This window comes from Perissodus microlepis, chromosome 11, assembly GCF_051167445.1.
Source record: "Perissodus microlepis isolate ML-2025 ecotype Zambia chromosome 11, ASM5116744v1, whole genome shotgun sequence".
NCBI classification, from domain to species: domain Eukaryota; kingdom Metazoa; phylum Chordata; class Actinopteri; order Cichliformes; family Cichlidae; genus Perissodus; species Perissodus microlepis.
Genome location: NC_140471.1, coordinates 25,074,357 through 25,183,942, shown reverse-complemented (window position 1 = coordinate 25,183,942; position 109,586 = coordinate 25,074,357). Strand labels below are relative to the sequence as shown.

At 41.0% G+C, this 109,586-nt stretch overlaps 9 protein-coding genes and 2 pseudogenes across 14 annotated transcripts; 3 read left to right on the top strand and 8 right to left on the bottom strand.

Annotated features, from left to right (window-relative positions):
• Positions 1 to 9,330: 9,330 nt before the first annotated feature.
• On the bottom strand, positions 9,331 to 12,965 carry LOC146377993 (uncharacterized). Its single transcript, XM_084944868.1, has 3 exons — positions 12,824 to 12,965; positions 12,102 to 12,571; positions 9,331 to 11,473 (listed from the first exon to the last, which is right to left on the bottom strand). The coding sequence occupies exons 2-3, from the start codon at positions 12,532 to 12,534 to the stop codon at positions 10,089 to 10,091; spliced, it is 1,818 nt and encodes a 605-aa protein (XP_084800994.1). The 5' UTR covers positions 12,535 to 12,571; positions 12,824 to 12,965; the 3' UTR covers positions 9,331 to 10,088.
• A 2,043-nt stretch (positions 12,966 to 15,008) lies between these two features.
• megf8 (multiple EGF-like-domains 8) lies at positions 15,009 to 45,121 on the bottom strand. The gene is made up of 44 exons (XM_084943546.1): positions 44,675 to 45,121; positions 43,784 to 43,973; positions 43,534 to 43,697; positions 43,219 to 43,428; positions 42,883 to 43,063; positions 42,525 to 42,613; positions 41,005 to 41,218; positions 40,722 to 40,905; positions 40,116 to 40,261; positions 39,928 to 40,032; positions 39,274 to 39,425; positions 39,040 to 39,141; positions 38,729 to 38,876; positions 38,177 to 38,340; positions 37,643 to 37,846; positions 37,175 to 37,372; positions 36,801 to 37,061; positions 36,580 to 36,698; positions 36,352 to 36,483; positions 31,993 to 32,106; positions 31,754 to 31,837; positions 31,403 to 31,642; positions 25,095 to 25,279; positions 24,740 to 24,953; positions 24,398 to 24,638; positions 24,181 to 24,313; positions 23,828 to 24,075; positions 23,428 to 23,538; positions 23,205 to 23,323; positions 22,307 to 22,532; positions 22,038 to 22,209; positions 21,729 to 21,892; positions 21,498 to 21,633; positions 21,183 to 21,414; positions 20,958 to 21,084; positions 20,657 to 20,867; positions 20,325 to 20,539; positions 19,642 to 19,837; positions 19,367 to 19,535; positions 19,088 to 19,280; positions 18,821 to 18,991; positions 18,577 to 18,707; positions 18,250 to 18,382; positions 15,009 to 18,120 (listed from the first exon to the last, which is right to left on the bottom strand). The coding sequence occupies exons 1-44, from the start codon at positions 44,696 to 44,698 to the stop codon at positions 16,630 to 16,632; spliced, it is 8,643 nt and encodes a 2,880-aa protein (XP_084799672.1). The 5' UTR covers positions 44,699 to 45,121; the 3' UTR covers positions 15,009 to 16,629.
• Positions 29,626 to 31,385, bottom strand: LOC146377992 (uncharacterized; annotated as a pseudogene).
• Positions 45,122 to 45,926: 805 nt separating the features above from the next.
• On the bottom strand, positions 45,927 to 51,962 carry trim35-28 (tripartite motif containing 35-28). The gene is made up of 6 exons (XM_084943547.1): positions 51,298 to 51,962; positions 49,853 to 49,948; positions 48,858 to 49,088; positions 48,722 to 48,744; positions 48,384 to 48,502; positions 45,927 to 47,857 (listed from the first exon to the last, which is right to left on the bottom strand). The coding sequence occupies exons 1-6, from the start codon at positions 51,709 to 51,711 to the stop codon at positions 47,283 to 47,285; spliced, it is 1,458 nt and encodes a 485-aa protein (XP_084799673.1). The 5' UTR covers positions 51,712 to 51,962; the 3' UTR covers positions 45,927 to 47,282.
• A 10,379-nt stretch (positions 51,963 to 62,341) lies between these two features.
• On the top strand, positions 62,342 to 64,939 carry LOC146377989 (C-X-C chemokine receptor type 3-like). The gene is made up of 3 exons (XM_084944800.1): positions 62,342 to 62,472; positions 63,312 to 63,698; positions 63,803 to 64,939. Exons 2-3 carry the CDS (start codon positions 63,312 to 63,314, stop codon positions 64,535 to 64,537), a joined length of 1,122 nt encoding a protein of 373 aa, XP_084800926.1. The 5' UTR covers positions 62,342 to 62,472; the 3' UTR covers positions 64,538 to 64,939.
• Positions 64,940 to 65,824: 885 nt separating this feature from the next.
• On the top strand, positions 65,825 to 69,104 carry LOC146377988 (C-X-C chemokine receptor type 3-like). The gene is made up of 3 exons (XM_084944801.1): positions 65,825 to 65,911; positions 66,976 to 67,359; positions 67,451 to 69,104. Exons 2-3 carry the CDS (start codon positions 66,976 to 66,978, stop codon positions 68,183 to 68,185), a joined length of 1,119 nt encoding a protein of 372 aa, XP_084800927.1. The 5' UTR covers positions 65,825 to 65,911; the 3' UTR covers positions 68,186 to 69,104.
• A 3,956-nt stretch (positions 69,105 to 73,060) lies between these two features.
• On the top strand, positions 73,061 to 76,186 carry LOC146377987 (C-X-C chemokine receptor type 3-like). The gene is made up of 2 exons (XM_084944654.1): positions 73,061 to 73,827; positions 73,920 to 76,186. The coding sequence occupies exons 1-2, from the start codon at positions 73,441 to 73,443 to the stop codon at positions 74,595 to 74,597; spliced, it is 1,065 nt and encodes a 354-aa protein (XP_084800780.1). The 5' UTR covers positions 73,061 to 73,440; the 3' UTR covers positions 74,598 to 76,186.
• Positions 76,187 to 78,091: 1,905 nt separating this feature from the next.
• LOC146377986 (C-X-C chemokine receptor type 3-like) lies at positions 78,092 to 81,059 on the bottom strand. Of its 4 annotated transcripts, none has more exons than XM_084944653.1 (3): positions 81,013 to 81,059; positions 79,616 to 79,984; positions 78,092 to 79,285 (listed from the first exon to the last, which is right to left on the bottom strand). In XM_084944653.1, the coding sequence occupies exons 2-3, from the start codon at positions 79,973 to 79,975 to the stop codon at positions 78,539 to 78,541; spliced, it is 1,107 nt and encodes a 368-aa protein (XP_084800779.1). In that variant the 5' UTR covers positions 79,976 to 79,984; positions 81,013 to 81,059; the 3' UTR covers positions 78,092 to 78,538. The 4 variants fall into 4 exon arrangements, with proteins under 4 accessions (XP_084800779.1, XP_084800776.1, XP_084800775.1 ...); XM_084944650.1 differs by having other exon boundaries at positions 80,540 to 81,054; XM_084944649.1 differs by having other exon boundaries at positions 80,811 to 81,054.
• Positions 81,060 to 83,685: 2,626 nt separating this feature from the next.
• On the bottom strand, positions 83,686 to 88,105 carry LOC146377985 (C-X-C chemokine receptor type 3-like). Of its 3 annotated transcripts, XM_084945040.1 has the most exons (4): positions 87,872 to 88,105; positions 87,599 to 87,773; positions 86,498 to 86,926; positions 83,686 to 86,233 (listed from the first exon to the last, which is right to left on the bottom strand). In XM_084945040.1, exons 3-4 carry the CDS (start codon positions 86,921 to 86,923, stop codon positions 85,484 to 85,486), a joined length of 1,176 nt encoding a protein of 391 aa, XP_084801166.1. In that variant the 5' UTR covers positions 86,924 to 86,926; positions 87,599 to 87,773; positions 87,872 to 88,105; the 3' UTR covers positions 83,686 to 85,483. The 3 variants fall into 3 exon arrangements, with proteins under 3 accessions (XP_084801166.1, XP_084801165.1, XP_084801167.1); XM_084945039.1 differs by having other exon boundaries at positions 87,599 to 88,105; XM_084945041.1 differs by lacking the exons at positions 87,599 to 87,773; positions 87,872 to 88,105 and adding an exon at positions 87,011 to 87,158 and having other exon boundaries at positions 86,498 to 86,775.
• Positions 88,106 to 91,284: 3,179 nt separating this feature from the next.
• LOC146377984 (C-X-C chemokine receptor type 3-like) lies at positions 91,285 to 97,800 on the bottom strand. The gene is made up of 3 exons (XM_084944859.1): positions 97,652 to 97,800; positions 96,616 to 96,969; positions 91,285 to 96,272 (listed from the first exon to the last, which is right to left on the bottom strand). Exons 2-3 carry the CDS (start codon positions 96,964 to 96,966, stop codon positions 95,523 to 95,525), a joined length of 1,101 nt encoding a protein of 366 aa, XP_084800985.1. The 5' UTR covers positions 96,967 to 96,969; positions 97,652 to 97,800; the 3' UTR covers positions 91,285 to 95,522.
• Positions 97,801 to 101,893: 4,093 nt separating this feature from the next.
• LOC146377983 (C-X-C chemokine receptor type 3-like) lies at positions 101,894 to 103,270 on the bottom strand (annotated as a pseudogene).
• Positions 103,271 to 109,586: the final 6,316 nt, after the last annotated feature.

Below are 109,586 nucleotides of genomic sequence, written 5' to 3'. Positions count from 1 at the left end.
TCCTCTCAACTGGACTTTTATAAGATTCAATATGGGGTAATTTAATTCTCAGTCTGCAACCTAAAACACTACCAAGTGTCTGTCAAAGGTGGCTGATTGAAAATGTTTTTTGCCATTTGGCTTTCAGACAGGGAAACCTAAATAAATGTAAGGTTTTACGTTGTCAATTTGTTGATGATTTGCAGTAGATTCTTGGCCATTTTAGTGCTTCTATATCTTCCCTGATAAAATGTAATGTCACTGTAAACACTGAAATAATACAGCTGTATGTTAGAATCCAAGAAGGACAGTGAAAGAGAATGAAGGGAAAATAGAAGCAGGAGAGGAAAAGAGCAGAACGCTGAGAGGGGGGGAAGGAAAGCATCATGCCATAATCATCTGAATATTAGGGAAAATTGGACATAGGAAAGGCGAAAATTGGATATGGGAAAGATTTCTGAAGAGCAGAGGAAAGCCTGAATGCATCAAATGTGAAAACAATGACGGATATCAAAACGGATGGAAACAAATGCGGGCCCCTGTGGATAAATCACTGCTGTAAAATCTCTTTTAGAGATCCTAAAAGCCATCTTCAGCTGACAAATGAGAAGGTCAGAGGTCTTTCACGGGGAGCGCTGTAAGATGAAGCAGCACTGTTTATGATGAGGGAGGAGGTAAAATGTTGCTTTACAATGGAACATAAAACATATTTTCTACATACAGTGCCAACCACACGCTCACTCCATACGGTAGTTCAAACAAATGGCCTAAACTTCTGAGCAGGAGACATTTCCTGAGCTCACTCATTCCCCGAAGCATCCTTTCCACAGCTATCCATTTCCCCCTGGTGTCTCAAGAGAGGAACTACTGCCATTTCAAAAGATGCTCTCTTTGGGGAGAAATCTTCAGCCAGCTCGGCCGGTCTAAGACTGGTGTAGGCCTCAAACTGTGACGCATCCAGCTGTCACTCAACTGGGGATAAGATATGCATAACACTGTATGGAAAGGGTAAACAGTAACACCATTATTTATCAGGACCCATTCTCTCCCATCCTGTGTTTGTGTGCCGCATCGCTCCCCCCACCACCTTCTCATCCCTGGATCATATTTGTCCATCTGCCTGCCACGCCGATGGAACATTCCAAAAATGGCTGCTGTGCAATCTATCTCAATTTTCCAAATCTATTAACTTTCTTTGTGTGGCCTGCCTCTCCTCGAGCCCGATCTTTAAAAACCGTGGATGTTCAACAATTATGATAACTGCAACAGGGGGAATTAGAGAATCCACCCATTCATCTCTCTGCCCCTCCTCCACACAGACATGACGCGGCTAAATGAAAAATGGACACGCTTTAAGAAGTATTGATTCCAGCTTTAAACAAAGGTACAGTCAATATTATTTACTCCTAAATATATCTTTGTTATCTGTGCTGGAATCGTAGTTACTACTCTGTCCCTGTAATTGCGGACATAAAAATAATAGACCAATTCCCACTGAATTGACCGAGACAGGTTTGGTTGCGGCCCGTGTCCTAGTGATGCATATCCTGGGTGTAAATGAACGTGAACAAGGTTTTCCTCTGATGACTGCCTTACTAGAGGTAGATATACACACATATTTATATATATAACAATCCAAATAGGAAATAAAGTGAAAAAGACACAAAGCAATGCATTTTACGCATCTGAAAGATATAAATGGAGCTTTTCTTTTCTATGCATTGTTTTCAGAATATGTTTCCCGCTCACAGAGCTTTGTCATTTATTAAGTTTATCATTTTTTTTTTCCTACTAAACATTCCATTAGGCCCACTGGGGTTTCTTTTCTCATGTTTAAAATATACTTTTGTTTTGGGCTTTTAAATCAGATGTCTTGTGTGCCCTATAATAATCTAACATTTCTAACTGGCAAAACAGGCCTTTATTATGCTAGTCTGTTAATCTTTTGCAGATATAATAATATATATAATAATATAATCATCATAATCAAATCCTTTGCATTCAATGACTGCCTGAACTCGAGACCCATGGACAACATCAAGTTCTACATTTCCTACTGTGAGATGCTCAGCTGGGCCTTTAATGCAGTTACACCTTTAGGTCTGTCACCATCCGTGTGCCGTCTTACCAATGTGTCACCTCACAGATTGAATAAATCCCACAGCCTGTCATGCACCTTGCAGTGATAAGGCCTTTTCTCTGGTGTCTTCATGTGAATATACTTTCAACTCCTGCACCTTTCTATCGTTTTTTGCAAACACACTCATGAGGTTTGTGTCACCAGGAACTATAGATATTACCTGTACAATGGGAGCAATGTAGTTACCAATATTCCCAATACCATGCTATACCTGGTGACAGCATCTCCTCAAAACAAATTGGGCATGTGTGATTTCCCAGAAACGACATGAAAACGGGAAACATTCTCCTTCTTGTTTCTTATAACCTGTTGACCTGTTTTTACATACTGCTCAGCGCCTTTCTGGTTTCCTACACAACAAACATCAAATATCAGTGCTGGCATTTAGTCCTTTGGTATTTGCAAAAATAAAAACCCTCTTTCATTTCAGGAAACTGATTTTTTTCTCTTAGGTGTTTTTATTTTAGATGAAAGTTAAAACCTTGTGATGGTGAAGTTATAAAGAACTGCTTGGAGACTGAACATTTTAATAATTCAGCTCTGCTTTTTATTGTAGTGCAACAACAGTGGCAGCATTAGGAGTTTTCTTCTCAATCTGGGTCTGAGAGGCCAGACAAATTACAGCATTCAAATCTTACTGTTCAGAAAATAATAACTTTGTGTTGACCAGCACAATCCAACTACTCTGTTTGAAAAGGGATTTAGATGAGGAGTTGCATGAGTGTACATGGTTTACTTGTAATGAATGGTTTGAAAAGGTATCAAATGTGATTGTATGAGTTCTCCTGAACTTCATCTACAGTCAGCAGTAGGGATTGACTGTTTGCTACAGCAGGAAATATAACAAAAAAAAAGCAGAAATGGCAAAACGAAAGCTGAATCTTCAAAACAACCCTGCTCTGATCTGAACAAATAAAAAAAAAAGATATTCCAATGAGAGTATTTAAAACTTAAAATACCTTATCATACATCTAGCTGAAAGACAAGGATCAGTAAAAGATTATGTATGAAGCAACTTACCAATGTTGCTTTCCACAGCCTCAGCTTGTGGTGTCACCTCATAGAGTCCAGTTAAGCATGCATGCTGTGGCTACAATGTAGCTTGCCATCGCCAGTGTGTGAATGTGTGTGTGAATGGGTGAATGACTGAATGTACTGTGAAGCGCTTTGGGGTCCTTAGGGACTAGAAAAGCGCTATACAAATGCAGGCCATTTACATTTACCATGCATCAGTATCTTCCTTAACAAATGCCTCCAAGCCTTTAAATTCCCAATACCCAAACTTTGTTAAAAGGCACGTTACATGCATCTCGGTTTCTGCTGGCACCTCTTTAAATTGTTTACAGTTAACATTATTCCAGCCTGAGCTCTCTTGTTCACTCCTCAGCTCTCCTTTATATTTTGTACAATGTGATTCTAGCTCATTTTGCAGACTTGACCAAGTTGTTATTAATAGTGTGTACTTCACTGCACTGTAAAGTATTCTTTTCAGTGCAAGATAATGTCTGTCATTCTTCCAAAGCGTGTAATGTTTTTAGAACTGCTTGGAGGCAATCCTCGTCAACATACCTCAGTTTTTGTGGGACTGAAAACTGTAGTTTTGGTTTTGGGTCAAAAAATGATTTTGGGGAACAGAGTCTCGCCAAAGATCTGCCTCATCTCCTGGAGTCTCAGGCTTATAGTGGCAGTCTTGTATGTCTTTGAATTCTGCATGGTGTTTGCAATCTGACTGCAGATCTGTCTTAGCAGGCTTGGTCATCTTCTCATCAGTGTAGACAGAATTAACTGCAGCGTACAGACATTTAATGTCATATATTAACTTAAAAAGGGATTTTATTATTATGTCATTGTAATGTAAAGTAAATGCTTACATTATTACAAAGAGTAGTACTGAGGTATATCATAAACAGGACCGACTCAAACTGAACTTCTGTGGCTTGTTACTTAATGCCTAAATCCCATGAGGTTTCAGTCTCTGAGGTTTTTGTTTGCTGAGATTATTTTCAGTGTTTCTACATCATCTGTGTAGTTCTGAAAGCAGAAGTGTGAACTAAAAACATATCAAATGAAAATATGTCACATCCCCTCGCTTCATTTTAAGTACAAAGGGAAAGTTATTGATTATATGACAAACTGAAGAGGCCAATTTAAGCATATGATGCTCAACAGCACAGTCTTGGACATGTCTTGGAGGCAATCCTGGCCAGCATACCTCATTTTCACAGCTGACAATCTGACATATCATAGCAGAAAAGCACAGGTGTATTAACAGTGGTGCATGCCACTTAATGGGTAGCCGTGGTTTATGCATACTAGATTAAGGTCATTTTAAGGACCTAATGCAAATGCCTACTTCAAATGCCTGTACTGTGAAAAGGTCTTGAGCTATCCCTCATTTCTAGATAGTCTGCTTTCAAGGAGCCAGACTTTGTGAGTTTTTTAAAAGTGGCCTCGATTTATAGTTCTCCAGGCTTTCTACAGGTCCTTTAATGTTGGTCTTTGGATTTGGTTGCTTTTTCACTCATTTTCAGTTGACTCCTTGCACCTGACCATTTTCCGAGGCATGTCCTGTTTGTTAAGCCACTTAATGCTGACATATTCAAGCATTAGGGCTGAACAAGGTAACCCTGGATTCTCCCTCTGCACTAGGCCAAGACTGGGGCCTTCCTACCTACCTTTTTCACTCACTATGTGCTTACACACCACTCTGCATGTAATCATTAGTCATTATTAATCTTGGGCTCTCTTCCATAGTGTGTATTTGGGCCTGTCTTTCTCCCCTAGCCCTCAACCAGTCGTGGCAATTGTCTGCCTTTCTCTGAGCCTGGTTCTGCTGAAGGTTTCTTCCTGTTAAAAGTGAGTTTTTCCCTCCCACTGTCACTAAGTGCTTGCTCAAAGGGGGTCATTTGATTGTTGGGGCTGCAATATAAACCCCCTTGAATGCTGTTGTGATTGACACTAAATAAAAAGAAAAGAAAACGACATCTAACTCAAGGGATGAACGAGTATTTTGTCTATGCATAACAGACAACCTAGCAAAGAACCAAAAATGCCAAAGACAACACAGACTGGAAAAAGGTGATGTTTTTTGCATCAGCATGTTGATTCCCAAAGAGCTATTAGCCAAAAACTTTAGGGGCTGGTCTACCTACATCAGATGAAGACTTTCTATAAGTCATGCCCTTAATAGGTAAAGCTCCAGCAACACAGGACCTGAGAGATACATCTGGCTATTAAATTGATCTGTTTTCTTGTCAGAAATGGTCTCAGTGGATGTGTAGCTGTCACAAAGCCATTCTTAAAGAAGCATTTTCTCTGCCATACTGGAGAAAATGCTCCAGTATGCCAAATCACACTAGAACTGGACTGAAAATTAGTGGCAATAGGTCTTATGGAGTGATTAATCCAGTTTTGAAAAATTATGGTTTAAATCATCTCAAGTCCAGAGAAAGTTGGGAGAAAAGTACAACAGCTATCTGCAATCCACAGTGGAGGCATCTATTACTTTACATGGACGTGTTTTCAGCTAACGTTAGCTTATAAAAGCCAGCTTGTCTATCTATCAATTTTGCAATACATAACACATTTGGTTATGAAAATATTTTTTTCTGGTTAATAATTTTTATATTTTGTTTTTATTTTAAATTAGATTATATGAATAGAAATGTGGATTAAAGGTAGTAAATGCTACTTTCCTCAGCAATAAAACTGATAGACTTAACTTCACTTGCTGATAAAACTAAACCCACTTAACTGGCCTACTGCGTCATTCACTATATTGCTTATTACTCCGGACTTGGTTTTTTGGTGTTCCTTGAACCTTTAATGATGGGTGCAGTACTTCGTACATACCTAAAATGAACTCGTATCTGGACACGGTTTTCTTGAGCCTGGTTATTGAAGCTGGAATATCTCGGAAGGAGCGTCATTTCACTTGTAAACTACACTGGCTTGTGTTATTGTTTTTCATCTAAACTCTACCTGCCGCCACACCGTCTACCTGCCGGAGCGCTCGGCTAAGCAGAAAAGGAAGCGGTCGTTTTAAATTCCCTCCAGCACCGCAGAGGCGTGGCGTTTATGTTGAACACTTGAAGGTTGGTGGAGAAAAGCACAAACTTACTTTAGTTTCACATTATATGAGAAGATTATAGAGATTATTGACATAAAAAAAACCAAAAACATTATGACGCATAAACTTGCACATGAAAACCCTTAAATATGAATTATTTACTGAGCATTTTACTGATTGCTGTGGATCGGTCTTCCAGGCAGCTACGTTTGTGGTGGACAGATGCTATAAGATAAAAAGACAATATTAACCGAAAATAATATTATGTTATGCAATGTATTCCGGAGAAGTGCAGATTTTAACGCAGGGGTGGATTTGTGGTCTAACACTTATTCACCTGTTTTCACTTTGGTAAATAAAAATAACAAAAGTTCATCTGCACTAAATCCTGCCTCTGCCCCTCTTAAAGTGCCTTTATAATGTACTTTAAAAACAGCGAGCACTGACCAAAGTGCTGAACATAAAATAAGAAAAAATATCAAAATAAATATAAATACTAAAAATAAAAATACAGTAAACAAATAGAACACCAACATCAAAAATAACATCCAAATAAATTGAACATTTCTATACTGGGTTAAAAGACTGAAAAGGTGGATCTTTGATCGCTTGAGGAGGCCTTTCTAATTTGTAATGGCAGTGCGTTCCACAATTTGGGAGACGCAACTGTGAAAGCCCGATCCCCCGGTGCTTCTGATGCGTCTTCGGCACATCCAATAACAACTGCTCAGCTGATCAAAGAGACCACAAGTGGGTGTGCAGGTGCTGTAGCTCAGAGAGATAGTGAGAAAAAACAAATAAAAGAATTTTAGAATGAACTCTAAAATGGAAAGGCAGCCAGTCTAGTAAGGATAAAATAGGAGTAATATGCTCCCTTCAACATGTACCAGCTGAAGACGTGACAAGGATGACTGGCTAATACCAAGGTACCATTAGTTACAGTAATCCAGCTGAGTCGGATGGATTACTTAGCATGGATTACTGTTCTGAAATCATCTTTTGACAAGATGTGCTAGAGCAGCGGTCCCCAACCCCCGGGCCTCGGACCGGTACCGGTCCGTGAGTCGTTTGGTACCGGGCCGCGAGAGTTGAGGCTCAGGTGTGAAATGTATGGTTTTCAGGGTTTTTATCGGTTTTCAGCGTTATTTTGTTATCGTTTTTATCGTTTACTCGGTTTTCCTGGGTCTTTTCACGTGTGTTATGAATAAATTTTCTTTTTTTTAGGTACCGGTACTAGTTTTATTTTGTTGTATTTATCCGCGACACCTTAAAGGCCGGTCCGTGAAAATATTGTCGGGCATAAACCGGTCCGTGGCGCAAAAAAGGTTGGAGACCGCTGTGCTAGAGGGCCGATGTCCACAGGAAAGAACCCACCAGTGACACCTGACCCAAAGAGCCAACCAAGCTTTCACTTCCTCAAGACAGTCATTTAGCGCTTACATGTAGTGGTCATTTGCCTTTTTTAGGGGCATATAAACCTGCCTATCATCTGCATATTAATGGAAAGCAATTTTTTGCCTTCTAAAAAAAGGGAGAAAAGCAGAGGTCCCAGTATTGATCTCTGTGGTACCCCACATGAGACTAGAGCTGAGGAGGATCTAAAATCTGAAAGACTGACACAAAATGTTCTCTCAGCTAGGTAAGACCTATATCACTTCAGAGCGGTACCATGAATGCCTACACAGTGTACCAAGAATGATAGTAAAATATTGTGATCCATTGTGTCAAAGGCAGCTGTTAAGTCTAGGAGAACCAAGATCACATGATCCCGTACATTTGTAGCCAGGAGGACGTCATTAACAACCCTAAGCAATGCAGATTTGGTGCAGAGATTTAAAACCAGACTGAAAAATCTCAAGGACATTATTTTCATTTAAAAAGGTTTTCAGCTGATTATATGTAATTTTCTCCAGAATTTTAGAGAAAAAGGAAGCTTGGAAATAGGCCTAAAATTTGATAAAACAGAGGGATCCAGGCTAGTTTTCTAAGGCAGAGGTTGAACTGTAGCATGCTTCAAAATTTTAGGAAAAATACCAGATGAGAAACTGGTAATAACAATGGTCAAAGGAGCTTGCAAAGAAAAGCGTCTGGACTTCTTTAAGTTTACTTGAAGACGTTTCACCTCTCATCCGAGAAGCTTCTTCAGTTTGTCATTTGACCTTAGAACTGAAGAAGCTTCTCGGATGAGAGGTGAAACGTCTTCAAGTAAACTTAAAGAAGTCCAGACGCTTTTCTTTGCAAGCTCCTTTGACTACGATGACCTGGATGACTGAGAACCTTCACAGACATATGGTAATAACAATAACAAGAATGAATGGCCCAAGAGTACAAACGACCTCTTTAAATAATTGAAGTAGAACAACATTAGTAGGGGAACCTGAGGGCTTCAGATGACTAACAACCTTATATAATAAAGAGAAAGTTACAGGCTTAAACTGGTAGAAAACAGCAGAGCAAGAAACAGGGACTGAAGGGTGAAGAGCAGGTGGTGTTTTTTGAGTCCTGGCGTTATTCACCTTTTCCACAAAGAAATTCAGAAATTTCTTACATACCTCAGAGGAAGCTTCAATACCGTCAGACTGAGGAACATTCAACTAAAACCAAAAAAATGTCTTAAAAAAAAACTTTAGCACAACAAATTATTCTCAAAATTCTTTCAATTTTATTAAGATTGGTGGGACAAGTGGCTGCCCACACAACATTGCAGTATAAGGATAAAAGAAACTGTAATAAGGCATTAAAATGCAAGACTGATTTAATAATAATCCAACTGTACAGGAAGAATATCGAGAATTTTTGGATGTGTCCTACACGTGCAATAAGTTTTCAAGAATATAATCATCTCCCAAAATAATTACACAATTTTGGCCAATGAATTAGCCAGCTACAAAAAAAATAACAGTCTACACTCTTACTTCTACTTCTGCTTATTATTTTTAAGATGGTGAAGTAATTAGATTCCTTCTTTTTTCAGTGCAAAAAATAAAAACAAAAAAACAAACCTAATGTAACCCATTTACTGCCAAGTCGGGGGGGGGGGGGGGGGGGGGGGGAAACACCAATCATAAGCTAATTCTGCATTTGTAAGATGATCTGTTCTGCGTGTGTTAGGTTGATGCTAGATCTCACACGTGACTCAGTGTTAATGCGTTCGTCACATAAACTGACTCAACTTCACTTTATTTACACACAAACATTCAGACAAACATGCAGCGTAAAGCGCTTCACACAGCAAAACCAAAACGACACAGAATGACATTAAAACCATTCACAACATTAATTATATAAATTAAAGACAATAAAACATAATACTAAAAATAAATATATAAAAGCAATAAATACAGGGATTCACCTTGCACTTCAAACTTTCATTGATGTATTACAGATAATTTAGTAATCAACAAGTGGAAGAACAAAAACAATCCATTAGCAGAATTTCATATGATTTGTTCAAGCTATCTTTATAGTGTTTTGCAAAAACAGATTATTGTTGAGACAGTGCCGTTAAAAGAAAAACTACTGGCAACCGCCAGTTCTACCCATCTGCCTCCTTGTAGATGGACCTATGGCATACATTTGAAAATACTAGATGATTTTCAGAAATGCTGACCTCTGACCTTTACATTGAGCTCACTGAGATTTGAACTCAGATTTTTACACAAACTTGGTTCCCCACGCCGCTCCGCTGCCTGCACGGCAGCGTGATGACAGCCTTTTACTTTTGATGGGTAAAAAATTTCATGCATTACATTTAGAGTTAAGAGTTCATTTTAACACATTCATTTAAAAAAAAAAAAAAAAAAAAAGTTAAAAAAAACCAAACAAAAACAGACTGGGTAGTGTACTTCTACTTGCAAATTATAGTCAGCACTGTCCTATTTACAATCTTCTCATTGAAGCTTAGCGGCATTTGGCAACGTGACCGGAAAGATGGTGAGAGCGGGCAAACCTGCGGAGGCATTTAGGGCAAGAATACGGCTTCTCGCCCGTGTGAGTTAACATGTGAGTTTTCAAATGGCCCGACAGGCGAAAGCTTTTCCCACATTCTTGACATGTGTAGGGGCGCAGGTTAGTGTGACTCCTCCTGTGCTTCCCCAGATCACCAGATGAAGTGTAACAGCGGTGGCACTCGGGACATTCAAAGGGCTTTTCCCCAGAGTGTATCCGTTTGTGTTTCACCAAGTCACCGGACTGTGTGAAACTCTTATCGCATTCAGTACATTTGTAGGGTCTCTCACCAGTGTGGGTGCGTTGGTGATTTCTTAAATGGGCAAGGCGAATGAACCTACTGCCGCAGACAGTGCAGTGGTAAGGCCTTTCACCAGTGTGTGTTCGTAAGTGTATTTTTAAAGCGCCGAGATCTCCGATCTTCAACCCGCAGTCTCCGCACTGATGAGCTTTCTCGTTGGTATGAAGTTTAGTGTGAACCCTCAGGTTTCTCTGAGTGTTAAAATTTTTCCCGCACACATTGCAGTGGAAGGGTCTTTCACTTGAATGTGTCCTCAGGTGTAGATCCAGGCTAGACTTCAATCCAAACTCCTTTCCACATTCCGAGCAGGAATATTCCTTCTTGCCAGAGTGTGTGGTTAAATGGCACTTAAGATGGTGGGACCTTAAAAAGGCTTTCTCACACACCTGACATTTGTAGGGCTTCTCCCCTGTGTGTATTTTCATGTGTTGTCGCCAGCCGCTGCGCTCTACAAACCTCCTGCCGCAATCCTTGCAGACAAACGGCCGGTCGCCTGTGTGGGTGCGCATGTGGTCTTCCAGGCTTTGAGGTGTGCGCACTTTCTTACCACATTCTGGACACTCCACACCAGTGTCCAGACAGATTGGTTTATCTTCAGGCTCTGTGCTATCTAGTTCATGACACAAATGAGGTCCTTGGCCCCAGGTAGTTTTGAAACTCTTCCCACAATCAGCACAACTGAGATATCCTCCTCTAGTAACCACAGACATGTTATGCCAGCGCTGACAGTGATTTTTTAGGTTCTTCAGGTACTGGAAGCTGCGAGCACAGGTTGGGCAAGGGTGAAGCCTGCGGGGAGGGGCAGAAGGGTGGACTTCACGTACGTGGACCCTGAGGTGTACTTTAGAGTTAAAGGTACTGCTGCATGCACCGCAGCTGTATTTGGGGATGAGATTTAGTGTGCGGCTTGAGAAGCATGTGTTGAGTTTCGCAAGGTACTGTTTCTGATGGACCCACTTAACATGCTTCTCCAGGAAGTCCAAGTCAGTAAAGGAGACAGTGCAGTGCGGACATGGAAAAAACTCAGATGATGACTCTACATAGGAGTGAAAAAAAAATAGACAGGAGTCACATCAAGCAAAGGTAAGAATGTATGATAAGGCTTTTCCTGTTACAGTAATAGGAAACTCTCTTGATTTATAATAAAGACATTTAAGCTGTATCACCCAATTTGCACCCAATTTTTTTTACATTTTTTAACTTTAATGTTTTTAAAGTTATTAAAGATGTATGCTGTAAGATAATTCCACTCTTGAAAAAGAACAGTTCAAATAAATAATTTAAAGCCCTAAATTCATGCCCATGATGAGACTATGTAAACTTCTGACCATAACTATATATTCAGTGGCTGGATCTGGATTTTTTTAATGTAATTTTTGGCCAGAATCTTTCCATTTTCTTGTCTTGCTATTCCCTTCAATGAGGATGTCTAGCTTAAGGATCACTAACAGTGCTCCTGTTATTTCTTAACTTTTTAAAAACATATGTATTTAACCCTCAGCTGATTAAAAAAATGCAAATGCAGATACACCTCTAGAGCTTGCATCAATGTGTTTCTTATACATACTTTTCAAGCTAAAATTGGCTATTTGTAAAATTTGGAAAAGGTGAATAACAACTAAAAGCAAAAAGAGAAAACACCCAGACTTAAGGCCGGTCTCTACCTCTGCAAGCCTCCTCCTCTCCCTCTTCAAACCCCTCTCGGGCACTGCTTGCATCCTCCACCTCTTCTTCACTCTCTCTCTCTTCTTTGACCCATGACTCCGGCTCCTCCTTGACAGCAGCTTCAGTTAATTCATAATGTGGTGGATGGTAGGAGTCAAACTCCTCCTTTATGTGTCCTTGTGAAATATAAGCATCTGTAATAGTGTCAGGCTTAGTGTCTAAACAGTCGTCTGTGCCTTCACTGTGCTCCTCGCTGATCTCCTGCGAATGTGGCTCCTCCTTTATCTGGATATTGAGGCCGTGCCCATTAGTGTATACTTCACTGAAGCCTTCCTCGCCATCACTCCCCTGCTCTAATTTATGCTCAGCTTTAATAGTGACCGCATCGCTTTGTGTCTCTTCTATCTTTGCCTCCCCTTTTGTGGATTTCATCTTCACGTAATCACCATTAGGGTTTCGTCGTGGCGTGCTGTGGAGCAGAGGAAAACACCGTTATGTCGAATATCTCGATGGACACTTAGATTTAAAAAAGGCAGTCCGAGAAATACAGGAAACAGAAGCAAGCGTCATCTAAATATTCCCTGATTCTGGTTATCTGATCTTTGTTAGCTCACATTAGCTAAGAAGCATTAGCCTAGCAATAGGCTAACGCCGTTTACTTTCCTACAGCTGTGCAACTGTCACCGTTTCGCTTATATTCCGCCACAAAGAAGAGACTCACAGTGTTAAATCGGGCGCTTAAGCCGCAGCAGCTTCTTCCCATTTAAGCGACCATTTACTGGCAGCCTGCATCAGTTATAAATGGATAAAAACACAGGAAGAGCACCGCACACTTCCTCTGGTGCTGGCCAACCAGAGCACATCAGCCTTGTTTACCTTGAACCCGCTTTTAAAGTGACAGCTACAAAAAACAAGCATCACAACAAATCACGCCATCCTGCATCATAACTTGTCTGTCATGCTATACGTGGTGTAGACGGGTTAAGAAAGATTAAAAAAAAACTACAAAAAGAAAAATATCCTCAGTTTTAACAAATTCTCAGTCAATTCATTAAGTTCACCTTGATAATACTGCGTTAAAACATCCTTTGTCCTAATTATTCATGGTATAGAGTCAACAAAGTTTTGGGAACATTACATATTGACATGAGAGCATTACACAGTTGCTGTAGATTTGTCAGATACATATCCTTGATGGCAAGTGGTTATTTGATTTGCTGTTGCCTTGAATGCCAAAGCAGGGCCAGGGGAGGTAAAGATGCAGAGGCTTTGCAGGCCAGTCTCTGCAGGCATTGAAATGTCTGGATGACAATTGCTACTTGGACAGCCAGGGCCCGGGTTGCACGGGTGAGGGTGTATGATGTTGAACGACCCGAAACACTCACTGAAACCAGATTGCATCACTGTTGATGTGTTGCATCAGAAAATATATGCAAGAACTTGAAATACTTAGGCTTCTCAATTAGAAGCACATTAGTCTGTACCAGGTATAAATATGTTGTAGGGTTTTCCAACTCTCCTCCAAAATATCGTATTGGGCCAGAGGCGTTGTTAACAGATATACTCCAAAACAGCGGTCTCCAACCTTTTTTGCGCCACGGACCGGTTTGTGCCCGACAATATTTTCACGGACCGGCCTTTAAGGTGTCGCGGATAAATACAACAAAATAAAACTAGTACCGGTACCGAAAAAAAAGAAGATTTATTCATAACACACGTGAAAAGACCCAGGAAAACCGAAACAAAATAACTCTGAAAACCGATAAAAACCCTGAAAACCATACATTTCACACCTGAGCCTCAACTCTCGCGGCCCGGTACCAAACGACTCACGGACCGGTACCGGTCCGAGGCCCGGGGGTTGGGGACCGCTGCTCTAAAACACTTCTTCAGTAGAGACTCAGAGAAGAGAAACACACAGAACTTCTTGCTAGCAAGGGCAGCCTCCAGAACTGGGACTCGCACTGAGAAACTGCCCCGGTCTTTATTTATACTTCAGTGGGTGCTTGTGTGTGTGTGTGTGTGTGTGTGTGTGTGTGTGTGTGTGTGGTCAGAGTGTGACCCCATAAATGACTTCCCTACACCTGCTGGTCTCGAAGTCCAGCAGTTCATCAAACCAAAAGCACTTAGACTAAGACCGATATAGCTACGTTAATCCTACCGTAAAACAATAAGACAAGGTACGACCTCTCCCATACTCCTAGGATGTGGGGGTGAAGCCAGAACACCCTGGAATGTCACAGACCTCCTAGGATGAGACATTCTTTCAATATGCCACCAACTATATACTTCTAAACACAAATGATTACATGCAGTATTCTACCATATGCAAACTTATATCATTAAAAGATTATACTGACTACCAAATACAATTTTCCATTGACAGGCGTAATTTCCGGGGGGGGGGGGGGGGTTATGACCCCCCCATAAAAAGACCCAACCAATATAACCCCCCTAATAAAATTATGAATTATCTTGCATAAATAGGCTGTTTTCTTTACTCATTTCAGGTATTAACAGCAAATTAGTTGATTGTTTAATCATCTAGGAATTTACCCAGATTTATTTATTGATTTATTTATTTAGACAGAGATCTTGACCCCCCCAATGTTCAGCACAAAGTTACACCGATGTATTAGGCAGTACCTTCTGGGCAAGTCATTTGCAGTTTTGAACTCTTAACTGTCAGATTTAAAAATTTAAAATCACTGTAAATGACTTTTACCTCAACATTAAAACGTTACCATTACAGCACGCTTATTTTTACTAAAACTTCAGTTGTAAGCCATTGCTAGGTTTCTTGTCGTCAACGTGACAAGATTAATGTCTGAGCCACAAACACCAGAATTTTACAGCTTTTAAATATTAAAGTATTTTTACTTGTAACAGAAAAAAAAAGCGCATAATCATGTTCCACAGACTTTATTTCAGCTGACTCAAGACAGACTCCTCACACAATCCTCTGTACAACACTGTTCCCTTCTTTGAAAACGAAAATACAAACACAATAAAAGTTATGTACAAAAATAAAGCATGTTAAAAAAAAATTACAGAGATACAAGACAACAATTTTAATGCTCATTTGGGCATGGCTGCTATAAATAGTGACAGTATTCATATGAGCTTTATTTTGCTGAACTATGCTGAACTACCCAAAAAAAAAATGGAAAAAAAAGAAAAGATAAACAAAACGCCAGTAGCACCATTCTGAGTTCGTCCACGACAATGTTTGCCATCCGAGCATGGATGACACCCCGCTCTTGTGTTTCACATGAATTTTAAAGCCCCATGGCTCCGTGCAGTGCAAAAAAGTAAATCAAAATACTCCCGTTAACACAAACCAGTGAACATGTAAATCAATTAAAATAATGCTGCAAAACCTTTACAAACCTCTCACCAGGAGAACTTTCTAATGTAACACTTTCCACTGTTAATGAAATGTAACTGTTCATACTGTATTTATTTATTTTTAGTTAGACCATAGTTTGATTGGTGCATACAATCACCTAAGAAGGCAAGCTGCCATAAAAAAGGCAGCTTAATGAACCATCTCAACACCGACACACATTTAATGTGAACAAAAAAGAATCATAAAAAGGACAATTTCTTCATTTTAATGGACGAGTTCTGTTAAGTTAGTGTCGTGTCGTGAGTGCAAAAACGATACTGAAAACATTATCCTTCACAACTTCTCAATTCAAAACAACTCATGAAAGAAAATTCTAAATGTCACTTTAACATCTTCCAGGAGCTGCACCAAACACATTTCCATTAACACAAGTATTCAGTGTAAGCCATCTGACACACAGACAAGGCAAGAAGTGAAGGCAGGCGAGCAAAAAGATGTATAACGTAACAAAGCAGGTGAATGCATATGCGGAAACATACTGAGTCTGTTTAACATAAACGTGTAGCTTAGAAGCCTGCCATATACTTAGCTACAATTAATAAATCATTCATATCGACTATGATATAAAAACCATCTCACAAGTAACTCAGACTTTTTTTCCTGCGCTGACAATCAAAATGTTGCACATTATGCCGAAATCAAGTCTTTTGTTCTCAATGGCAATTCTGATTGTCACTTTTTGGGGGAGGGGGGTATAAAGCACATGTTGGTTCAAAGCAAGCACATGGTTTTACACCTCTGTTGGTCAATGAGAATAATTTTAACACGAGTCCAGCTTCAGTCTTCAGTCGCATAATCTGTCGAGTGCACTCATACCTCTTTAGTGATCACAGACACGATGTGACGAATTTTGCTGATACGTATAGCAGTTGTAGTGCATTCTAGAGACAGCTGGCTTGGTCATGTGAAGCACTGAAATACAGTATAGCAACACATAATAGAATAAAAGACACTTTAAATTCATTATACAGTATATGTACATCTCTTCAAAATGCTCAAGTTGCTCTTACTTTTGGATGTTGTCATTGCCTTGTGGCTGTTTCTTTCAAAATTAATTTATTATATACCAAACACTTTAAAGACTTATTCTATCTCTCATAAAAATGTTACTTGTTTCTCTACATAGCCATAGTGGTCAGGTGCTGATGCCCCAGCAGCCCCTTGCGGCCTGCACCCGCTCCTGGATGCCCGCCTCCATTGCCGTGGCCACAGTATTCCTGCAGGTTCTGTCGCAAAGTAACCAGTGCGGAGCCCAGACAGGCGCGGTTTGGAGCCAAGACACCCCCCGGCAGCTGGAAGAGGACTGTAGCCACTCCAGCCATACCATCATCTGTGGGCTCCAGGGTAATGGGCCCCACCTTGAAGGAGGAATAGGAAAAGCCCATAAGCTGAGAGAGGAAAGGGTCAGGACGGCAAAAGTGCTGGTAAGCGCTGTATGTGGATGGGTGGTGATGATGTGAGGCTGGGTTGCCAGCTGTGGTACTGGCATAATGATGGGTGTTCAAGTAGTGCAGTGGTAAATGCTGGCCGCTGTTGCCTCCTCCACCCAAGGTGAGGTGATGGTGGTGATGGGCTGTGGGTCCGGAGGATGGGTCATGTTTATAGGAGACAGGTCCTGCTCTGCCCCTCTGGCCAACCACCACTCCACTTAACTTGCTTGTGCGGGCATGAGCAAGCGACACAGTGCTGCCCCCTACCCCTCCACCAGATGAAGGCAAGTAGATGAGCTGAGGCTCCTCCGGCTCAAGGTATATAGTGAGCTTAGCAAAAGGCCTTGATGCCATCTTTGTCATCTCCTGAATGTGGCGACGCTGCTCCCGACGGAAGTCCAGGAACTGCTTAACCTTCCACAGGAGGACGCAGACAGACAGGAAGAGGAAAAAGCAGGAGAAGAAGACAGAGAAGAAGACAAAAAGGTCAATGTGGGCTTGGTCCTGTCGCAGAAACAGCAGGCCCTGGGACTCTCCTTGTCTCTCTTCAGTTCCCACACCTCTCAGAGCGATGTAAAAGCGACTAGATTTCAAGGAGTGCACCTCATGGGGGAAGGTGATCACCACGCGATCTCGAACACCACGGACAATCAGCACCGTCTGGGGTTTCCACACGGTGATATAGGTGATGAGTCCTTCAGCACGTTCCTCTCTAATTTCCCTTTCCGCTCCTGGAGGTTTTGCTTGCAGGCTTTGGGAGAGCACAGAACCTGCAAAGTTGGATGAGGTGTTGGCAAACACCTTTATAGGCGACGGAGGTGAATCCTTTTCTGTCCCGGCAGTTTTCCCTGGAACTACAGATTCCTCCTCGATCTTGATGGTGTGAATCCCTGTGTATCGATCTACGTCCACAATGAAGGTGTCATGAGAGTTGGACACGTACACCTCCACCTCACCAAAAGTGACATCAATGGTGACCCGAATGTCCACATTGGTGAACTTTGGCTGGGCAGCAAAGAATACAGTGCGCCCCTTGGGCAGGTTGCGAATGGTGGGATCATGAAAGCAGTTGGTCTGCGATGTGGGGTCAAAGCAGCACTCTGCGTCCACATTAAACTGACGGTAGCACTGACGCCCATTCACTGGTGTGCCATTGAAAGAATCCTTGCACTTTGCACACTAAATGAAAGAGTAAAACACAGAATTTAAGCATGTTTCATTCACTGACAAAAAAAAAAAAGAAAAATGTGGATTTCAACAAGTCAAAACTGTAAAAAGCGGAAACTGTGAACTCCAGCATGCACATACCTGTTGTCTGTAGCAATCTTTACGATCACTCTGGGGGCTGCTGAGGCAGGAGGAGGTCTCTGTGTTGTTTTGGCAGGGGCAGCCTGTGCCATCGTGTTCATTGCATGTGTCTGCATGGCCATTACACTGACACCTGTGATGAATAGGAGAAATTAACATTCACTACAACTGTGCATGTATAAGCATTTCTCTTAATAGTAAAAGACACATCTGTTGATTATAACTGACAGACCAGGTACTGAGTAATCAAAATCACACATTAAAACTTTATATAACAACTTTATATAATAACACTCCAGTGACAGCTCAGCAGCAGATTTTACTCACTTCTCACACTTCCCCTGCAGCAGGAAGTAGCCACTAAGGCAGCTCTCACACCGATCCCCTACGCTGTTGTTCTGACAATTTACACATACAGCATTCTCCTCTGTTGGACCCTCAGACACCCAGGACTGAATCTAATAGGAGGACAAAAAGTGACAGAACTTTAAAACTAAAGTGGTTTGTGTTTGTTTTTTGTTTTTTTTTATATATTCACATACACAAACCCTCACGGATTTCAGTTACTTACACTGTTAGGGTCAAGAGGATATAATTGTGGAGTTTCCTGTGCCTTCTTAAGTTCATCCCGGGATAGACACACAGCGCTGTTTCCCTTGCAAAATTCCCGACATGGATGGCAAGTGCCACCCCCCTTGGCAGAGCCCACAAACAGAGGCTTACACTTCTCACAATGTTTACCCTAGATTTGGGGCATAGAGGAAACAAAGTGGATTACTGAATATGAAGAAAAAAAAACGTTTAAGGCACGTGAATGTAGATTATTATAAGCACTTACCATGGTGTTATTGTGACACTCCAAACAAACATCTGGATTGTTAACACCAGCACAGTTGCTGTGTTTGTTGCAGCTGCACTGAGAGGAGCAGTTATCCCCTACAAAGCCAAAGTGACACTGGCAAACTCCAGGGGATGTGCATGTCCCATTCACACAGCCTTGTGCACACACTGGCTCACACTGACCAGAAATACTGCACAGAAGGACGCAAAAAGCGGAGATTTCAGTGAACTTCTTCAGTCACTATACAATAAAGTTCAAACTATCCTCTTATATTACCTGCTAAGTATGTAACCCTGTTTGCAGGTGCAGTGGTATCCTTGTGGCAGATCGTGGCAGTCCTGAGTGCTGTTACAGTTGTGATGACCGTTGGCGCATTCATCCTCCTCTGGACAATGGAGAAAAGACCAGCTGCTGTTTGTCAAAGGGCAAACACCCTCACTCACACCTGTGGGGGGGGGGAGAGAGAGAGAAACAGAGGTATGCTGATAAATAACAAAACAATCCACTCATGCTCAGCTTCTTCAAAACCATCAATTTAACATTGTTCTCACCATCAAGTCCTCCCTGTAGGCAGCGTCCAGCCCCATTGCCCCCGCGAGAAGAACACCAACCACACTGAGGCCTAGCAATGCACTGGGAGCACTGAGTGAGCTGGGAGCACTGGGGAGAGCAGGAGTCTCCCCTAGAAAGCAGTCGACCGCACTGGCCTGCCTCACACCGGAGGGGCACAAAAGATGGGCTCATGCACTACAGGAAGGGGAAAGAGATTTGCTCAGTTAAATTAAAAAGAAAATAAATTAACTTACAGTCCAACATTCCAATCAGGGGTGGGTGATACAGCCTCAAAGTTATGTCACAATGTTTTCAGAAAACTTATGTTTTAATGATGACACTATATAACACTGCAACATAAAAAATATAGGAACATTTTAATGATGGTTGCGCACAGCAACATTTATAAGTGTAAGTAAATGAACTGCATTTTCTATCCTTCCTTCCAATGAGCTACTATCACTGATGCTAACCTTACCAATCTACTAAAACAAGGTGCCAGAGGTAGCAGCAACATAGTACAATAGTAGTGACAGCACCACATCGTTATTACATTGTTACAGGTTGTTGAAGTAGCTCTTTTTTAAGTTATTTTTTAATTGCATTGCTATAGGAGTGATATTGTGACATGACATTTTATATCATGCAGGAATTCACACTTTTTGAATTCATCAAATCTTACCCGCTGCAGGGCCATGCTCCACACACAGTGCTGCCAGCCCCCATCAGAGCCATTGGAGCTCAGACAAAGGCTGCAGTTATGGAGACTGTGGCATGGCGGAGGGCACGGCAGAGGAGGGGATGACTCCACCTGCATGGGTGAGACGTTGAGCAGAGCGTAGCTGAAACATGTCCAGTCATAAGTAGGATTCACACTCAAGATGCGCCTCGTTTCGCCTGGAGGAGAGGGGGAAAAAGAAAAAGAGAAGGGGGTCAACATTTCTTATTGGAAAATATTTATTAATCATAAAATTAATTTTCTGTAACACAAACACATCATCTGAACCTCGGTACCTGTGCGTTTGAACTGGCGAGTCCACATGCATTTTCCAGAAGCTGTACACTTGGGGCAGTCAGAAGCCTCACAGCTAGTCTCAGTGCAGTTGCTGGACAAGAAGATCTCTCTCTGGTTGATTCGACAGTCATGTACAGCTGTACAGCTGAGAGAGCTGCTGATACAAGCCCCCTCTGGACAATTTGTGCACCACTTACACTGTAAAACAGGCTGGGAATTTATTAAGAACAGACTTTAGTTCACAGTAACGGTCTCTCTTTGAGTGATTAACTGTGTTTGAGAAGGGGCATTACTTGTTACCTGGGATTGACTGGAAAATGTTTTAGGGTGTCGTGCAAGGCATTCACTGCATGTCTTGAGTCTGCGACATTGGTCTGGCTCACGAGGGGTTGGAGAACAGGGAGACTGTCCAGTGAAGCATCCCATTCTGATGGAAAACAAGGAACAGAAGTGAATGTCATATGCATTTTATTTCATAGCTGCACATAACTTCAAGCTCAGAGTTGCTGTCAAACAACGTGTTACCTCTCAGCAGTGTCAGAAGAAGCACAGCTCCCTCTACACCATATGCAGCTGCCTGTGGTGGTGTTGCAAGCCTCTGGTGTGGGAAGAAGGGCGCAGGGGTCAGAGGGCACAGACAGGGTTAGGAGTCTGCCAAGGGTGACGCCATTGAAGCCTCCTGACAGGAAGAGATGACCGCCCCAGCTCGTCATGGCAAGGGACACCGAACCATTAACCGGATCTCCAACAGCTGACACTAAAAAAAAAAACATGAGCAGAGATTAGCCTATGATGTTTTATGATTTACAAATTAACCTGCAGCTAGAAATGTATAGTTACCTGGTTGTATCCAGGTGTTACAGTTGATCTGGTACAGAGAGACAGAGTTACTGTAGTCTTCTGCTTCTGTCCTGCCGCCCACGATCACCATAGTGTCTTTAATCAGTGCAGCAGCGTGGAAGAAACGGGACAGGGGCTACACAGGAGAGAGATGACACAGCAGGAATCCAGAAGTTATCTTTCTGAAGTGGATGGATGGATGTCAGCTGCTTGGATTTTCCAACTTCTTACCTTAATACCCTGAGAGGTGGCCAGCAAAGACCAGGTGAGGTTGGGGTAATACAGGCTGTAGAGCTCAGCAGATGGCTCTACACTTTCCACGTGAAAGCGGTAGCCTCCAAAGACATAGATGGCATCAGTCTGTTCATGGTAGACTGCCGTGTGGCCATACAAACCTGATTCAAGAACAAAGCAAGCAAAATAGGTTTATGTGCAATTTACAAAAAAACACCAACAACATTTTCACAATGTGATTCTGTATTGTTATAACAATAAGCAGTGCATCAGTGAGTTAATGACATTATGAAAGGCTTCAAAAACCTGTAGGTGGTGTGCCAGTGTGGGGGGCAATGGTCCAGTTTCCAGACTGAGGGTTGAACTCAAGTAAATGGTGATTGAAACCATTTTCAGGAGAGTAACCGCCAATCAACAGCACAGAGCAGTCTCGCCGTACAGTTAAAGTGTGACCTGCCACTGGAGGAAGCACTGTGCTCTGTCAGCAGAAGAAAATTCATTAGTTAAAGAAAGAAAAAAAAAAAAAAAAAGATTTTTCACATATTCTTTATTTCCATATCAAGTCAGATACCAACCTTGTGCTCTCTCCAGACTAAACTGCTGAGATTGAGAGTCCAGGTATCCATGGAAACGCCATCTTGAGTGACCCCGCCTACTACCAACATAAAGTTGTGATTGGCTCCAGAGCCAGACTCATGACTCAGCATTGCAGAGGCGTGATGGTAGCGAGGGTTTGGCATCGACCCTTCTTCCACAGAGCTTGTCAACATTTGTGTCCAACGACGTTCCAACACAGAATATCTAAACCAACCAGAAGGAATTATTACACACATACAGAGGCAACACTGCACTACGTGACTGTGAGATTACCTAACCAACTTGTTACTGGATGCCTACGCCAAGATATATGCAACAGGGTTATGTAAGTTTTATTGTTCCTATGCTACAGTCTGACAATATTAATATTATTATTATGCCAATAAAGCTGATTGTGATAGATTAAATTCAACATTCCGTGTTACCAATTCCATTAAACCAAAATCAAAATGTAACTTATTCAGATCCAAAGTTGAACAAAGGTTTGTCCCAAATATGAACAAATTCCTTCAAGGAGTTAAACACATAACACTTTCACAGTAATAAGACAGAAGGTTTTCAGTAGTTTTCACAAATGGATGGGCTTGTTGCCTGATTGGCATTTTTCTACTCTGAGCACTCCAAATGTATTTCTACTACCATACCCATTCACCCATTCAAACACACATGCATTTGAGTGCATATAACTTAGCATTCATACACACTCACTCTGATGGATTCATCAAGTGCAACTTGGGCTTCAGTATTTTACCCAAAGATACTTTGACATGAAGACTAGAGTAGCCAGGTATCTAATCTGTCACCTTCCAATAGACAACCTACAACCTTACAAGCTCTTTATCTAAGCATTTATAGCCTGTTGTTGCACTTTCTTACCTATAGACATTTCCCAGAATTCCCTCTGTCAGAGAAAGCCCTCCATACATCCAGAGGTTGCCCTGTGGTCCAGACACCAGAGAGTGTCCCATCCTGTGGAGGAACCTGTGGGCCTGGTTCTGTTGGGGGGGGGGGGAGAGCACAATGTTTATTTGTGTGTGCTGCGTTGTGTCAGCCATGCACACTTCAGTATTGTTCTCGTTCGTTTTTCTTTGGTCCTTACCACAGTCATCTGTGTGTCCAGTAAGGTTTCCCACACCAAGCTGTTGAAGTCTCGAGGAATAGAGCAGTCTGACCCAACCCAGCTCTCTGAGCACACGCACACTCCCAGAGACTAACACAGAGTTATGCTGGTTAATGTTCTGTGTTTTATTTTATAATTTTTTTTAAAACTGACTTCTAAACAAAAAAAACCCTCAAAAACCAACCAAACAAACAAACAACCAACCAAACAAAAAAAATGAATTATACAGTACACAACTAGAAATATGTTTTTATGAGCGTTACAAAGGCACTAAATAAAAAATGTCACAGTATATTTAATTAAGTTTTACTTTTGAAAAAAGAGACACTTGGAAATTTAAGAAAAGCAAACTTTAAAAAAAGAAGTTCACAGCTCTTACTATATTACAAGTTCCTCTTCCTTCTGCTATTCCACAATCCTGTGGGCACACTAGCCGGTCACAGTGTGGTCCCCCATATCCCTGAGGGCACTGGCAGAGCCCACCCTGGCACTGGGCTCCACCTGGACATACAGATCCATCTTCATCCTCATCAGAGCTCTGCTGACACCGTCGAACCCAGAAAGATGCATTGAAGCCTTGAGGTCTGTCTGAAGTGACGTTGGCTTCAAAGTAGACTGAGATCACACCTGGAGGTAGAAGAGAGGATTATACGATGCTGAGTGATTGTGTATATGTAAACTGGTTTTGTAGTCTAAACTGTGTATTTATTAATCAATGAGTTAAGGATAAACCTGAAGTGGCCTCCACTGTGATAGGCTGAGTCCTCGTGGTGCCACAAAATGCTCCAATTAGATTGTGATCAGAATGTACGACTCCGTTACCCAGAAAACGAGGCAGGCCATCGAACACATAGACATACGAACTCTGAAAAATAAAGCATCCTGAATGTCATGAACACAGTTTCAGGTACAGTGAGCTGTTAAGTAATTTGTGTTTATTTGAACTCACTTTACAATGTGTATGAGAGTCTGGGTGTAGCGTGAGAGCTACTGGGGGACAGAACTGTCTGGGCAGACAGGGTGCCAAGTTTTCAGTCACAGAGAGGACCCACAGGCAATGAGAAAGTCCACCTTTCCCCTCTGTGCCACTCCGCCACCCCAAAGAAGAGGACAGGGGAATAGTGGTGGAGGAAGTGGAGGACAGCAGGACAGAGCGGCCCTGGCACTGGCGGTAACATGTTCCATTGTTCCTAAATGGTACAGGATAGCATAGACAAGTCACGATCACAGAATACACTGAAAATCATTCAAGGAAATTATTTCTACTAAGCAAAATAGTGAAGATCTTTACCTGGGATCTCCATAGTAACCAGGCAGACAGGACTCACAGTGTGGTCCCTGAGTGTTGTGGGTGCAGTAACACTGGCCTGTCTGGTTGTGACAGTATCCCTGGAGAGGGTCGCCGTGTCCGTTACACTCACAGGGAACACAGCCGCTGCCACCAGCCAGGGCTGAGCCAAAGCTACCTGGACGGCAGTGCTCACAGTGAGGCCCTATAGTCCAGTCTGAAAGTGAAGCAAGTGAATGTTAACCAATAAACAACACGATAGCCTTTATCTCTCAAACACCAAAATGCCTCCCACAGTTTCAGTTTTATGAATAGTGACTGAAATCAAATCACTATAATCCATTTATCAAAATCTGACCTTGGCATTCATCACAGATCCCTGGAGCAGTAATACATGTGGAGTGGAAGTTGCAGCCACAGTCAACATCACATTCTACGCCACTCAGAACCAGAGTAGCGGGATCAGATGTCCAGCCCAGGGCGCATTCACACTCAAACCGTGGGCTGCCGCTACACTGGCCCTCACGACACTCATTGTAACAGCTGTGGGACGAAGGAAGATAATGTTGGGTTACTTAACGTAATCCCTGGTTCTTTGATAACAGAGTGAGGTGTTTCACTATGGGAATCGCCTTGGCGTGACCAACTACGGAAGCTCCAATGACACCACGTCTGTCTATGACAGACCTGTCGAGCCGTGCTCAGGGCTCCGCCCCCTCATACTAACACGGCCGACCAGCTCCTCCTAACTCATTCCAAGCAGATTTCTTTCCGTGCCTAAGCAAGGAGGGAAGTGTTGGTGAAACACCTCACTCTGTTATCAAAGAACCAGGGATTACGTTAAGTAACCCAACGTTCTTTTTCTAACTTCGCTCGGTGTTTCACTATGGGAGATATGGCCCACTCCCGGATTGCGCCAGCTCCCGAAGCTACTCTCCAGTGCTACTCCAGGATCTCAGGTCGAACCTGAGGCACCAGAATCCAGCACTGTCTGAGCCAGGGATGACTGTGCAACATCCAGCCGATAAAACCGGACAAACGTGTGCGGCGTAGCCCAGCTTGCTGCCGCACAAATATCCTGGACTGATACACCTCTGAACAACGCCCAGGATGTGGCCACACCCCTAGTGGAGTGTGCTCGGAGTCCCGGGGGGGCCTGCAAGCCCTTACAGCTATAAGCCAGAGCTAAGGCCTCTACAATCCAATGAGCTAGCCTCTGGCGTGATACGGGCCTGCCCTTGTGAGGGGAGGCCCAGGAAACAAACAGCTGATCCGACTTCCTGAATCCAGCTGTTCTGTCAACATAAGTCCCCAAGGCCCGGACAGGGCACAAAGTGTTCAGCCTCTGCTCCCTCTCTGAAGAGAATGGAGGGGGGTGAAAAGCTAGGAGCTCTACTGTAGAGCACCTGTATGACGTTTCCAACACTTTAGGGACAAAGGCTGGGTTAGGCCTCAGGAGTGCTTTAGTGAGTCCCGGGGCCAGCTGCAGACAAGAGGGGTGAATAGACAGAGCCTGTAATTCACTAACTCGCTTGGCTGTGGTTAGAGCCAACAGCAGAGTGGTTTTAAGAGAGAGAAACTTCAACCCGACCGCCCCAATAGGCTCAAAGGGGTGGTGGGAGAGGGCGTCTAAAACGACTGATAGATCCCATAAAGGGACCAGTGGTCTAGAAACTGGGAGCGTTCGACGCGCCCCTCTCATGAAGCGACATACAAGGGGGTGCTGCCCGGCAGGTTTATCACCGAACCCCACGTGGCAGGCTGAAATAGCTGCTAAATAGACCTTTATAGTGGAAAAAGCTTTCCTTTTGTCCAGCAAGTCTTGAAGAAAACACAACAGCTCCACCACTGAACACTGAAAAGGGATAATCTGCTTTTCATGGCACCACTCTTCAAAAACACGCCATTTACTGCTGTAAACGGAACGACTGGAGGAGGCTCTGGCATTCTGAATGGTTTCAATAACCTTCGGAGGCATGCCTGCTGCCTTCAAATTCCACCTTTCACGGGCCAGGCCCAGAGAGCAACCTGGTCTGGATGGGGATGGTATATCTCCCCCCGCGCCTGAGACAGAAGGTCCCTGCGGATGGGGAGTGGCCATGGCTCGTCCACCAGAAGCTGGATGATTTCTGCTATCCAGTGTTTGGATGGCCACCGTGGAGCTATTAAAATCAGTGACAGCCCCTGATCCCTCACTCTGATCAGTGTTGGGGAGATCAGGCTGAGGGGAGGGAAAGCATACAGCAGAGTTTTTGGCCATGGATGGGCCAGCGCATCCACGCCCAGTGGCGCATGTGCGTCTGACAGGGAGAAAAACAGAGGGCACTGTGTGTTTTCTCGCGAGGCGAAGAGATCTACGGCAGCATCTCTGCCAAATCTGCTCCACCACCTGTGGGTGAAGCCTCCATTCTCCGAACAGTGGATTTCCTCTGGACAGGAGGTCCGCCCCCCTGTTCAGAATTCCTGGCACGTGAGTTGCCCGAAGGGAGAGGAGCCGAGTGCTGCTCCACATAATTATTTCCCTGGCTAACCTGTGTAGCTGCCGGGAACGGGTGCCGCCCTGGCGGTTGATATAAGCAACTACAGTGGAGTTGTCTGTTTTCACTAAAACATGTTGACCCCGGAGATACGGCAGAAAATGCCGTAAGGCTAGGAGCACCGCGCGGAGCTCCAGCACATTTATGTGATTCAGAGCGAGTATCTGTGACCAAACGCCATTCACTGCTCTGCCCATTATAGTTGCACCCCAACCTGACAGGGATGCATCTGTGGTCAGCGTCACCCTGGATGATACTACCCCGAGAGATACCCCCGCCGCGAGAGCTGTCGGGCTCCTCCAAGGCCGGAGAGCCGCGATACACGGCTGCGTTATTTTTACACCACGACTGAGATGTCAGCGAGGGCACAGCTGCGGAGAAGCGACCCACCGCTGAAAATCTCTCATCATAAGCAGCCCCAAATGTACCACCGATATCACCGAGGCCATGAGGCCGAGGAGGCGGAGACAGAGTCGGAACCGCACGACTTTCCCCAGCTGAAAACGGGAAAGACAGTGAGTGAAGGATGCGATCCTCCGCTCTGAAAGTGCGATACGATAAGAGATGGAGTCTATTCTGAGCCCCAGATACTCTGTAAACTGTGCGGGTTCCAAGTGGCTCTTTTCCAGGTTGATTGTGAACCCAAGCTCCGTGAGGTGATTCACTACCACCTCGGAGTCTATGATTGCCTGCTCGCGCGATCGTGAGCATATTAGATAATCGTCTATGTAAGAGAATATTCTGATGCCGCTGTTCCTTAACGGAGACAGCGCTGCCTCCACACATTTGCTGAACACCCTTGGAGCTAGGGATAGCCCGAATGGGATAGTTTGAAACTCGTACGCTACACTCTGATAAGCAAACCTGAGATATTTCCTGTGTGGAGGATAAATGGCAATGTGAAAATATGCGTCTGATAGGTCGATTGTAACAAACCAATCGCCTGTGTGAATTGAGCGACAAAGCGTCTTGTGTGTGAGCATTCTGAACGTGTACTTTCTCAAATGCTTGTTTAACACACGCAGATCCAGAATAGGACGGAGCGACATTCCGTCCTTTTTCGGGATGAGGAAATAGCGGTAGTAAAAGCCCTGCTGAGCTTACAATCGCTTACGACCGCTACGATCGCCTGTTTGTGTAACAGGGAGGATATTTCCTCCTCCAGCACATTCGCTGAATCGCGACTGGCCACAGAAGCTAACACTCCGCCGAATCTCGGTGGTTTTGCCGCAAACTGTAGTCTGTAACCATGGGAGATGGTTGACAAGACCCAGGGATGAAATGCGCATGCGCGCCACTGCTCCAGCCGCGCTGCGAGCGGGTCTCTGAAGAAGCGGTAGCGTGACGTCACCCCTGTCTCCCGGAAGGAGTTGGGGCTCTCCCCCTCGGGAAGAGCGTGAGCTCCCCCCACTGGGAACAAAGACAAACTGCAGTGATTTTCTTTTGTTTTTATTTTGAAACTGGGGGGACATTCTGCCCTTGGCAAACTGCCTGGCTGCAGAAATGCACGTTTTATTTCTTTTGTTACCCCCAAACCACAGTGAAGTGTCTGATGACTCTGGGCAGTGCTTGGTGACACAGACAGAGTGCTTAGAAGTGTTTGGTGACACTGCGCCATTTGTCCACAAGTCTGTCCTCCCTGAACTGGAGGAGGAGACTGAGAGGGTGCTCCTGGTGAACTGGAAACTTCCAGAGACCCTGAACTGTGAAGTGATTTGGTTACCCCTTCTAACACCTTCCTTCTCTTTGGGGAAGAAAAGAGGGGTGACACAGAATGCTGCAGGTGTGCTAGGCTGACCGCTTCTTTTTCCCCTCTCCGGGGTGTGACGGCTTGTTCTTTGCAGCAACTGCTGCAAAGGAATGCTTGCCCCAAGGTCTTCGGTTCTCTACCTTGGCCTGGTGGGCACCCTGCTGGCCTCCTGCTCCTCTCTGCATTCTGACCCCACTCTGTCTCCCTCTTACAGCTGCTGCTGTTGCTGCAAAGCCAGCTCTTGGCACCTTCTGGGGCTGAGAGTTAGGTTTTCTGGGTAAGCAGAGGTTGAATGCGGGTGCTAGTTTCTCTCATTCTCTCCAGGGCTGGGCCAAAGAGACCCTTGGTTGGGTCATAGGCTGCATCCATGACCTCAGCCTTCTGAGCATCACCTAGGCCTGACAGGTTTAGCCACAAGGCTCTCTCACCCGAGACTGCAAGGCCCATAACGCGGCCACACCCTTGGACTGCTCCCCTGGAGGAGCGAAGAATGAGATCATTAACCACGCAGATTTCATCCCAGAGGGCTGGGTTCGGGGAACCCGAGTCAAGCTGACGGCCCATATGTCTTCCAGAATTTCTGCCTGATATGCTGATAGCAGTATGACTGCATTAAGCGAGCATACTGACTGTGCAGCATATTTGTACGTAACTTTGATAAATAGATGCCGTGAGGCGATCTATCTTGTTGGGCAAAGAAATGCTAGAAGAAGCTGAGATTGCCCTGCGGTTAGGGTGAAGGTGATACGCCACTGAAGGCTCCACTGCTGGGGGTTCGGTCAGCCCCAGTTCACCCATCCCCTGGATCTCAAGCTTAGAGCAGCCCTTGGTCGGAAGCTTGCTTTTAAAAGGGCTTGACCAATAGCGACTCATTTCTTTCATGCAGGCCGGGACTGCTGGCAGAAGCTGCTTCGATGGCGGAAAGGCTGGTGGGAGCCTCTTGCCGTCATACAGGTCACGTTCTGCCCCTTCGGCATCCCGGGCGGCTGGCCATGGGATGCCTAGCTTGGCAGCAGCCCGTTTGCAGACCTCGTACAAATTGCTGTCCACCAGGGGTGCAACTTCAGCCCCACTCGGTGGCCTGGACTGCTGGGGAGGAAAGGTAGAGTCATCCTCCTGTTCCTCATCCATGTCCTCCAGGTCGAGGAGGTCGGAGTCGGCATCGCCCTCCGCGTCTTCGCTGCCCGGCTCGCCCACGTTTTGATTGAGGAGGTCCTCGAACGATGGGGGCATGAGCGGGGACTCTTTCTTCCATCATGTCCGCCCAGCTTGTGGAGGCTCGCGGATGACGGATATCGCTCGTAGCAGTAGCAGCCGACAGGCAGGGGTCCTGACTGTTCGTTACTGCTACTCTCAGCCTCCTTTCCAGGACTTTCTCTGGCATCAAAGCACAGTGTGGGCATCCCTGAGGGTCCGCCAGTGAAGCCTGAGCATGCTTGGCACCCATACAGACGATGCACATTGGATGAGGGTCCCTGCCCGAGACGGTGGCACCGCATGAAGCGGGGCACGGGCGGGATGCAGCCTCTTTAGCCTTCGGCTCCGACCTTTTGGCGGGAGTAGGAGCCATAGACATGGTTAGCGGAAAGGGGTGAGACTAGGCTACACCAGGCTCGTCTCGACACGTTAGCCCGTAAGTAGCTAGGACTAGCAGCGGGTGTTAAATCCGATCTAGTCGCGGCGGGAGTCAGCTCGTCGTGACACGTTAGCTGCACTCCGCTAGCCAATATCGTTAGCAACTTAATGCTAACCGAACCCTAGGTCGACCAACAAGCTAATGCTAGTGAGACGCTAATGTGGTTCGTGGCCTGCTAACAAGTTAATGCTAGCCGGACACTGAACGAACAGCTCGCCGTAACGCGTTAGCCCGAGTCACACAACATCGGCTACCTCGCTAACTAAAACCAGGAACCGCTGGGACAGTTCACCTGACGCGGTTGCTGTTCCACAGTGCAACTCTAAGTACACTTCTTTCGAAGGACTTACTCAGCACAATCCAAACTGGAACCGGAAAAACTGCGTTCGGCGACGTACTCCTACACGGGACGCCTGAGAACTGTTAAGCAGCTAATCAAGTTAGCCTGGATGCGCTGAGGGAGCTCAAAGTAGTTTCTCACGGGAAGAAAGCGAGAATGAGTTAGGAGGAGCTGGTCGGCCGTGTTAGTATGAGGGGGCGGAGCCCTGAGCACGGCTCGACAGGTCTGTCATAGACAGACGTGGTGTCATTGGAGCTTCCGTAGTTGGTCACGCCGAGGCGATTCCCATAGTGAAACACCGAGCGAAGTTAGAAAAAGAACTCAATGAGCAAGACGAATAAAAAGATTTTATTAAGAGATTTAAAGAAGGAATTTGTGGATTACTGTATTTTAATGCACTTACGTTTGGTTGCAGTGCAGTGTGCCATCCCCTGTGAATCCTCTCTCACAATGGCACTCATATGAAGTGGGAGTGTTGATGCAGGTGGCAGAGGGGTGACAGTTGTGGAGGCCCAGCCTGCATTCCTCTACATCAGGACATGTGGGATAGGCCCAGATTGCATCTTGCTCTTCATCACTCAAATGCTCCAACTCCATCTCCATTTCTAGGGGGCGAGGTGGGGCTGAAGTTTGGGGTTCAGGGCTAGAGAAGCAAGAAAGACAAATGTAAACTTGGACTGATATACTACACACACATCTGGCTATCAGTTTGTTCAGGATATATGTACAAGAAACATGATGAGAGATATCTCACTTTGCAGCCCGAGCTTCAGCCACAGCCACACTACAGTTATACACTGATGGATCATCCATTCCTGCCCAGTCTCCCCTCAAGCATCTGAAAAGAAGGGCAGAAAATATGAATTATACACAGAAATCACAATGACTGCTAACTTATCAGCAACCTGATACTATAAAGATTGCATTTGCCTTATATGCAATTCTGGGAATCTGTATACTTTTTTTGTGTTGTTATGGGTTTGCTGTACTTACTTTCCAATTGTGGGATTATTGTAGTCACCACACCAGCCACACTGAAAAGTCCTCAGGCACTCTGTACATGTGTTTAAAGCTGAACACTGCTTACACTGGGGAACTGAGTGAACACTGACAAGCAAAAAAAAAAATTTTTTTATTATTGATTGCCATTAAAGGGTCAATTCAACTGTCTGGCAAAATCTAAATGTGTTGTTTCTTGTGTTTTTGTTCATCTAATGCGAGTATATTACTGCATGTGAAAGCATTTGGAAAGTTAAGAAAAAAAATTCTCTCTTCAGGGCTGATGCTTCAGTACCTTCCACTTTTAATCAAATACTGGCCACTGCTTTTGATACCAAATCCAAAATCCTTGTTTTAAATTGAGTTTACTTGAATACAGCCTCTCCGTGAATCGCTACCTTATCGTGGTGGAGGGGTTTGTGTGTCCCAGGGATCCCAGGGGCTATGTTGTCTGGGGGCTTTTGCCCCCTGGTAGGGTCTCCCATGGCAAATTGGTCGTGGGTGAGGGACCAGACAAAGAGCGATTCAGAAGACCCTTATGAAGAGAACATCGAGGGAACAGTTTACCCTTCCCGGGATAGGGTTACCGGGGCCCCGCCCTGGAGCCAGGCCCGGGGAGGGTGCCCGAGGGCGAGCGTCTGGGCCTTAGTCCATGGGGCCCGGCCGGGCACAGCCCGAAGAGGAGACATGGGCCCATCCTCCCGCAGGCCCAACACCCGCAGGAGGCGCCATAGGGGTCGGGTGCATTGTCTGCCGGATGGCGGCCAGGAGCGGAGGCCCTGGCGGACTGATCCCCGGCTGCCAAGACTGGCAATAGGGACATGGAATGTCACCTCTCTGGTGGGGAAGGAGCCTGAGTTAGTGCGTGAGGTTGAGAGGTACCGGCTAGATATAGTCGGGCTCACCTCTACGCATGGCTTGGGCTCTGGAACCAGTCTCCTGGAGAGGGGCTGGACTCTGTCTCAGTCTGGAGTTGCCCCTGGTGACAGGCGGCGGGGTGCTGAAAGGTGCTCCACCTGGAGTCTCTGTTGCCCTGCTGGGAGACTTCAATGCTCACGTGGGTAACGACAGCGAGACCTGGAGGGGTGTGATTGGGAGGAACGGCCTCCCTGATCTGAACCCGAGCGGTGTTTTGTTATTGGACTTCTGTGCAAATCACAGTTTGGCCATAACGAACACCTTGTTCGAACATAAGAGTGTCCATAAGTGCATGTGGCACCAGGACGCTCTAGTCCGTAGGCCGTTGTAATCGTATCACCAGACCTGCGACCATATGTTCTGGACACTCGGGTAAAGAGAGGGGCTGAGCTGTCAACTGATCACCACCTGGTGGTGAGTTGGATCAGGTGGCGGGGGAGGATGCTGGACAGACCCGGTGCACCTAAACGCGTAGTGAGGGTGTGCTGGGAACGTCTAGCAGAGGCCCCAGTCCACGAGATCTTCAACGCACACCTCCGGCAGAGCTTCAACAGCATTCCGAGGGAGACTGGGGACATTGAGTCCGAATGGACCATGTTCAGCGTCTCCATTGCTGAAGCTGCTGCACTGAGCTGCGGCCGCAAGGTGGTTGGTGCCTGCCGTGGTGGTAATCCCCGAACCAAATGGTGGACACCAGAGGTGAAGGGAGCCACCAGGCTGAAGAAGGAGTCCTATTGGGCTTGGTTAGCCTGTGGGACTCCGGAGGCAGCCGACAGGTATCGACAGGCCAAGCGGAATGCGGCTCGGGCAGTGGCTGAAGCAAAAACTCGGGTGTGGGAGGAGTTCGGAGAGGCCATGGAAAAAGACTTTCGGACTGCCTCGAAGAGATTCTGGCAAACCGTCAGGCGTCTCAGGAGGGGAAAGCGGTGCTCTACCTGCACTGTGTATAGTGCTGGCGGAGCGCTGCTGACGTCGACTGAGAAAATTGTCAGGCGGTGGAAGGAATACTTCGAGGACCTCCTTAATCCCACTGACACGTCTTCCAAGGAGGAAGCAGAGTCTGGGGATGAGGGGAATGACCTGCCAATTTCCGGGGGCGACGTCAGTGAGGCAGTTAAACAACTCCTTGGTGGCAGAGCCCCTGGTGTTGATGAGGTCCGCCCCGAGTTCCTGAAGGCTCTGGACGTTGTAGGGCTGTCCTGGTTGACACGCCTCTACAATGTTGCGTGGAGATCAGGGCCGTACCCCTGGACTGGCAGACCGGGGTGGTGGTCCCCATCTTTAAGAAGGGAGACTGGAGGGTGTGTTCCAACTACAGGGGGATCACACTCCTCAGCCTCCCTGGGAAAGTCTATGCCAGGGTGCTGGAAAGGAGAGTTCGTCCGCTAGTCGAACCTCGGATACAGGAGGGACAATGCGGTCTTCGTCCTGGTCGCGGAACACTGGACCAGCTCTTTATCCTCTCAAGGATACTTGAGGGTGCATGGGAGTTTGCCCAACCAGTCTACATGTGTTTTGTGGACTTGGAGAAGGCATTCGACCGTGTCCCTCTGGGTGTCCTGTGGGAGGTGTTGCGGGAGTATGGGGTGTCTGGCCCATTGCTATGGGCCATTCGATCCCTATACAACCGTTGCAAGAGCTTGGTTTGCATTGCCGGCAATAAGTCGGACTCGTTCCCGGTGGGTGATGGGCTCTGCCAGGGCTGCCCTTTGTCACCGGTTCTGTTCATAATTTTTATGGACAGGATTTATAGGTGCAGCTAAATGGCGGAGGGCTTTCACTTTGGTGGCCTCAGAATCTCATCTCTGCTTTTTGCGGATGATGTGGTTCTGTTGACTTCATCGGGTGAGGGCCTCCAGCTCGCACTGGAATGGTTCGCAGCCGAGTGTGAAGCAGCGGGAATGAGGATCAGCACCTCCAAATCTGAGGCCATGGTTCTCAGCCGGAAAAGGGTGGAGTGCCCACTCCGGGTCGGGGATGAGTTCCTGCCCCAAGTGGAGGAGTTCAAATATCTCGGGGTCTTGTTTGCGAGTGATGGGAGAAAGGAGCCGGAGATCGACAGATGGATTGGGGCAGCGGCTGCAGTGATGCGGACGCTGCACCGGTCCGTCGTGGTGAAGAGGGAGCTGAGTGTAAAAGTGAAGCTCTCAATTTACCGGTCGATCTACGTCCCTACCCTATGGCCATGAGCTGTGGGTAGGGACCGAAAGAACGAGATCGTGGATACAAGCGGCAGAAATGAGCTTCCTCCGAAGGGTGGCTGGCCTCTCCCTTAGAGATAGGGTGAGAGGTTCGGCCATCCGGGAGGGGCTCAGAGTAGAGCCGCTGCTGCTCCACATCGAAAGGAGCCAGCTGAGGTGGTTCAGGCATCTGACAAGGATACCTCCTGGGTGCCTCCTGGGTGAGGTGTTCCGGGCATGTCCCACCGGGAGGAGGTCCCGGGGCAGACCCAGGACACGCTGGAGATTATATCTCTCGGCTGGCCTGGGAAAGCCTTGGTGTTCCCCCGGATAAGCTGGAGGAGGTGGCTGGGGAGAGGGAGGTCTGGGCCTCTTTGCTTAGGCTGCTGCCCCCGCGACCCGGCCTCGGATAAAGCGGATGAAGATGGATGGATGGATGGATGGATGGATGAATACAGTGACCAAATGAAAGGGTTCTTGCTGCTATTAGCAGAAATTACACTCACAGCTGATTATGAGGTGAAAGTTGCAATTTAAATTGAAGTGGAGTTGTTAGTCTGTGTTGACCTGGCCGTGCAAGGGAAATACTACTACTACTAGTAATAGTACTACAACTCATAATAATAAGGCTCAGAAAAAGCAATATGAACTTATTTTCCATTAGACATAGTAAGAAGTAAATTATAAATAAGACAGGTACAAGCAGGAGCCCTGACCAGCATTAGTCTTAGGGATGAGCATAAGAACAAAACTTGAATTTTTAGAGGCAGTCAAACACATTTCATCATTTCACAGGATAAAAATACAGTTAGAACAGTCTTGAAATGTCAGAGCCAATTATGTAATCTCAGTCCAACTGTACAGTTGCTAACACCCAGAAAAAGGCAAGGAAACCTTTGGACAAATAAAGAGATGAGAGCGCGTAACCAGGGAAACCGCTTAAATACTGATGACTATGGGTTTTTAATTTTTGCTATATAACTTTGCACTGTCCACTTTCTGCTGGGACAAATAAGGGTTATCTTATCTTACAAAATATTTAATATGATGATTTTTCTGACTTACTTACTCTTAGGTATTCATGAGTCATTTGATTATGTTAAGCATGGCTTTACATTTAAAATGTAAAAAAGAAAATGATTATACTCATTACAGCATTACAGACATAATGACTATATTATTATAGTATTTATAATGATTATAAATAAAACAAAAGGAAAAAATGAAAAATATCTTAACAATGTTCTCATCTTACCTGTCATACCAATCCCTACACTCTCCATAGGGGTACTTTGTGAGGTAGGCAGCAAAATAGAAGCAGGCTTGAGCAGATTCACACCAAGCACACTGGCTGGAGTTGGAAAGGCATTCACCACACGTCTTTCTCCTGTAAAAGAAAGTGAAAGTAGAGTAGAAAAGATGAGCTGCAGATGTTTGTATGACCTAAAATAATATCTAAAATGAATATTATTTTTCAACTCACTGGTTGCACACTTTAGGACACCCCCTTGGATCACGTATGGATCCATCTACTCTTCCTCGCCGACTGCACTGGTAGTCGCCTTTCTTGCTGGAGTTTATCTGCCACTCACAATAAGGGTCCTACAATCAAAGTTAGCACAGCATGAGTCAAGAATACAGTTATGGTATACAAGTCAGAATAATGACAGATAATGTCAGTTTTTATGTGCATCTGTGTTGTACCTGAGTACAAGCAGAGCAGTCTCTGTATTCTTCACACATGGTGCAGTGCTGGGGTGCTAACAGCAGATGGAGCTGACCTTCCATCTTCCCTTCACTGTTCAGCCCCTCAGGGCAGGGTTCGAGGTCTGGGCTGTCACGCAGCAGACAGCGGGACAAAGACGGGCACCAGCCACAAGACTGGTCTGACAGGCAGGCCAGACAGGACATGTACCCTGAGCAGGAACCTGAGCGGTACGGCTCCGAGAATAGGAAGGAGATCTCCTAGAAGGAGATGTAAAGGAAAGGGTATTAACACTATGCTTTTGTTTCATGATCTAAGAAAAATCACCAAGGAATTTTGCATAAGTTAGTTTTGCTGTTGAAGTTAAACTCACACTTCCTCCAGGCAACGTTCTGTTCCAGATCAAGGCCATCTCACTTGTTTGTCCTGAGCCAGAGTTGTTCAGGTAGCCCTCCGCCTGAACAAGGTAATGGTTTCCCCGAGTGAGGTTAGAGAAAAGACGACTCCCATCTGGTCGAGTCAGGAGCTTCAGCTCCTTTTCCTGCTGAGCTGCCCAGTGACCCACCACCTCCTGATCAGCAAATGGGTTCACAATGCATAAAATATGGACATGAAGAAAATATGGATAAAACAATAGTGTTTCATAACAATATTGAGCCCTGGGGACAAGGATATTGGCTTTCGCCGACAATTCTTAAGCATTCCAACAGTTCCAATGTTTGGCCATATGAAATTGAAATTATTTTAATTTATTATCAAATCTACTACAAATAATCCTCTAAAGAATTATGCTGTAAAGAAAGAGACAAAGGAATTCCAGCTGACATGCACTTCTCCTCACCATCTGGCTGGAGTTGGGTCCTGTTGCCATTCGAGCCTCAAAGTGAAGCCTCTGGATGCGAGCCCACATGGAGACTGTCTCTGTAGGAGGGGGTGCAGGTGGAGGCCCACCCCACAATGGGTGGACAAACCCCCTAAACTGTAAGGCTACGTCCATTTCTGTGGTGGGGCCAAGCATGATGGTGGCGCTGCGGAGGATGGTTACCTAATGTGAGGGGTGAGGAGGATGGAGGACAGTGGAGGATGATGGAAGTGGAAACACATCAACAGAGGCACTATTCTCTACTAACTGCTCCACAAAGTCTCACAAACTACTTGAACAAAAATATCCTTTCTACCCAAAGCAAACAGAGAAAAAGAAAAAGAGACATGACGAGGTTAAAAAGCATAAAGCACAAAGAAAAACTAACAAAAAGAGAATCATTATATCCAAGCTCGAATGCAATATTGGTGGCAGGAAGGAGGAGTAAGTATAAGCAGAGAGGGAAGTAGTTACAGGCTCAACTGGTAAAGTCAATACATTTGGACTCCGTACCTGGTCAGGCTGGGAGTCGTTGCGGGGGTGCTGGAAGGTGAGCAGGTGCAGTCCCGGGACATAGTTCTCGGTGCGACAGGAGTGGAGGGAGGTTAGGAAAAGGGTACGCTCCCCCCACCAGCCGTACGCCCCTGAGATCTGGTCCACACGGCACGCACTTCGCTCTGTGAGACCGAGAGGGAAAGGTCAGCACATGCACAAAAAAAACCCTAAAATACCCCCACACATCGGGCCTCTTAAATCTCATATTATAGCAGCTTTCTACTGTGCACTACTGTACTGAAATGAATGTAATTGGTGACTCTTGTTTGACGTGTGTTATGAAGGAGTAAAATGACCTCACTGCACCAGAAGTATGTGACTAGACAGGCGAGTCAAACTGTGGTTTGAGGAACCTGTCCAGTCTCAGCTGGGTATAGCCAAGTCACTGTACTTCACCTCTGAAACACACCAAACACGAGTCAATTACGTCCCTCCCATGTCAACTCCCAACATCATTTTCCAGTCTTGACCCTTTTCGTCTGCCCTCATTCCTCCCTCCCTGGGTCTCACCTGACACTGGTAGGCAGGACTCATTCTGAACACACCAGCCAAATTCACCAGGGGCACGGGCCAGAGAAGCTGGAGTGCCACTGAACACCAGACAGGACTGGCAGTCAGACAGGAAGCGAGCAAGGCCCAAGCAACCAGTACTTCCACACTGCGACCAGAAAACAGAATTTGCACTTTAGCTATACCTAAACAAACAGTCTGAAAAGGAAAGGATTAGATTTCTGAAAATGTAGAAATGGATCCCCCCCCCCAAAAAAAGGAAAAAAACAGGCATTGTTACAATTTAACAAAAAGTCTGAGAGAAGCGTTACCGGGTTAGTGGGCTGGTACTCTCGACAGCGGCCTTCACACCAGCTGCACTCTGGGTTCTTCAGGCACATATTTTCATCTACTGCCTCAGCACAAACAGCATCCTGATGATGAAACAAACAAACAACAATTTCATTACTACTATATCCTCTTGATCAACATAATTTTCAACCAGTGAGATTCTTCCAGCCACAGACAGTCTTCAAATACTATTGGTTTACAGCGCTTTCACTCACCCTGTCACCTTGGTCGCTACTGACAAAAAGGGGAACTTTGTAAGCCACAAGGTCTCCACGCGCAATGCCACTGTAACCTCCAGCAACCAGCAACACTCGTCCCTCCATCACTGCAGCAACATGTGAGTAACGCCCCCTCACAGCATCACCACCTTGGAAAAATATGAAAGCTCTGTGACCACTTCACATGCAGAGGTAACAATCACTAAGATGGATGGTGTTTAAAATGGACCTTAAATAAAAAAACAAATGTAAAACAACAACAACAATAACAAAAACCGCAACTGCATGCGCCTTCGCATTTCAGAGTTCTGGCAAGAGGCTACCCACTCAGGAAAAAACTGAAGATGATGAAAATGAAAAATGTTGAAGTAAAAAGGAGAAGTGAAAATAAACTTGTGCATCTGTGCAACCTGCTCAGATCTCAAACAGATTTTAGCCCCAAATCTTCTGATTGTCCTTAGGTTTGTACAAATATACTCACAGTGGAGCATAAAGACATTTAGTGCTTATTTCATCTACATTTACAAAGTGGACTTTATTTGGCTGTCTAATCACAACCATTTCAAGACACAATAAAATAGAATGTTTAGAAAAATAAAACAAGGAAGGTGGAATCTAGAAGTCGGCTGTTTTCTTCACTTTCATACTCACTGAGTTTCTCCTTTGCTGAGACCCACTGGTGACAACCCAGATGGTAGAAAAAGATTTCCTCATCATAGCACTTTTCCTCATGGAAATGAATGTGCACATTCCCTCCTGCAGGACAAACAAACAGAGATAAATATAAACATGGCTGGACTGATTATGAAAAAAACTCTGCTAATTATCTCAGGACTCACCGTAGACAACCATGTAGTTTCCGATGACAGTGGCTGAATGGAAAGCTCGCTCTCTTGGGCCAGTTGCTGCGAAACGCGAACGGAAGGATGTCCAAAATCGTCGATCCACATGGAACACGTCTGTTTTGTTCACCCTGACACTAAACCTAAGAAACATATACAGTATGTATATTTCTATTGTCTATAAAGATGCCGTTTTTTAAAAATCCCCACTTCCTGGATTTTTCTGAAGCATTTAACTAACTTTGTGTAGCAAGTTATCACAAAAGAATTAAATCTTTGGATAAAATATATCTTATTATGTTGGGATCCACTGATGAGATATTGGTCCAATACTGACTTAAAAAGCTCAAATGGACATCAATGACAATGAGCCTGTCTAGGGAACAGATTGTGTGTTGCTTACACAAAATGTCAGCAAATGTCAGTGATGCTAGTGCATCACTAACAGGAGGGATTGATAAAATAACATAGACTAAACTAATAGTATAATTAATAAACTTAGGAAATCAATGTTTAAGTGAGTGTGATGTGGTCTTATACATAACAGACAGATTCCCACTCTCCTCTCAACCTCTACCTTCTAATGTATGAGAAGGTACATACCTGGCAGTGGTAGGCCTGTGCCCTCCATAGACAAGCAATGTCCTGGAAGGGCCGTGGAAGACCATGGAATGCCCAGCAGTGGCAGGTGGCTTCCCACCTGTGGGCTGAACCGTCTCCCACCGTCCAGAGCCATGCAGGCCGAACCGATACAGAGTCGAGGAAAACATATCCTCCTCAGTACGACCTGGGAAACAAATTTGGGTTTGTTCGTTTCTTAGTGGATTAAAAATGCTGATATAAAAAAAAGACAAAGTGCAACGTGACAGCATACATGCGAACCCACCTCCAAACACATAGAGATAACTGTCTACTATGGCCGCAGCGTGATTAGCCAGTTTAGGAGCACCACGTGAAGTGGAAAAGCCAAGCTGTTGCCAGTCATCATTGAGAGGCCGGTACATCCACACATCATTGGCCAGGGAGCCGTTGGCTAGCTCTCCTCCAAAGATAACCATTTTACCCATATACTCTACTGCTGTGTGGGAATGACGAGCCACCTGACAGAGTAGGAGAGCCAAAGAGAGCACGAAGGAAAGGAATACGATTGAGATGTTAAACAAAAAAATGAGAATGATAGAATTCCCATTGACTGTGTTTACATGAGCAAACAAATAGGATAAATTAAAATAAAAGTGAATAGATTTCTACAAACTGCAATAAACTTATTTCTATAAAAACAACAAATGCACATTTGGTAAATGTAAAAATAAATTCTTAGACAGTTACAACATTATTTACAAAAAAAATAAGCAAATATTCTTGACTTTATCGATTTACCTTGTTTTTAATAAGCAATCAGTAGAGTGTAATACTCTATCACCACAAAGTGGCATTAAACAAATATGGTCAATCAGCACTGAACAACAAAAATAAATAAATAAATAAAAGACAGGCATGTTAAAAGTTTTGATATCCACAAGTATGCTAGGATCTACTTAAATTCAAGTGATGGAAATTTCAACACTTAATGGTGACCTTAAGGATCTGTGCAGATGTCTGCATGTCTGCCAGTCTTTTGTTACTGGATGACTGCATCACAGAGCACTAGCTACCATGTGCCCTTCAGCCACACTTCAAATAAGTGTAAGAGGTGCTAACTGTCAAAAACTGGTTAAACAGCTGTGCCATGGTGAGATTAAGTCGTATGTTTCGACAGTAACCCGAGAGAAGCATAAAATAAAATGTTTAAAAAGTGTGAAGAATGGACTGCATTAACTCAGTTGTTGGAGTGAAAAAATTGAGCATTTGTATTAGAATTTTACAAATGATATTAAACAGCTGTAGAGACCAACTTTGTGAGACTGGTATATTTCTGCTTTAGTTAGTTAGATGTTTCTGTTTTTTAAGATTTTGCATTTAGGCTATTGCAATAAATGGCCATAAGTAAATGGTTAAACTAGTATAAGTTATAAGTAATAGTAATAGGTTTTGCCTTTAATCCTTCTCTATAGTTTTAATATTGTCTTTTAAAGTTATTTTTAGATATGTAATATAGAATGAGCTTATGAGTCTTAATATATCTTAAAAAGAAATCCTGATTCCAGAGTTGTTCCTGAGTTCCTGGTTGTCAGAGGATAAGTTGGGGCCTGACAAGTCATTGAGAGAAAATCTTGGAGTGGATATCTTTGAATCCATTCTCCTGATTAAAGAAACTACATTTCTTGCCTACATGACATTTTGAGGATCAATTTACTGTAAAGTGCTGACAGTAACTTGGACACTTGTTTGCATAGAGAATGACAAAGCAAATGCAATAGCAGAAGGAAAGAAAAACAGCACATGTTTGAGTGTATGTTCACTTACAGGTGAATGACCATAAGACCTGCTTTCCCATTGGTTGGATGTGAAATTGTATTTGATCAAGTCACCAAGAGCTCTGTTCAGATCAAATCCTGCAAAGAAGATAAGCAAAATATAATTCAAACAAGGCCAATAATGAGATATGAGACTGATGACTCAGACATCGACATTCAGCTCTAACAAAGACATCAATATCACTGATGGTTAATATGTAACACAGCAACAAATTGTGTTGAGTTATGATTATTAACATATACCAAAGAATCAAAGTCAAAAACCTTGCCGTTGTCTTGTGTGTTAAAAAATGTTTTTCTAAGCAGAAAAATTGTATCAGTGGAATTTAACTGTGTGTTGCTCTTACCACCAAACAGGTACATGGCTCCTGTGGAGGAGAGGTACACGCCTGCAGAACCTGTCCTGGGAGGTGTGTAGGGGTTTTCTTCACTCACACGCCACCACTTCCCTGCACCGCTGTCATTATAGAGACCAAGCTGGCAGTTTTGACCCACGAAGCCTGGCTTACACAGACAACGCTCTCCTTTCTGAAAAAATAAATGAATGAATGAAGGCAAATATGAAAAGTTTCATCACGGCACACAAATGAATAACCTAATCAGGTTGAGAAACGCGTTACTGTGCGACTATAGTATATATTTTTTGTGTGTGTTCATTTAATCGTCCCTATCCCTACTCTTACCTTGTCACACTGGCCGTTCACAGAACAAGCTTGAGTGCACAGAGGGGTTGTACATGAGGGCCCACCCCAACCCTGATGACAATGGCACTTTGATGTAGAGGAATCACAACGACCATGACCGCCACACGCTCCAGGGCACAAAGAGAAGGTGTAAGTTGCATTGAAACCCAGTAGGTTGTAATTAGCGTCACTGAAGAGGTGAAGCAGCATCTGGAACACAGTTTAAGAGTGAACACAAATTAAGTTAGAATTCAACGCTAATGAAGTTTCAAGAATCATCCTGGCCTTTCAGCTGTGGTATCTTTTCTTGGTTACCTTGCCAGACTTTGCTTCAACGGGCTGGGGCAGCGTGTGGCCACTCAGACTGGCTAGCAGGGGGCTTTGGTAGGAGTCCCCATCATACACAAAAAGGTAGTCATAAGTGCACTCTGTGTTCATGAAGGTGAAATTCAAGACAATGCGGTGACTGTTGTTGGGAGCTGGAAGATATGAAGAATTAGATAAATATCACTTTGAATAATCACAGAAAACAACAAAAAATAATGACAAAAAACATTTTCTCCACCTTTGATGAGCCACTCGCAATTCCCATTGACAGAGTAGTTTCCTGCTCCATCTGTCACATAGCCAGGTGGTCCCCTTAAAACCTGCCTGTGGCCCTTGCAGTCCCCTGCCTGGTACAAAGGCGACTTGGCCAACAGGAGAACCACCAGGATGAAGGAGACAGGGAGGGGGGAGGCCATCACTGGCACTGCCTGAAAGATGGAAAGGGAAAGAGCAAGGTGGGAATCGGTTGGTGTTGGTCTCCTAATAACAAACCTTGAACATTTGCAGCACATATGAAGACCAATCTCTTAAGGTTCGTTTATCGACCACATATAACAACTGAACGATCCGATCTGGATACAAGGGAACGTCCCTTATGGACATCAAAGCGCAATCTTCGTCCCCCTAGTTGTTCTCAGGTCTCGCTGAGCACTCTTATGCCACTGAAAGGGTCCAGTTTAAAGTGCTATGAGTCATATGTCAACTGCAATGCCATTCAACCTGCAGTAACAACCAATCAGGCTTAATGATCAGGTTACAAGGATTACTACAAACTGCCAGACTCAAGAAAAGCTACTGCAAAAATTCTTATGCTGATGTTGCTAACGTGCACAGGAAAGTAGCTCGGAAACATTACGACTCCAGAAATCATACCACACAAACATCAAGGTGAAACGACGATAATCCACATCTGCAGTGTTACATTAGAATAGCACACAACACAGTTTAACTTTTATTATCTGGGTTTCTTACAACAAACTAGCCAAAGGATGAACCTACGACAATTAGCAGCAAGGGTCTCTGCAGGCTATCACAACAAAGCTAACGAAAGGGTAGCTAAGCTAAGGTAGCAAACGGAATACAGTTAATCTGAGCTCATCAGTTGGTATGGATTCAAAATAACACTTACCATTTCCCGTCTCTTTGTTCGCATGGTGGTTTACATTTTCGGCAGGCCTTTAAACGTCAGTTACTGCACGAGCTAACTAGTGAGGGCTGCAAACTGACAGCTGGCTAAATTATCCAGTCGATACTAAATTGGATTCACTGCAGAGCGCTACAGCATTCTGCTCTGCTAGCCTGTCCGCTAGCTAGTGGTAGCGGCTCGGCCAAATCCAGATGCGCAATCGTTGGTTGCTGCAGACCCTAACAGAATCAGTCATTCTTGAGAGTAATTCTTCATTATGTAAAAACAAAATAAAGGTACACCTCGGGGAACTGCTTGCAGCTATCAGCGACACGTTTTAAAAGCATCGACGCTACTCCTGCAGACTGTGTTATGGTGAGAAGCCAGTGTGTTTTGGTGCTTTTTGGCAGGCGAGCAATAACCAACGGTGACCAACACAAAGACAGTGCAGCGAATAACCCATCCCACTACTGCCACCCAGCGGAGACAATCAAGGTTTACACTTGGATCTTAAGCCATAAACGGAGGGTTGTTTATAAAATATTTTGTTCATTATTTATGTCATTTATTTGTGGATAAAGTGAATGCCTTTCGAGGTTCAGCAGCGGATCATCTATTTGCATCTTCCCCCATTGCTGTCTCACCAGCCGTTTGCCTTCATTATACATCCATTATTCGTCTATGCGCTCTTCTTCTTTTCCTCCTACCTGACAGCTTCATATTCAACCTTCTCAGTCCAATACATCCATGATCCCTCCTCTGCACTTGTCTAAACTGCTCAGCCCAAGCTGTTCTTCTCAAAAATTAATTTCTAATCTTGTCCATTCCGGTTGCTCTCAAATGTTGCCATCTTCAGCTCGGCCTCCTGTGCTTTTGGTCAGAGCAACACAGGTCTCACTACCTTATTCTGAAGCTTCTCTGTCTTACCTTTCTGTCACAAATTACCCCTGATTCTTATCTCCATCCTGGACTCTCTTCACTGCTCTTGTGCAGACCGTTGATGTCAGGTATTTAAACTCATCTCCCATCACTACCTCTACTCCTTGCATCTACACTGCTACATCTGTCCCCATCATTCTCATTCTCCCTCTTATATTCTTGCTTTTTGTTTGTTTGGGTATCTGTAAGCACTTATTGATTTTCTGTAAATTAACAAGTTAAAGTATTATTTTCACCACTGCTGAACTCATCTGCTCCCTGCTGAATAAAGTTCCCCATACTGTTTGCAAACGTTTTGAAAAGAACTCAACACACATTTAATTTGAAACAGTTTTTAATTGAAGACCGACACACAAGTGTTAATATTTAGAGGTTACACACACTGCAGTAGTATATTTTATATCACAAAGTGTTGCTAAGCATTAACTTAGTATAGTGAATGATAGCCAGCACAGCAATTTAACTATCCCAACAATCCCAACAATCAGCAGTTTCATTTTGCATTTTAATCCAAAACATCAGCATCACCAAAAACATTTGAAACACATTTTTTTAAGTGTATATTTGAGAAAATTTTCTGATTCCTCACAGAAATCAAATTGAATCAAAGGCTAACAACAACTACAATATCATCCCCTAAAACCCAGAAGCAAGTGACTTTAGATATAACAGTGAAGTTTCAAACTTGATCACCATCATCGCCTTCATTTCATTGAATGGTTAAAAAAATAAAGCTATCAGTCCAATCCTTTGTTTTCGTCATGTGTTTTGTTTCAGTTTGGCCACATTAACTACGCTCAAAACACGAGGGTAGGGAGGTGCAGAGGGCCAGAAAACTGTTGTGCAAAACAAACAGTGAAGGCAGTGAAGTAAAGGCAACTCCGTGAACTCATAAACAAATCAATACGGCCTGAAATCTTCCATCAATGCAATGCAAGGTGAAAACAAAGAAAAAAGAAAGAAACAACAAAATACACCTATGAGTAGAAACGGGACAGAAAGCATGAGTGTCTGTGTGTGGACCACAGGCTGATATTTCATCGCTCTGATATAAATAACCACATCCTTACTGTGGTTGTAAATCACAGCCTGAACGGCAGCCCACATTAAGCTGTAATATCACCACCTATGTTGGTGGTGTCATATGTCACAGTCACTGTTAATTATTTATGAGACTATCATATCAGTAATATTAACACTGCAAGAACCTTTCGATCATGGCGATCATCTTCGATACAACATGGCGTGACATCCCAAATTCAGTTTACTTTTTCCTCCTTTGGTCGGTCACTAGCAAGGTGCCAAAAGATCAGTGGATTCGGTTTCCCTCAGCAAAGGCACTACGGCACAAAGTGTCATTCTTTGATCACTTCTTGGTTTCTGTCTTCTGCACGCCATCAACACATTTCATCTTGACTGTCTTTTGCAGGCTGGTTTGCATGTTTTAAAGTTTAGGCATTTCACTCTAAATTGCGTTTCTGACATTGTGTTTTATCACACGCTTCGAACATTATGTCAGTGTCATTATTTTCATCTTTATACTTAAACTGATGTTTCATCTACTGGCAGATTTAATCTTTTAAACTTTTATTTGATGTTCTCGTTGCCCCTGATCGCCTGATAAAGGCTTGTTGAGTTTCTCTTGCTTTTAAAAGTTTTTCATCATTGATTTTCAATTTTGCATCTTCACATCAATAACCTTATCTTGGGTTGTTGACATGTGTATAGCTATTTTTCCTGGGACCAGAGCCATGGGCGAGCTATGGAGGCCGGGACCAAAAATAGGAAATATCGCACCTTCAAACTTGTGTGTAAGTGTGACCAGGTGCTTCCCTAACCCTCCATCCCAAAATGACACCTCTCCCTTTTCTATATTAAGCTTGACTCGAATCTTTTCAGGTCGCTGCTGAAGCTGCAGCTCTTCACGCTTAGTCGTCATTACATTATACACCCCTTTGCTCAGTCCTAAGGCCCACACACCGCGGTTTGTTGCAACTGTAAACTTCTTTTTACGTGGCAATGACTCTCTGCACACTCCCACTATCCACTTGGGGTTGTCACCTACAAGGACATCCCATTTGTGTTTCCCGGAGGTGTAAGCTTCAGCACCTAGGACAAAGACGCAGGGATCAAAGCGCTGTGGGTTATCGGGGACGGTCAGCCGCTCTGAGCTTTCCTTCACACTGACCAGGTCTGAACTCAAAGACAGCCAAGGCGAGGCTGTGTTCGGGTTCAACAGCACTGGATCTGCACACACAGGGTGAGAAAAGCCACAATGGGGGTCATATTTCTTGTGAAGAGATATGCTAAATGTAGGAAAGTCATGTACAATCTCTATGTACTGTTCTAGAGCTCAAGACTACAAACATCCACTATTAAGTGCTGGCAGGAAAAGATTAAGTAGTATTAAAATGTACTGATTCCAAGGTTCAGTGGCATTTCTTTCTGTCTGAAATAAATAAACAGACTAGTTATTTTTGTATTCGGTCCTGAAATACTGTAGTATAGCCATCCTCAAGCTCAAGCTTAGTTTTCATGGAGGATCTGGATCACTGTCAAATGATACCAAATACATGATGAACAGCTCAGTCCATACAACACTGGTTTTCAGGCAATGACTGAAGTGCAATACTGATCTACATTCACAATTCTTATAATAAAGTTTAGCCTATGAGAAGCACTCTAGTGCACGTGTGTCTTCTAAAATTTGTGTATATTTCGGGCAATAAAGGCAGTTCCACTGTTCCAAAATCCCACCGTGTAACGTACTCACAATATTTCACATGAGACTGCATTTTCTTCCATACGTTGAAGCCCAGACCACCAACGTGTTTGGCCACGTTCAAAAGGGATCCGTAGGGAAGGCGAGGCTCTGAACGAGACCAGTGAGCCCTAGACAAGAGACGGCAATGTGTAAAGTTAATGAGAGACAGTTGTAACTTAGCAAAAGACAGCAGAGAGCTATATAAAAAAAAAAATCATAATTTGACGATTGTGCAAATATTTATCAAAAACATCATTGTAATGAATTTTTTAGATGTATTTAATCTATAACAGAGATTGTTTTTGCAAAGATTATTTCTGATTACAGCGAGTTTTGCAGGGACTTACTGTCTTTTTAAATTCTGGAAATTCTGAAACAAAAAAAGTGACCGAAATCAGTTTGATTCAAGTCATGTAAAGCGCTCGTGAGACACAAAACGACATTGTGATAAGAGACTTTTTTTTTTTTTTTTCTTTTTTTTACCCGGAGGAGTGGTAGATCCTCATTGCCCATCTCCTTCTTAATTGTATCAATGAGCTCCTTCATAGCGACAACATCCTTTTCTGTGCTTTCAATCAGTTTCTGTATGCCAGCGATCTTCTCCCCCTCCTCATCAGACAGTGCTTTAAGACGCATCGCTTCTTCTGCGGTAAGCACGTCGTGAAGCCTCTGAAACTCTGCTTTGATCTGCTTTTCTGCTTCTTCAGCCTGATACTGTATTAAGACAGAGCAGAGAGTTTGTTGATGCAACATCGAGTATGAAATCAGACGTGAGCAGCCTCTGGTGTTTTATGTTTTGCATTTGTACTGTACATTTGTGCTGTGTGCCAGAAAAATATTAACGTGAAGCAGTGAAATTAATACCCCATAACCTATGGACAGAAATATGCTTTAAAAGCGTTGCAAATATGAACGATATGATCCACAAGCATACAATTGTGTACAGTTATTTGTGTGTAACTTTTGTTTCATGTCACAGACTGAAATGGAGACATCTGGGCTCTCTCTCTGTATTTGTCTTTTTTTAATGTATTACTTTTTTTTTTTTAATGAAAAAGTATTTTCTTGTTCTCAATAGACAGAACCGTGCATGTGTGGTCAAATTGCTTTGTATTAGTGCCTGGATCGAAGCATGTATTTGTGAGTCCACAGAAGTTACACATGAATCACTGTACACAATTGTGTATCTTACTTTTTGCCTGTGGATAACATTGTACGTATTTGCGATGCTTCTGAGGCATATTTCTCTCCATAATTTCCCGTCTACATGTCCTATAGTCTCATCTTTCCTTTGGAATGTAATCTGCACCGGATCAGTTTAACATAAGGGGGCAAAGTACTTTACAGATCGCCCCAGGAAGCCATGCTTTAGAAACTGAAGATGTCTGAATTCAAAATAACAGTCCTGCTGCTATTAATAACCAGCTTAATCACTATTCATGTAATAAGAACACCGTGAGACATGTCAGTGACCTTACCTTGATATAGGTCACTGTGTTTTTGAGATTGCGAGATGTTTTCTTGTACGAGTCCACTTTCTTTTCAAAAATGTGGACTCTGTCGCTCAGCTCCTTCTGCAAAAAACATCATTAGCACAAAATGTTTCAGTGACAAGGGTTACAAGCACAACACAAATATACATATGTTAGACAGATAACAGGATATCAAATTGTAAAATGGTTTGGTACTTATAGTATATACTTATGTAGTGCTGTCGATTTAATATGAGGATTCAAAGTTCTTTTTACTATGTATATCTATCAGTATCTTGCTCATGGATACTTCAACAGACTGGAAGATCCAGGGATTGACCCTTTCTGCTACCAGAGCCACTGCTGCCCAAACATTGCTTTAAAAACATTGTTATGGCTGAAAGAGTTACCAGAAAGCTGTTTACTGCTGGCCAAGATATTCACAAGCATTCATTGAGGTACTTTGGGTGGTTGTACAGACTGCAGTAACGATCCTGTGAACAATTTTCTGTCTTTGATGGGAGATTATGGGCATATAATGAACCTCTAGATCAGCGGAGTCAAACTCAAATACACAGTGGGCCAAAATTCAAAACTAGAACAAAGTCGCGGGCTAACATTAATATTTATTGAAGATCTAGATATAAGAATGAATCTTTTCTTATGGACTCAAACAAGTTTTGCTGAAAAACTGAATATGGAACAAGAAAAGCTTAATACTAAACGATATATATATTAGCTGTATAATACAAGTAGGCCAGCTCTAATAGTAATTTGGTATGGCTTTGCGGGCCAAATGTAATTAGGCTGCGGGCCAGAGTTTGACACCTATGCTCTAGATTATCTACTTTTACCAAAGATCCAAAATTGTCACTGTTGCTGCTGATGACATTATATCAGAACCTACACCGCTGATAGAAAGGGCCTTAATGCTTGATGAACCAGAAACACCCCTGCCCAGGCTGCTGTATTGGTCTTGATCTATGTCTCCATCTTTCACTGTGGGGTAAAACGAGAGCTTTCGTCTTTATAGTGAGTAGAAGCATGGCATTGTGAAGCAAGGTGAGGTGATCAAGGCATATTTATTATTTGGCATAACTTTACTACCAGTATTTTATGTTGTAGAGTGTGACATCTGGTGAATTAAACGGTCCAATGATGAGGAAGTCACCACCATGAAGGCACTATATTGAAATGACTAAGTCCTGTATTAGACTAAAAACTTATTTGTAATGAGAATCCACATTCAATTTTTCTTTTCTAGTCTGGCACTGGCCTTACTATTAATTACACACCTTTCCATAACATATTACTAAATGAGCAGCTGCAACTACAGTTTGTCAGCTTTGAAGAAATCTCAAACAAACCAGTTCCTGCTGGTGGAAACAGGATTGCATAGCATTTTTTCTTTCTCAAGAATAGTCTGACAAACTGGTTAGGGGAACTCTTACCTTGCACATGGGCGCTCCATCGCTCAGTGTGAACAGCCTGTGGGTGCTGTGCAGAGTGACGCATTCCACGCACACCGGCTCCTCGTCCTTCTCGCAGTACAGCACCAGGGGTTTCAGGTGCAGGTTGCAGACTGCCTCACTGGGCTGAATGGTTTTCGGTCGTTTGTTCGTCTGTTTAAGGAAGGACTCGCAGGTGCTATTGAGCGCACGATTGGCGATGGCCTTGTCTTTCTCACACTCCTCCCTGCAGACGGGACACTTTTTGCTGTACTTAAAATTTTCCTCCAGACACTGCCGACAGAAGCTGTGGGTGCAGGGCAGCAGCATCGGGTCCCGGAATATGCCCTGGCATACAGGGCAGGTCAGGTCCTGCTGGAGAGGTAAAGGCTCATCCTCATCCATGTTGTCAGACATGGCTTCACAGGCCCGCTTCAATTTGCTTTCGCTTTCAAAAACAGTGAAAATCGACAAATAAAGGCAGACAGACACGAATCCACCCGCCTCCGTGGGTTAGGCGAAATCAACTGGCGAAATGTTGGTTAGATTAAAAGAGAAAGCAAAAAATAACGAAGATTTACTATCATTGCGTTGACAAAGTTCAACAACTTCTTCCCGCAACTCCTTTTCCGTGTTTGTGATACAGGAAGCAGATCTACTCACTGTTTTTTGAAGCACTGCCCTCTAGTGGTCCTGGAGGGAACAATAAATATCTGGTGGGGAGCAGGATGAGCTGATCCCAACAAACCCAATATAGGACAAAGAGTTTGTTTGTGTGGAAAAATGAGGAACACGCTTCTAGTGCTGAAAAGGATGTGAAGAAATTTATTTTTTCTGAAATTTGACATTCAAAAATTCCATAAACAGCCAGCGATTAAAGGAACATGAGGTTTCTTCTTTTCCTTCAATCATAGTTTTACTTTCATGCATTCTCCATTTTGTCCCAGTAACATTTATATGAGCTCCTTGCTGTTATTTCAGTTCAGGTTTCAGAGATGGTGCCATCCATCCATCTGCTAGCACATTTCTTTCAGAGCAACAGCTTTCTCTTGACACTGACAGATAGGTGTCAACACAGGGGAAAACCCTGTAGGTAACGTCAGCAAGTTTCACCCAGTGGATGTTTGCAATTCTTGTGGCTGTCTTTCTTTCTCTTTGTGGTTATTTTTTTTTAAAAGCCTATTCCAAAGAAATCTGCACAACCTTTGAAATCTGCAGTGACAAACATTTTTCCACTTTGCTGCAGCGTGGAAACTAAATAACACTTTAGCCTGCAGGAGACCCACAGTGAAACGTTTTGGTGCTTTTGCAGGCAGATTTTAGAAAACTATCTTCCCTTACGGTGGGTGTTGATTTTCAAAAATTAAAGGTAATCAAAATGTAGAACATTTTTTCAGTATGGGGAGAGCAAAGGATAAAAATGTGTTGCAGTCCCATATAAAACAGAAGGTGTTTTCACCCCAGTGAAAGGAGAAATGAAACCTATGAAATACGGCATAGATTTATAAAAAGGCATGCCCACTATGCATTTCCCAAATGAATGACAGTTTTTGTACATTTAGGCCGCTTGAGGCTGTCACAATGAATAAATATTATTTGAGATGGTTTTATTACTTTTTGTGTTTCCTTTACTTTTGCCTCATATTTTGATGTACATCATGTCGTACCAACATGTCTCCCTGGAAGCTCAGATAACACAGCAGCTGTCATTGTGCAGTAGAAATAACTTAAGGTGACTTAACCGATTCTTAAACCAGGCAAGCATAATCTATAAAGATACATAACTGCAGCACACAAGCACATTGTTTTTGTATATTTTCTCTTTATTTTTACTTGATCAGTGAAGAATCTAAAGCTTTTTCCTATTTGCTGCTTAGAGTTTATAAAAGAGCTGGAGCAGGATTTTGCACTTAATCTGGTTTCCTCTGTTCATCTTAGTTTATTAAACAGTCTTTGCGTTATTTGGAACATCAATCCTTTAGTCACACTGATGCAATCATACAGTAGATTTGTTTTACAAAACACTGTTCTGAGAGATGATAGCAGGGTATCCAACAGATGGCACTGCAGCACTACTGCGTGACGTACTCTGAGTGGTGATTGTTAAAGAGTGGTTCCCCAAAGGTGTGCCCCTTGAAATGTGGCATCAACCATAAATTGTTGTTGCAACTGACCATAAAGTCTTCTTTCTTCAGCTGGTCCCCTTAGGGGTTGCTACATCCATGAATCTTCTCTGTGGTCTTCCTTATTTCCTCCTGCCTGGCAGCTCCATATTTAAGATAATTTTCCCAATATATCCACTATACCTCCTCTGCACAAGTTCAAATCATCTCAGTCTTGCTTTTCTTACTTTGTCTCCAAAATGCTTAAACGGAGCTGTCAACTCCAGCTCTGCCTCCTTTCTGTTTTATGTGTGCCATCATCTCCAAACCATCACCAACATCTTGTAAACTTTCCCTTTAACTGCAGCTGCATTTACCATTAGTGCACATCAAAGGCCCTCACTGGTGTCGATGAGGAAAACAAAAATCTGCGAGGGTGGTGGTGGTGGGGGACTGCTTGTGTTTTAAAGCAAAACACAAGCAGTCAAGACAATCTACTAACTATAGAGTTTTTAGCTTGGCCATAGTTTCAGCCCAAATGCCTCCACTGTGGGGAAAAGTTGGCTGACATGGTGCCAAGCAAGCTGAAAAGGAAACCTAACCCATCCTTTCTGAGAGAAACTTGGCTTCTCAAAGGAAAGGCTTGAGCTGAACAAAATCTTTCACTATATCTGATTTTTACTACACTTCCATCATGGTGAAATGAATATTCCTGCATTATCCACAAGAAATTTGAATAAAAATAACAAGGAGAGTTTTCCAGTGAAAACATCTTTGACTTTTGTTAATGTGTGTTTTCTCTCTTTGTCAGTAAATGAATTAAACTCAGCCTTTAACTTACTCATCTGTTTGCGACAAAGAGACCGTTACCAGAAATGTAGAAAATTTGATGATGAAGTGATGATGATGGTGTTGCTTTAAGAAAAGTGCTTACAGTTAAGAGAAGAACTGATGACACGGTTCTTCTGTGGGTAAGATATGTTTTTTTGTTTTTGGCAGGTGTGAATAATCCAGTTTAACCTTTAGTGTGTTTTTGCCTCAAAATACTTGAAAACCACTGAGCACGGTAAAGTTACCAAACTCAGAGACACTGAATTCTGCAACAACAAGTAGTTCCAAAAAGTAAATCAAAAATTCAAAAAACAAATAAAAGAGAAAAATTCCTTTTAGAAGGACAGTGACAGCGTGTGGAAAATGTGTGGTTTGGTTTGTATGTGTGTCTTTTGAACAATCTTGGTAACGTTTTAAACAGGAACCAAAACAGTGAAGCTCCCAGTAGCAACAATTCAGTGCAAGTTTGGTGTTTTGGACAACAAACTGTAAAGAGGCTTCAGAAAATCCTCATTTAACCAACAAACAAACAAACAAACAAACAAACATGCATTTGCTGTGAAACTAATGTTCTTTTTCTGACAACCTCAACATTAAAAAAATACTTTTTGCTGTTAATAAAGCTGTGAACAGATGCCAGAACCTGAATGCAGTGGAAAATGACATTATTTTACAAAAGCATAACCAAATCACATATTGTGTCTGGACTGGACTCCACCTAGAGTTGACCATCTGGCTAAAATGGGAAATAAAGCAAGAAGGGCCTGAATCAGGGAGGTGATCAAGAGCCCAACGCATCACTGTAATAGAGTTTCAGTATTTCTCTGCTTCCTCTGGCAATCGGCTACATGGAGACCGTGGTGAGGGTTTGACTTAAACGTAGAGTGAGCGCATAAGGAAAAATCACTATCTGAACTGGGAAGACACACAACTGAATATGAGTCCAACTCCAGAAACCTTTTTTTTGCCAAACACGTAGTCCACACATCCCCTGGACTAGCACCATCCTCGAGCCTTAGCATTGTAGTATGGCAGTGCTTCTCAGCAGAGACACAGGGAGGCTGCCCAGAACTAAAGAAAAGATGAATGTAGTCCCACACAGAGGTACTCAAAGAAAACATTTCCCACAGTGCATGTGATCTAAGAATAGGGCAGTGGTTTAGCTTTCAGCATTTTAATGACCCAAAGCAAAAGATATTACTGAAGTAACCTCAGGAACTTGGTTCAGATAAGGTTTCCACCCCCCAGAGTATCTGTGAAGAGTCCAGTTCACACATTTCTGACAGAGCTCGAGAGCATGCGCCACACTGAGTGGGATAAACTGCACAAATCTACGTGTGCATTTCCGAGATACGGCTCATATGCACTAGTGAATTTAAAGGTCTTAAGTTTTTATTAAGTGAGCAATTTCATATTTTGACTTTTAATCAATTCTATAAAAACACAAAAAATATTCTCATTGTTATTTATGGTTCATGAATTTTAGGCCATTTAGGCAAGTCATTTGAGAAATTTAGAAACTGTAAGACAAGTTATGCAGAAAGTGAAAGAGTCCGAGCACTTTCTGATGCAACTTCAGAAAGTGTTTTGTTTGCTGTATGCTATATTAAGCCACTGTAACCAGGGGCTACTGGGCTTAGTCATACAGACTTTATTAATACCCCAATGCATACTGTGATGAAAAATTTTAAGATTCTCTTTTTCTCTGTGTAAAGCTGAACCTACTCAGTGAGAAGCTCCCTACAGTTTTATTCTTTCTCAGCGTGATCTTTCAGATATACCACATGTTGAGCTGTAAAGTATCTTTTGCACACTGACTTTATACTGTGATCGTGGCAGATAAACACATAATCTAGACTTACGATACCTCTTTGTCAAATAGCATGCATACTCCTGTCATGTATGCATGACAGGAGTATGCATGCTGTGCTGTTGGCTGATCCCTTTGCAAAGTAAATTCAAACTCAAACTGACTGTTTGAGTTTTTTTTCAGATTTCCATAACAAGCTTCAGCATTGACGCCTTGGTTGATTGAATGAGGGGTGTGAGATGGACAGAGACAGATCATACTGGAATAATCTATTTTTTTTTAGCTTTACCTCCCATAGTTGAGACACAAAAAAGGCAAACATTGTAGACCCTAGATGTATTCCCATTGTGTATCCAGAAATGTTGTTTTCAGAGGTCAGATATGTGAAATAAATTGTGATAATTCTTTGGGGGGAAAGACAACAAGCAAACAAAACCCCCGCACAAAAACCGATTGCTCGCATTTGGTCTAGAGATTTGTCATCACAAGGCTGAGTAAATTCAGTGCTCAGGGAACAAAGAGTACTTTCTCAATGGGAAAGTAAAGTGAGGACAAGGGTTTTCCGAACGTTTAAGGCTGTTGTGACTGTTTTGCCTGGTTGTAGCGAAAGACAGTTTGGATTTGAGGTGACATTCATAGAAATTAATGTGCCAGATAGATACAATTAAGCATTTGTGAGCATGGGGATAAGTCTGGTAAAGAAAACCCCACTGAAGACTGAAGAGGTGGATGCTGTTTATATGAGGGGAAAATATGGTGATGGTGCTATAAGTGTTACGTATGTTTGGGTAAAAAATTTCGGGGCTCCACAGAGAGGAACACTCAGCATGAGCTAATTTATTTGGAAGGAAAAAAATAGATCATAGAATAAAGAAGAAAAGAAACTGAAAAGACATTACATCTGTGGAAATATGAAGCAGAACGCGGGAACGAAGGGAAAGGAGAAGCTCAAGAGAAAAGTCTTGACTCATCACTTGCAAAAGGTCCTAGCAAATTTCCTACATAAACATCAAGATTGTGATTGAGGCGATGATGAGATCGGGGCAGGGCATTGAGAGAGGGCATACAGGGAGGCCATAGCAGCCATGTAATGCAAGACACCATCTCGTTCACACTGAGAATACCATCAGAACCCAACAGAAGAAGAAAAAAAGGAGAAAATGGACAAAGTGCTCCACCTGATGATCCAAACCCTGTACCGATCAGTTCAAGCTACAGCCTCTTTGCCAGAACTCCGGAGGATGAGGATGATATGACCTGGGCATCTGTTTCAAGTGCTATGAGAGGGAATGCCTCAACCGGGACAGCATCGCCACAAGAAATGACAACGAGAGACGTGCAACTATTCTGACTCATCTGATACCTGAAGTTGACGGTACCACGCCTTTGGCACATGGACATGATAGTATATTAGCCTGAGCTCACACTTGAGTAACTCCTCCACAGGTTAGTGGCAACTAAGTTCACTATATCAGTGTGTGGGAGTAAGTTGAGGGAGAACATTTTACTTTATCAAATAAAGAACTGGAAAAAATCTAACTTTTAAACAGGCATTTTTACTGTCTGCCTGTTTTTAAACAACTTTTTTAGACTGTTATCTAAAGTGTTGTTTGTAATTTTTTAAAGCCCTCAGAGTAGTTAAACCTGAAGGGTTTGAGCCTAAATCTCACAGTGTCAGTCCTGATTGGCTGGTATTAATGAAAACTCTCATAATTTGAAAAGACCAAAAGTAGTTTCCAACTTTTAGCGCTGACTGAATATGTGGTGAAATAATAGGAACTGGGAATGCACACTATATAGACAGCAAGGTTTTTAACATGAATTAAAACTAGATGTGAAATATTTAGTTTTTTCAGTCAATTAAGGAAAAAACATGAAAAATAGATTCTGAGGGGAAAAAAATTATAACTCCTGAAATGATTTTGTTTGTTTGGAAAACTAAAATAAACCAAAAAATAGAGAGAAAAACTTCTTACTTTTAGCATTGCCCAGTTTGGTAATATTTGATATCACATTCTGCCTCACGAAGCTTTGATGCACATGCTTATTGAGACTTTAGAAATCTGTTGTGGCCGTGAAGCAGCCACACAGCTTAATGCACCAAATCTGATCCTTATGTGCTGCTCTCAAAGCACAGCAGTCACAGATGAGAAGATTTTGGCCCTTTTGGTCAAATATAGAACAAACATCACTGCAAACACTGCAATTTTATAAAATCCTGCCAATCTGCTGCCTGCTGCTCGGGAAGAGGAAAACAGCTCAACCTGACCTTTCAGCGCCTTGTATTTCCTGCCTGGGAGGCCCCCAGAGCTGAGCGTGCAGCATGCACATAGAACACCTCCTCCCACTATTCACTGTGAAAATGATACTTTGAGACATTGCAAAACTTTGTCTTCCGTGTAATCCCAAGTTCACAGACAGGTGAAGGATGCCTTCCTCAATTAGGCTGAAGCCTGACTATCAGTAAGAGCAGACAGCAAGAGTAATGTGCTGTGCTCCACCAAACACCAGGTTATGGAGGAGTTCCTCAACTTAGCTTTGTTCCTCTGCTCACAATAGAGCAGTAAAGTGTGATGGACTGATTTTCCTGTGTGCACCATGGAAGAACTAAGTGATTAATACTCAGATGAGGCTTATCTGTCAAACCAAACCAGTTTTAACTGTTTTTGTCATTACAACTCTTTTTGTCTGTTGTCTAGTACTGTGTCTTAGACTAAGGTTTAATAAGGTTTAAAGATTGTTCCCTGACAGCCAGCCCAGATGGTTCAGATGATCATGGACAATCACGTAGGGTGTATGGCACTGATTTGATGGTAACTGTAATGTTGGGCGTTTTTAAGGATGCAGCTTTAAAACCACACATTCAGCAATGAGATTCATTAATAATTCACTTCTGAATACATGTTAAGTTCATGACTGTGACAGGGTGGTGGATTTTGCACGCTTCCATCTGCAAAATAAACTGTACATATTTGTTGTGACATCAGCACTGTTGTTCAGCTCCATTTTACTTAACTACAGCTGAAAGGGTGAATATATTTTTTGAGACTGAATGTCACACAGGAAATCCACAGAGGTGCTGTGAGTTCCTTCTGTTTACAAGTTGAACCTGCACAAGTGACATTTTTTTGTTGTTGTTGCTGTTTGTTTTGCCATCACTCAGGGATTTAAAATCAAGTACTGTTTTAATAGTTTATTCTGGGTGCGTTATATAATGGTAGCAGTTTCGCAAAAACAAAACAAAGTAGCATTCACACCTATGACGAATTATATCCGAGGAAGTGTTTTCATTGTTAAATGTAAGTTGTATAGAGTGCGTGTGTACCTAAGCTTGTCCCCTTACCAATGAAGTGTCGAAACAAGCACGCTATCAAATAGATTTCCCAATATGAACTATGTCTTTCCTTCCTGACCCTTCTGTCAATCATAGATAGTCATGCATTACAACGGAAACCTATTTCAACAAGTGGCACAGGTTAGTGGCACACTAACCTACAATGTGGTCAAATTAACCGCCTAAGCAAAAGGAAGAGGTGGTTCAAGTTGAAGCCATTCTGCAAATGTTCAAACAGTTGCTAAAGAAAATCTTGCCAAGAGGCTTATTCATCTTCTGTGAATCTTATCTTACATCCAATCACACCATCAACATCACACGAAGCCGATGGTATTACATCAGTGAGCAGATGTGATTGAACCTGTAAACTGGAACTGTGATTCCTATGTGCTATACGAAATGATTCACTACTGCTAAAACTTAGCAATACAAAAATGATTTTAGGAATTAAAACTGCCAGTTTTCTTCTCTCAGTTCCTCAAACTGCCCAAAACAACATCTCAATGGTTTCACTGTAGCTTAAAAAAAACAAACCTCAGTTTAGAAGCACAGATTTTATGGTGAACAAACAAGTTTTAATTAGTTTCTTAGAGAGAAAAAAGTAGTATTCGTGTGTTTATGTTATATATTTTTGTTTTTATCAGAATGTTGTCATGTTATGTTAGATTTGAATGACTTGTGTTTAAATCCCACTGTTTCCAGCATGCTGCATCCCACTGCAGAATGAACCAAAAAAGCCAGACATGCATGCTGTTTTGTAAAATGTATAATCTGGGTCACAACAGAACTGTTTTCTAGCTGTGCTTTTCTCTCTTTCTCTGACAGGTGCCTACATTTCCATTTGCCTCTAAGATGAATTGCATAAGAGCTGCACAACCAGCCGAGGAAAGGTGTGAAAAACAACAGGAACACGATCTGAAGCTTTTGTAAATGGTAAGGGGAAACAGACATTTGAAACCAAGTTCTGTCACAGGTGTCATCTTTGCATGTTTGGTGGCTGCGTACAAAGCATGAGCAATACAGTGAAAAAAAAAAAAGGTGTGAGAAATATCTTGAGGTTTTGGGGGAAGGTAACTAAATCTTTGAAATGCTGATCTTGAAAATGATATAAAGTGAGATTTAACACTGATATGAGTGTCATAAAACGCTATCTTTTTTTTTGGTTTGTTAAGACATGCCAGGAGCTTATCTATCAACATGTAGCTGTTCATTCATAATTTCAGTTTGTTTTTTTCATTCATTTTGACGAGACTGTGTAGTCTAAGAGCTTTATATGAATGGTGTGAATTGCTGCTGTGTCTCTGGGCATGCATTCCGCACCAATATTCTTCACTACTACTGTTCTAATAAAACCAGAGCGAGATTTGTTTGTGTAAACAGACATGTAAGACAAAAAGATGCACAGCATGACTACACTATTATTTCACCGCACATTCAGTCAGTTTTATGTTCTTTGCATAGAGTCTGCTTTTGAAAAATATTATAGTAACATAAATTAGACCTATAAAAGGGTGCTGTAGGGCAGTGGTTAGCACTGTCACCTCACTGCACGAAGGTTTCTGGTTTGAACATCAGTGGTCTCCAAAGGCATTTCTATGTGTGCATATCTTCCGTTGCCACTTTAGAGAACTTTTTCTTTTCTAAATTAGCAATAAGTGTGAATGTGTCGCCCTGACATGAGTAACAAGAAGAGTGCATTTACAACAATATTTGTATTGTAATTTCTTGCTGTGAAAACTGTTTTAAAATTTGGAATTCATGTATGTTGTTTATTTTATATGCATTTCTTGTCCTTATTGCAGTTTTTCTTGATTGCTTGAGCACATTTTAGAATTGTTTTTAAGTTTTCAGGACTGAAGCAAATAAATGCAACAAAACACTGATGCACAATTCAGTTAAAGCAATACAGAAACGTATATTTGATCAACTTTTATGACACTGTCTTTCAATTTTGTGGCAAAACTAAATGGATGTATGCAAAGTCCATTACGTGTGTGCTATGACATTGTCATCTAATCTAAATTTGCAGTTTATAAATTTAACATATTCCAGAGAGCGTTTTACAACTTTCAACTGATGTGTGAGGACATGTGCACATGCATGAATAATACATAACAAGTTAAACACTGCAAAATATACAAATAAGAAAATCAGACACTACTCACTGAAATAAATCTGGTCAAACTGCATGATGATGGTTGATCTTTGATGGTTGAGCTCATGTCTACCCCCCCAAAAAAAGCTTAAAAAAAAGAACCCCATCAACATTTGTGATCAGAGGCCAGAAACAATGTGCCCGAGCTTGTCCAGGATCAGAGCATATTTGCATGTAATATATGTCAAATACATATGACAAATTCAGCACTCAACACAATGCATTTCTTTTAAATCGTGTGTTTCTCTTAAATGGCAACAAATTCTGAAACACAACTTCCAAACCAAATGAAACTGATGAGTGTTTTCATTTTTAGTCTCTGATTTCACAGAAACGTTCACGGAAAGTGCGACTACGTTACTCACACAGTGACCCCGAAAGTGTTTTTACGTATTCATATCTCCACATTGGTGTAAAGGCCCTTTACTACTACTTTAACATAAACAGAAGGGTGACAAGGAGAAAGAAAATTTTACAATTTTTTTGAGAATTTATAAATATGTTAAGTTGTTTCTATTGTAGGCTTGTTTCAGACATCGGAAACACATAGTTTAACATTTTAAGTTTGTTAACTGTTTGTTTTTAATTAAAGGATAAAACCTTATTCTCAGTGTCTCAGAAAAAAGAGGAAATAAAAAATAAAACTTGTTAAAAGTAAGACATTTCTTCACAAAAATCCTCAAAAAACTGTCTTAGCAATTATTTCATTAAATTTCTGTAAACCATCAGACTTCTTATTTACAGCTTATGAGAGTTTTCATACTGTCATAACGTACCCTGTGAGGTGGAGGAGGGTTTTTTTTTTTTGGTTTGTGTGCCTGAGCCTTTGTCTTATGTCAGCTTCCTTTGTAGTAGCTTTAGATGCTTTTATCGGGACTGCAAGAGGTAGAGCTCTTTTTCGCAGGGCAGATTTATGTGATCTACAATATCAGAGACTCCTAGTTTGGTATGTTTTTTATTTTATGCTGTTTTCAATCAGGCTATACTAGCTAAATTTCATGCATTTGTCATTCCTTGTTGTAAAATTTCAGTTGTGCTTACATAAGAGTACACACATTACATTGAACATTTAAACTGCACTCTCCCCTCTCTGCACAAATGCATGCAATTAAGTATGTAATTAAGAAATAATTAAAATCGGTTTGTATTGAAAACAATGCAAACCATGAATTCTGCATAAAAATTCAATTTGGAGTATGATTGAATTTTGATGTTTGCATTGCTTTCATTGTGCTCATTTGTTTTTCTGTTTGTACGCACACCTTTAGCTCACAGTGACAGACCACAGCATATTAAACTCTGATGTGGTGTGAAGTGTTATAGTTTGCTATTATATTTTATTCACTGAATAAGTTTCCAGGTTTTGCAAAGATGAGATGTGATAGAACTCTTTTGAATCCTTTACTTTTATGTTTATTCATATAATAAATTCCATTTATTAAAAATAAAATTACAAAACTTGTATATATGTATGTTTATGTGGTGTTACTCTGTCCTTACAGTTATGACATTATTTACAAAACACGGTGTTTTTTACCTGCTTATAATGTGATCATCAAGAATATCTAAATGACCAAACTAAATACTACACATAGATAGATAGATAGATAGATAGATAGATAGATAGATAGATAGATAGATAGATAGATAGATAGATAGATAGATAGATAGATAGATAGATAGATAGATAGATAGATAGATAGATAGCACCACCATGTGGTAGAAAACATTTGACAAATCAAATGCTGAAACCAAATTAATGGCCTTTTCTCTGTCTGTCCACAGATGATGGAAGATGAAAAGATTACAGTGACAGGGGAGGACCTTGACTGGTCTGATTTCTATGAAAACTATAACTATTCAGACTCGAATGGCTCTTATGAAGGGGGTGATATTTGCGACCTGACTGAGAATGTGAATTTTGAAGCTGTGTTCATACCAGTTCTGTACTCTGTGGTGTTTGTTGTTGGTCTACTTGGGAATGGATTGCTGTTGGGAATACTGGCTCGGAGTAGAAAGACCTGGAGCGTAACAGATACCTTCATCCTCCATCTGGGAGTGGCAGATATCCTGATGTTGGTGACGCTGCCCATCTGGGCTGCACAGTATGCCCAAAGTGATGGATGGACATTTGGTACTCCCCTGTGCAAGATCAGTGGAAGTGTTTTTACAGTAAGTATTGTGCAGGAATAAAGTAGTACAAAATATCTGTATTTTCAATTAATTTAGCAGAGGTTTCAAAATATGTCTTGCTCATCTCTCATTGATTTCTTTAGATTAACTTCTACAGTGGGATCCTTCTCCTGGCCTGCATCAGTCTGGACCGCTACCTGTCCATCGTCCATGCTACACAGATGTATTCAAGAAAGAAGCCTTGGGTTGTTCAGGCCAGCTGCCTGATGGTGTGGTGCTTTTCACTGCTTCTCTCTATCATTGACTGGATCTTTTTAGAAGATGTGTTTGATGATAGACGAGGCAGAAGAGAGTGTGTTCCCAATTATTACAAATTTGGTGAGGAGGCTGTATATAATTGGAGGTTGGCATCACGCATGATTTATCTCATAGTGGGCTTTGTACTTCCTTCTGGTGTAATGATTTTCTGCTACTCCTGCATTTTGCATCAGCTGAGCTATGGAGCCCAGAGCCATCAAAAGCAGAGAGCTTTTAAAGTTATTGTGGCTGTGGTGGTGGTTTTCTTTATCTGCTGGACACCGTACAACTTCACACTCTTAGTGGAAACAATTCATTTTGATAACAACACAGAAACTTGTTCAGGCACAACATCTCTGGAGAAAATTAAGACAGTGACCACCTGTGTGGGTTTCATTCACTGCTGCCTCAATCCCATCCTGTATGCTTTTGTGGGTGTGAAGTTCCGCCGTCAGCTCATGAGCATCCTCAGGTCTCTGGGCTGCAAAGTGGCAAGTGCAAAAATCCAGTCTTTTGTCAGCAACAGGAGAAGCTCCATGTGGTCCGAGTCTGCCGACACCTCCCACTCGCTTGCTATTTGAGAAAGACAAAAACAACAAATCTGACTGACCTAAACAAACATGGAGACAAATACATGAACATCAGCACATACAACTTGTGTTTGTATATTTTTTGTGTTACATTACCTGAAATCAGCACTGGTTATTTGCTACAGTTCTTAGTGCACCAGTAGTTGAATGTGACAGGACAGAAATAACTCACACCTGCATTTGTTGGCAGTGTATGAGATTTCCTTTGTCTGTTTTCTGGGCAGTATTGTAATAGAAATAAGTTATGACACCATGAGAATTATTAATGTAAAGAGCTACTATTTTATCTTAAAATGTTTTGAACAGAATGTATTTTATGCGACATTTGCTTTTGTATATTGATTAATGTTTTATGTGTAAAATGTTCAAATGCACAATAAATCTTTGTTATCATAATAAAGTCTGCTTTCAATATTATAGTATACCCACAGGACCAACAGGTTTATTAAAGGAATCTTGGATGAATTTTCACTGAAGTAAACTTACTTATTCTTACAGCTTTGGAAGGAGTTTTGGAAACATATCAAAACTACAAGACAGTTCATCAGACAGTGTGTACAGTCCTTTGATGAGGTGAACTGGTCTCCGGGTTCCAGTTTCCATTTGAGCCCTGGTGACTAATTTGATGAAAGAAATTGCATAAAAAAACAATTTTCTTTCATCTTTGTACTAAAAACAACAACTTAAAATCTGAATAAAAAAGGACACATATTATTCACATACAGATATGTAGTTTGACACATATAGACTAAAATCAAAACCTCTTTTAAATGTCAAAAGAATCTGAAACAAAACTTAAAACCAAATGAAACTGATGTGCGTTTTCAGGTTTAGTCTCTGATTTGACAGAAACATTTGCAGAAAGTGTAACCACCTTACTTACAGACTTACCCCGTAAACATTCTTATCATATGCAAATCTTCATGTTGGTGAAAAGGTCTAACATAAACAGAGGGGCAACAATTACAGATTGAGATTATTTTATAGATGTGTAAAAATATATATATAACATTTTAAATAAGGGATCAAATTTATTCTCACTGTCTTGAAAAAAGAAGAAAGAAGAAATAGAATAAAAATTAATAGTGAGATTATCTTCACCAAAATGTTTTATCAGGTCACCTTTGGTGATGGTGTCTCTAAGATTGTGTAAAACTATCTAAAGTCCTGATGCAATTTTACGAATGTTTTTACGTGTAATGTGCTCTGCAAGGTGGGGGAGGGTTTTTTGGCTTTTGTCTTAGTCTGTCTTATGTCAGCTTCCTCTTCAGTGGTAATACATGCTTTTATCGGTGCTGCTGGAGGTAGAGGTGTTTTTCACTGAGCATATTTCTCTGATCTAAAATATCAACAACTTCTACTTTGGTATGTTTTCATTTCATGCCTATCTTTTAAAAAATTATTTACTGTTTTATCTTTGTATATTAGTTAGTTCTGATTCCTCGTGCAGTTCAATATTATAGAATGTTGGTCCTCCTTTCTTTACACACATCACATTATGGATTAAATTGCACTTTCTCATCTCTGGACAAAGAAATGTGATTAACAATTTACAAAACGATCACAAATTGACTTTTGAGGATGAACACTTGCTTTACTCTGTATTATTTGCTTCTTTTTTTTTCTTCAGTTTTTAGGCACACCTTTAGTTCACAGTAACAGACCACGGCGTGTTAAAATGCGCTGTGGTTCGAAGCGTGATAGTTTGCTAGAATATATATATATATATTTTTTATCATTCAAGAGGTTGTTGAGATTTTCTCAAAGATGAGGGTGTAATGGATGTGATACTACTCTTTGGATCCTTTATTTTAACAAAAGTACGATTAATTCATGATATAGCATTAAGTCACAGAGAATTAAAATTCAGATTAATGTTTAGAGCCTTGTGGCTCTTAATTTCTCGCAAACTGAATTTACACGTGCTACCTCTTGGAGTGCACATTAATTTCTCTTCCCCAAATTTTGCGACTAAATTAAAAAAAGAAAAGAAAAAAAAGAATGTAAAACAAATTAAAGAGACAAAAAAACAAACAATGTTGTCGGAAAAGTTAAAAGTGTGTGTTCATAATTTCTTTTTGGTTTTGAGATGGGATTTATGTTTAGGCTTATCTGCACACTTAGTTCCTTGCTTTAAGTTGATTCTTGGCGATTTCACTACATTATTGCAGGGTCTTTACCTTACAACGTAAAGTGCCTTAAGGGAACTGTTGTTGTGAATTTGGTGCTATATAAATAAAAATGCACTGAAAATTTATTGGAATTGATTAAACTAAATACAGAAAATTACAAAAATTATTTTTACTTTTAGTTTGTGTAACCAAAAATAAAACAAACAAAAACACTGGTAGTTGGATGGCACCCCCATCTGGTAGAAAAAAATATGACAAGTCAAACGATGAAACAATATTTCCTCTGTCTGTCCACAGATGATGGAAGGTGGAAAGATTTCACTGTCAGAGGAGTACTGGCAGGATTTTTGTGACAACACCTCAGTCTGTAACAGCTCTTATGATGGCATTTATGAGGATGAAATTAATGACCTGACTGAGAATGTGAATTTTGAAGCTGTGTTCATACCAGTTCTGTACTCTGTGGTGTTTGTTGTTGGCCTGCTTGGGAATGGATTGCTGTTGGGAATACTGACTCAGAGTAGGAAGACCTGGAGTGTGACAGATATATTCATCCTTCATCTGGGAGTGGCAGATATTCTGATGCTGGTGACGCTGCCCATCTGGGCAGTACAGTATGCCCAAAGTGGTGGATGGACATTTGGTACTCCCTTGTGCATGATCAGTCGAAGTGTCTTTATGGTAAGTATTGTGCTGAAGTAAAGATGCATTGAAAATATCTGTACTTTCAATTATTTAGCAGAGGTGTCTTGTCGCTCATTGATTTCTTTAGATTAACTTCTACTGTGGGATCCTTCTCCTGGCCTGCATCAGTCTGGACCGCTACCTGTCCATCGTCCATGCTACACAGATGTACTCAAGGAAGAAGCCTTGGGTTGCCCAGGCCAGCTGCCTGATGATGTGGTTCTTTTCACTGCTTCTCTCCATTATTGACTGGATTTTTTTAGAAGAAATGTTTGATGATAGACGAGGCAGAAGAGAGTGTATTCACAACTATCGTAAATTTGATGTAGATGCAGAAGACTCTTGGAGGTTGGCATCACGCATGATTTATCTCATAGTGGGCTTTGTGCTTCCTTCCGGTGTCATGATTTTCTGCTACTCCCGCATCCTGGATCAGCTGAGGTGTGGTGCCCAGAGCCTTCAAAAGCAGAGAGCTTTTAAAGTTATTGTGGCTGTGGTGGTGGTTTTCTTTATCTGCTGGACACCGTACAACATCACGCTCTTAGTGGAAACAATTCATTTTGACAACAAAACAGAAACTTATTCAGGCAAAACATCTCTGGAGAAAGCAAAGACAGTGACCACCTGTATGGGTATCATTCACTGCTGCCTTAATCCCATCCTGTATGCTTTTGTGGGTGTGAAGTTCCGCCGTCAGCTCATGAGCATCCTCAGGTCTCTGGGCTGCAAAGTGGCAAGTGCAAAAATACAGTCTTTTGTCAGCAACAGGAGAAGCTCCATGTGGTCCGAGTCTGCTGACACCTCCCACTCCCTTGCTATCTGAGAAAGACAAAACCAGGGAAATACATAAACATCAGAATGTACAGTGTGCTTTTGTATATTGTTGTGTTAGATAACATGCAGGCAGTGTTTTTGTTGTTGTTGTTGTTATTATTTTCTGTAGCTGAACATGAATTAATAATATTAATAATAATATTTCTTTTTTCTAATTGCCGGGCAGTATTGTAATAGAAATAAGTAATGACAACATGAGAATTAATAGAGTAAAGAGATTAATACCTATTCAACAGCTTGTATTTTATACTTTTTTTCTTTGTATCTTGATTTATGTTCTGTACAAAATGTTAAAATGAAGATTATATATTTTATATGATAAAGTCTCTTTCCAATATAACAATTCCCACAGGACCTGCAGGAATATTAATGGAATTTGGGTGATTATTCAGTGAAATGTAATTAATTGATGTTAAAACTATGCAGGAAACTTTGGAAATGTGTCAAAAACAGTTCATCAAGCAGTTGGGACCTTCCTTTGATTAGTCTGGTCTCATCTGGAATCTGGCATAAAAATGAGTTTTCTTTTGACTTTGTGCTGAAAACTACAAAAACCTAAAATATGAATAGAACAAGTTGTTACAAATATTATTGACATACAGATAACACAGACTAAAATAATAATAAAAAAAACCCCTGTTAAAGTCAAAGTCAAATTTATTCATATAGCATCTTTCATACAACCTCATCAGGTTTGGTTCTAGATCTGAGACCTTGGAGACCTAGGAGCCCCACAGACTTCAAGTAGATCAGCAATATATTTAGGTCCAAGACCCTCAATGCTTTATAAACCGTTAACAGTATTTTACAATCAATCCCTTTACACACAGGAAGCCAGTACAATGATTTAAAATTAGTTGTAATATGATCAGTTTTTCCTGGTGTTGGTCAGAAATGTAGCAACAGCATTTTGGATGTACATTAAATTAAAACCAATAAAAACAACAATTACAATAATTTAGCTTACTAAAAATAAATGCATGAATAAGCATTTATTATCAATTTTTTTTTTTTTGCCACAAGACTCTTAATTCTAATTCTAATATTTTAAGATGGAAGAGGATTGCATAATGGTCTTTATATGACTATTCAAATTCAAATCAGCATTCATAACTATGCTAAACAATTTTAAATCGTTCTGTTGTATTGAATTTTGTTGACTTTCATTTTTGGGACCAAAAGTGATTACTTCTGTTTTTCAGCATTAAGCTGAAGAAAATTATGGCTCATCCATTCATTTATTTGGTGAACACATTTACCCAGTAACTGCAATGTATTAGAATTATAAAGATAGCACTAACATATACTAAAAATGCTAATTTTGTTTATGCAAAAATGAAATAATAATTCTGAAGGACAACTTACCACTAAATTAAACTGATGATTGTTTTCAGGTTTAGTCTCTGATTTCAGAGAAAAGTTCACAGAAAGTAAACCTTACCTAAGTAAGGTAAACCTTATCCACTTATCCAGTAAGGGTTTTTATCATATCCATATTTTTTTATTTTTTTATTTTTTTGCCTGTCCCGTTTGGTTCTTTTGCCATCAGAATTATTGTCTAAAGGCAAAGAAAGATGTCCAACGGATTTACTTTACCAAGTGGACCATCCCAGCCTTGCCGTATTGGTCTATTTGATTGACCTTTTATTGTTTATTTTATTTTATTTTCACTTGCTAAATACAGAACAGACTTGACAGGGGAGAAGAAAAGGGAGAAAGAAAGAGGGAAAGAAAAACAGCGGAGAAGAGGAATGTGACAAAGGGCAAAAAACAAAAACCAACAAAACAAACAGACAAAAAATACATATATCAATCACCTGGATCACCTGTTGAGAAAGAAAAAAGAGAAAACAAGAAAAAAAAAAGAGAGCAATATTATAAACAACATCATCGCAAGGATCTATGTGAATATAACAGTAAATACTAAATATTAAATATTATTGTGCAGCACGTAAGATCGACAGCACACAGTGTGCTTTGAGGTAGGAGCCAAAAAGGGTGTAGTTTGTGTGTGTGAGCACCCGTGTGTACACCTGTGAGCATGAGCGCGCTTATATTTAAAAGATTCCTTCATGTAATGATCTGCTAGAGGGTGTGGGGAGCCACTGCCCCGTCCTCCAGGGCATGAAGCAGGTATGGAGGAGATCCAGGCTCCAGACATCCAGAGGCCCCTAGAACACAAGCGACCAAGGAAGACCAACAGAGGGGCAGCGGCGCCACTATCTCGGAAAGAGCTGAGGAGAGTCCCAGATGAGGGGTCACTCAGCAGCCGCGGAGCAGAAGCCAGGGGGGGTTGCTGTGACGTGCCCATGTGCCAGAGTGACCGAGCCCCAGGCCGAGAGGCCGAGGGCACCCAGCCCCCAAAGGGGCCCGAGTGAGCCCCAGGCTCCAGGCCCTGACAAGCAGCCACCAGGAGTGAGCCGGTGCGTACCTGGACGCCCATCCCCGGACACAAAGAACCACCAATGCACCGATGTCTGAGGGCATCTGCCACTGGCAGGGGAAGTAGTGGGGGGAGATAGGCCTCCATACCATGGAGAGCCTGAGATGTCCCTAGAGAGGTGGCGTCTGATACCCGACCTGACATATAGACACAAACAAACAGGCACACACAGATACAAACATCCATTCCCACCCTCATGCTCTCATATGCAATTACTCATATACATATTTTCACACTAGTGTAAATACATTACATGAAGCTTTCTTGAGCTAATCTGAAGGCCACATGAAGTTTGGAGGTCTATATTGATTGACTCTGCAGAAGGTTCACGAACCCATACCCAAGCGCAGAGCCCACTTTGTGATTTTAGGTGGGTTACCTCTTTGTGGCTGCTGTTCTCAATCACTTCCACTTTGTTATAATACCACTGACAACTGACTGTGGAATATTTAATAGTGAGGAAATTTCACAACTTGACTTGTTGCACAGATGGCATCCTATCACAATACCACACCGATGTCCACTGAGCTCCTGAGAGCGAGCCATTCTTTCACAAATACTTGTAGAAGCAGTCTGCAGGCCAAGCTGCCTGATTTATACACCTATGGCCGTGGAAGCTACCAGAACAGCTGAATTCAATAAATTAGATGGGTGAGAGAATACTTTTGGCAATATAGTGTCTCTGAAAAAGACAATAAAACAAATCCTGACTGAGCTTACAAACTAATGTAGATGAACACGAAGGCAAAAAAACCCCCATACAACATGCTTTATTATTGTAGAGAGCTACTATTTCTCCTTAAAAAGGTTTTATACAACATGTGTTTTATGATACATTATTTTGCACATTGATTTATGTTTTATATGTGTTCAAATACAGAATCATTATTCCAAATAACACAAACAAGTCAGTTTTTATAGTTTTTTTATACAGTACACCCACAGGATCAAAAGGCCAGTTAAAGAAATCTTACTGACTTAATGATCGTTAAAGTTATACAAGGGCAGCTATCAAAACCGAAAGAGAGTTTAGAAAAAAAAACCATCAAACGGTTGCTAAATTCTAGTTTCTAGGTTTCAGTTTCAATTTGACACCAGTTGACTAATTTGTTTAATTTTCTTTATTTGACAGAGAAAAAGCAAAAAAGCAAAGCAAAAGAAAGCAAAAAAAAAAAAAAAAATCTAAATAAAATAACTTTATTCAAATGTTAATAACATATTGATAACACTTATAGACTAAAACTCTAAGTCTTTTAATTCCTAAAAAAGTCTGAAACATAACTTCAAAATGAATCTGATGAGTGTTTTTAGGTTTTGTGCCTGATTTCACAGAAATGTGTACAGTGGAACCACCACTTACACACTGATCCTATAAAATTTTATATCATATATTCACATTAATAACAAAAATGGAAGGGCAACAATGAGGAAATCTTACAGCTTTACAGCAAATTTGTAAATGGGCTCAGTTATCTCTGCTGTAGTTAGTTCCAGACATCTTAAAATCACAATTTAAATATATGAAGTGCAGTTGTAAGCTACATTTTCAGCATCTTAAAAAAAAGAATAAATACAAAATAAAACATACAAATAAAATTTAAAAGTATTGTTATTATTTTTTACAAAAATACTTTTTTCAAAACAAAGTTAATAATTTTATATAAAAACATCAAATGCTGGCTCATAATGTGCCTAGTAAAGTGGAGGAGTTTGTTTTGGTTTTGTTTTTGTGCGAGCTTCCTCTTTAACCGATTTAGATGCTTTTATCGGCACTGCTGGAGGTAGAGCTCTGGACACATTTTTATTATCTACGATATTAGAGACTTCTACTTTGGTATGTTTTTATTTTATGCCTATATTATTGAATTATTGAATTATTTGTATTTTTTATCATTCTATACTGGCTATTTCTAATTTTTCACGAGTATGTCATTATTCTTAAATTTTGGTCAACATCCTATTATGCATTTTAACTACATTGACCACTCTCTGTTTACATTAATTAATTATGCGTTTAAGAATTTACTAAATGATCACAAATTGAATTGATTTGATGCAGAGGGGTGTATGTTTTTCTTTACTGGATTGTTTTTCTGTTTGTATACACACCTTCAGTTCTCAGTGACAAACTACAGCATATTAAACTGTGATGTGACGTGAAGAGTGATATTTTCCTTTAATTTTTTTTAACATTCAGTACGTTTATGACATTATGTTTACGACACACTAATGTCTAGAGCCACCTGACTCTTAATTTCTTGCAAAATGTGAATTTACATGCTTCCTTTTGGTTGGTGTATATCAGTTTCTCTTCCCTAAATTGTACCACCATAAATAAAAGAAGAAGAAGATTGAATACAAAACAGTTAAAAGAAATTAAGAAATTAAAAAATAAACCAATAGTATGACTGAAATGGTTGACACTGTCTTTTGTTGATTGGTACAAGTAATTCAGTTAATAAAAATAAATAAATGAATAAACCATACAAAGCAAAGCTTTATGTATCCAGTTTCTGTGTTTTTTTTTTTTACCCTGTCCTCACTGTTAAAATATTATCTATTAAAACAACAACAACAATGTGTTCTTTACCTGGAAAATATTAGTAGTGTTTCCAACTACTTTAACTGGAAGGCACGGAATATCTAATGCAGCAGCTTTTTTAAAGGCATGCATTAAAAACAAACAAACAAACAAAAAACTAAATACAGAAAACAAAAAATACAGAAAACATGATCTACCATGTGGTTGAAAACCACAAGTAAAAGTGAAAATTTGCGTCCTTTTCTCTGTCTGTCCACAGATGATGGAAGATGAAAAGATTACAGTGACAGGGGAGGACCTTGACTGGTCTGATTTCTACGAGAACTATAACTATTCAGACAGGAACATCTCTTATGAAGGGGGTGATATTTGCAGCCTGACTGAGAATGTGAATTTTGAAGCCGTGTTCATACCAGTTCTGTACTCTGTGGTGTTTGTTGTTGGTCTACTTGGGAACGGATTGCTGTTGAGGATACTGGTTCGGAGTAGGAAGACCTGGAGTGCGACAGATACCTTCATCTTCAATCTGGGAGTGGCAGATATCCTGATGCTGGTGACGCTGCCCATCTGGGCTGCACAGTATGTCCAAAGTGACGGATGGACATTTGGTACTCCCCTTTGCAAGATCAGTGGAAGTGTTTTTACAGTAAGTATTGTGCTGAAGTAAAGATGCAGTGAAAATATCTGTACTTTCAATTAATTTAGCAGAAGTGTCTTGTCTTTCATTGATTTCTTTAGATTAACTTCTACAGTGGGATCCTTCTCCTGGCCTGCATCAGTCTGGACCGCTACCTGTCCATCGTCCATGCTACACAGATGTACTCAAGAAAGAAGCCTTGGGTTGTTCAGGCCAGCTGTCTGATGGTGTGGTTCTTTTCCCTGCTTCTTTCCATCACTGACTGGATCTTTTTAGAAGATGTGTTTGATGATAGACGAGGCAGAAAAGAGTGTGTTCCCAATTATTACAAATTTCGTGAGCAAGCAGTATATAATTGGAGGTTGGCATCACGCATGATTTACCTAATAGTTGGCTTTGCACTTCCTTCAGCCATCATGATGTTCTGCTACTCCCGCATTTTGCATCAGCTGAGGTGTGGTGCCCAGAGCCATCAAAAGCAGAGAGCTTTTAAAGTTATTGTGGCTGTGGTGGTGGTTTTCTTTATCTGCTGGACCCCGTACAACATCACGCTCTTAGTGGAAACGTTTAATTTTGATATCAGTAATGAAACTTGTTCAGACACAACATCTCTGGAGAAAGCAAAGACAGTGACCACCTGTGTGGGTTTCATTCACTGCTGCCTCAATCCCATCCTGTATGCTTTTGTGAGTGAGAAGTTCCGGCGTCAGCTCCTGAGCAGGGAAACAGTGTTCATGTCAGACTTAAATGTTTCAAATCATCAAACAAATCATAGGTGAATTGTTCCCCCTGACCATGCTTCCTCTAAAGAACACTCAGCCAGATTAAGGAGCTCCTCTAAGTATTTCTTCCACGGTCTGGCTATGTCCTCAGTTGAAGGCAGCAGCACCCCACCTTCATTAAATACAGTGTAAGTAGAGCACTGCTTTCCCCTACACCTTTTCTCATGGTCATGCTCACCCCATGATAATAGATGGAGCTCCAAAATGAGGGCCATTGATTGATTGATTTCTTCATTGATTCTTTCTTTCTTTCTTTAGGAGCCAGAATTCTCCCTGTCCAAAATTACTGTCAAGTTCATCCTCATGATGAATTTATATAAACTTCCAATCACAACTGTAGTCTCTGGTACAAAGTGTAAAGTTTTAGTTGATGTTACAGAGAATTCTGACTGACTGAAAGCAGTTCTTTAAATAGGAAGGACCCACTGGTGTTATGCGGGGACCCAGTCGTTTTAAGTTGGGTTTGTTCCTGTTTATATAGGCTGCTTTTGAAAATGTCAGGATTTACACCCAGGGATATATATTCTCTTGGAATACTTCTGGAAAGCACCATTAGATGAGGATTTTACTCTCAGGTTTAAAGGCTAAATTCACTTTTACAGACAAATATTTTTTTTATTTGCGCAAAAAATGTTTAAAGTAATGAAATGTTGTTTTAAAAACTTCACATAGTTGACAAAGCAAAAGTCAACCCAATGAACATTCAGGCACCACATCTTTCAAAATTCAAATTTACTACACACACTTTATTTACATTACTTCAAAATGGCATTTTAAAAGCAACCAACAAAATTACTGTAAACAATATGGATATTTACTACATTTTGAAATATATGGAATTAATTAACAAGAAAGCAAATCTGTAGTGGATTTAAAGAGATATAATAGACATGCAGAGAGATTCTTTCCAGTCCACACCGCAAGAAAGATGAGGTGTGAGGCTTAAATTACAGGCATTGACACTGCTACTTTTGCTGACTTGACTCTCTGTGGCTCTCCTATACAAGTATAATTAATGTATGCATAGGTCTATAATTACTTCCCAGAATTACTTCAGCTGTTTTTGTGTGTGGGATTGCATAATTTCTGTGGCCTATAATGCATGCAGTTTGGAAATGTTGTCTATCGCTGGTGATTTTAAAACCATAATGAAGGCCATTACTCTTACTGTTATACAACGTTCTATTATCTTAATGTTTTTATGTTAAACAAACTGTTTTTCTGAGCTGTATAAAAAAACTTAACAGTTTGGAAAATTCAAAATCAGAGGTCTGTTAGAACATGTTTCTAAAAAGCAATTTTAGACATAAAACACACATTTTTAACAAAACTTCAAAGCAAAAGTAAAATAAAAACGTAAAATGAACACTTAAATGAGTGAACATGTTTGTTGGTGAGTTTATAGGTAGTTAAATCAAAAATGCTACTCCTCAGTAAAAGCTTTTGACTCTTTTTTGAGGAATTTTATTTCCCAGAGTTTATATTTGTGGTAATAACAATTTTGTTGCTAAATAAATAAAAAGTAAAACCAGAGAAATAACTGTTACAATTGCTGACAAAATAAACGTGTAAAAAACATTTTTTTAAAAGAACAAAAAAAAAAAGAGTAAATTATTGTTTTGGTTAGTTTATTGGTTGTCAGTATAGATGCTGCTCTACAATCTTATTGAGCTGAAGGGAACTTTCCTGTTTACAACATACCATAACTCTACTTATTATAATGACTCCCAATATTTAATGTTTACAGTATAGAGTTCAGTGCAGGAGAGGAGCCTGCAAAGATAAAAAAAGCTGCATTATTACATGCATTATTTGCTTATTTCTACCTGCTTTAAGCATTATCTAAACAAAAAAAGCAGCATTCAAATCACGTTATGAAACCACTGTGTGACTTGTTTGTCTTCTGCTCATGAAGTCTTTACTCAGTACATGTCGACTGACGTGACAGAAGACTGCGCAACATTTTGGTCTATTTCTTCCCTCTTTTTTTCTGTATATATAAAATTTTTATAATGGCCTGTGTAAACCGAGGAGAAGCTTTTAAGTTAAGTTCACGACCTATTTTGGCAAACAGATGAAGAATGCATGTAAGAATGATAGAGAAAAATTTAAACTCACATCCAGCAGTTTTTGTAAAAACAGCTCACATGTTTTTAACTGGAAACTGAAACCATAAAAATGAAGGGCAGACGCACTGGCTCGGTGACAGAGATCTTACGTAACAGATGGAAACAATGAGATATAATGTGACATGTGACTCACTTCTCCAAAACAACTGACATGCACATGACCGACATTCAGAAAAACATGTGGACAATGACAGGACTGCTTTTGTTTTCATAATTACGTGAAAGGCAAATATCTGACAATAGCAGGCTGATGGCAGCAGTGCTAAGATCATCCCAACCACAGTCATAATGTCTACACTATAAACATTTCAGTCTTAAAGCAACAGAGAGTAAGGTGGATTAAAGACACTGTCTGCAAACACAGCCAAACAGGGTCAACTAGCCCTGGATTTGTGTTAATCATATAGTATTTTTGCTAAATGTGCTTACATTTGATCAAGTTCTATACAAAGACTTTCTCTTTCTCTTTTGGACTCTATTCCTAAAGATTATGTTGATGCTCATACCAGATTTGTTACTCATTAAACAAAAGACCTAATTAGCTGGTTTTCTCTATCTTAGTTGCCAGATAAGCTGAAGCAGGAAATAATGCTTGAGGTGCAGCTGAAAACTGTAAACCACATCTTAAACATGAAGAATGTTTCTGCTGCTTTTGACAACCACCATTTCTTTTATTGCATCATGCGCTCTTACAGACTCTCTAGAGTCACAAAACACTAAAGAGAGGAAGGAGTGCGTCGAAACGAGGAAACTGAATATTTTCAAGTGTGAAATTACTGTACAGCGAGTTTTCAGAAGAACACTCAGTACTGAAAGTACATTTATTTTTGAACATAGTTACATTTCTCAAGATTGTTAGGATTTGAAACCAGGCAAGCATGGCAGGTCACGACGTGCTGGGCAGTGTGAAAGCATAAAACCACAGGCTTTTTTGGGTGTGTGCAGCACAACACAGACTATTATCATCACAATAAGTTTTTATCTTCTCTAATTTCCGTTCTTCTCCCACATACTGGTCTGCTGGTTTTCCGTCAGCTGGCTCTGTTCACAAAGCCTCACACAGTTCTTCCTACTAAACACAGACACGTCTTCAGATGACTGTAAATAGAAAGCTATGAAAAGGGTGCAGCACCCCTCCTCCACCGTTGTGCTCTGTCACCTGACTGATGACATCACTACTTTTTTTTCTTTTCTTCCTGTGTCACATTTGTACATTCCCAGTAACAATGATTTTTAAAGTTAAGTAAACTGGCCTGAGGGGAAATTCCTTAACTGCAAAGCAATCACACACTGACATGTCATTACGCAATCTCGGGATTTACTGCTTCAAGACAAGTCAAAGAGAGCAGATAGAGAGAAAGCTTAAACACTGAATTGTTTTAATGGTGTTAAAGTTATAAACTGTTTGGGACTGTTTAACATACGATGTCAATAACACTGCCAGAGGTAACAACTTGCATTACACTGAATTTCAAAGATTATGATATTAGCTTTACGATAACTGTGTTGAAAACTGTTAATTGACAACACAAATGTTTTACTAATCATAAAAAACGAAATACCTTTATTTTAAATAATTCAAAAATAAAATACAGACATCTGTTTTAACCCTTTTGGGTGAGCATATGTCACCATGATGCATGTGTGGAATGTGAGAGTCATTTTTATATATAAACATCTGCTTGTCAGTTACGCAGAAACAAGTCCTCCACCCCTTGAACTCATGACATGAAACTGAATTCACTTCCTCTCAGGAGTGTAAAGTTGCTCATCTCACACTTGAGTCGCAAGAGAGTATGTTCATCTTCACTAAGGTAACGGATTCTCTGCATCCGTCATCTGTTTCAGCTCTTCCTGCTGAACCTGACTGTGATCAGGCTGCTGTCTCTGGCCTACACCAAGATCCCAGAGTGAGCCTTCTGGTTCAGTTTTATTACATCTCAGCATGGCCAGTAAGTGTTGCCTGAAGTTTCCACACAGGCCGAGATACAGCAGAGGCCTCAAGCTGGCGTGAAGGCAGCCTAATGCAGAGGTGACCATGAGAAGGGTTTTTAGTGAACCTTCAGAGCTTTTATGTAAATCATCAGGATGTTTCTGAAGTCTGTTCTGGACAGTGTCCAAAAAAAATATGAAGTTGTACGGCACCCAACACAGACAGAATACGACCACCAGAGACAGGATGACGGTGACATTTCTCTGCCTTCGGGCCCCATTAGAGCTGCACTGCTGCCATAGCATATGTGAGAAGATTATCAGCATGAACGCAGGTAGCACCAAGCCAAATATGTGGTGGAACAGGCGTGACCACAACTGCCAGTCAGTTCCAGATTGAGGATAGATGTGAACACATGTTTTCTCTTCTGTGGAGTCCTTTTTAGCCCCCAGGAAAATCCAGTCAGGTACGGTGAGGATGACAGAGATAAGCCAGACTGACAGGCAGCTGATGTGAACAAAGAAGGGCTTCTCGTGGGAATATAACTGGATGCCATGGATGGCAGAGAGGTAGTTTTGAAGACTGATGCAAAACAGCAGAAAGACCCCACAGTAGTAGTTGAGCTAGAAGAAGACAGGGAGAACTTTTAGTGTAAGACACAAACCTCTAACTTCTATAAAAATTACACTTCATTTCTTCCCTTTCACATCTGTCCTACTCTAAACTGCTGTTCTAAGCTTGTTCTCTTCCTTAAAAATGTTAAATACTCAGTGGATGTCACTGTCATCCTGTTGAGTACAATGACTCTGTTCTGCACGTTCTGCCAAGAAACTAAATTCAGCAGAAAAATGATGGAGTACAGCAAAACAAAAATAACTTTCTCACAGCTTCACAGAAAATGTCTTGCTTTTATTTTCAGTCTCTATCTGATCCACACAACATCTAGTCCTTACCTTGAAAACGACTCCAAAGATCTGGCTGAAAATGCCCAATGACCAGTCACAAGGCTGACTTGTCTGTGCAGCCCAGAAGGGCAGCATTAACAGGAGGAGGATGTCCGCGATACTCAGGTGGAGAATAAAGGTGTCCGATATGCTCCACAGTCTCCTCTTTTGAACCAGAACTGTCAGGAGAATAATATTTCCCAGGATTCCAACAACAAACACTATGGAGTACAGAGCAGGGACCCACACTGCCTCACTGCCTCTTTTCACAAAAGACTCATCCCCTGGATACTCATACTCATAGTCCTCCTCAGGAAATGTGACATTCTCTTTAAATATTCCATCGAGATCCACATCTAGATCACCCATGTTCGCGAACTGTGAAGACAAAAATGTTGAAACACTGAGACCAGACAAAAATGCTGCAGTGCCTCAGAAGCTCTATGTCAGAATAGATTCCTCTCTTTCTTTCTCTCTGGGTAAAAGTCAAGTTAGTTCCCTGAAATTTCCCTTTGGTAAACCCAGCTTATAGTAAATGCACAAACATACAACAACTCACATGTTGTGATGTAGCAATTGTGGGGCTGACAAACGGAAAGTACAGTTCTCCTTAGTCACACACACACACACACACGCACACACACACACACACACGCACACACACACACACACACACACACACACACACACACACACACACTTTTAATCTATAAAATTGCCTCCCAGCTTTGCTTTTTACCGTTGTTAAAATAAAGCTTCTACAAAACCAGAAGAGTCAAGAGTTAAGGATAAGGAACGCTAAGCTTGCGCACACAGTTATTGCAAACAGACAGTAGACAGAATTATCAGTAACTTTCATGGCTGCCAGTAAAATGTTCATATGTTAAAATACATATTATAGGAGGGCTGATATATGCAAATAAACGTACGTACTAAACAAAAAGAGCTTCGGCTGTAGAGTTTGAGAAGCTTTCTGCGCGCTGTAGGTCGATGATACTAAAAACAGGACCCGCGCATAGCCTACCGCTTCAACCTCGGGTCACTCAGTTTTAAAGGGTGACTACCGGTCGGGTGTTTTTGGAGGGAGCACAGACGAACTCCCGCAGCTGTCCGACGCCTGTCAAGTACAACTGAAAAACGCGCGATAGCGTTCTTTACAGCTACCAAACACAGTTAAATTATAGAACCATAAAACTGTAATTACAGAACAATACGCTGAAAGTAGATCCACAAACATAAGCGCTCCGGCGAGCAGACGTAACTTAGAAGGAGACGGTAAAAAAAAAAAAGCTGAGCTGACCACAGTAGTTCGCTTATCAGAGACACGCCCCGCACACAAACTGCTACCTTTAAACGTGTCACGCACATAAAGGAATTATAAACATTTTAATTTCTACTCCACCGACTTGTTTTGGTTCATAACACGTCACCTCGCTCGCAAATTGCCACTTCAGTCAAAAAATACAATACGCGAAACACAATATTTTATTTTTCAAAATAAAATACTGCATAATAATTATACTACAGCGGATACGACTGAAAATCCAAAAGAAAGAGAATTTAAGAAAAAGACTAGGCTCTGTGGTTTTGCGGCGCTCAGACAGACACCTTTCAGTGGCGACACTGGCTAATTCTCTGTGACCTCCGTGTTTAATGTGGAAAAACAGGTGGTTTGTTTTGAAGGTGGCCCCCAACTCACTTCCGTGTCTCGCCTTTAGACGTCTGGCTTGATTCAGGCTTCTGAAAAGAAGGAAACAAAACAGACAAAGCATCGCATAAATAGCTGCTAAACTAGAGGGAGCTGTTGAGATTGTGAGATGGGTTGGCCGGCTGGAGTTACCTAACGCCACTCATAAAGTGATGATGATGCTATTTAAACAAACCCAAGAGTGTAGCAGATAATTAGAATGAAGTAGAGAGCTAAATATCAAAATGATGCCAATCTAACTTTAATTGTGAAAGAGACACTAATGTAAGTTTCATATTAGTTATTTTAATTAAACTGATTTTTAACATGACCTGCTCAAAAGTCGTTTACCGCAGTCTGTGGCCAAGACGAATGCAGCTGTTGTTTGTTGGTGCAGGTGTCAGAATATTTATAACATGTAATACTTTGAAAAAGTTTCAAGCCATCCTTCGTTTTTAATTTTTTTCTGGAAAAATGGGAAATAAGTCAATGAGTAAACATGCTAATACAACGTGTAAGGTTAAAAACAAAAAGTTTAGATGTCTGCCGTTTAACCCAAATCCAGCAGAGGGCGCTCCATTGCAATCAAACGATGCGTGATGATGTGCATGTGGCGTTCCATACATGTAAGTACGTATGTAGTATCATGGTCTTTACAGGATTTTATCTTTTTTTTTAGCCTGGTGATGTTCATGAATGACCATATCTTTGTTCATTCATTTAGTTGCACTGTTTTATATCTGACTTTGCTATTTTGACACAAAGGTCTGTTTTTTCTTTTTTTTCTAAAAGAAAGGTCCTAAACAGGAATCCCAGCTTTACTGTAAATATCAAGTTTAACTCAATGCAGCACTCAGTGTGTTTCATCTCAGTTGTTCAATGTGTGGTCCTTTGTCTTCTTAACTTTATCTAGTTATAGTGGCTTCTGAGAATAAATTATGCTCACATTTATTATCCTCTGAAACCCAGAATTTAATTTTTGTCCTCTGTTGGGGACATTTATATTATCTATGAGTCCTGCTGTACTGTCAATGTGATATCCAGGGCTTTCAATTAACAACACATTTATGGGGGGTTGAGCTAACAGACTACATAGACTTTCTTTTCAAAATGATGGGCATTGCAGTGTGCACATTTTATGTCCAGATGGGAAGCAGATACATTGTTTTGCTGATATTATGATTCTATTTCCAAAACTCAAATTGTTTCTTCAATTTGAAACTCTTAGTGGTTATGTATAGGATTTCAGAAATGTACCACCATTTCCAACCTATATGTCCTCACTTCAGAAAGCAGAGGGCAGGGTGAAGCAGATTTTACTTGAAAGTGTGGAAGGGAAGTCAGACTTACTGCTGTCATGAGGTAGAGGAAGGCGAGACATTAGAGCAGGAAGGTGAAAGCTCAGAGGAAGACATATAAGCTTTTAAGGTGCCTTAGCATGAACAATGTGCTGCCACCCATACCATCCATAATAACAAGTATTAATTGTACGGCTCACATGCACGCATACGCAGGCACACACACACACACACACACACTTGCTTTCTTTATCCTCTTTGATTAATAGGATATATGATAAAAATGTTTTGAACTGTGAGCCTCCCGTCTTTGTCAGTTAACTTTCAACAACACTTAAACTGGATTGATTCCCTGCACAGGTCAGTGCGTATATGCCAGTTGAGAAACCAAATTTCACAACTTCAGAGCCCTAGCTTGTACACTACTTCTTACCCACAATGGACTTTGGAGGCCATCGTGTTCCCTCTTTTCAGGCTCAAAAGCTGGTACGTCCTCGTCTGAGCCTTTACTTTCTTACTGTAATGTTTGTCTCTCCTCCACCTCATTTGTATGACTACACTTTCACCATTCTAAGTAAAAGAGTAAAGAAATCCCCTCAAAAATAATTTGAGGTGTAATTAAATGACATAATTCTGTAATCAAGCCAGACCTGATGTCAGCTATAAGGTACAGAAGATTAAAAAAATAACAACCTCTTCTGAGGTTTCTCTTTCCATCATCATACCCAGAACATCTCAGCTCCAAACTTTGTGTCAGGGAGTTTTCTACAATATATATGGTATTTTCCCACACTCTTATTTCCTAAAGGGCCTGCGTATTTGATATGGCCGTTTTTTGTTTTTGTTTTTAAACTTGTTTGTTTTGTTTAAATGCCAAATACCCTGATGCACTTGTCCCATTGTGTCTAGACATGGGACAGTACCAACCTGGGGCTCTTTTGCACGTCAGGTAAACATGAAGACGCATGCAATTTTCTATAATAAAAAATTCACCAAGAAAAACAAAGAGCTTTACTTTGTTTCCAGCTAAAAGAACACAGTTTTATCAGGCTGGTTGTGGACCCTGAAAAGAAATACACATCACACATTGAACATTATGTGTCCTTTTCCTTTTATTTCACAATTATTATTATTTGATACATTTTGGTATATAGGAAATAATTAACATCAAAGCATATCTGCAGAAGATATAAGAGATATATTAGAGACACAGAAAGAATCTTGACAGTGCATTCTGAAGGAAATGGTGGCAGGTGTGATGCTAAAAGTAGAGCCACTTTGCAGCGTGCAAACACAGCTACCTTTCCTGACTTATAGCTTTTCTGAGGTTATCATATACAAGAATGTAGGGTTGTAAAACACAAAGCACATAACAGTGTTTCCACTTAATTTAAGTGACATAATAATAATGCATGTAATTTGAAAATGCCATTATTGATCTAAAAGGTGTTTTGGTTGTATGTTAGTGAGTTTCTGAATCTTAATTTGCTGAGCTGTAAAAAAACAAAACAAAACAAAAAAGAAAACCCCAAACAAACAAAAGACTTAACACTTTAAAAAAAATATAAAATCTTAGAAATGTGCACTGTAATATGTGCAAAATTAGAAAAAATGTTTTAGACATAAGCACACATTTTGAGCAAAAATCTGCTATGTAAACAAAAGAAAAGTAAACATTTTAAATGCAAACTTATTTTATTGCTAGTCAGGTTAAATACTATTCCACTATAATTCTTTTTAAAATATTTGTGAATCAGTTTTAAGCATAAGACACATTTAGAGCAGGATTAAAATCTGCCAACAAAAACAAACAACACTACATGCTGTTGTCATCCGGTCTCCTGTCTGCACATTCCCAGTACCCATGCTACAACAGTGAAATCAAGATGTAAAAATACTGGCGACTACCAGTGCTGCCCCTCAGGCTCCATGACAGGAGGACCAACATAAAGACGGACAACAAACAGAAACAATCTGAGGACTTAAATACACCGGATTAGGAGAGGATGGACAACAGGTGGAAAGACATCAGGAACAAATCTGACTGACAAAACAAGGGAAGCCAAACTGAACATAACACACATGAGATAAGGTACTGTCAAAATAAAACAACAAGTGACACTCACATAGACACCCAGGCAAGGACATGTAAGCAAAGGGAGACTCAGAGACACGACTAGGGAGACACAGAACAAGGGTGAGAGAGTGAGGGACAGAGAGGGTGAGGGAAACCAGACACACACACAGATGCCCACATGCCTGTGGAAACAGGCAAATAAACAAGACAAGACAGACTCCACTGGGTGGCAAAATAATGCAGGAGATACTGAGGAGGACACACAGAGGCAATACCAAGGCAAACAGGACCCGAAAGGAAAAAAAATCAATAGACTACAAACTAGCATCAGGGCTTCAAACTGAACATAAGAATAGCAATAACTCTATAAAGAAAGAACGAGACCAAACACTGCAAAAACACATTCTACAAAATACGTCATGGACCTAAATAAACTCAAAGCTGTGGGTCAATGACCCAGTACCATGACAGTAACATCATCATGATCACATCTGAGCTTTCTCACGAAAGAGTATGTTTCTCTGTTCATCTTCCCTAAACTGACTGGTTCTCTACACCCATCATCTGTTTCAGCTCTTCGTCTTCATCGTACAGATACTTACAGATATCTACTTTTAACCCTTTTGGGTGAACATATGTCACCATGATGCATGTCTGGAATGTGAGAGTCATTTTTTATATATAAACATCTGTTCGTCAGTTACACAGAATAACATCCTCCAGCTCTTGAACTCATGACATGAAATTGAATTCACTTCCTCTCAGGAGTGTAAAGTTGTTCTACTTACATCTGAGTCAAAATCTGTTCATCTTCACTAAGCTAACGGATTCTCTACAGCCGTCATCTGTTCCAGCTCTTCCTGCTGATCCTGACTGTGATCAGGCTGCTGTCTCTGGCCTACACCAAGATCCCAGAGTGAGCCTTTTGGTTCAGTTTTACTACATCTCAGCATTGCCAGTAAGTGTTGCCTGAAGTTTCCACACAGGCCGAGATACAGCAGAGGCCTCAGGCTGGCGTGAAGGCAGCCTAACGCAGAGGTGACCATGAGAAGGGTTTTTAGTGAACTTTCAGAACTTTCATGTGAATCGTTAAGATGTTTCTGAAGTCTGTTCTGGAGAGTGTCCACAATAAGTATGAAGTTGTACGGCATCCAACACAGACAGAATACGACCACCAGAGACAGGATGACGGTGATATTTCTCGGGATTGGGAGGCCATTACAGCTGCACTGCCGCCGTAGCATATGTGAGCAAAAGATCATCAACATGAGTCCAGGTAGCACCAAGCCAAATATGTGGTGTAGCAGGCGTGACCACAACTGCCAGTCAGTTCCAGATTGAGGGTAGATATTAACACAAGTATTATCTTCTGTGTAATTATTTTTACCCACCAGGAAAATCCAGTCAGGTGCAGTGAGGAGGACAGAGATAAGCCAGACTAACAGGCAGCTGATATGAACTAACCAGCACCTCCCGTGGGAATATAACTGGATGCCACGGATGGATGACAGATAGTTTTGAAGACTGATGCAAACCAGCAGAAAGATCCCACAGTAGTAGTTGAGCTAGAAGGAGACAGGGAGAACTTTTAGTGTAAGACACAAACCTCTAACATCTATAAAAATTACACTTTATTTCTTCCCTTTCACTTCTGTCCTACTCTAAACTGCTGTTCTAAGCTTGTTCTCTTCCTTATAAATTTTAAATACTCAGTGGATGTCACTGTCATCATGTTGAGTACAATGACTCTGTTCAGCTTTCTCACAGCTTCACTGAAAATGTCTTGTTTTCACTTTCAGTCTCTGTTTCACACAACATCTGGTCCTTACCTTGAAAACAACCCCAAAGACCCGGCTGAAAATCCCCCAAAACGAGTCACAAAGCTGACTTGTCTGTGCAGCCCAGAAGGGCAGCATTAACAGGAGGAGGATGTCCAAAAAACTCAGGTGGAGAATAAAGGTGTCCGATAGGCTCCACTGTCTCCTTTTTTGAACCAGAACTCTCAGGAGAATAATATTTCCCAGGATTCCAACAAAAAACACTACAGCATACAGAGCAGGGACCCACACTGCCTCACTGCCTCTTTCCACAGGAACATTATCCACTGTGCTGTTAAACACTGTAAACACTGTAGTGTTATTCACTGTATTCGCTGCATCGTAATCATAATCACGGGTGTTGTTCTGCCCATATTCCAAATAGTCATCGGACTTTAAGATTCCGTCGGTTTCCACATGCAGCTGTGCCATGTCCATATACTGTGGAGACATAAACAGGACAGAAGAAAATACATCAGTGCCACCCACACCGCCTCACTGCCTCTTTTCACAAAAGGCTCATCTGATAGTGATAGTTAATGTTAGGGTCATAGTCAATTCCACTGTTCACATCCAGACCATCTGTACTCATATTCATGTTCTGTTGAACCAAAACAAAAAGTCAAAACACAAGTGTTGAAACACAGAGAGAAGACAAAGGTGCTGCAGTGCCTCAAAAGCTCTATGTCAGAATAGATTCCTCTGTCTCTCTTTCTGTGTGATGTAGCAATCTTCGAGTGGACATAAACGGAAAGTACAGTACTCCGTTGTCGCCCCCCCCTTTCTCTCTCTCTCTGTCTCACACACACACACACACACACACACACACACACACACACACACACACACACACTTAAAGTCTACAAGAAAGTCTCGCGCTTTGTTACTGAGTGATGTTGAAATGGACAGTCAGGAGTTAAAGATTAGGAACGTTAAGCCTGCCGACACAGTTTTTGCAAGCTGATACAAAAAGAAACTGAAAGGGACATGCCTGATAATTATGAGCAGCTTCAATGGCTGCAAGAAAAATGTGCTTAACGTTAAAACACTTCACTAAAGTCAAAATATATTCATATTGCATGAGGGCTAATATATGCAAACAAATGCACTTACTTCACATAAAGAGCTTCAGCTGCAGAGTTTGGGAAGCTTTTTCCGCGTTGTGGACCGATGATGCTCAGGTGAAGAGATACATTATTTCTCTGAAATCTCTTAAGAAGCTGCGTTTGCGCTCAAAATTTAGGAATCATAAAACTGTAATACAGATCGCACGTGCTGAGTACTCAATCTATAAAAAACAAGGGTCATGGTAAACGAGACGATAAGAAAAGCTGAGCTCAGCAAAGAATCTTCACTCACAATCATGCAGACGATGCAGACTCGTACCTTAAAGCCTCTCATGCACAGAAAGGACTGTGCATGAGCACACCTTAACTTCTATTCCACTGGGATATTGTGGTTCATCACGCCTCACATCGTTGTTTTTCACAATAAAATATTGCATTATAATATTTAACTGCAACAGATACGACTAAAAATCTCAAAGAAAGATGCGTTTACAAAAAGACGAGGCTCTGTGGTTTAGTAGCGCTCATACAGACGCGTTACACTGGCTCAGCCTCTGTGACATCCGGCTTTAATAAGAAAAAACAGGTGGTTTGTTTCGAAAAACCACGTAACGTCACTTCCGTGTTACTAGTTTATATGCCTGGCTTGATCCACTAGATTTCAGCAAACAAAGATGATCGAATAAAGAGCTACTAAACTAGAGGGAGCTGTTGATATTGTGATATTGTGAGATGGGGTGGGCAGTTGGGAGATCTAACTAGACACAAGAAATCATAAATAAGAAAAGTCCTAAGGAAACACTGGCTCAAAGACATCTGTTAATAAAGTAATTATCATAAATCAGTTATCATTTGATTTATTTGGGCACTTATCTTGAAGTATTATTTAAATTCAACCTTAAATAATGGCCATCGACAAAGCACGTTAGGGACCCATTAAAAAGTCTGCAGACTTTGTCCTTTGAACTTCTCTTATAGATTTCAGTTCAGGAATTATTAGGTAGTCATCATAATGTCCCTGGAATTTTTTGATGTACTTCAAAGTATTTTTATTTAATTTAAAACACTTTTAAGTCAGATATTTTAGACCTGACAACTGTCATGATATGCGTGAAGTTGTTGTTTAAGGTGCAGTTCATGTGTAAGCCACAGGAGGGTGGTGTTGAGCGCATAATAAAAAGTGATGGCAAAACCTAAAAGACTGTCATGTCTGCTCCCTGAAGCAATATCGTAACAACAACTACATGCAGATTTTTTTTAAATAAATATTTTCCATACAAATTACGATGTTATTAAACGGAATAAACCAGGTCTTTTTAAACCTTTCTGGATTGTTACTTCTTCTATTAACTGCTCTTTGGAGTTTGAATCATTTCTTTCATGAACTATGTGAGGCAGAAAGACGTTACAGTTTCCCGTATTTGCTGATTCATGCATGGTTACCTCCAAGTCTGTGTTTTCACATTTAGCAATCATTGTATTGTTTTTGACGGTTACGGTTTTTTTTTTTTTTTTTAATCTTGACAGTTAATCCTTCGTTTCACTTGACAGGATGCTTCAAGTAAGCGTGCAGCTGTGTTGCAGTGGCTTAGTCATGAGTCACTCTTGACTAAAAGGTTTCTCTTTCCATCATTATACCCACACCGTCTCAGCGCCAAACTGCTCAAAACCAATTAGTTGCCCTAACTTAGTCATCTTAAGTAACTTTTACTCAAATTTTTTGAGGCAACGAGTTTGCATAGTTTTTTAAGTTCTGGGAACTAATGAAATTTTACAGTGTATGTGTCAGTGAAATTTTCTATAATATAGACGGTACTTTCACACACTCTCTTATTTCCTTAAGGGTCATCACGACAAGTGCATCTGTATATTTGATATGGCAGTTTTGTTTGGTTTATTTATTTTATTAAAATTCTAAATGCACTTCCTGATGCACCTGTCCCATACAGGCTGGGGACAGACAAAAAAATGGGAATCTTTTGAATGTCAGGTAAATTGGTAACCACTACACTATGGCAACACATGCAATTATCTATAATAAAGAATTCAACAACACCTGGGATTTATTGTCACACCTGCAAGTGAGCTCAGTTTTCAACTTAAATAATGTTTTTTTATTTGCACAGACAGACAGACAGATATTGTTTTGATCCCACACGGGAATTTGCTGTGTTACAGCAACATGATAAAAAGTAAAAAATAGTACTGTCTACAATTCACAAGAAATAAACAACACAGTTATAGAAAAGTGCCTCTTGGTAACAGGCTTATACTGTGAGATAGAGTAGGAATTAATACATTTACAACAGAGATAAAAACCAAAGAACAGTAAAAATTAAGTTAGTAAAAAACAGTGAAGGTAAGACTGACATTGTGTAAGAGTGAAGTGCAAATTTCATTAATAAAAAATATTTATACAGTAAATATAAGAAGAACAGCTGAATGAAAGTAAAATATAAAATATGTTTGGGCTTTTGTGCCTGGCAGGTGTGATCACGTGTCACAGAACGAAGAGTTATTAACAGCTTCATAGAGAACGGTAGGAATGATTTCCTGTAGAGTTCTTTATGGCAGCGAGGTTGAATCAGTCTGAGGGGGAAGGAGCTCTGCTGCCTCAGAAGTGAGGAGTGGAGCTGTTGTGATGGGTTGTCCATGATGGAGGGCAGTTTGTTCAGTGACCTCGTGTCCCTCACTCCAAACACCTCCAATTTCAGACCAATGATGACTGCGGCCTTGCAGATTAGTTTCTTGATCCTGATGGCATCTCTGTCACCGATGCTGCCCCTCCCCCCAAGTAGACAACAGCAAAATAGATGCCATTCACTAACAACACCTTACTGCTTTTTCCTACATTTTATTAGTGAAATGAATAATTGTGTTTTTCTGTCAATGACATTTTATGGTAAATGACCTTGTCATCTGCATACTGTACTGTGTGAGGGTTTCCTGGAGTAAACTTGTAGGGTAGCAATAGGAAACATGTCATTGGAACAATTTTTACAGTAAGTATTGTGCTGGAGTGAAGATGCTTTGAAAGTGCCTGGATCTGTACCTGTATCATTTAGCAGAGGTCGCGTTTATTTCTTGGTACATTTAGATCAGCCTCTATTATGAGTTTCCTGGTTTGAAACAGTCTGGACTGCTACCTGTCCATCATCCACACTACCCAGATGTATTTCCAAAGAAGCCTTGGGTCATTCAGGCCAGTCGATGCTTCTTCCTCTCTCTGACTGGATTTTTTAGAAGATGTGTTGGATGAAAGACGAGGTAGAAAAGAGTGTGTTCACAGCTATCCCAAGTTTGGCCAACAGGCAGTAGATTCTTGGAAGCTTGAATCACATTGATTTATGAAATAGTGGTCTTAATGCTTTCTTCAGCCATCATGATCTTCTGTTACTCCTGCAGCATGGATCAGCTGTGGCGTGGTGCCCAGGGATTTAAAAAGCAGAAAGCTTTTAAGATTATTATGGCAGCCGTTGTGGTTTTCTCCCTCTGTTGGACGCTGTACAACATCACACGCTGGAAACATTTCATTTTGACTCAAGCAACAAAGCTTGTTCAGTCACAAAATCTGATTCTGTATGCCTTCGTGGGTGTGGAATTCCGGTATCGGCTCCTGAGCATTCCCAGGTCTCTGTGTTCTGGTCAATCTGACCCCCCCCCCCCCCCCCCCCCTCCCTTGATATCAAACAAATCTTATCAAGTCTACAAAACGGACATGAATGGACACGAAGCCAAAAACATCAGCACATCCAAAGTATGTTTGTATATTTTTTGTGTTATATAACCTGAAAGAAGAAGTGGCTACTTTGATTTTTGTATGTTACACTGCATTTATTAGCAGTGTAACATAAACCTAGCACAATCAAGTCTGTTTGCAGCATTAAAGTACACCCACACGGCCAACAGACTAATTAAAGGAATCTTTGGTGATCATTCTATGAAATTGGACTCACTTGCTGATAAAACTATTGCATTGGAAACAGCTATAAAAACAGTGCACAACAGTTGAAAAAACACAGAACAGTTGGTAAATTCCTCTGTGTACTCCATGATTCAGGTCCCGTTTGAAGCCTCTAGTTTGTTTGATTTACTTTATTTGGAGGAATGATGGCAGATGAATTAGCTTTCATTCACCTTTTTGTTGAAAACAACCTAAAACTTACAAAAAATAACTTGATAATACACATCAAAGACATCAAACCTAAAACTCAAACTTGTAAAAATATGTACAAACAAACATAATTAAAAACATATAACAAAATCCAGAGTAGAAACTGATGAAGAAAAAGTACAAATTGGGGTTTGCTGTAATTCTAAGTGACTGACGTCCTTTGAACGTCTCAAGTGCAGATGTACACCTCCACTTGTGTTATTTGGAGACCTAGGTGAGTTCAGTTAACCCTCTACTGCATAGCGTTGCCCTGAGGCAACAAACCACATTTTCATGCCTTACGGTGGCCCTTCAAAAGAAAAACAACTTTTTTTTTTTCAAACAATGCTACCAGGCACATCTCTTTCCAATAAAATGATGAGTTGAAGGTGGTGTGACTTTGATTTTTTTTTTTTGGGGGGGGGGGCAGGGCCCCTTTCTGCAAGCTGCACTACATGAGAGACATCTCCATTAGGAGGCAAGATAAAGATCACTATTTTACATGTTTATAGTGAAATAAATGTATATTAAAAAATACTTGTATGTGCATGAATATGTTAAGAAGCATATTTGATTGTTTGTTCTACTTTTTTAAAATTTATTTATACTGTAAAACTGTTCATTTTCATTCGTTGCCTCAAGGCAACACTGCGCAGTTAGCCCAATTTTTTTCAGGCAATATAATGCATTTGGATATGTGTGTAGAGATGTGTTTGTGTGCATTTATATGATCATAGTCAATGTTTTTTACTTTACAATCTACTCATAATTACAGGACATGGATGTAACAACTTTTTATGCAAGGAAACCAAGGGAATGTGCACTTTCTGTCCTCAGAAAGTGAGGACAGTGAGCTTTCAGGGAGTGACAGTGAAGTAGAGGAGTGGATCCCTGAATGAGGTTTGAGGGACACTTAGGAGCTCAGGGGTCAGTTGGTAAAGTAACTGTCTGTGTGTGTGTGTTAGTGCCCACATAGCAAACAGGTCTGGCCAGGATCTGGTATCAAGCCGGCACTTTGAGTAATCTGGGAGAGTAGAAAATCAGTCCATTCACTGTCTGAACAGAGTTTCGGCATGTTACTTTTGCACTGTTTTGCATGTTCTGGCACATGTTGTTATTGCATGGCTTGATTAAGGTACACATTATGCTGACATCTGGGGCCAGAGCTGAAACCGTTCTGGGCCAGCACAGGGCCAGCAGTGTGTCTACAACTTGCCCGTGGCTGCACACCACCTACAGATGGCCCACATACCGCAATGAATAACGGCCCTTTGGTGGCCCAGACCTAGTTTGCCAAAGGTGGCCCACACATGGGCCAGCACAAGGCCAGTTTCAGACACCCTGGTCGTCCTGTGCTGGCCCATGTGTGGATTACCTCTGGCAAACCTGATCTGGGCCACCAAAGGGCCGTTATTCATTGCGGTATGTGGGCCATGTGTAAGCACATTGTGTGGGCCTGATCCCTGCCATACCAATATTGCTGTGTGGGTGTCAGTGTGTGTGGTCATGTATTACTTATTGTTGTGGGGACACAAATTTGTTTACACACTCATATTGTGAGGTCTCGCCTACTTTATAGGGACAAATTGCAAGGTAAATCATTCAATTTTAGGGTGAAGGCTTGAGTCAGGGTTAGGGTAAGGTTCAGGCAGGGACTTGTCATGGGTAGAGTCAGGATAAGTCTCCAGGAAATTAATGTAAGTTAATGTAATGTCCCCAAAAGTGATGGAAACACAACATGTGTGTGTGTGTGTGTGTGTGTGTGCGCGTGTGTGTGTGCGCACGTGCATGGGGTTAGGGTCAAATGTTGGATGTATTTTGGTGTTTTATTGTTGTCTATTGTCTATTTGTTGTTTATTTATTTGTTCATCCTTGTTGTACTAATACAACTTATTATAGAATAACTTGGCATTTTACTACCCTTGTTGCACAGTGTTGCCTTGAAGCAACAAAACAATATCTGTTTGGGGGGGGGTGCAAGTTCAATAACGAAGATCTGTATTCACTCATCCTGGGTCAAAGTCTATTCACCAAATAGCTGAATTCTGTATTTTAACCATGATCAGTTTTTTCTCCTTAGCTCTCAGCGTAGTAAATAAGCACATATGCACAGTTCTATTTTATTCATCTCCCAGAGATATTTAGGGTTTTTTATGAATATGGAAATTGAAAAACACAGGCTGCAGGGCTGAAAGCTGTAAAAGCTTTTCTATTTAATTTGTGGCATAATAACAATGCATGTATTCTGGAAATGCTGTGTATTGCTGGTGATAATGAAGACCACCATTAGGGCTGTAGTAATAAAGCTTATGTGTAAATTCAATACAGAAGATCTGTAATCACACACTTGCCTGCTTTCCTGGGTGTGTCTACTGCTTTCCCACTCTGCTAATCTCACAAGTGACATCATTATTCTAGTCCAATCATCTTCGCACTCGCCTTCTTTGAGCCAATCAGCCTTTGCTTTGGTTTAAATCTGTCCACTCCATCATTCTCCCTTTCAGACTCTCTTTTATGCAACTCACCTCCTCCCCAGCTACACCTCAGACACCTTAGCCAGAGCTCTACTCAACCCTCAGTTTTCATCTTCACCACCTCCACCAGTGTCTAGACTCTGAGGGGATCCTGTTAAAAACTCAATCACTGGGATTCGGTTCTGCCATGATGAGTCATTGGACTCTAATCACCAAATACATTATTTTCTCCATCTCAATAAATCATGCTTAATCCTTACAAGTGATCTCTCCTTATTGAAAAAGCATTGATGCTGATCTAAAAAGTGTTTATGGTGCATGTTAGTGATTTTTTAATTGTTAAATTCTGATGAACTGTATTAACAAATTTAGCAGTTTGAAAAAAGTGAAAAATGTTTGTTGACACATCTGTAACATCATAAAAACAATGCAGTTTTAAATATAAAACACACATCTTGAACAAAATTCAGCAAAAAAAAAAATCTGATAAAAATGTAAAATGAACATTTAAATGAGTAAATATGTTTTTAAATGCTAAGTTTACTTTTAGTTAAAAGGCTGTTCCAAAGTATTTGTGTGTGTTTGGGTGCAAAAAAATAATGTAAATAAATAATGTTGCTGAATAAAAAGTAATTGACATCTTCACCGTTTCAAGCAGAGTCAAAACAGAGCATGGGGATGGGCAACTCCAGGCCTCGAGGGGCCGGTGTCCTGCAGGTTTAAGATGTGTACTTGATCCAACACAGCTGATTTAAATGGCTAAATTCTCCACAGGCCTGGTAATGAACTAATCATTAATTTTAGGTGTGTTGACCCTGGATGATATCTAAAACCTGCAGGACACCGGCCCTCGACGCCTGGAGTTGCCCACCAATGACATAAAAAGAAACATGAAACTATGTTTATGGCAATAAAGTTACAAAAAGTGTTTATGTGTTGTTTAATGTAAGAAGTCAGTAATACTATCACAGATAACAGTTTGCAGTATATCAACTTTCAATGATTACAGCATTAGCTTAATGATAAATGTGTTGAAATCAGTTCACTAACAGCACAGATATTTCACTATTGATAAAAAAAAAACTATATATTTTTATTTAAAATAATAAGAAAGATCTACATTTTGTGCTTTTGGATTAGTATGAGTCACCATGATGGATCTCCAAAACCTTAGCATTATAGTGAAATGTGAAAGTAGTTTTTGTAGATAAATATCTACTTGTCAGTCACACAGAATAAAGTCCTCAATGCCTTGACATGAGATTGAATTCACATCCTCTCAGGAGTTAAACAACATGCTGCTTACATCTGAGTCAGAAGAGAGCATGTTTCTCTTTTCATCTTCAATGAGCTAACGGATTCTCTACAACCGTCATCTGTTTCAGCTCTTGCTGTTGATCCTGACTGTGGTCAGGCTGCTGTCTCTGGCCTACACCAAGATCCCAGAGTGAGCCTTCTGGTTCAGTTTTATTACATCTCAGCATGGCCAGTAAGTGTTGCCTGAAGTTTCCACACAGGCCGAGATACAGCAGAGGCCTCAGGCTGGCGTGAAGGCAGCCTAACGCAGAGGTGACCATGAGAAGGGTTTTTAGTGAACTTTCAGAACTTTCATGTGAATTGTTAGGATGTTTCTGAAATCTGTTCTGGAGAGTGTCCAAAACAAGTATGAAGTTGTACGGCATCCAACACAGACAGAATACGACCACCAGAGACAGGATGACGGTGATATTTCTCTGCATTCGGGCCCCATTAGAGCTGCACTGCCGCCATAGCATATGTGAGAAGATCATCAGCATGAATGCAGGTAGCACCAAGCCAAATATGTGGTGGAGTAGACGTGACCACAACTGCCGGTCAGTTCCAGATTGAGGGTAGATGTAAACACAAGTATTATCTTCTGTGTAATTATTTTTACCCACCAGGAAAAAACAGTCAGGTGCAGTGAGGAGGACAGAGATAAGCCAGACTGACAGGCAGCTGATGTGAACTAACCAGTGCCTCCCGTGGGAATATAACTGGATGCCACGGATGGATGACAGATAGTTTTGAAGACTGATGCAAACCAGCAGAAAGATCCCACAGTAGTAGTTGAGCTAGAAGAAGACAGGAAGAACTTTTAGTGTAAGACACAAACCTCTAACATTTATAAAAATTACACTCAACTTCTTCACTTTCACTTCTGTCCTACTCTAAACCTCTGTATCTAGTCTTGTTCTCATCTTAAACACGTTTTAAGTACTCAGAGGATGTCACGTGTCATCCTGTTGAGTATAATGACTGTGTTCTGCATGTTCTGCCAAGAATCTGCAAACAGCAGGAAATGACAGAGTGCAGCCAAATATAATCCAAGCCAAAACAACTTTCTCACAGCTTCACAGAAAATGTATTACTTTCACTTTCAGTCTCTATCTGTTCCATACAACATCTAGTCCTTACCTTGAAAACGACCCAAAAGACCCGGCTGAAAATCCCCCAAAACCAGTCACAAAGCTGACTTGTCTGTGCAGCCCAGAAGGGCAGCATTAACAGGAGGAGGATGTCCGCGATACTCAGGTGGAGAATAAAGGTGTCCGATAGGCTCCACAGTCTTCTCTTTTGAACCAGAACTGTCAGGAGAATAATATTTCCCAGGATTCCAACAAAAAACACTACAGCATACAGAGCAGGGACCCACACTGCCTCACTGCCTCTTTTCACAAAAGACTCATCCCCTGGATAGTCATAGGTGATGTTAGGGTCATAGTCAATTCCACTGTACACATCCAGATCATCTGTACTCATATTCATGTTCTGTTGAACCAAAACAAAAAGTCAAAACACAAGTGTTGAAACACAGAGAGAAGACAAAAGTGCTGCAGTGCCTCAGAAGCTTTATGTCAGAATAGATTCCTCTCTCTTTCTTTCTCTCTGGGTAAAAGTGAAGTCAGTTCCCTGACATTTCCCTTTGGGAAGCCCAGATGAGCCTTTATAATACATACACAAACACATCACAACTCATATGGTGTGATGTAGCAATCGTGGAGTGGACATAAAAGGAAAGTACAGTACTCCGTTTCCCTTTGGTAAGCCCAGCTTATAGTGAATGCAAAACATACAACAACTCACATGTTGTGATTTAGCAATTGTGTGGCTGACATAGACGGAAAGTACAGTTCTCCTTAGTCACTCACTCTCTCACACTCTCTCTCTCACACACACACACACACACACACACACACACACACACACACACACACACACAAACACACACACACACACACAGACATTTTTAATCTATAAAACTGCCTCCCAGCTTTCCTTTTTACCGTTGTTAAAATAAAGCTTCTACAAAACCAGCTAAGCTTGCGCACACAGTTATTGCAAACGGAAAGTAGACAGAATTATCAGTAACTTCCATGGCTGCCAGTAAAATGTTCATAATGTTAAAAGACATATTGTAGGAGGGATGATATATGCAAACAAATGCACTTACTTCACATAAAGAGCTTCAGCTGCAGAGTTTGAGAAGCTTTCTGTGCGTGTGGACCGATGATACTAAAAGCAGGACCTCAGTATGTCCTACCGCTTCAACTCCAAGTAAACCAGTGTTAAAGGATCAGTACTGGTCGGATGTTTCTCGCTTTGCCTGGGTTGACGTAGAATGCAGGGCAAAAAAAAACTGTCAAAACCGCACATAAAGAGCTTCTAACACTAGAGGGAGCTGTTGACAACATGACTTTGTGAGATGGGATGCAGGGCAAGGGCACAGTCGTTTTAACAGTCACTTGACTTCACCCGTTGAGGAATTGAATTTTAATCAAAATTGTCAAATGTGGATTAATTGAATTTAAAAAAAAAATGCATTCCTTTGAAAAAAGTTTCAAAGACAAACTTTGATCGATACAAAGAGAAATATAGTGCAAAATGCGAGAACTAAGAGATAAGAACATTTCAAAAAACACAATTCTGTTGCTCCCTGGCAGCAAAATATAGGAAATGAGACGTGGTTCAAGACTTTTCCACAACACTATATGTTGACACAAAGCTACAGTAAAACAACAAAATACATTATATAATGGATATCCATTGTGGATTTTCTCCCATATCACGTATCATTTGTCTAGCTGTTTGATGTACCAATATGATAAATATATGTTACAGGTGGCTGTAAATATTCACTGTTGTTTCTCTCTCCAGACCTTCTATGGAATTATATTTATCCCATAACAAATAAACCAAGCAAATAATTTCATTTCACGGGTGCAATTAAATCCCTTGCGTGTAAATTTAACGTTTAGTACTCAGCAGCCACGTGCAGAAAGAAGCCATTGCGCATGGGAGACTGTCTGATTTGGAAAGATTTGGACAGATGGAAATTAGCCTTTGGCTATAATCTGGCATGTTTACATTCATGTAATTTTTTTTTTTTTTTTTACATTTACGTTCATTAACATGCACTGTCCTAAATAAATAAATATAAATAAATTTGCATGCGCTACGCCAGTTTTATGCTTTCGCGCGTAGCTCTCTGCGAGAAATCCTGCTTTCGCGAAAAAACAACTTTTGACTGTCTGGACGCGAAGCCCAAAGGAGGACGGGGTCCTAATGTGATTGGTCACTTTAATGGCCACTTCAGGGTACTGTGGAAACTGAGTTACACGTGAGGAATTAAATTGCGGCCGAGAACAGAAATAATTTCACTGGCGTAAAAAAAAAAAAAAATCATGACAAATATAATTCCATGGATAAAATTCATTTGATTTTGATTTTTTTTTTAGGTTTTTTTAGGCCTTCTCTTGTACACTTTCTTCAGGCTTTTTAGGGACACACCGAGACCAGAGTAATATTTTTAATTATAATCAGAAAGTCTGTGTCCAATATTACAATACACCCACAGGACCAAAATTATTTAATTAAATTACTTTACTTGTTGTTAAAGATGCGCAAAGAGCTTTAGAAACAAGCCATTTAAAACATCTTACAGCCGGTAAATTTCGTTGATGAGGTCTACTGGTCTCCAGGTTTCAGTTGCAACTTGAAGCCTGTCTACTGGTTTGCTCAATTTTCTTCTTTTGACAGAAAAATTAGTCTTCAATTATCTTTGCAGTGAAAAAATGCTTAGATTTGAAAAAAGAGAGCCTTATTATTACATGCATAAAGATAAAACATAAAGCCTAAAACTCAAACCTGGCAAAGAATGTAAACAAACATAATTAAAAACATCCTACAACAACATCAACAGCACAAACATTTAAGAACAAAAAGTAAAAACAAGGAAAGCAGAACAAATGGTGACTAAGCAGTGGTATAAAAAAGTATTCATATCCCCATTATGCTGTTACTGCTTAATAAAATCCTTGCCTTCAGGAGTTTTGTAATCAATGAAAAGAGTGTAGGAACTTTAATCTCACTTTAAATACAGGTGTTCTGTGAAGGTCTCAGAGATTTGTTGGTGATCATCAGTGAACAAAAAGCATCATGAAGATTAAGGAATGCACCAGACAGGACGGGGATGAAGTTATGAAAAGGTTTAAAGCAGGGATAGGTTATAGAAACATTTCCCAAACTCTGAACATCTCACAAAGCAATGTTTAATGCCTCATCTGAAAATGGAAAGAGTGTGGCACAACTGCAAACTACCAAGGCATGCTCATCCACCTAAACTGACAGGCTTGACATGCCTACTTGCAAAATGCTGTGTGGTGGAAAACTAACACTGCACCCCATCCCCACCATCAAACATGGTGGTGGCAGCCACATGATGTTCAACCTGTTCAAGGCTGCAAAAGGATTATGACTCAAACAGGGGTCCAGATGTAATTACTATTGTGAATCTCTGGTGAGACTAGAAAATTGCCGTTAACAGAGGCTCTCCATCCAGTCTGACCGAACTGAAGCTATTTTGGAAAAAAGGAATGAGCAAAAAATATAGTCTGTAGAGACATACCTGAAAAGACTTGCAGCTGTAATTGCAGCAAAAGGTGGTTTGATAAAGTATTGATTCAGGGGACTGAATACAAATACATGCCACGTGTTTCAAATTTGTAAAAAATGTTTAACACCATGTATCATTTTACTCCCACTTCACAATTTTGCACCACTTTATGTTGGTCTATTAGATAAAATCTGAATAAAATACATTTTGGTTTGTGATTGTAATGTGAGAAAATGTGGAAAAGTTCAAAGAGTATGAATACTTTTTCAAGACACTGTAACTTTCAGGCTTGATTATTGTTTGGCCAACTGATCAGTATGAGAGTAAGATAAGATAAGATAACCTTTATTAGTCCCACGTGTGGGAAATTTGTTTTGCTACAGCAGAAAGTGGACAGTACAAAGTTAGAGTAGAGTACAGAGTAAGTAACAGTTTCCTAGTGACTGGTACAAAATTGAATGTTTTAATGTTGTAATGCCTTCTGTTACACAGAACTGTGACTGAATAAAAGCAGTCCTTTAAATAAGACTGGTATACAACTACAACTGTTTTATTCAGGGACTCAAGTGTATTACACCGAGTTTGTTGATGTGTAGATATCCTTGCTGCTTTTGGAAATAGCAGGATTTCCAGACGATGTGGATCCCAAAGCACTCTTAAATGAGGATTTTTACTTTCAATTTTAAGAGATAAATACACTTTTGCTAATTAATTAAATAATTAAATTCATTGCAGTTTTTTCCTCACAAAATTTCTTAAAGAGTTTTTTTTTTTTTAAACTATCCACAAAGCACTACACCTTTTAAAATTGAAATTTACAATCTACAGAGATTTACACAGTTCATTTAGCATGTTCAAACACTTCTTAAAATTGACACATTTAAAACCAACTCTTAAAAAAATTACTATCAACTATATGGATAATTGGTGGAAAATAATGTACATAGTTTGGAAATACTGTATATTGTTGATGAGGGAATAATAAATGGCACTTTTGCTGATGTAAAAGTTTTAGCTGTATAAAGAACACGTGGAACATTATAAAAAATGTTTTAGACATAAACACACATTTTAAGCAAAAATCTTAAAAGCAAAAATAAAATTAAAATAACAAATTAACAATTAAATAAGTCAAAATGTTCCTTTATGGTGATTTTACTTTCAGTCTGAAGGCTACTCGGCAGCACTGACTAAAGGACAGGAGCTGGAGATGTTCCGATTTTCATTCGAGTGAACAAGACTAGAAATGAGTACATCAGAGAGATGGCTCAGGTTCAACATTTTGTAGACAAAGTTAGAGAGACATGGCTGGCATGCTTTGGACATATGCAGAGGAGAGATTGGAGATATAGTGGACAAAGGATGCTGAATGTGGAGATGCCAATCAGGAGCAATCCACAGAAGAGATTTACGGATATAGTGAAAGACACGATGAAGAGGGTTGGTGTGACAGTGATGGATGCTGAGGATAGGTGAAAATGAAAGCAGATAATCTGCTCTGGCGACCGAGCTGAAAGGAAAAGTAAAAGAAGATGAAAACATAGATAGGGTGAGTATGTGTTACATCGATTATGTTGATTAGAGGTAACCGTTTGGGAGAGGCGTCTATTTAAATTTAGTTTGGATTATTGTTATTCTTGGTCAAAGGAATAAAAACTACAAAGAAAAACAGTTTCAATGGTTTTTCTTGGTGTGGCCATTAAAGTGTTAATTCATTAATTGTCAATCCATAGTCAGGAGTGTAACAATATTTTGCTCACATCTGAGTCACAAGAGGGTATTTCTGTCTGTTCATCTTCACTAAGCTAATGGATTCTCTGCATCCGTCATCTGTTCCAGCTCTTTCTGCTGAACCTGACTGTGATCAGGCTGCTGTCTCTGGCCTACACCAAGATCCCAGAGTGAGCCTTTTGGTTCAGTTTTACTACATCTCAGCATGGCCAGTAAGTGTTGCCTGAAGTTTCCACACAGGCCGAGATACAGCAGAGGCCTCAGGCTGGCGTGAAGGCAGCCTAACGCAGAGGTGACCATGAGAAGGGTTTTTAGTGAACTTTCAGAACTTTCATGTGACTCGTTAGGAGGATCCCGAAGTCCATTTCTCTGGATTGGAGGCCATTACAGCTGCACTGCCGCTGTAGCATATGTGAGCAAAAGATCATCAACACGAGTCCAGGTAGCACCAAGCCAAATATGTGGTGGAGCAGGCGTGACCACAACTGCCAGTCAGTTCCAGATTGAGGGTAGATATTAACACAAGTATTATCTTCTGTGTAATTATTTTTACCCACCAGGAAAATCCAGTCAGGTGCAGTGAGGAGGACAGAGATAAGCCAGACTAACAGGCAGCTGATATGAACTAACCAGCACCTCCCGTGGGAATATAACTGGATGTCATGGATGACAGAGAGGTAGTTTTGAAGACTGATGCAAAGCAGCAGAAAGATACCACAGTAGTAGTTGAGCTAGAAGAAGATAGAGAAAGCTTAGTGTAAGACACAAACCTCTAACATCTATAAAAATTACACTTTATTTCTTCCCTTTCACTTCTGTCCTACTCTAAACTGCTGTTCTAAGCTTGTTCTCTTTGAAAATGTTAAATACTCACTGTATTGAGTACAATGACTCTGTTCATACTCAGTGGATGTCACTGTCATACTGTTGAATACAATGACTCTGTTCAGCTTTCTCACAGCTTCACTGAAAATGTCTTGTTTTCACTTTCAGTCTCTGTTTCACACAACATCTGGTTCTTACCTTGAAAACAACCCCAAACATATGGCTGAAAGTCCCAAAGAACCAGTCACAAAGCTGAGTCATCTGTGCAGCCCAGAAGGGCAGCATCAATAGGAGGAGGACATCCACAAAACTCAGGTGGAGAATAAAGGTGTCTGATATGCTCCACAGTCTCCTTTTTTGAACCAGAACTCTCAGGAGAATAGTATTTCCCAGGATTCCAACAAAAAACACTACAGCATACAGAGCAGGGACCCACACTGCCTCACTGCCTCTTTCCACAGGAACATTATCCACTGTGCTGTTAAACAATGTAAACACTGTAGTGTTATTCACTGTATTTGCTGCATCGTAATCATAATCACGGGTGTTGTTCCTGCCATATTCCCAATAGTCATCCGACTCCTTTAAGATTCCGCCAGTATCCACATGCAGCTGTGCCATGTCCATATACTGTGGAGACAAAAACAGAACAAACAAAAATACATCAGTGCCTCAGAAGCTGTATATGAAAAAGTGAAGCCAGTTCGCTGAAATCTCCCCATAGGAAACCCCTAACACAGACACACCCCACTCGCAGATTGGTAGCTTAAAGCTTATAAACACTTTAACTTCTTCTCAAAATTGCCACTTCATTGCCAATTATTAATATTTGTTATTTGTCATTCATGTAATTCATTCATGTAATTCATCATCGGCACCCCCCTGCCCTCTATCCAGGATCTGTACCTCTCAAGAACCAGGAATCGGGCAGGGAAAATCATCACAGACCCCTCACACCCTGGACACAGACTTTTTGATCTGCTGCCCTCTGGCAGACGGTACAGAAACCTGCAGACCAGGACCACCCGACACAGGAACAGTTTCTTTCCCCTCGCCATCTCCCTTCTTAACAGTTGACCTGTCACACTGCTCCCACTGCCAGACTGCAGCTGCACCTTATGTACATTTTGTAATATTCATTCCACCTCATTCATTTCTGTATTTTATGTATATAAGTTTAGATTCGTTATTTATAGTTGGTTACACAGCTTTGTGTATGTATGTGTAATGTGTATATATAGACACGTGTGTGTGTGTGTGTGTGTGTGTGTGTGTGTGTGTGTGTGTGTGTGTGTGTGTGTGTGTGTGTGTGTTTTACATTGCTATGCTTGAGAGCCACCATCTACCGGAACCAAATTCCCTGTATGTGTCTGCACATATACTTGGCCAATAAACACGATTCTGATTCTGATTCTGATTCTGATTTATGTCAGAAATTGCCATAGTGACACAAAATTCTGGAATTTCTAACAAGGTCCAAAACAGAAAGTGAAGCTTTATTTTAGTTTCAGCTGTCCATTGTGTTAGCCTTTGTTTTCTTTATGTAATATGCATCTGTTTGGCAGCAGGACTAAAGCAGAGCATGGGAGACAGAAGTAAAACCAACCAAGAACTGAGGAAATCCGGGAGCTTAAAAACACATGAAATAAATAAGGAGAGAGGAATTAGTCTGGGAAAACACAGGAAATCTTAAATAAGACTACTCTTAACTAAGGACAAAGAAAAACAAACTCGAAACACTGGGTCAAAGACCAAGTACCATGGCACTTCATCAATGTTTTAGATAAAAATAATGCAGTTATTAAACACAAGATTAACCCGGTGTTTCCAAAACTTTCTGTTCATTATTTCCCAGCTGTGTGTTTTTACATTTTAGCAATCAGTGTATGGTTTTTGGCAATTACTCTTCCATTAAGCTTGACAGGGAGCCTCAAGCAAACGTAGAAACTTGCAACTCCCTTGTTATCTGAGGAAGGCTGTAATGAATAGCATGTAAATGGACATGAAGAGAAAAACATTAACATCCACACATACAAAGTATGCTCGTATATGAGATATTCTGCAATAAGCACCGTTTATTTTGTTGTTTTCTGTACTTCCTAGTGCATCAGTAGTTGAACGTGATAGGACAAAAATAATTTTGTCTATTTGGGGCTCACACCTATATTTGTTGGCAGGTTATAATATTTCTGATTTCTGGAAAGTGTTGTAATAGAAGTAAGATGACATGAGTTGTTATGTTATTTTAGGTTGCCTAAAAAATACATTGATTCATGTTTTTGTGTGAAATGTTAAAATGCATAAACAATTCTGTTTGCAACATTACAGAACATCCACAGGGTTAACAGACCAATTAAAGAACTCTTGGGTGACTATTCTCTGAAAATTGACTTACTTGTCGTTGAATGCTGTCCAAAGAATTTTAGAAAAAAGCTCTCAAAACAGTTGGTAAATTCATTTGATGAGGTGTACCGGTCTCAGTGATTCAGGTGTTATTTGAAGCCTGTTGACTAGTTTGTTTAATTTTCTTTATTTGCCAGAAAGATGGCAGAAAAATGATTTGTCATCATCTTTGTGGTGAAAATAATGTAAAATTTACCAAGAAAAGAAAACACAAGCATAAAACACAAACCTTTGACAATATCTACAGACGAACATAATGAAAAACACAACTCAAAATCCATAGTAGAAACTGATGAAGTAAAACAAAGGAGGGGGTGGGGGCTGCGGAAGAATTTTTAATGTTCAAGTTAAGTAGTTAACTTGAACAGCAGTTAAAAACTTCATGCTTCAGGTGCTTTTACAGAGAATTCTGACTGACTGAAAGCCGTTCCTTGAGTAGGAATGCTATATTCATCCAGTTATGTGTCGAACCAGGTTAATTAAGTTAAGTTTGTTCCCGTTTAGACATCCAGGCTGTTTTTGAAAACAAACAACCAAACAAAACCAAAACAGGTTTTCTCACACACGAGGCTATAGCCTTGATTTTATAATACTTTCAAAAGCACCCCTAGACGAGGATTTTACTTTCAATCTTAAAGACTAAATTCATTTTTATAGATAAAATATTGTGCTATCCCCTCGTCTTCCTATGAGTGTCTTAATGCTCAGAGGATGTTGCTATCGTCCCATTAAATACAATGACCCTGTTCTGCATGTTCAGCCAAGGATCTGGATTCAACCGGAAATACTGGAGCACAGTCAAACTTAATCTTAATCAAACTTAATCCAAGTCAAAAACAACTTCACTGCTTCACTGAAAAGATCTTGCTGCAACAGCTTCAACTAAAAACACTAAAGATAATCTGAAAAAAGACAGGGCTCTATACAGGCTCAGTCTCTGAGACCTATGTCTTTATTGTTAACCCACTTCAGTGTTGCTTCTTTCTAACAACCTGTACCTGGCAAACTGAGGGGCACAAAACTGACAAAGCACTACAATAAGAGCCGCTAACACTAGAGGGAGCTGTTGATATTGTAAAATTGTGAGATGGGGAGGCGGGTCAGGACTGACAAACCTAAAACTGAAGCAGAATCCTGACTCCACTCAATCCCTCGAGTGGGGTGCATGATGCTGTTTAAGTAAACCTAATTACATTAAGTTCACAGTCAAAGACCAATGTAGGAGCTGAAGTAAAGGTAAACAGCGATAAATTGAATCCTGTGCAGAATTGTCAATGTAAATACAGCGTACAAGGCAAAAAACAGAGTTTGTACAATTCTAGTGAGTTTCAAAGTGAGAAACAAACAAACAAGCAACGAAAACATGGAAAGCAGAAGAAATGGTGAGTAAGCAGCTTCTTAAAAAACTATTTATACCCCCTTTATTCCGATATCCCTTAATAAAATCCTGTGCTACCAATTGCCTTCAGAAGTCACGTAATTAGTAAATAAGAGTCCACTTGTGTGAACTTTAATGTCAGCTTAAGTACAGCTGCTCTTTGAAGCCCTCAGAGGTTTGTTAGAGATCACTGGTGAACAAACAGCATCGTGAAGATCAAGGAAAGCACCAGACAGGACAGAGATGAAGTTGTGGAAAAGTTTAAAACAGAGTTAGGTTATGGAAACATATCCCAAATTTTACTGAGTACTGTTTAATTAATCTGAAGAAGAGTGTGACACATCTCCAAACCTGCCGACACATGGTTGTCAACCTAATTTGGCAGCCAGGAGGGCGAAGAGAACAAGTCAAGAAGCATGGTGACTGTGGAGGAGCTGCAGAGATCCACCTGAGCAGTGGGAGAATCTGTCCACAGGACAATTATTCATGGTGGGAGCACTCTGTTCATGCACTCTACAAATCTGGCTTTTATGGAAGAGTGGCATGAAAAAAGACACTGTAGAAAAGAGCGGAGGTCCACACAAAGATAGATGTCAGTGACATGGAAAGAGGACATGGACCTAACATACTAAAACAAGAAATTAAGAAATATAAATACCAAACTCAGAGTCAGCAGAAAACAACATAGTCGGGAAGTCATTGGTACAGAATTTAATGTTACAGTTACAGAGATTTCTGACTGAAAGTGATCCTTTGAATAGGAATGCTACATGTCTCCATCTGTCTTATGTGGTAACCCAAGTGTATTAAGTTGGATTTGTTAATATGTAAACATCCAGACTGCTTTTGAAAATAACAGGATTTCCTGAGGATGTTGATCCTACCCATGGCTACACCCTTTTTCCTAGAAAACTTCTTAAAAAAAACACCCTTAGATTTTTCTTGCTACAAAATTCTTATAATTCATTTTTGTTTTAAAAACTCTTCACACACTCAGCATAGGCAAAGTGAACGCAAAGTACAGTAAAGCACACCACCGCTGGACTCTAGAGCAGTGGGGATGTCTTTTCTGGAGTGATAAATCACGCTTCTCCACCTGGCAATCCAATGGATGTATTTGGCGGTTGCCAGGACACTGTTACTTGTCTGACTGTGTTGTGCCAAGTGTAAAGTTAGGTAAAGGGAGGATAATGGTGTGGAGCTGTTTTTCAGGGCTCAGCCACTTAAGTCAAGTGCTCCCAACCTTCTGGGAATAGTTTGGAGATGGCCCCTTCCTGTTCCAACATGACTGCACACCAGTGGGCAAACTAAGGTCCACAAAGATGTGAATGAATTTGTTGTGGACTTTTTTTTCCTGACGTATAGGCTCTCTGTGGCGATCCGATACAGCTAAGCATAAAATAATGCATTCATAGTTTTGTATGTAATTCCAAGAATTATTTTAGTTTTGGGGGAATGTGCAACTGTGCTTTGCAAAAAATCCCACTAAAGCACAAAAGAGCATTTTTATAATAATGCTTTTAGTTTTTTCCCAGAAATTAGAATAGTTTATCAGACAGGACAGGAGAGGTCAGCTCGGTTCGAGTGGAAACAAAGTTAGAAAGGCAAAGCTGAGATGGTTTGGACATGTGCAGGGGAAGGACAGTGGATGTATTAGACAAACAATGGTGAATATGGAGCTGTCAGGCAGGAGGAAAAGAGGAATGTGGGGTTCATAGATGTAGTGAGAAGGACATGCAGAGGCCTGGTGTGACGGAGGAGGATGGAGAGGACAGGGTGAGCTGGAGGGAAATGGTCTGCTGTGGTGACTACTAAAGGCAGCATCTGAAAGAGGAATGGTAAAATGCAGATATCCACGGATAACACGTTAACCAGAATTAATTAATATAAGGCGCACCAGATTATAAGGTGCGCTGTCAATTTTTGAGAAAATTAAAGGATTTTAACCAATTTAATCCCACAGGCAACAATTGTTGCCATTTTAACCCCCTATTACGTTAACAAAATGTATTATTTTGCAGGGAAAAATTTGGGATTAAACGGGTTAAGTGCGCCTTATAGTCCAAGAAATACAATAATTGCCTGTAAAATGTGAACGTAAAAACGTAACTTCTGCAGTGCCAACAGGGCTCAGCAATTGATTTTCCCCAAGTGTTACATAACAAATTGGGACTGCTGTGCAAGGCCACATGAATAAACTTATAAAGGGATAAACTTAATAATGCGCAGAACAGAGTTCAGCTTACTCAAGCAACTCTTCATAGCAGCCCCATTTTCTCATGTAGCCCCATGGGACATTAATTGCTCATCCCTACAACCATATGCAATTTTTATAATTTTGACATCACCAATGTTCCCTCTAATTTTTTATGTGTCTGAGCGAACACACAAACTCCCTGAACGATCCCTTGGACCACTGTGAGCAACAGCAGACGTGTGCACTGTGGTCACGCCAGCATCGAATCCATCCAAGTTACATGGTTTATTAAAATCAAATCAAATTACAGCATTTACATTTATGTTAGACTACATTTGATTAACTACTTTAGCCAATTTACAATGAAAATGTAAAAAAAAATCTAGTCATTGACCTGTGTAGTATGTTAAGACTATTGGAAGTAAAAATAACTTGAACTCCAAGTTTGAAAACACAACTTTCTTTCTTTCTTTTCTTTTTTTTTTTTTTATAAAGTCTGGAAGAGAGTCCTGTAACTCTCTGTCTGCAAAATACAGTATATAATGACCAATGCTGGGCAATTAATTATACAGTTACTTCGTCAAACTCAGTTTGGCAAACAACAAAGTTTTTTGCAGCTATTTGTTTTTAAATGCAGCCAATGCATTTTTAAATAAACATTTCAAACTATTTACAGAACAATCAGCTCTTCTGCATCAAATCTGACGCCACACAAATTATTTGTGCCACTCCAAAAAATAATTTCTGTCCACTATGAGATAAAGGAGAACAACAGCCTGATACCTGCAGGCCTGTCAACAGAAGATGTATCACTGCTGTAACACCTGTAACATTCAGCAGTCGCCTCACTGTTCTGACACACACAACAAAATTATTGACTACACTACACACTAACTACACAAGATTTGCGCTAAACGTCTCAAATCTCTCACATCTCAAAACACCGCCGTCACTCCTAA

Bases quoted from the DNA above. Each gene is read 5' to 3' on its own strand.
- LOC146377993 (XM_084944868.1), bottom strand. From the start codon at position 12,534: ATGAAATCCACAAAAGGGGAGGCAAAGATAGAAGAGACACAAAGCGAT. The intron at 11,474-12,101 runs GTAGAGACCGGC...ACTCCTATGTAG, and splicing joins AGAGGAGGAGGCTTGCAGAG to AGTCATCATCTGAGTTTTTT.
- megf8 (XM_084943546.1), bottom strand. From the start codon at position 44,698: ATGCGAACAAAGAGACGGGAAATG. The intron at 24,314-24,397 runs GTGAGTTCAAAT...TTTATTTTTCAG, and splicing joins ACTCTCATACACATTGTAAA to AGTTCGTATGTCTATGTGTT. The intron at 18,121-18,249 runs GTATGTGCATGC...TCTTTCATTTAG, and splicing joins AAGATTGCTACAGACAACAG to TGTGCAAAGTGCAAGGATTC.
- trim35-28 (XM_084943547.1), bottom strand. From the start codon at position 51,711: ATGTCTGACAACATGGATGAGGATGAGCCTTTACCTCTCCAGCAGGAC. The intron at 48,745-48,857 runs GTAAAAAAAAGA...TTTTTGTTTCAG, and splicing joins AGGATCTACCACTCCTCCGG to AATTTCCAGAATTTAAAAAG. The intron at 48,503-48,721 runs GTAAGTCCCTGC...TCTCTTGTCTAG, and splicing joins TTCCAGAATTTAAAAAGACA to GGCTCACTGGTCTCGTTCAG.
- LOC146377989 (XM_084944800.1), top strand. From the start codon at position 63,312: ATGATGGAAGATGAAAAGATTACAGTGACAGGGGAGGACCTTGACTGG. The intron at 63,699-63,802 runs GTAAGTATTGTG...TGATTTCTTTAG, and splicing joins TCAGTGGAAGTGTTTTTACA to ATTAACTTCTACAGTGGGAT.
- LOC146377988 (XM_084944801.1), top strand. From the start codon at position 66,976: ATGATGGAAGGTGGAAAGATTTCACTGTCAGAGGAGTACTGGCAGGAT. The intron at 67,360-67,450 runs GTAAGTATTGTG...TGATTTCTTTAG, and splicing joins TCAGTCGAAGTGTCTTTATG to ATTAACTTCTACTGTGGGAT.
- LOC146377987 (XM_084944654.1), top strand. From the start codon at position 73,441: ATGATGGAAGATGAAAAGATTACAGTGACAGGGGAGGACCTTGACTGG. The intron at 73,828-73,919 runs GTAAGTATTGTG...TGATTTCTTTAG, and splicing joins TCAGTGGAAGTGTTTTTACA to ATTAACTTCTACAGTGGGAT.
- LOC146377986 (XM_084944649.1), bottom strand. From the start codon at position 80,843: ATGTTTGTGGATCTACTTTCAGCGTATTGTTCT. The intron at 79,985-80,810 runs GTAATTACAGTT...TTGTCTTCACAG, and splicing joins TACTTTCAGCGTATTGTTCT to TTCGCGAACATGGGTGATCT. The intron at 79,286-79,615 runs GTAAGGACTAGA...GTCTTCTTCTAG, and splicing joins TCTTTGGAGTCGTTTTCAAG to CTCAACTACTACTGTGGGGT.
- LOC146377985 (XM_084945039.1), bottom strand. From the start codon at position 86,923: ATGGACATGGCACAGCTGCATGTGGAAACCGACGGAATCTTAAAGTCC. The intron at 86,234-86,497 runs GTAAGGACCAGA...GTCTCCTTCTAG, and splicing joins TCTTTGGGGTTGTTTTCAAG to CTCAACTACTACTGTGGGAT.
- LOC146377984 (XM_084944859.1), bottom strand. From the start codon at position 96,966: ATGAATATGAGTACAGATGATCTGGATGTGTACAGTGGAATTGACTAT. The intron at 96,273-96,615 runs GTAAGGACTAGA...GTCTTCTTCTAG, and splicing joins TCTTTTGGGTCGTTTTCAAG to CTCAACTACTACTGTGGGAT.